Source organism: Oryctolagus cuniculus, chromosome X (genome assembly GCF_051225735.1).
Source record: "Oryctolagus cuniculus isolate XC-2025 breed Fujian yellow rabbit chromosome X, ASM5122573v1, whole genome shotgun sequence".
In the NCBI taxonomy this organism is placed as follows: Eukaryota; Metazoa; Chordata; class Mammalia; order Lagomorpha; family Leporidae; genus Oryctolagus; species Oryctolagus cuniculus.
Genome location: NC_142888.1, coordinates 98,288,062 through 98,432,240, shown reverse-complemented (window position 1 = coordinate 98,432,240; position 144,179 = coordinate 98,288,062). Strand labels below are relative to the sequence as shown.

Here is a 144,179-nt window from a genome sequence, read left to right as displayed (position 1 = left end):
TTTTTGCGGGCTTCTGTGAAAACCCGCTGCCGCTCTTCCGTGGTCAGGAGGGCCTGTAAAAGCTGCTGACAGTCATCCCAAGTGGGTTGGTGGGTTAGTAATAAACATATGTTGCATTTTACTCTTAAGTTTATCAATAACAGACTCTATATATGGCACATTGTTAGTAATACTAAAATAACATCCCCCAGGTACAGATTTACAACTTATATGATTTTTTTAACAGCGAGTAATTGTTAGCTGCATGGCTTAAAAGCACTCCTGAGTGAACTTGATCCAATTCTTTGGCTATATTGGATAGCACAGTAGCAGTAAGATTGATTGCTTTGGTCACCAAACATGTAAGCCTTCATAGTCCACGATTATTTCCAAAAGCCAGTCCAGGAACACCGACTACTGATACAGCCATGGCAAGGGCAGTGTCCTCTCCTATTAGGATGATTGTTATTGCAGTCTTCAGGTAAAGCACACCGCCAACGCGCTCTATCTGCTGCTGTAAATACAGATGTTAGCATCAGGGCCACACGGCCCAGGAAGCAATTGCAGAAGTTATCAGAGGCTAATGATGTAAAGGCATATTGGTTACATAGAAAAACCCATCCCTTAGGAGCCCATGTCCCATACCAGTACTGGATCAGGTCCATTCCATTGATTGGTGATAGGATCCCTCCATTTCACCACTGCTCTTTTTGCAGCTGTTTTTAAACAGTTAGAATTTAACAGAGACATCAAGAGAACATAATAGATTACTTTAACTTATTGCTTTAACTTATGCTTTCCATAACATTTTGCAACTTTCTCACACCTTCTGTAACTTGCTCAAACCTTTCTCTTCTCCCTTTTTTTCATTCCAGTATAAACCAGCCATTAAGATAAACAATTTTTACAAACCGTGTCCTTTTTTTTATTTAAAAGTATCTCTTCCTTTTAACTTTCCTTATCAAGAACACGCTTTTATGTTTGTGACCTTTTACATTAAAATGATGGTATCTGGGACTGTAGCAGTCAATGGGAGAGTAACTTTGTTTAATTCCCTGTAATCCACAGTCATTTTTCAGGTTTTACCTGTTTTTTTTTTTTAACATGTCAAATTAGATAAATTTTTTTTTAGTGATTATGGGAATTATCACTCCAGCACTAACATAATTTTTTTTTACTGTTTTAGATATTTTTTCATGTCCACCTGGAATTCTGTGTTGTTAACACTGAATAACCTTAGTTGTCTCTGGCAGTGGTACAGAGGCTTGATATAATTTTTTTTTACCACGATCTAGCAGTTTGACTCCAAAGGGCAGCATTTTCTGTTTTCAAATTTACATTTATCCTGTACTGTTTTTTCTAATTACACATGCATCATGATGCAGATAACAAAATTTATCCTCACTCCCCAAAGCCTACAAAGGAGGTTTGGTAGAATTTACAGTACTGTGGGCATCGCTAGGCAATCTTCACACAGCTCCGGAGAAGGATCCATACTGAGAATTAAACATCATTAGTAATCATCACGGGCACATTTAACATTCAGCTTGACTGCGTGTTCCCCCAGGATGAAACAGCAGCAACAGAGGCTTGCTCCGGCTCCCCCTTAAAGCCCCCAAGGACAAGGGTGGCTCATTGCCAAGATGTTAGGCAAGCAGTGCGTCCCATCTCGGGTCTTGGCCAGAGAGCCGAGACATGAAGCATGTCCACCTGTTTATCAGAAAACATTCCTTTATCCTCCTCCCCAGGAACTGGCCAGGCTCCCAAGGAGCAGGAGAAGGTCATTCGGCAGCAAAGTTTCTTGGTTACCAGAGCCAAATCTAGGTACAAGCCTCTCCATACCAAAAATTTGTCCTTACATTTGGCCCTAGAGTTGCATTGAGAGGTAGACATAATTAACACATCATAAGAATACAATATACATTTTTCATACAAGTATACATCTAGCAATCAAACACAACAATAAAAACAGATGGGGGAGACAGTAAGAAATAAAGGACAACAAAAACAGCGACACACAGAACACAAATCACAAGCCGCACAGCAACAGACCAAGACAAAACCGAAACTATCAGAAGGGAGCAGCCATCTGGCCAGGCTCTCCCCTGGAAGAAGGGAAATTCCCTCTTTCCCTCCTTCCCAGACCACCACTGGAGCGTCCTCCAGGGTTGAACCAGGGGTCTCAGGACACGTCTGTCTCCCCCACTGGTCCAGTCAATACTGAGCCTGTACAGGCGCCCCAGGACGGATTCCATGTCGCCCTGGCAGACAAAGACAAACAGTACAAACCACAATTACAATTATACACAAGTAAGCAAACTTACCTCCGTCAGGCCGATGGAGTGTGGGAGTCTGGGGTCCCCCAAATCCCGGACGAGCCCCCAAATGTAGGACCCCAAAAACGGTGTCCTCTTGTGACGACCCCAGAAACACAGACTCCAGACCAGACGATGCAAAAGAACAGGAGGTAATTTTATTTCATTTGCGCAAATGGGCCCTCTACTGCTGCAAGCAGCAAGCAAGCGAGAGGAGCCCCGAGCAGCTATCTCACACAGCTTTTAAGGGGCAAAACCACAAAATTAACATACCATAGGGTGGCGTAAGTTTATTGGGCAACTATAAGGGGAGGAGGTCGTCGAGGAGGAGGAGAAACGGAAGCTTGGATAAGGGGAGGGGGTCATTGAAGAGCAGAAAGGGGTGGCTACGTGCCCTACATGCCTCGCGGTTGTTTTTGTTAAGCTCGAACAAGCACAGGGGAGGGGGCTTATCTACATAGCAGGATGTTCTGTTGCCCATATCTCTGGTTAGTAGCTAACTGCTTTCTCTGTGAACCGGTTTACTCCCCATTTCCCAAGGCTGTCTCTGGAACTGTTTGTCTCAGGAGCCCCATTTTTTTTTTATTAAGGCTATTTTTATGATGGCCCACAGCTGCTTCTTTCAGACCCAGTAACAGATGCTGGCGAGGACCAGACCCACTGATGAGCGCTGGTGGAGGATGTGGATGTGTCTTCCCTCAGGGGATTTCCAATCCCATATGGGTACCTGCGAGAAACCTTAAATATCTCCCCTCTGCTGAAAAAGGTCACCCAGGAGGACCCCCTCCTGAGGAGTAATTTTTCTTTTCTCTTACAGTGATGAAAAGACCATATTCAACCCTCTGCCTCATTGTGACTGGATCATCATGGTACATTATTAGTGCTGCTTTTATGCTGATTGCTCCGGCATTGTCCAGGACAAGATCAAGACCCTCCAAGAAGACCTTAAAAAATGTTGTAATAAACTAAATTCTAGTTACCTGTGGTCTGGCCTTGGGGGATGGCTTCCTTATCTCCTCCCCTTTGTGGGCCCCTTGGTCTCCATTGTCCTTGTTAATTTGTCCAAGATCACATCGTTGTGGTCCAGTTAATGGTGGTCCAACAACAATATGCCACTCTTCAAGAACCGGGTTATGCTGCTCTTCAAGCACCAGATTGGGAACCCTATGCATCCTCCCACGGCCACTGCCAAGATGTAGAAGTATAATACATCATACACTGAGTAGCTGAGGTGGTAGCCAATGACAGATAAGATCCCCTGGGGCAGCCCTTAACAGCTGGAGTAGTAGTCAAAGATGGGCAAGATCCCCAGAGGGGGACAACCTAAGACAGACATGCTCCCTAAAGGGCTGATCCCAGTCAGAGGGGACAACCTAAGAGAGACACATTCTCCACTCAGTTCCTCTTTCTCTCTTTAATATAAAACAAAAAGGGGGAAATATTGGGTATTGCCTAAAACCTCCATTACAATATGGCGCGTGGCGGATGTTCGAGGGGCATTGTCTGCAGCTGCTGCGGTTAAGCTACATAAGATCAGACCACCGGCAGGGATAGGTCCACTTTGGTTCCAGACATGTGGACACTGTGTGATCCCTATACTTTGCTTAAGATGCCCCTGTGCGTGGTCCACCCATGCCTGTATGACCTTTTTGCTGATTGGCTCCCCTACTGTGCAAATCTTTTGTAAGCCTTATAAGCCTGTACACTTCCTCAATAAAGTAGTTCCTGCTTCGACAGAACTCATGGGTGCTTGCTGCGGTGTGCTTGACCCATCGACCTTACCTCTCCCATTCACCTTGTCAGGGAGTGCTTATACTGTCCCCTGCTGGTCAGGGGCCAGCCTCAGGCTGAAGACCCCAACAGAGATATAGTTCAAATCTTAAAAAAAAAGACCCGTAAACCCAGAATACTGTACCCTGCAAAGCTCTCCTTTATGAAGGAAGGTGACATAAAATCCTTCCATAACAAACAGAAATTGTCACCACTCATGCAGCCTTACAAAAGTTGTGCTATACACAGAAATATGGCCATCACTATGAAACAAGGTAAAGGCAGAAAATCTCCCAAGGAAAGTACAAAAGAAATTCAAAGTAAACAAAAGGAATATTTATATAAAAATAGCATGGATAAGTCATTACTTATCAATAGTCACCTTGAATGAAAATGTCCTCAACTCTCCAATTAAAAATACAGAACAGCTGAATGGATTAAAAATAAGACCCATCAGGACAAGAGCTGATCAAGTCACTGTTTCTCATAGTGTCCATTTCATTTCAACAAGTTTCACCTTTGGTAAGCTCTTGTCCTGATGGTTGATGTACAATGTAATACTTTATCCATTTTAGTATTTTTTTTTGTTCTAGTACCGTTGGTTGAACTCTGTAATTAACACACAATTATTCTTAGGTGTTTAAATTTTAACTGAAAAGTGTTCCCTGTTAGGAATTTGGAAAACATTATGCTGAGTGAAATAAGCCAATCCCAAAGGGACAAATACCAATTATTATCCTTGATAGGTGACAACTAACTGAGCACCAAAAAGGAAACCTGTTAAAGTGAAATGAACACTATGAGAAACAGTGACTTGATCAGCCCTCACCCTGACTGTTGATGAGCAACATGATATGTTATCCCTCTTAGTATTTTTTTGTTTGTTCTACTTAATACTTTTGGTTGAATACTGTAATCAATACACAATTACTCTTAAGTGATGAAACTTAACTGAAACGTGATCACTGTTAAATATCAGAGTGGGAATAAGAGAGGGAAGAGATGTGCAATTCGGGACATGCTCAAGCTGACTTGCCCCAAACGGTAGAGTTAGAAACATACCAGGGGATTCCAATTCAATCCCATCAAGGTGGCACATACCAATGCCATCTCACTAGTCCCAGTGATCAATTTCTGTTCACAATTGATCATAATGATAGGACTAAGAACCAAAGGGATCACATAAACAAGAATAGTGTCTGCAAATACTAGCTGATAGAATCAAAAAGGGAGAGAATGATCCAACAAGGGAAGTGAGATACACAGCAGACCCATAGAATGGCAGATGTCCTAAACAGCACTCTGGCCTCAGAATCAGCCCTTAAGGCATGCAGATCTGGCTGAAAAACCCATGAGACTATTTCAGGCATGGAAAGCCAAGACACTCTGGAAAAAAAAAAAACCTAAATGAAAGATCTCTGCGAGTGAGATCCCAGTGGAAAGAACGGGTCATCAAAGAAGGAGGTACCTTTCTCTGAAGGGAGGAGAGAACTTCCACTTTGACCATGGCCTTGTCTAAATATGATCAGAGTCAGTGAACTCAGGGGGCTTCCATAGCCTTTGCAGCTTACGACAAGAGCCTAGGGTGATTACTGAGGCCATAAACAAGAGTGTCAATTTGTTAAGTCAACAACAGGAGTCACTGTGCACTTACTCCTCATGTAGGATCTTTGTCCTTAGTGTGCTGTACATTGAGATTTAATGCTATAACTAGTACTCAAACAGTATTTTTCACTTTATGTTTCTGTGTGGGAGCAAACTGTTGAAATCTTTACTTAATGTATGCTAAACTGATCTTCTGTATATAAAGAGAAACGAAAATGTATCTTGATGTGAATGGAAGGGTGAGGGAGTAGGAAAGGGGAGGGTTGCGGGTGGGAGGGACGTTATGGGGGGAAGCCATTGTAATCCATATTCTGTACTTTGGAAATTTATATTCACTAAATAAAAGTTTAAAAAAAATAAGACCCATCTATTTACTGCCTACAAGAAACACATTTCGCCAAAAAGAAACACACAAGATGGAAAAAGGTATCCAATGCTAACAGAAAGCAAAAAAGGGCAAGTTTTGCCATCCATCCTAATATCAGACAGAGACTTTATTATAAAAACTGTTAAAAGAGATGAAGAAAGACATCATATAATGATTAAAGGATCAACTCAATAGGAAGATGTGACTATAACAAATGTAAATGCACCCACTCACAGGGTGTCTGACTGTTCAAAATAAATATTAATGAATCTACAGGGAGACATAGACTCCAATATCAATGTAATGGGTGACTTCCACATCCCACTTTCATCTATGGACAGATCAATTAGACAGAAAATCAATAAAGAACAAAAGAGCTAATTGATAATATTGACCAAATGGACCTAAGTGGTATCTACAGATCATTTCACCCCACGGTCGTAGAATACATATTCTTCTCATCAATGCATGGAACTTTCTCAAGGATAGAACATATGCTAAGACACAAAGTAAGCATCAGAAAGTTTTAAAAAAATCGAAATCATACATTTTCTCTGACCACAATGAATGAAGCTGAAAATCAACAAATCAAGCATCTCTAGAACATGAACAAATGTATGGAGACAAGAACATGTACCTGAGTGAACATTGGATCACAGAAGATATCTAGAGAAATCAAATTTTTGGAAACAAATGAAGATGACAATACATCATATCAAAATTTATGTGATACAGCAAAACCAGTATTAAAAGTAAAGTTTATGGCAATCGGTGACTACATGAAGAAATTGGAAAGGCACCAAATAAGTGAGCTATCAATGCATCTCAAGGACCTAGAAAAACAAGAAACCAAATTATAATTAAAAATAAAGAAGGCAGCTAGTGCTGTGGCGTAGTGGGTTAAAGCCCTGGCCTGAAGCACTGGCATCTCATATGGGTGCTGGTTCTAGTCCCAGCTGCTCCTCTTCTGATCCAGCTCTCTACTATGTCCTAGGAAAGCAGTAGAAGGTGGCCTGAGTCCTTGGGCCCCTGCACCCGTGTGGGAAACCCGGAAGAAGCTTCTGGCTCCTGGCTTCAGATCGGCACAGCTTCGGCTGTTGCAGTGATCTTGGGAGTGAACCAGAGGATGGAAGACCTTTCTCTCTGTCTCTACCTTTTTCTGTAACTCTGTTTTTCAAATAAATAAAATAAATCTTTAAAAAAATAGAGAATAAATAAATAAAATTGAAACCAAAAAGTACACAAATATTAGTGAAATGAAGAACTGGCTTTTTGAAAAAAAAATGATACACCATTTGACCAACTAACCATAAAAGGAGGGAGAAGATCCAAATCAAGAAAATTAGAGATGAAATCAACCAAAGTTGAGTCATGAAGACATAGAAAACTTATATAGGCAAATGACCAAGATGGAAATTGAATCAGTAATAACAAAGAAAAGCCCAAAGCCTGAGGGCTTCACTGCTGAATTCTACCAGACATTTTAAAAAGAACTAATTCCAATTCTTCCCAAACTATTCAAACCAATTGAAAGTGAATCCTCTACAACTCCTTAAATGAAGCCTTCATTACCTTAATCCCTAAGCCAGAAAAATATACAACAGAGAAAGAGAACTATAGACTAATATCACTGATGAACATAAATGTAAAAATCCTCAACAAATTTCTAGCCCATTGAATCCAACAACACATCAGAAAGATCATTCACCCAGTCCAAGTGGTATTTATTGCTGGTATTAAGGAATATTTCAACATTCACAAATCAACAAGGTACATCACATTAACTAAAGAATAGAAAACAAATGATTATCTCAATAGATGCAAAGCATTTGATAAATTACAACACCTTCTCATGATGAAAACTTTAAGCAAATTGAGTATAGAAGGAACATTCGGCAACACAGTCAAGGCAATTTATGACAAACTCATGGCCAGCATCCTATTGATTGGGGGAAAAGCTGGAAGCATTCCCCCTCTGATCTTGAAGACAAGGATGCCCACTTTCACTATTGCTATTTGATATAGTCCTGGAAGTTTTAGCCACAGACATTAGGAAAGAATAAGAAATCAAATGAATAAAAATTGGAAAGGAAGAAAGCAAACTATTCCTATTTGCAGATGACATGATTTTATATATAAGGGATCCAAAAGACTCAACTAAGAAACTATTGTTACTCATAAAAGAATTTTTGGTAAAGTGGCAGGATGTAAAATCAACACAGAAAAATCAGTGTCTTTTGTATACACAATGTCATGGTTGAAAAAGAACTTGTAAGGTCAGTCCCATTCAAAATAGCTCCAAAAGAATTAAATTCCTTAGAATAAACTTAGCCAAGGATGTCAAAGACTTCTACAACAAAAAATCATAAAATACTGAAAGAAATTTAAATTTAAATTTAAAATTTAAAAAAATGGAAAAAACTTCCATGCTCATGGATTGGAAAAATCAGTGTCATCAAAATGTTTATACTACCAAAAGCAATTTTCAGATTAATGTGATCCCGTCAAAATACTAACGACATTCTTTGCAGATATAGAAAAAGTGATGCCAAAATTCATATGGAGACACAAGAGACGCCAAATAGCTAAAACAACCTTGTACAAAATACAAAGCAAGAGGCTTCACAATACCTGATTTCAAGACACTACAGGGAAGTTATAATCAAAACAGCCTGGTGCTGGCACAAAAAAACAGACTTGCAGGCCAAGGAAACAGAATAGAAACTCCAGAAATCAAGCCACGCATCTATAATCAACTTATCATTGACAAAGGAGCTAAAATCAATCCCTGGAGCAAGGACAGTCTTTCTTATAAAAAAGGAATCATTTATTTATTTCAATGGCAGAGTTACAGAGAGGCAAAGGCAGAGAGAGAGAGAGAGATCATCTCCTGGTTCACCCCCCATAAGGCCACAATGGCTAGAGCTGCAGCGATCTGAAGCCACGAGCCAGGAGCTTCTTCCAGGTCTACACATGGGTGCATGAGCCCAAGGACATGGGCCATATCCCATTTCTTTCTCAGGCCATAGCAGACAGGTGGACGGGAAGTAGATCAGCTGGGACTTGAAATGGCACCCATATGGGATGCTGGCACTGCAGGCAGCAGGTTCACCTATTGTACCACAGTGTCAGCCCCAAGGAAAGTCTATTTAACAAATGGTTCTGGGGAAACTGGATCTCCACATGTAGATTAGGAAACTAGACCCATACCTTACACCCAATACAAAAATCCACTCAAAATGAATCAAAGACCTAGATACACAACCTGAATCCATCAAATTCCTAGAGAAAATTGGGGAAACTCTGAAAGACATTGGCATAGGCAAATAGTTCTTGGAGAAGACCCCAGAAGCACATGCTATCAAAGTCAAAATTGACAAATGGGTTTACATCAAGCTGAGAAGCTTCTGCACTGCAAAGGAAACATTTAGCAAAGTGAAGAGACAAAAGAATGGGAAAAATATTTGCAAACTATGCGACTGATAAAGGGTTATTCACAAAATTCAACAGCAAAACAAACAATCCAGTTAAAAATGGTCAAAGGACTTGAACAGGCATTTTTCAAGAGAGGAAATTCAAATGGCCAACAGACACTTGAAAAAATGCACAGGGCCAGCGCCACGGCTCACTAGGCTAATCCTCCACCTTGCAGCGCCAGCACACCAGGTTCTAGTCCCGATTGGGGAACCGGATTCTGTCCCAGTTACCCCTCTTCCAGACCAGCTCTCTGCTGTGGCCAGGGAGTGCAGTGGAGGATGGCCCAAGTACTTGGGCCCTGCACCCCATGGGAGACCAGGATAAGTACATGGCTCCTGCCATCGGATCAGCGCCGTGCGCTGAGAGCAGTGCGCTGGCCACAGCAGCCATTGGAGGGTGAACCAACAGCAAAAGGAAGACCTTTCTCTCTGTCTCTCTCTCTCACTGTCCACTCTGCCTGTCAAAAAAAAATGCTCAGGATCATTAGCCAGCAGTGAAACAAAATCAAAACTGCAATGAAGTTTTACCTGATTCCAGTTAGAATGGCTCTAATACAGAATTCAACAAACACATTCTGGCAAGGATGTGGAGATAAAGGTAACTTGGTCCACTGTTGGTGGGAATGTAAATTGGTGCAGCCACTGTGGAAGACAATATGGAGATACCTCAGAAATCTTATTGTAGATCTACCATATGATCTAGCCATCCCATTCCTGGGACTTTACCAAAACAAAAATAAATCAGCATATCAAAGAGTTATCTGTACCCCCATGTTCACTGCAACACAATTCATAATTAAGATATGGTATCAATCCAGATGTCCATCAACTGGATAAACAAATTATGGTATATACTATAGAGCATCACTCAGCTGTAAAAATAAACGCTCTTTTACAACAAGGTGGAGACAACTGGACACCATTATACTTAATGAAATGAGCCAGTCCCAAAAAGACAGATATCATGTTTTCCCCTATCGAGGTAATTAATAGAGTACCTGAAATGTAATGTATTGGAGTGAAGTAGACATTTTGAGATTCAATGATTGTTTCCAGCCCTTGTCTCTTCTGTTAAGGGACAGTGTTTTGTTTTGTTTTGTCACACTATTTGGTGAAATATTTTCCTCAGTGTAGGGTTAACTATACGATCATTAAGTAAACTAAAAATAGATCTTTGCAAAAATTAAGACTGGGAATGTGAGAGGGAGGAGGAGGAAAGGTTGGAGCTGGAGCATTGGCAAGAGGAAGGGGAGGGGAGGGAAGTATTACTATGTTCCTAAATCTGTATATATTAAATACATGAAACTTCTGTAACTTAAATAAAATCTTTTAAAAAAGAAAAAAGAATGACATTCTACTATTTTCAGCAAAATGTACACAACTGGAGGATACCACGTTGAGTAAAATTAGCAGGACCCAGAAAGACAAATATTGCATGATCTCCCTTATATTCAGGAGCTAAAATTTTAAAAGCAGAAAAGACATATATTCTCTTTACATTGACAATATTTTAAAAATAAAGAGAAATTTTAAAACTCTGTCCAACATGAAAATGAGAGACACATACATTTCACAGTAGAGGAAACCAAAAATGCCAATAAAGATACGAGAAATGCTCAAACTCGCTACAAACCAACAAAATTAAAGGAAAAATTACAGTAAGTTGATATGACACATTCAACAAATTAAAGAATGAGTTTTTAAAAAGAGTTTTCCAAAAATAGATTTGGAAAGAATGTGGTACAATTTGAACGCATACTTTTTTTGCTAGTGGCAATATAAATATGTTCAATGTTTTGGGGAAAAAATGCTTGTCATTATCTTAAAGACATGAACATTCTAATATACAACCATTATAGCCCTAGATATTTTCCTTACTTATCATATGCCTAAAATATCCATAGAAACATTATAAATGTTCTTTAGACATGTAATAGAATATTATACAACAGTGAAAATAAATCAACTATATATATAATGAAGAACATGCTTGTAACATAATACAGACTAAGAAAAGCATATAACTCCAAAATAATAGCAGCAAAATGCAATTTTTAAACAACTTTATAATAAAAAGTAATACATTATATAAGGATCTATATAAAGTCTTTTAGTAATTGGGATTTGTTTTGAGAAATATGTCAGGAGGTGATTTTGTCATTATGTGACTCAGATTATATGCACAAAGATCGCTAGGACATTACTAGGCAATATCATATGTTATACATGCAGTCCACCATTAATCGAAATGTCATTATGCAGCACATGAGTATATATTGTGAATTCTTAAAGACATTCAAGGAAACACTATATGTAGAATTCAGAATAGTAGTTACCTTTGAGATATAGCTGGGGTATAGATCTGGGAAGAACATGGGAATTTCAACAGTATTGGTAACTTGCTAGTTTTATGGTTCAGAGTGGTTTTTTTGTTGTAATTAATAACTTTAACATGCATTTCATATAATTTTGTGTGTAGATCAAATATTTTACAGAAAAACATGAAAAAATGAATGTGACCAAATTTTATCACAGGCTCATTTTGAAGCCTAAATACATCCTATGCAGACAAACCTTACAAACATTTGTTAAAGGACTGTTAGAAGCCCTATCATTTTAAATTAAAAACTTGCTTATTTTCAGCTAAATAGCATGCTTTTAGGGAAAAAAGCCTACATGTTGGTCCTCAACAGACCTCATAGGAAGGTGCAGATTACTCTGATGAACTTCTCATAGTCCTGGGTTTGGCACTCTGCTTGCAACCTCTGAAACCATACATTGTCAGCTCACTGAGAATAAATCCACCTCTCAGCAATGCATGCACACTAATTAAGCTCCCCAGAATAAGAGACCAAAATGCTGATTGATTCACTGACAATGCAAAACATAATTCTCATTTGGATTAGAATCATTAAGTAAGCATGAAGAGGAGATTCTTCCCTAGTATGCATACCATGTGGGAGGTCTTATTTTAATAAAAAGTGATTTTATTAAATTTACATTGGGAATTATAAGTGCCAGATTATTCAGCTTATATGAACAGTGTATTTTTCTACCTTTAGTTATGGTATATGGAAAGTATATTATATTCAGAAGTTTTGCACAATGAGCTTGAATTATAACAAAGAAAATCAAATTAATCAAGTACCAAAAGGCATTAGTTTAACCAAAGGCATCTTACTGGGTTGCTCTCAAAGTACTGGAAGCATATTGACTCGGGCTCTTTCTTCCCTTAAGCATGCTTGGGTACTGTTCCAAGAAGAACTTGTCTTCTCAAAACTTGTACAGATCTTTAAACTCTGACCTCTTATGCTAATGATTGATGAATTACAGATGCAGACCTAATCTGATCTAATGGTGGTGGCTAGGAGGTGGAACAACTGTAGGTCATTGGTAGCATCATAACCCTTAGAAGGATGACTCAAGGAGTTAATTACCCTTGAGTTCAAATTTGACTTATATTCTCTGATTACTGGCTCAAAATCTGATCATTCTTCTGCACCCACCATGCCCAGCCTCCATAGATGCCAGACTATGCGACTGCCTAATCCTGACTGAAACCTCTAAACTTCACAATGAAATAAATATTTTTCTTTTCCAAGAAGCACTAAGTAATAAAAAAATCAGACTAATACAGGTAGACATGGTTAACATCAGCCTTCCTAGATCTGTTTTTTAAAGATTTTTTTTATTTAAAAGGCAGAGTTGGGGTCAGCATTGTGGTGTAGTGGGTAAAGCTCCCACCTGCAGTGCTGGCATCCCATATGGGCACTGGTCTGAGTCTCGGCTGCTCTACTTCCAAACAGCTCTCTGATATAGCCTGGGAAATCAATAAAATATGGCCTGGGTGCTTGGGCCCCTGCACCTGCCTGGGACATCCAGAAGAAGCTCCTGGCTCCAGATCTGCCCAGCTCTGGCCATTGCAGCCATTTGGAGAGTGGACCAGAGGATGGAAGACCTCTCGCTGCCTCTCTGTAACTCTGCCTTTGAAATAAATATATTTTTAACTGGCAGAGTTACAAGAGAAGGACACAGAGAGAGAGAGAGAGAGAGAGAGAGAGAGAGAAAGAGAAAGAGAGAGAGAGAGAGAGAGAGAGAGATCTTCCATTTGCTGGTTCATGCCCCAAATGGCTGCAATGGCCAGAGCTAGATCAATCTGAATCCAGGAACCAGGAGTTTCTCTGGGTCTGCCATGTGGGTGCAGGGGCCAGGCACTTGGGCCATCCTCTGCTGCTTTCCCAGGAGCATGAGCAGGTAGCTGGATAGGAAGTAGAACAGCCAGGACTCCAACAGGCACTCATATGGGATATCAGTGCTGCAGGTGGCAGCTTTCCCCACTGTGCCATAGCGCCAGCTCTATCTAGATCTGTTCTCTATGCTTATTGAATTGATCACGCTCTAATTTTTAAGGTTTACTTTTTATTTATTTGAAGGAGTAAGAGGTGAATGGGGAGAGGGAGAGGGGGAGGGAGAGAATTAGATGTTATTAATGAGAAATGGGGTTGTAATTGTACCAAAAGCTAAAAATGAGATCATTATTGTGATTGAGCTTGAAATTCAGCAAAATGCATCCTCAAAGCCAAGACAGAAATGTAAGATAGCATCAAGTTGCATCTCACAAAAGAGAATACAAATATCCTTTTGGAAAACTCAGTGTAGAATCCGGTATATTATTTGAATTGCCTCTTCATTACTTTTATAGACAATATCACTGCTATTCAAGTCAAAGACAGTGTTGACACAAGTTTAAAACATTTTACTGCTTGATCCAACATAGTTATTTTGCCCTGATTGGGCCTCAAGTATAATCATTTGTGACAAGGTTTGCAAGTAGTATTTAAAGGGCTTCTGAATATGAATTATGTAACTGATTTATACAAGAATAAAAATATTGACTATGGTTTTCTTAGCCCTAAGATGAGAAAACCACTCAGTTGGTTGGTCACTATCTCAAGTAAGCACTATAGTAGTGAATGTTGAGTTCAAAAACCACAAGCAGATGCCACAGTTCTTAGGATTATGCAAACACTAAGACAAGAGAAAATCCCAGAGTTAAATTTAAAGTCAATGGATAGTTCAACACCAATGCCAGAATTTTCACTTAATAAATATACCTGAAGAAATAACATACCCCTTTTAGATAACGTTTTTCAAAGATATAATCACATTCTAATAATGGGGTACATTTTTTCACAATGAATTATTTAGGTTTTCACCTCAGTAAACAGAGGACATATTCAAAAGAAAGATTTAATTTGATAAAGAGACTCATGATGTTTCAAAAAAAATGAGGGACATCAATACAGATAGATAAAGCAGAGACCAGGAACTTTTACTTTCATGCTTATTTGAAAAGACAGAGGAGAGAGGAATAATCAGCATTTGCAAGTTAGAGCAGACTCATGATATAGCAGTTGAGACAATCTGTAGAGGAAAAAAATCCAATTCCAAATCACATAAAGGAGGTGTAAAATAAATGCCTCAATCCCTCTGTTCTCCCACTTTCCAACTTCCTGTCAGTGCCTCCTACCAACTTAATCAATCAAAAGCCAAAGGGGAAGAGAATTCATTGTCACAGTCCATAAAGGTCAGTCTCCCAGGGGAAATAGAGTTTTTATGGGATCTGGAGAAATAAAAAGGTAATATCAAACATCCATGTCTAAAATACTTCATCTCTTCACTACATATATTAAAGATTCATAAAGAACAGAAAAATATTCTGTGACCTGTTTTACATAATTAACATAAACCTGTAGTCTTATCAGAGTACTTCCACACATTTCATCAACAATATTAATTATAGATATTAGACATCCATTGTGTGCTCACTTCTACTCACCTCATATGGACCGGTTATCATCAACAGGATTTCTCAAATTTGGGAAAAGCATGGTTATTATTTTATCTACTATACAAAAGCAAAAATGAAGGCACAGGTCTTATCCTAATGTTTAAAATCTTATAAAAGACATACCAAAGTAATATATACTCCATTCTTAGAACATATGAAACAACTGAACCATATTAATAATCAAATGTTTTGCAAACTTCATTTCTTAACAGAAATAACGAGGTTATACGAAAAGGCAAGAACAGAAAAAGTATGTGATTCTTCCTAAAAGCAAATCCATGAAACCAGAAATGAACAGAAAATCTTTTTTGCAAAATATAGAACTAAGGTAAAATTAAATAGCGTATCCAAAATGAGTAGATGTCAAGAACCAAGACATTTAACTAACAAGGAAATGAAGAACCAGGAAAGTCAAGAGTAAGGTGACATGGAAAAATAGAAAGTAGTCTGGACTAATTTCAGAGAAGGGATAATCACTAATGGTATTCTATGTTTTAATAGCTGCAACTGATTTACATGGTGGGCCAGTACCACTCAAAGGAGCTGGAACAAGATGAACAAAAATAAGTCCTACAACAATATTTTAACATGGAGGTTCTCTGAGAAGATCAACATGCTACAATATTTCCAAAGTATTCTAAGGTGAATATTTGTGTTCAGATTTTCATTCTCCTAGTCAACTTTTGCTCTTCTTCATCCTACCATCTCACATCCCAAAACCTGAGGTTGACGTCTGATCACAGTATCACACTTTTGGGATTCAGGCTCCTTCTTGCCGAAAGTACTTCTAGCACAAAGCTGTTGTATGTAAAAATAATTTTTTTCTATTTTAGGTATTTCATTCCAAGTCTTGCCTTGGTGTTATATAAACAAAGTTATATTCTCTATACACAGGAAAAAACAAAAAATAATAAAACATTACAATTGCAGCTTTTATCTAATTTGCCAGGTTACAATTTGGCACAGAGCTTTCTGTCCTCACAAAAGCTCTGCAAGCACAAAGTCAGCAACAAAAAATATATATATTGTCTTTTCCTATCCACAATATATGTAAATAGTTTTTTTAGTATCTCATCTTCTAGGTACATAGAAGACAAAAATATTCTGCCCTTGGCATCCCAAACAACCCTAAGGTTGACTCTGCAATTGTAACCATACCCTTTTCCTTCCTGCCGATTTTTAAAGGAGAAAGGACTGTGTCGGAGACAAAGATGGAATTTAAGGGTAAGTTCCAGTTTTGTCTCCCTGAAATGCGTACACATATCAGTTGTTACTCCCTAAGATATAAAACCAATAATATTTCAAGCTAAAATGATACCTCATCAGTTAATACAAACGGCAAAGTCTAGAATTTCATTTCAGGTATGATTAGATCCATGAATTGCATTTATGGTATAAGGTTTTGATCTCGGCCAGAGCTGCGGCTCAATGGGCTAATCCTCCACCTGCGGCACTGGCACACCAGGTTCTAGTCCCGGTCGGGGCGCCAGATTCTGTCCCAGTTGCTCCTCTTCCAGTCTAGCTCTCTGCTGTGGCCCAGGAGTGCAGTGGAGGATGGCCCAGGTCCTTGGACCCTGCACCCGCATGGGAGACCAGGAGAAGCACCTGGCTCCTGGCTTTGGATCAGCACGGTGCGCCAGCCGCAGCGGCCATTGGGGGGTGAACCAACAGAAAACGAAGACCTTTCTTTCTCTCTCTCTCACTGTCCACTCTGCCTGTCAAAAAAAAGTGGTTTTATCTCACAATCTCCATAACTGATAAATAATTATCTTGTTGTTCAGTCCATCCTCAGACAGATCTTCCTCAGGCAGCTACAGGAGTTCTATCATCAGCATCCCTACCAATAAGACCATGATTTTCTGCTTAGTAGCCAAGAAAGTTCAAAAATTGAGATTTTAGTTCTTTTAGCCTGATTTGGGCTACATGTCTGTCCTTAAAACATCTAATTGCTGAGGCTATGAGGATGTGATGCTTTAATTGATTGATTATGCCAGGTTTACAAGTCATCTCCTGGGGCTGTTTTGCTGTTATCAGAAGAGATAGACACAGAGCAGTCAAAAATTAACAGTACATTCTTGTAGAATGAGAGAAGTATCTCAGACCTTTGAAATCATCTAGTGCTACATCCTCTTCAATACAGAAATTCCTTGTTCTGCAGCCCAGACTGGAAGATACTCAGAAGCCTCTCTAAAAGTACAATTACAAGGTTTTCTACAATTTATAAGGCATTCCTTTTTACTTAATATTAGAAATTTCTTTCTTATATTAAACTAAAATTCTCATCCATGATATATATCTACAAATTGGCTAAGGTTCTACCTTCAGAAATAAACAAAAACTTAATTCTTCTACTTCTCAGCCCTTAAAATATTCAGAGAGTTACCATGTATCCTAAAATCTTTATTACTGAAGGACCTATCATTCCTTTGATTTTGGCTCACATCAAACGATTTCCAAACAAATCAGTAAATTATTTATATCGCTCTTTACAATTGATAAATTCTTTTTGTTATCAATCTTCAAATTCTTGTGAGATATTATTTTCCCCATTGTACAGATAAGGGAATTTTGCCTTAGTTCTCTAAGATCTCTAGACAAGAGATTGCTCAAGATCACATAAGCAAGAAACAGCAGAGGCAAAATAAAAATTACAGTCCTCAGATTTTCCATTAAATTAACTCAGATTCCACACACAAGTGAGATCATGCAGTATTTCTTTCAGTGCCTGATTTATTTCATTTAACATAATGTTGTAATGTTGTTGCAAATGATAGGATTTCATCTTTTCAAGGCTGTATAGTATTTCATCTTGTGTATATACCACATATTTTTTATCCAATCATCCATTAGTGAGCATTTAGAATAATTCCATGGCTATTGTGAATAGTGCTATATTAATGACAGGAGTGAAGATGTCTCTTCTGTGTATTTATTTCCTTTCCTTAATTTTATAGAGGTTGAAAATAGAACAATTATCAGAGGTTGGGAAGTAGAGCAGGTAGGGAGAGTTGAGAGCAGGTTGGATAATGTTATAGTTAAAGAGAAGAAAAAAGTTCTATTTGGTTGTACAGTTCAGTGATTACAGCAAAAAATATATTGAATATTTCAAATAGCTAGAATATAGAATATTGAATGTTCTCATCACAAATAACTAATACTTAAGATGATTGATATAATCACCCTGATTTGATCAATATGCATGCATACATATGTCATCACATCCCTGAAATATTTGTATGTATAATTATTATGCATTAAAGTTAAAACAGAAAGTCCTCTGATTTCAAATCCCACTTATTCTAGATAAGTCTAGATGAGTCTATGTCCCTCTTAAAGTATAGTTCCCAGAAGTTCAGTATTCTACATATGGTTTATATATTTTTTTCAAAAGTGTGATTGTAGAATAGCTTAATATGTCACACCTCCCAATTCTATTGTATTTAAAAGGCATCTTGAAGACCATAACCTAGTTTGCTTTCCAAATTATGCCTTCTGGAGATGTTGCAACCAAATTAACTCTGCTATCATCTGTTTCCTATACTGGGTTTCCACATAAGATTTAATTTGCCAAACCAAACAGTTTATCAGATTAAAAATAAGTTTGAAAACTATGGCATTACTAATAATTGGTATTTTATGTAACGGGATAGGACAACAGAACAAATATTTCAGCATCTTTCTATGCTCTTCAAAGACAAGATTTCTCCCTTTTCTTCATTGGCCCATTGCTGCTTTATGTAAGGTGAATTAGCAGGTATGCTAGAGTATGACTACAATCCAGAGCAAGCTACTCATAGATGAGTCTATTTACAGAGCAAACATGGCTGTTATTTTCATCTCTGGATTTTTCAGAGAAGCTGACTATGCTAACAATTGAGTGAAATATATCAGTTTGACTGATAATGTCGCATGCTTGTACAGTGCTTTTTTAAAGGACATATATTTCAGTTTACCGATTGTTTCTAAAGAACAAGAGTTTGTGCCTATGCAGCTTTAAGAGCAGCTGTGTTACTTTCTCACTTTGCTCTTCTAACCTTTTTTGCTAGTTTCCCAGTTTTTAAAATAGCACTTTTCTACTGCTCTGAAGTACATGGTTTGATCTTAAAATTCTAGCCATAGATAAAAGATAGTTGTCACTAGAGCTGGAATAGGAGGTGGTATTGGATAAAAGAAACAGAATAAACATCTTGACAGCTCTGACCATGTTCCACATTCCCTTTGCTGTCTTATACAGACAGGAAAAGGGAAAAACAAAAGAGTAAGAGAAATGAAATAAAGTTCAGAAGGAGAGGGGAAGGTACTAGAGTTCTGAGGAATAGTAAACAATCCAGCACTCAGATCAAATTATACTACAAAACATATTTATATTGACAACATACTATAATTGAAGGTTCACACACACAAATGAGCATATGTAACATTGTTCTCAAGTATGCCAACAATTTATGAAGTCTGGCAATAAATCTCTTTGCTTTCATTATAACAGCTGTTACTTTCCTTTGTGACTTCTAACTGTCCAATTCTCTGAAAGTTGAATGTTGAGTCAATATAAATGTAGAAGACACTCTATTCCAAGCAATAAAGGTCAGAAAAGCAGGTATCCTTAGGAAAATCTGTTCAGGCCACAAAGTTGTCCCCCTGCTTCTATTTCTTCTACAATTCTCTCCAGAAACAGAGAATTGCTAGTCAACTCTAGGTTTCAGCAGCAGCTCTGAAATAACTAGCTGTCCTCCTTCTTAATTTTTATATTATTTCTATTATTAGACAGAGTTCCCATCTGCTGAAATATGACACAAATATCTAAAATGTCCAGGGATGGGCAAGAACAAAGACAGGAGCTGGAAAATCGATCTGGGTCTTCCACATGAGTGCAGGGACCATAATTACTTGAGCCATCACCTGCTGCCTCCCAGGATTTGCATTAGCAAGGAGCTGAAGTTGGAAGTCAAACCCAGGATTCAACTCTAGGTACTCTTATGTGACACACAGGCATCTTAAAACTAAGTCAAAAGTTCACTCTCTCCTACCTTTTAACACTTAGTTTTCTCTTATATAAAATGGTTATAAAAGACAAGATGATTTTAATGTTCAAACCAATGCTGCCATTATTTGTTCCATGGTTTCAGTATTTAAAAACTGGTGATATATATATATATATATATATATATATATATATATACAGTATTAAAAAACCAGGGATATATATACACACACATATGTATTTGTGCAAACTAAATCAGGAAGAGACACAAAGCCATTTTTTATTTCACAGTAGACTCTTGGTTAGAAAGCACTTAACTTAAAGACAAGTTAACAGGAGTGAATAATCTCTCCCCATCTACAAAAGTATGACTGAAATAAATGAAAATAAATTTAAGAATAAAAGTATACAAAAACTAGAAAATCAAAGGTGTCATGACAATAAATAAGGAATTCCCAGAAAATAAAAAGCAAGCAGTACTAGACTCATGGATAGCCAGATAAAATGGAACCTCAGCCAAGGATGACAAATATAAAAACAATTATTCCAAAGAACACTTCAATTAAAAATTTAACAAGAATGACCAAACCAAAAGCAGATTATTCATCAGTGTATTTAAAAAATTGCATCCAAAAAACCTGGACCAGGGAAAACTGCTCTGTTGCAGAAACAAAAAGAACAACTAGAAACAACAGCTTTTGCTCAGTCCAATGTTTTTTTTTAGAAAACTTTAATATAAATTTTGAAAGTACAACTTTTGTATTATAGTGGTTTTTCCCCCCATAACCACCCTCCCACCCACAAACAATCCCATCTCCTACTCCCTTTCCCACCCCATTCTTAAGATTCACTTTTAATTATCTTTTTAAGATCAACAGTATATTTGTGACTCTTCTTTAAATGTCTGGTAGAACTCAGCACTGAAGCCATCTAGTCCTGGGCTTTTCTTTGTTGGGAGGGTCTTTATTACTGATTCGATCTCTGTTTTTTTTTTTATTGGTCTGTTTAGAATTTCTATGTCTTCATGACTCAGTTTTGGTAGATTGTGTTTAGGTATCTATTGATTTCTTCTAGATTTTCCAATTTGTTAACATACTATGGTGTTAACATTCTATGATTACTTCAAAATTTACTGCATATAGGTGAAATGGTCATCTTTCCACTTGACTATTTCTTATAGTCCTTGCCTATATTCCCACTAAACTAGATCTTTTTGATTTTTACCTTTGAACTCTTTATTTGGTGGAAAATTAGCCCTTGTAATCTAACTAGAGGCTGGGAGGGGAAGGAGGGAAGTACAAAGGTAGTTTGGATAAAAAAATAGGGGAAGCTGTATGTGACTCATTAATTATAACAAATATACTAATAAGAGAGGTTAGCAGTAGGGGATTCTGGGTGTGGTTTATAGAGTGTGACAAACGTAAAATGTTAAGAATAGGGAATTCTGGGTCTGGTGTATATGAATATTTTTGTACTACTTCACAATTCCTGCTCGTAAATTTAAAAATATTCTGAAATAAAATTTAAATTATGAAATTATAAAATAAATGAAAAATATAATCCCTAAGCTTAAACAGATAATTTTAATTTTACCAGTCTTTCCATTCGTATGGTCACCTCCTCACCCAAAGCAAAAAAGGAACAGTAATAGCCTTATTGTATACACAGTATAGCCTCCGTATCCTTTACTACTTGCTTAAAAGTCAAGGCTATAAAAGACCATGATTTACATCATCAATCATCTGACTTCTTCTTAGGACAGTGATTCTAAATCCATGTTAAGGATGGTTAAGGGTAGTGAAGGAGCAAAGACAAAAAAGCTTTAGATCAATGCTGACCTCTTATGTAACAACAAGCAGGCTCCCATTTCTCTGCCCTGCAAATACAGCCCCATCCTGCATTGACCAGCCCTGCCCCAGCCCGACTGTTCTACATACCACTATCTAAAGAGTCCAGCTATCAGCCTGAGCTCTCTCCACTCCTCCCAAGCTCTCCTCTCCACCTTTTCAGCAGTTCAATCTCAGAGTCCAGACTCAGTTCAAACACCTCCTAGTCCACACTGTTACATCGAATGACTTATAGATTAGCTCAAGCTCTCCCAGTATCTTTGCAGGCCAGCTTAAGCTCAGAACCCCAAACTCCTTCTTGCTGCTTTCTGCTACATAAGCCACTAGTCTGTAAGGGAAGTCTCTCTCCTCCTCTCCCCACCTCTCTCCCCCTTTCTCTCGCTCCCTCCATTCTGATTTTAAATAAATATATTTTTAAAAAATCTCTATAGAGATCTGGTATAAATAAGCCTTAAAAATACTGAACCTGAATTAGTGTTTATGGGGTGTCAGAGTCTCTGTCCCTTTAAATCATACCATAAAGGTTGTCATAAACACTTCTTCCACATAAGGTCAGCCTTGGCTTCCAGAAATCCACTGTAATTGCACAAAATAGTCCATTTGTTAGAAAACAGTAGTCTTGGATTTCCCCCTAGTAATGATGTATAGTGGGCAATTAACTTTTTTTTTTACAGGCAGAATGGACAGTGAGAGAGAGAGACAGAGAGAAAGGTCTTCCTTTTGCCGTTGCTTCACCCTCAAATGGCCGCCACAGCTGGCACGCTGCTGCCAGCACACCGCGCTAATCCGATGGCAGGAGCCAGGTGCTTCTCCTGGTCTCCCATGGGGTGCAGGGCCCAAGGACTTGGGCCATCCTCCACTGCACTCCCTGGCCACAGCAGAGAGCTGGCCTGGAAGAGGGGCAACCAGGACAGAATCTGGCTCCCCGACCGGGACTAGAACCCGGTGTGCTGGCGGCGCAAGGCGGAGGATTAGCCTACTGAGCCGCGGCGCCGGCCCCAATTAACTTCTACTACTGCACATGCCATGTATTACATGAGGACTTCCTATCACAATCATCCTCATCCCTGTAACTTGCTGGGAGTGTGTGTTACCACCTATTTAGCCTATCAGAATGCCACAATAAAAATAGATGAATTATTTTACTGGATCCTTGTTATAGATAACAAAATTATAAACAGAATTAGTCATGGAGTCAGAATACAAGTGTATGGCTTTGTGGCTTCGTGAACCTGTGCAACTAACATTGGTTAGCCTCAATTTTTAACATACAGAATAAGTGTACAAATTTATACAAACATATGAGATACTGACTGTCAATCACAAACTTTAAAGGACTCATAAGTAAACACTCAGGATTGAAGAGAAGGCTTACTGTACTGAATACTGTACATTGTACAACCAACAGGTGATGATTGAAAAGTTCCTTATGAAGTTGTTTAATCACAGCACATTCAAAAATCTCCATGCAGTAATGTGTTTAGTTACTCTCCATGGCCTGGATTTGCATGTGGATGCATTTTACCTCCCAGATCAAACTGTGTGGTAAAATTAACCCTTGGAGCTGCTGAATTACACGGCTAGAGGTTTCCACTGGAGGCCCCAGTGTTAGTCACAAGTATGGATTTATGAACCCATAAAACATTAACTGCATTTCTGCATGATTTGTGTCTGATTCTCTTTTTCACACATGATGTGTGAGTGAAGTACACTATCCCCAGATGGCATTAATGCTTTGATAAATAAACTGATCTTCTGTATATAAAGAGAATCGAAAATGAATCTTGATGTGAATGGAAGGGGAGAGGGAGTAGGAAAGGGGAGGGTTTTGGGTGGGAGGGACATTATGGGGGGGAAGCCATTGTAATCCATAAGCTGTACTTTGGAAATTTATATTCATTAAATAAAAGTTAAAAAAATCACTCTTGTATATAACTGACTTCATACAACAGAGACATAAAAACTGAATTATATGAAGATGAATAGAAAATATATAGATTTCATAAAGCTATTGGTTTGACTATCCTACCCTGGAAGGGTATAAATGGGTCAAAGACCAACATCAGTTAACTGGGCTCTACCAGCAGAAGTTCAGATAAGATTATTTGGATTTCCTACAAGGAACTTTTATCTTTTGCTTTTATTTTCTCACATCTTTTTCAGATACAGTGGTACACATTGCTTTGGGGACAAACTGCTCCCACTATTCAAAGTATTAAAGTTCTCCACAGTTGTAAATTACAGGCAGAGTGGACAGTGAGAGAGACAGAGAGAAAGGTCTTCCTTTCTCTGTTGGTTCACCCCACAATGGCCACTGCGGCTGGCGTGCTATAGCCGGCGCACCACAATGATCCGAAGCCAGGCCCACAATTAGAACATTTTCTTCATATAGTACTCTTTAAGCAATCCCCAATGAAAGGGAAAAATAAACATTAGACCCTCAAAGCAAATAAAACTATAGGTGAGTCTATCTAAACAAGAGGTGATTCAGTGGCTTATTTGTCTTGCTAAAGTGGCAGAGATGAAGAATTTATTGCTTGTCTCAGGCATCTTTCAATCTGACCTGCAAAGCCAGCAGATTTAAAGTAACCTGAGCTTGGTCCTGAGAATTTTTTGTCCCAACTCCAGAGTAACATCCATTATTTGAATTTTAAACACACACATACATACACACATACACACATCTTCCCTGTACCAAGGTCACTCAATAACTAAGAATATTAAATTAAGTTAAATTCTGTCTAAAATGAAGCCCCGTTATCAAGGTTAATTAAATAAGGACTAGGTTGTGACTATCACAGGAATTGAGTTCCCAGGACCAACTAAAAGTGAGGACTCCAAAATTCAACACGTAAGGTCAGCTATTTACACATTGTTCAATGAATGAATGTGAGTTTCAACACATCAAACAGTACTTTACATAGGGCATCTTTTTGGTCCTTATGAAAGCATGAGTGGATGTGACACGGAGGACCTACGGGGAGAGCAAGGACGCCCATGGCGAAGAAGCTGAGCCGTGGGAGCGGAGGTGCGGGAGCCGAGCTGCGGAGTCCACACGCCAGTGCTGGAAGGGGAGGTGAGACAAAAACCTCGGTAACCCGAGTCATTGGTGGGGAAAGGCAGAAAGAGCCTAGAGGGAACGAGGCTTGAAGCCCCGCTCGGGGAAGTTCACCAGGCTGACTGGAGGAGAGAAAAATAAATAAATAAATAAGGGGAACCGCCACGGACACTAGCCTCTCTCCCCACACACCTTACAAAGCCGAGCAAGACAAAGAGCAGGTGCCATTTTGGACATACTTAAGCAGCGCCCGCCCGCAGCCAAGCAGAAAAACCTGACTCTGGTGGGGAGAAATAACTGGAGGTTAGAACCTAGTGAAAGTGTGGAGCTAACGAACTGAGACTGTGAAAATCTAAGGGTGGGTGAGAGAACTCACTGAGTACACAAACTCGGTAACCTTGGCAACCCGGTGAGAGACTGCTGAGAAATTTGAGACCACACTGAAGGCTGCATAGACCCTTTGTGTGGTCCTTGGGGTAGAGCAGACTAATAAAAACAGAGGCCAGATTTCATACATCAACTACCCTCAATTCCACTCAACTGTATGGAATTACTTCCCTTCTGAGTCAAAAAGAGAGAGAGAGCGAGCAAGCAAGAGAGAGAACAAACTGCATGAGTCACCTTTGGCACACCCTTAACCCTGAAGACCCAAACAGAGCACTCTGGCCACACCCATCACAGCCTCTAAGGATCCGTCAAAAGCAGACAGTCCACTTAATCTAGAGTCATAGTATAATGAGAAAAAACACCACAGTGAAGAAACCAAAGAATATCTTCACAATGCCAAACAAACACAGAAACCGAGGTAACAAGAACAAGAAAGACACTATGATGCCCCAAATGATAAAGACACCCCAATTCAAGATTATGAAGATGACGAGATAGAAGAAATGCAAGAAGCGGTTCTCAAAAAATTGATAAGAACATTAAGAAGTTCTCAAAAATAAATTCTTGAACTACAGAAATCCTTAATGGACAAGATAGAAAAGCTCTCTCGCAAAAATGAAATATTAAGGAGGAATCAAAATGAAATGAAGCAACTAGTAGAACATGAAACTGTGATAGTGAAGAGTAATCAAAATGAAAAGAAGAATTCAATGGATCAAATGACAAACACATTAGAGAGCCTTAAATTTTGTTCGATTGGTCTATCCATCTGTTTCTGTACAAGTACCATGCTGTTTTGATTACAACTGCCATGTAGTATGTCCTGAAATCTGGTATTGTGAGCCTTAAAGACAGAATGCGTAAAGCAGAAGAGAGAATATCGGACTTAGAAGACAGAGAACAGGAAAGTATACAGTCAAACCAAAGAAAAGAGGAAATTAGAAATCTAAAAAATATTGTCGGGAATCTACAGGATACTATTAAAAAAACCAACATTCGGGTTCTAGGAGTTCCTGAAGGCATGGAGAGGGAGAAAGGATTAGAAGGCCTTTTTAGTGAGATACTAGCAGAAAATCTCCAGGGTTTGGAGAAGGACAGAGACATCCTAGTACAGGAAGCTCATAGAACTCCTAGTAAACTTGACCAAAAGAGATCCTCACCACGACACGTTGTAATTAAACTCACCACAGTGAAACAGAAAGAAAAGATCCTAAAATGTGCCAGAGAGAAACATCAGATTACTCTCAGAGGATATCCAATTAGACTCTCAGCAGACTTCTCATCAGAAACCCTACAAGCTAGAAGGGAATGGCAAGACATAGCCCAGGTACTGAGAGAGAAAAACTACCAGCCCAGAATACTATATCCTGCAAAGCTCTCATTTGTGAATGAAGGTGAAATAAAGACCTTTCATAGCAAACAGGAATTGAAAGAATTTGTCGCAACTCGTCCAGCCCTGCAAAAAATGCTTAAAGATGTGCTACACACAGAAACACAGAAACACGACCATCAATATGAACGAAGGTAAAGGATGAAAACCTACCAGTAAAAGATCATAGGAAGCTTAAAGCATATAGTAGAAAATATCTTTGGGAAAATGGCAGGGCAAAGTCACTACCTATAAGGCTGGAAAAAGATACTCCATGCCAACAGAAATGAAAAAAAGCAGGTGTAGCCATATTAGTATCAGACAAATAAACTTTAACACAAAAACTTAAGAGAGACAAAGAGGGGCACTATACAATGATTAAGGGTTCAATTCAACAGGAAGATGTAACTATTATAAATGTATATGCACCTAATTACAGTGCAGCAGTTTATTTAAAAGGTATGTTAAGGGACTTAAAGGGATTCTTATATTCCAATACAATAGTACTGGGGGACTTCAATACTCCACTCTCAGAAATAGACAGATCAACCGGACAGAAGATCAACAAGGAAACAGCAGAATTAATTGACACTATTGCCCAAATGGATCTAACAGATATCTACAGAACTTTTAATCCTACATTTAAAGATTTTACATTCTTCTCAGCAGTGCCTGGAACCTTCTCTAGGACTGACCACATACTAGGTCATAAAGCAAGTCTCAGCAAATTTAAAAGAATTAGTATCATACCATGCAGATTCTCAGACCACAGTGGAATGAAGGTGGAAATTAGCAACTCAGGAAACCCTAGAGAGTATGAAAACACATGGAGATTGAACAACATGCTCCTGAATGAACACTGGGTCATAGAAGAAATCAAATAGAAATAAAAAACTTTCTGGAAGTAAATGAGGATATCATTTACTTACATATCAAAACTTATGGAAAACGGCAAAAGCAGTGTTGAGAGGAAAGTTTATAGCAATAGGTTCCTACATCAAGAAATTAGAAAGGCACCAAATAAATGAGCTTTCAATGTATCTCAAGGATCTAGAAAATCTGCAGCAAACCAGACCCAAATCTAGTAGGAGAAGAGAAATAATTAAAATCAGAGAAGAAATCAACAGGATTCAATCAAAAACAAACAAACAAAAAAAAAAACAACAAAAAGAAGAACATTACAAAAAATCAGCCAGGCGAAGAGCTGGTCTTTTGAAAAAATGAATAAAATTGACACACCATTGGCCCAACTAACTAAAAAGAGAAGAGAAAAGACCCAAATCAATAAAATCAGAGATGAAAACGTAAATGTAACAATAGAAACCACAGAAATAAAAAGAATCATCAGAAATTAATACAAGGAATGGTATGCCAGCAAACGGGGAAATTATCAGAAATGGATAGATTCCTGGACACATGCACCTTACCTAAATTGAATCATGAAGACATAGAAAACCTAAATAGACCCATAACTGAGACAGAAACTGAAACAGTACTAAAGGCACTCCCAACAAAGAAAAGCACAGGACCAGATGGTTTCACTGCTGAATTCTACCAGACATTTAAAGAAGAATTAGATCCATTCCGTCTCAAAATATTCAGAACAATGGAAATAGATGGAATCCTCCCAAATTCTTTATATGAAGCCAGCATCACCTTAATCCCTAAGCCAGAGAAAGATGCAGCATTGAAAGAGAATTACAGACCAATATCCCTGATGAACATAGATGCAAAAATCCTCAATAAAATTCTGGCCAATAGAATGCAACAACACATCAGAAAGATCATCCACCCAGACCAAGTGGGATTTATTCCTGGTATGCAGGGATGGTTCAATATTCACAAATCAAACAATGTGATACACCACATACTGCAGAAGAAAAACCATATGATTATCTCTATAAATGCAGAGACAGCATTTGATAAAATTCAACACCCTTTCATGATGAAAACTCGAAGCAAACTGAATATGGAAGGAACATTCCTCAATACAATCAAAGCAATTTATGAAAAACCCACGGCCAGCATCCTATTGAATGGGGACAAGTTGGAAGCATTTCCACTGAGATCTGGTACCAGACAGGGATGCCCACTCTCACCACTGCTATTCAACATATTTATGGAAATCTTATCCAGAGCTAGTGGCAAGAAAAAGAAATTAAAGGGATAAAAATTGGGAAGGAAGAACTCAAACTATCCCTCTTTGCAGATGACATGATTCTTTATTTAGGGGATCTAAAGAACTCTACTAAGAGACTATTGGAACTCATAGAAGAGTTTGGCAAAGTAGCAGAGTATAAAATCAATGCACAAAAATCAACAGCCTTTGTATACACAGGCAATGACATGGCTGAGAAAGAACTGCCAAGATCAATCCCATTTAAAATAGATACAAAACAATCAAATACCTTGGAATAAACTTAACCAAGGATGTTAAAGATCTCTACGATGAAAATTACAAAACTTTAAAGAAAGAAATAGAAGAGGATACCAAAAAATGGAAAAATCTTCATGCTCATGGATTGGAAGAATGAATGTAATAAAAATGTCCATTCTCCCAAAAGCAATTTATAGATTCAATGCAATACCAATCAAGATACCGAAGATCTTCTTCTCAGATCTGGGGAAAATGATACTGAAATTCATATCAAGTCACAGGAGACCTCGAATAGCTAAAGCAATTTTATACAACAAAAACAAAGCCGGAGGCATCAAAATACCAGATTTCAGGACATACTACAGGGCAGTCGTAATCAAAACAGCTTGGTACTTGTACAGAAACAGATGGATTGACCAATGGAACAGAATTGAAACACCAGAAATCAACCCAAACATCTACAGCCAACTTATATTTCATCAAGGATCTAAAACCAATTCCTGGAGAAGGGTAGTATATTCAATAAACTGTGCTGCTGGAAAACTGTATCTCCATGTGCAGACGCATGAAGCAAGAACCCTACATTACACCTTACACAAAAATCCACTCAGCATGGATTAAAGACTTAAATCTACAACCCGATACCATCAAATCATTAAAGAACATTGGAGAAACACTTCAAGATATTGGCAATGGCAAAGATTTCCTGGAAAAGACCCTAGAGGCGCAGGCAGTCAAAGTCAACATTAACTATTGGATTGCATCAAATTGAGAAGTTTCTGTACTGCAAAAGAAACAATCAGACGAGTGAAGAGGCAACTGACAGAATGGGGAAAAAATATTTGCAAACTGTGCTACAGATAAAGGATTAATAACCAGAATCTACAAAGAGATCAAGAAACTCCACAACAACAACTCTAACAACCCACTTAAGAGATGGGCCAAGGACTTCAATAGACATTTTTTTTTTTTGACAGGCAGAATGGAAAGTGAGAGAAAGAAACAGAGAGAAAGGTCTTCCTTTTGCCGTTGGTTCACCCTCCAATGACCTCCACGGCTGGCGCGCTGCGGCCTGCGCACCGCACTGATCCGAAGGCAGGAGCCAGGTACTTCTCCTGGTCTCCAATGGGGTGCAGGGCCCAAATAGTAGGGCCATCCTCCACTGCACTCCCTGGCCACAGCAGAGAGCTGGCCTGGAATAGGGGCAACCGAGAAAGAATCCGGCACCCTGACCGGGCCTAGAACCCGGTGTGCCGGCGCCACTAGGTAGAGGATTAGCCTATTGTGCCGTGGTGCCGACTTCAATAGACTTTTTTTTTTCAAAAGAGGAAATCCAAATGGCCAGCAGACACATGAAAAAATGTTCAAGTTCACTAGCCATCAGGGAAATGCAAATCAAAACCACAATGAGGTTTCACCTCACCCCGCTTAGGATGGCTCACATTCAGAAATCTACTAACAACAGATGCTGGCGAGGATGTGGGGAAAAAGGGACACTAATCCACTGTTGGTAGGAATGTAAACAGGTGAAGCCACTATGGAAGTCAGTCTGGAAATTCCTCAGAAACCTGAATATAACCCTACCATACAACCCAGCCATCCCACTCCATGGAATTTACCCAAAGGAAATTAAATTGGCAAAAAACAAACTGTCTGCACATTAATGTTTATTGCAGCTCAATTCACAATAGCTAAGACCTGGAATCAACCTAAATGCCCAACAGTAGATTGGATAAAGAAATTATGGGACATGTACTCTATAGAATACTATACAGCAGTCAAAAACAATGAAATCCGGTCATTTGCAACAAGATGGAGGAATCTGGAAAACATCATGCTGAGTGAAACAAGCCAGTCCCAAAGGGACAAATATCATATGTTCTCCCTGATCAGTGGTAACTAACTGAGCACCAAAAGTAAACCTGTTGAAGTGAAATGGACACTATGAGAAATGGTGACTTGCTCAGCCCTTGCCCTGCCTGTTGATGAAAAACTTGAAACTTATCCCTCTTAGTATTTTTTTGTTTGTTCTACTTAACACTATTGGTTGAATTCTGTAATTAATACACAGTTGTTCTTAAGTGTTGATACTTAACTGAAAAAATTATCCCTGTTAAAATAAGAGTGGGAATAAGAGAGGGAGGAGATGTACAATTTGGGACATGCTCAAGCTGACTTGCCCCAAATGCTGGAGTTAGAAACATACCAGGGGATTCCAATTCAATCCCATCAAGGTGGCATGTACCAACGTCATCTCACTAGTCCCAGTGATCAATTTATGTTCACAATTGATCACACTGATAGGTCTAAGAGTCAAAGGGATCACATAAACAAGACTAGGATCTGAAAATACTAACCTATAGAATCAAAAAGGGAGAGAACGATCCAACATGGGAAGCGAGATACACAGCAGACTCATAGAATGGTAGATGTCCTAAACAGCACTCTGGCCTCAGAATCAGCCCTTAAGGCATTCAGATCCGGTTGAAAAGCACATGAGAGTATTTCAGGCATGGAAAGCCAAGATACTCTGGGGAAAAAAATGACCTAAATGAAAGATCTCCGCGAGTGAGATCCCAGTGGAAAAAACGGAGCCATCAAAGAAGGAGGTACCTTTCTCTGAAGGGAGGAGAGAACTTCCACTTTTTATGACCTTGTCTAAATAAGATTAGAGTTGGCAAACTCAACAAGCCTCCATAGCCTTGACAACTCATGACAAGAGCCTAGGGTGATTACTGATGCCATAAACAAGAGTGTCAAATTTGTTAAGTCAACAACAGGAGTCACTGTGCACTTACTCCTCATGTACGAGCTCTGTCTTTAATGTGTTGTCCAATGTGAATTAATGCCATAACTAGTACTCAAACAGTATTTTACACTTTGTGTTTCGGTGTGGGTGCAAACTGTTAATCTTTACTTAATGTATACTAAATTTATCTTCTGTATATAAATTGAATTGAGAATGAATCTTAATGTGAATGGAAGGGAAGTGGAAGCGGGAGATGGGAGGGTTGCAGGTGCGAGGGAAGTTACGGGGGGGGGGAAGCCATTGTACTCTACAAACTTTACTTTGGAAATTTAAATTTACTAAACAAAAGTTTAAAAAAAATTATATATGTGTATGCTTCAAAATTTCAAAAATTCTCATTTTGGGATTTGATTATTGTTTATAATTCTTGTCTATACTCTTGAACAGTGTTTCTTGCTACGTACTACTTCTGAATTAGTGGAGAGTTAACTTGTGATTATAAAGAAAATCAAAAATACTCTAAAAATTAAAAAATAAGAGCATGATAGTGAAGGAGGGAAGGACTGATGGTAGGGTTAGAAATATTATGTTCTTAAAACTGTATATATGATATACATGAAATTTGTTTGCTTTTTATAAACTATTTTAAAAGGAATTATGTTAGAAGGTATTATTTGTTCACATAAAGTTATCAGAAAAGAAAACCCACATTTTGCCATTAATAATTCAAATATTAATGAACACCTACTCAACATTACTCATCAAAAACATACTGAGCTTTCTACATATAGTAGCTCATACATTGTCACATTCAACATGATTGTTAAGAGCAAACACAGAATAATATAAAGTTCTTCTTTTCCCAAAAGTTCTCTTCATCTGATACCCTAGAATCTTTTAAAAATTTTACTTTCCGTGGCAAAAGGGCTATGTGTGTTTGTAATTAAGATTATGGGAATTAACTTGAGGATATTATTCTGATAATCTCAGTGACTTCAATCTAACCACACCAATATTTAGAAGTAAAGAACCTTTCCTGGCTAAGAGAAAAGAGACAAACAGACATGAAAAATATATTATGGAAGAAGAGGAAAGGGGTATTTGAAAGGTGAGAGAGCTCAACATACCATTGTTGAATTTGGAGGAGGAGGAAGGGGGACATGAGCCAAAGGATTTAGGTGGCCTTTGAGAGCTGTAAAGAGCCCAGAAGATATCCAATAAGAAAATAGAAATCTTAAGACTATAACCACAAGGAATCCAAAACCGCCTTCAATTTGAATGAGCATAGAAATAGATCCTCCTCTAGAATCTCTAATGTAGCCCTGCCAACAATTTGACTTTATTCTGGTAAAATCCTTTTCATCCTTCTAATCTGTATGAGATTAGAACTGTATGAGAATATACATTTTTGTTCTTAAGCCACTAAGGATATGGTAATTTGTTATGAGAGAATCACAAAACTAACAAAAGGACAGGCATTTAGCCTAGCAGTTTAAATATAGGTTAATACACTTATATACCACATTTAAGTACCTGAGTTAGATATGCACCTCCTGATTCTAGCTTCCTGCTAACACCATGAGAGGCAGTAGGTAATGGCTCAAGTAATTAGGTCCCTGCCACCCACATGAGAGACAGAGATTGAATTCCTTTCTGCAGACCATGGCCTGGCCCAGCCTTAGATGTTGTGGGCATTTGAGGAGTAAACAAGCAGATGAAAGTGCTCTTTCCCTCTCTCCCTCTCCCTCTGTGTATGTGTGTTTCTGTCTGCCTGCTTTTCAAATAAACAAAAATGTAAATATATATTCAAATAAGAGAATATAGTATTGAAAATTAATAAAATACAGCTATATGTATTTCCAGGAAAGTGTCTCAGAAATATGTTAAGGGAATAAAAGAATTCATAGCATTATTCTATCCCCAGAGATTTTTTTTAATTTTTTTTTGACAGGCAGAGTGGACAGTGAGAGAGAGAGAGAGAGAGAGAGAGAGAGAAAGGTCTTCCTTTGCCGTTGGTTCACCCTCCAATGGCTGCCGCGGCTGGCACGCTGCGGCCGGCACACCGCGCTGATCCGATGGCAGGAGCCAGGTACTTATCCTGGTCTTCCATGGGGTGCAGGGCCCAAGCACTTGGACCATCCTCCACTGCACTCCCTGGCCACAGCAGAGAGCTGGCCTGGAAGAGGGGCTTAAAACACACAAAATCAAACAGTATTATATATTTATATATCTGTATGTGTGCACGATTTTTAAGATAAAGTAGCAAGAGAATGATGAATACAAAACCTAGTACTTTTCTCTACTGTAGCAAGGGCTTCAGCTCAGCTTCCAAGTGAACTTACAGGGCCCTATTTCTTAAGCTAACTGATGGATATATGGATGTTCATCTATTATTTTGAATAAATGATATGGCTCATTATAAACACTGTACACATTAGCTTAGAAAAGACATTTGAAGAGTAGTTTTCAATGTTTATTTGAAGGGTAGAGGGAGAGTAAGAGTGAGAGGAGAGAGGGAGAGACCGAGAAAAGACCAAGAGAAAGATTAATCTCTCTGCTGCTGGTTCACTACCCAAATGCCTGCGACAGCCAGGACTGGGGCAGACCAAAGTCAAGAGCCTGGAATTCCACCCAAGTCTCCTGAATGAGTGGCAAGGACTCAAGTACCTGAGCCATCATGTGTTGCCTTATGGGATATAAGCAGGAATCTGGGTTAAAAGCAAGTTTTGTTCCAATACGGTCTTCAAGGACCACTGTAGAATGATGCAGTGGAGCTAGCCAGAATACCATGCACGTTAACAATATAAGCCTTTAGGTTCATGCACTACAATTTCAACCAGAGAAGCTGTACCCATTTGAATACAGAGAGGGTTTGAAAAGTACTTCATAGGATTCTTTTGCAGAAAGGAGGGTTCATACTGAATGACAAGGTCCCATTGTACACTTAGGTATTTGTATATAGCATTAGCTTTTTGGCAGAGGGCCAAAGAAATCAAAGGCTCAAGTGTGAGCAGTTGTTGTTCAGCAATGACAAATTCAAAATAAACAATGTAGTTGAGAAATATTGGTCAAGATGAGAAAACTCATTCCTATTTAAATGGAACTTCTCAAGAACATATCAGTAATGAAAATGATAGAAAAAAGTACTCTTCTTTAAAACTGTCCTTAGTTCATTTTTTTCAAGCAGATATAAGCTTCATAAAAATTTGCAACATCAAAAGGGGAGTCCATCTCATTCTTTTTGCCCCTACATCAGCTGTTCACTCTTTGATAAATTTTATACAGACATTTATTTGTCTTTTCAAATCCTTAGCATCAATCCTTGGGTATTATTGCAAAAATATTCTATTCTAGCTATATGCTACAGCAATTCTAGTATCTAAATGAAAACAAAATCTTTTTATAACTCTTAATTTTTCTTTTCTCTAAACCTGAAACATCCCTGCTAAATTTGTCTTTTTGTTTGGCAAAGGTCAGATTTGACTTTACATTGACATTTCAGCAGAGATGGATCTGCTTAATGAGAGTATTTTCCTACTCTTACCTACCCATTAATTACATATAATCATGCATTTCACATATTTGGCATGGTAGTTCATCATGTCCTTTGCAACATTTCTTTGTAAATAATAAACGTACTTATTTTGGACAATATTGAATGAAATTATCAGAGAGGATACATTTAACTTTACAGTAGACACAGGTTCCCCAAAGGTGGATACAAATGCAATTTTTGTAAACCCATCCTTTACATTTCCATGAAAAAGTATAATCATTTCTAATATGCTTTATATTAGTCTTTGATCATCAAATATTTGTTTTTTAACTTAGGTTTCTCCTCTAAGGTATTAACACACTATAAATACACATAAACTATTTCAAGAGACAAAAAGAGAAACTTCTGGATATGGAAGGCATTTCCTAATGCAACTAATTTTTTTAAAATTTTTTTTGACAGAGTGGACAGTGAGAGAGAGACCGTTGGTTCACGCTCCAATGGCCGCTGCGGCCAGCGCACCACGCTGATGCGAAGCCCGGAGCCAGTGCTTCTCCTGGTCTCCCATGCGGGTGCAGGGCCCAAGGACCTGGGCCATCCTCTGCTGCACTCCGGGGCCACTGCAGAGAGCTGGCCTGGAAGAGGGGCAACCAGGACAGAATCCGGTGCCCCGACCGGGAATAGAACCCAGGGTGCCGGCCACACAGGCGGAGGATTAGCCTATTGAGTCATGGCGCTGGCCATAATCAACTCTTTTAATCTCAAGCTTCTCTCTTTGAGCTTTCATTCACAAATAATCTTACAAACAAATACCATTATGAAGGATTCTGGATTTAAAAAGATTCCCAAGTCCTGGTGAATGAAAGTACTTGATGAAGGAATTACTGTGTGCAGTTCACTATAAGCTAGTACACCAATGCTGAGGGAAGCAGGGTGCTACAGAATGTGCCACGCAGTCTGGTATATCTTTCTGTGACTTCAGTATTTTTTAGGTGTTTTTTATTTTTTTAACTTTTATTTAATATAAATTTCCAAAGAAAAGTTTATGGATTACAATGGCTTTTCCCCCCCATAACTTCCCTCGCACCTGCAACCCTCCCATCTCCCGCTTCCACTTCCCTTCCATTCACATTAAGATTCATTCTCAATTCAATTTATATACAGAAGATAAATTTAGTATACATTAAGTAAAGATTAACAGTTTGCACCCACACCGAAACACAAAGTGTAAAATACTGTTTGAGTACTAGTTATGGCATTAATTCACATTGGACAACACATTAAAGACAGAGCTCGTACATAAGGAGTAAGTGCACAGTGACTCCTGTTGTTGACTTAACAATTTGACACTCTTGTTTATGGCATCAGTAATCACACTAGGCTCTTGTCATGAGTTGTCAAGGCTATGGAGGCTTGTTGAGTTTGCCAACTCTGATCTTGTTTAGACAAGGTCATAGTAAAAGTGGAAGTCCTCTCCTCCCTTCAGAGAAAGGTACCTCCTTCTTTGATGACCCGTTCTTTCCACTGGGATCACACTCACAGAGATCTTTCATTTAGTTTTTTTTTTCCCAGAGTATCTTGGCTTTCCATGCCTAAAATACTCTCATGGGCTCTTCAGCCAGATCCTAATGCCTTAAGGGCTGATTCTGAGGCCAGAGTGCTGTTTAGGACATCTGCCATTCCATGACTCTGCTGTGTATCCCGCTTCCCATGTTGGATCGTTCTCTCCCTTTTTTATTCTATCAGTTAGTATTAGCAGACACTAGTCTTGTTTGTGTGATCCCTTTGAATCTTAGACCTATCAGTATGATCAATTGTGAACTGAAATTGAACACTTGGACAGGTGAGATAGCATTGGTACATGCCACCTTGATGGGATTGAATTGCAATCCCCTGGTATGTTTCTAACTCCACCATTTGGGGCAAGTCAGCTTGAGCATGTTCCAAATTGTACATCTCCTCCCTCTCTTATTCCCACTCTTATATTTAACAGAGATCACTTTTCAGTTAAATTTAAACACCTAAGAATAATTGTGTGTTAATTACAGAGTTCAACTATTAGTACTAGAACAAAAAAAAAATACTAAAAGTGATAAAGTATTAAATTGTACATCAACAATCAGGACAAGGGCTGATCAAATCACTGTTTTTCATAGTGTCCATTTCACTTCAACAGGTTTCCTTTTTGGTGCTTGGTTAGTTGTCACCTATCAGGGAGAACATATGATATTTGTCCCTTTTGGACTGGCTTATTTCACTCAGAATGATGTGTTCCAGATTCCTCCATCTTGTTGCAAATGACCTGATTTCATTGTTTTTGACTGCTGTATAGTATTCTATAGAGTACATGTCCCATAATTTCTTTATCCAGTCTACTGTTGATGGGCATTTAGGTTGATTCCAGGTCTTAGCTATTGTGAATTGAGCTGCAATAAACACTGGGGTGTAGACAGCTTTTTTTTTTTTTTTTGCCAATTTAATTTCCTTTGGGTAAATTCCAAGGAGTGGGACGGCTGGGTTGTATGGTGGGGTTATATTCAGGTTTCAGAGGAATTTCCAGACTGACTTCCATAGTGGCTTCACCATTTTGCATTCCCACCAACAGTGGGTTAGTGTCCCTTTTTCCCCACATCCTCGCCAGCATCTGTTGTTGGTAGATTTCTGAATGTGAGCCATTCTAACTTTAGTGAGGTGAAACCTCATTGTGGTTTTGATTTGCATTTCCCTGATGGCTAGTGAACTTGAACATTTTTTCATGTGTCTGCTGGCCATTTGGATTTCCTATTTTGAAAAATGTCTATTGAGGTCATTGGCCCACCTCTTAAGTGACTTGTTTTGTTGTTGTGGAGTTTCTTGATCTCTTTGTAGATTCTGGTTATTAATCCTTTATCTGTAGCATAGTTTGCAAATATTTTTTCCCATTCCGTCAGTTGCCTCTTCATTTTCCTGTTTCCTTTGCAGTACAGAAACTTCTCAATTTTATGCAATCCCAATTCTCAATTTTGGCTTTGACTGCCTGTGCCTCTGGGGTCCTTTCCAAGAAGTCTTTGAAATGCCTGTATCTTGCAGGATTTTTCAAATATTCTCTAGTTATTTGATGGTGTCAGGTCATAGATTTAGATCTTTAATCCATGTTGAGTGGATTTTGTGTAAGGTGTAAGTTAGGGGTCTTAGTCCATGCTTCTGCATGTAGAAATCTGGTTTTCCCAGCACCATTTGTTGAATAGACTGTCCTTACTCCGGGAATTGGTTTTAGATCCTTGATCAAATCTAAGTTGGCTGTAGATGTTTGAATTGATTTCTTGTGTTTCTGTTCTGTTCCATTGGTCTGTCCATCTGTTTCTCTTTCATTACCATGCTGTTTTGATTACAACTGCCCTGGAATATGTCCTGAAATCTGGTATTGTGATGCTTCCAGCTTTGTTTTGTTGCACAAGATTGATTTAGCTATTCGAGGTCCACTGTGTCTTCATATGAATTTCAGCATCATTTTTTCCCAGATCTGAGAAGAATGTCTTTGCTATCTCGGTAACTTTGGCAACTCAGTGGGTGATTGTGTGACTTCAGTATTACTGAAAAAATTCAGGGTAATGAAGAAATGCATCTAACAACTAATTAAAAGAAATATTTTATTTAATATTAGCATATTTTGAAACAAATTTTCATATAATTAAGATAAAAATAAGAATTCAAAGAAATCTCTCATTTGAGAGCATCCTTAAAACTTTTCCTCCTCACCCTCAGTTTTAAAGTGAACACTCTAACACTAGAGGTACTTCAGAACAGTTCGAGAAATCAGATATATAGCATCTCTAACAAGAAGCTATCCTGTATGAACTTCAAAATTTCATAATGTGTGTAAATTTTCACCTCAGAAAATCAGAGCACTCTATTGTTCATGGGTGATCCTACTGATTTACCTGCCTATAGGTATTACCGCACATGCGCTCCACCTCCCCTATGTGGGGTTGACTTTGTTCCACAGTTAAGATTTACTTTTTCTTAACTGTAAGAACATCATCCTTAGAAGCCTCAATAACAAAGCTCTTCACATACTCACTTTCCCTCTGCCTGACTGCCTAACTGCAATCAAGGTTAGTAAGAAGTCAAAGCTGGAGACATCTGGTTGCACTTCCACCTCTTGGGCTGGAAAAGGTGAGATGCATGTGTGACCTTTGAGATTGTTGTGGGGTTAACTTCCACTCCTACTGTGTTCTGAGAGTTAAATCGTGGAACACACAGAAGGATTCAACCATAATGAATAGTAGTGTGACTGTAGAGGTGTAGAACCATTTATAAATCAGCAAAAATCTACTTAAAATATTTTATAGGCAGTTTCAGAGAGAGAGAGGCAGAGACAGAGAGACAGAGATTAATTGATTGATTTTCCATGTGCTGGTCATTCCCTAAATGGCCACAATGGCCAAGGTTGGGCCAGACAAAAGCCAGGAACCTGGAACTACACTTCATTCTCCCATTTTGGTTCCAAGGGCCAAGCACTTGGGCCATCTTCTAATGTTTTCCCAGACATATTAGCAGATAGCTGGATCATAAGTGGAGCAGCTGGGAGTAAAACCAGTACTCATATGTGATGTCGGTACCACAGGCAGCAACCTACTATGTTACAACATCAGCCCCAAATTCTACAAAAATTTTAGGGGATTTTCAGATGAATAAATTAGGTGAAAAGCCTAATAAGCCAGTCCATTTCTCCAACAAATATGAATTACTACTTAAAATCTATGGACAAATAATTCCATGTATGCATGCTTTTTGCTGCATCTGTGCTATTTCACATGACAAACAAGAGGTAAGATGTGTACAGGTACAAAGTCATTTCTGTCAAGGGATAAAACATACAAACTAAGGGGTTCTATAATTCAATATGTAAAAAACTTGCTGGTAGAAACTAATGAGCAAAGCAAAACTGACACTTTGGCTTCCCAAGGGCTTAAGACCTTATTAGCAATAACAATATTGCCAAACTGAAGAACATCAGTAATATTGGGGCATCTGTTGTCGGATGGGGCATCAATTGTTTCTATAGCTTTCAGGGCATGACTTTTGTCGATGAAGGGTTTTTCTGGAGACATGCATGTGGATATTGGTTTGGTGTACTACTTTAGCTCAAGTTGGATTTTGTGGTATATTCTCCCTATACCTTAGATGGTAGCAGTATTAGGGATCTGGGGTTTTACTGTCTCTCATTTTGCTCACACTTATCCTTGTTATATACATCCCCAGCCAGGTTTTGAGGGAGACTGTATTGAGGCACTTCTCAGTTGTTGGGACAGACCTTGCTGGTGCTATGGCTGCACCTGACACATAGATTTCCTAATAGTACTCAAGCCAGGAGCTGGAGTTGCAAGAGCAGCACTGGATCTAGGAGCAGGATGATCTTATAGACTCCTAGCCAATGCTCAACTCCAGAGCTCCAGGAGCAGCACTAATACTTGATGGGAGAGGTGTCTCACAGATGCTGCCTGATACAGTAGGTACTTAAATCTGAGAGAATGACTGGTTCTGGGTCAGCAGGGAAGTCTAAAGCCACTCCATGTGGGCTGCTTGCTGAGTGGCATGGAGTGCAAGAACCTCGGGCCAAAGCTGCAAGTAAACAGCAGTGACTGACGCCTGTTAGCTTCCATGGGAGGACCTGGGGCCCTGACAAGAGACTAGAAACTCTTGGTCAGAGATCCAAGCAAGAGGGCAATATGCTGCATTAGAAAGGGTACAGAAAGCCCAGTTCAAGTCCCAGACATCAAGTGAACTGCTGCTGAGTGAGATGTGACACAGAGTACCCAAGCCCCCAGAGTGTACACTGGGTGGGGCCAAATCTCCCAGTATATTTGCAGAAGAGTAAGCAGTTCAAAATGATACCCAGGATGGATATAGCAGAGAAACTCTGACTACTGTCAGTAGGAGGGACTTGAACCAATTCGTGGGGAGCTTGGTCTGCAGGCCGTTCTCTGTGCTGGTGTTGGGAGAAGACTGATTTCACCGCTCAGAATGAGATTATGGTCTGGGGGATTTTCACCCTCCCAGACATGCACACCACCCAGAACAAAGGCACACTCCCTATTTTGTGGTTAGACTCTATTGCAGGAACTATCCCTGATGTTCAGGGAGCTCTGAGCCTTAGTAAGGAGACTGGGTAGGTGCATGGGATCTCTGAATCCCAGTATACATAGGTTCCAGATGCAACCAGGAATGTTTCAAGTGGTTGGGGGAAGGTAGGTGGAGAAGAGGATGAGCCCCAAATCTGGGGTTTTGCTCCCCTGCTTCTAAGGCCCTATAGGATAGATATTCCAGTTTTCCTGCCCTCTCCATCCATGAGGTATAGAACATCATGTTGTTTAGTGTTCTGGGATCCTCTTCACTCTGTTGAGTCTAACTGAACCTGTGGGGCTCATTCTTCTTTGCTAGAATGCAGAAATTTTCATGGGACCCCTCTAAGAAGGTAACATCTTATGCCAATTAGTACATCATGGTTTGTAATAGTCACTCCTTTCTCAATATAGCATCACACTCTTGCAACCCGTGCTACAATAACTGTGGGGGAGGGAACAGAATTGCTTCTCTGGAGCAAAGATACCTTGAGTTTTCCAGGGAGCTTTCCTTGCTGAGCTACTGGTCTATGATGACTGGATTTCTCTCTAGTGAGGACTATCTTCATAAGAGATTCATGCAGATGGCTCTATTGAGGCTCTCCAGCTCATCCCTTTCTGACAACAGGGAATCAAATTGGCCCTGGGGCTGGTGATTCAGACACCACAGGTTTAGCTTTTTCCCACTCTGTCTATGCTATAATGCATGGTATTGGTGTCCTACTGTGTTCTCATCGATCTTTTACTGTGCCTAGTCCCTCTTCCATGCTCTGAGTAATCTCTGTGGAGAAAGAAGTGAATGTCAGGCTTCATTACATGGCCACCTTGAGTCTCCTCCAGGCTGGATATTGATGTTGAGTATATTTTCATAAATCTCGTGGCCATGTCCTCACAAAGGATTGTTGACTTCAGTGGAAACTACAACATGTTATTGAAAATAAATTGAGAACTGATTTGTTACAATGGTCTATTGAGTTTTCAGTGATCCATCACAGAGTTCACACAAGACAGAATGATGAAATTTCTAAAAGCAATGATTTTGCTAATAGGTTCAAAAACCACTGTTACTGTTTATAACGCTCAACTACACTCTTGAGGAACAATGGTTTTCCCACTTACTATTTCTTGAATACTTTATTTAGTGGAGGGTTAAGCCTGTGATTATAAAGAAAATTCAAAGTATGTCATTGTGAGTTTCGAGACCCTAAGGAGTCTCAGGTGACTGCTCTTGGGGCAGATAAAGAGGGAGGCAGAGGAATTCCAATCCTTGCTAAACTACCTAGCCTACTGCTGCAGTGAAACTTTAAGAAGGATACCAAAATCCTTCCTGAAGCCAAATTCTTTTCCTTTACTGTAAATGCTCTGGAGAAAACATGAGCTTTTTCAGTTTCAGAAGGAAATATGTTAAAAAATATTATGCTGTTGGAGCCGGCACTGTGGTGTAGCAGGCTAGGCCAATGTCTTCAGTACCTACAATCCACATGGGCACTGGTTTCTGTCTGAGAGGACGACTTCCAATCCAACTCCCTGATAATGCACCTGAGAAAGCAGTAGAGGATTTCCCAAGATCTTAGGCCTGTGTACCCACGTGGGAGACCCAGAAGGTCCTGGCTCCTGGCTTCAGCCTGGCCCAGCCCTGGCTCTTGTGGGAATTTGGGGAGTGAACGAGCAGATGGAAGATATCTCTCTGTGTGTATCTCTGCCTTTCTCTCTGTAATGCTTTCAAATAAATAAAAAAAACTAAAAATAAATAAAAACATTCCACTGTGGAATAAATCCAAGATGAATGAACAGAGAAAAAATATGCTGGTTTCAGAGGAATAAATTAGCAGCAGTCCCCACTGACTTTGAGTCTGCCTTGGAGGGTGGGCATGGGACTGGGCACACACATAGGAATGTGAGGTGCTCCCCTTCCCACATTCTATCACAGGTGCCCATGTTCAAACTGCCAAGGTGGAATACCCACAGGTAGCAGCCTCTGAGAAAGCCTTTGCTCCCTCCATGCAAAGGGCAAACTCATGGAGTATACTGCAGAAAACACAGTAGTGACAAAAGAATGTGAAGGCAGAACATCTAAAAGTTAAAGCACTAAGAAAATACAAAAAAATAGGAATATTTATGAAAAAAATGGCAGGGCCAAGTCCTTACTTATCAATTCAATATAAATGGCCATAACTCTACAATTAAGATATACAGACTGGTTGAATAGATTTAAAAACAATACCCATTTATTTTCTGCCTATAAGAAACACATCTCAGCAACAAAGATACATGCAGAATGAAATTGAAAGGCTGAAAAAAGATTCCAGCTAACAGAAAGCAAAAATGAGGAGGTGTAGCCATTCTAATATCAGACAAAATAGACATCAACAAAAACTGTTAAAAAGCATCATGTAGGCCGGCGCTGCGGCTCAATAGGCTAATCCTCGGCCTAGCAGCGCCAGCACACTAGGTTCTAGTCCCGGTCGGGGCGTCAGATTCTGTCCCGGTTGCCCCTCTTCCAGGTCAGCTCTCTGCTATGGCCAGGGAGTGCAGTGGAGGATGGCCCAAGTCCTTGGGCCCTACACCCCCATGGGAGACCAGGAGAAGAACCTGGCTCCTGACTTCAGGTCCACAGCGCGCCGGCTACGGTGGCCATTGGAGAGTGAACCAACGGCAAAGGAAGGCCTTTCTCTCTGTCTCTCTCTCACTGTCGACTCTGCCTGTCAAAAAAAAGCATCATTTAATAATTAAGGGTTACATTCAACAGGAAGAAACATGCCAGGGGATTCCAATTCAATCCCATCTAGGTGGCATGTACCAACGCCATCTCACCAGTCCAAGTGATCAATTTCAGTTCACAATTGATCACACTGATAGGTCTAAGATTCAAAAGGATCACATAAACAAGATTAGTGTCAGCTAACACTAGCTGATAGAATAAAAAAGGGAGAGAACCATCATGGGAAGTGGAATACACAGCAGACTCATAGAATGGCAGATGTCCTAAACAGCACTCTGGCCTCAGAATCAGCCCTTAAGGCATTCGGATCTGGGTGAAGAGCCCATGAGAGTATTTTAGGCATGGAAAGCCAAGACACTCTGAAAAAAAAAACCTAAATGAAAGATCTCTGCAAGTAAGATCCCAGTAGAAAGAACGGGGCCATCAAAGAAGGAGGTACCTTTCTCTGAAGGGAGGAGAGAACTTCCACTTTGACTGTGACTGTGTCTAAACAAGATCAGAGTTGGCAAACTCAACAAGCCTCCATAGCCTTGGCAACTCATGACTAGAACCTAGGGAGATTACTGACGCCATAAACAAGAGTGTCAATTTGTTAAGTCAACAGGAGTCACTGTGCAGTTAATCCTCATGTAGGAGCTCTGTCTTTAATGTGTTGTCCAATGTGAATTAATGCTATAACTAGTACTCAAACAGTATTTTATTTTTTGTGTGTCTTTGTGGGTACAGTCTGTTGAAATCTTTACTTAGTATATACTAAGTTGATCTTCTGTTTATAAAGAGAAATGAAAATGAATCTTGATGTGAATGGAAGGGGAGAGGGAGTGGGAGATAGGAGGGTTGCAGGTGGGAGGGAAGTTATGGGGGGAAGCATTTATAATCCATAAGCTGTACTTTGGAAATTTATATTTATTAAATAAAAGTTTAAAAAAAGGAAATATGCAAACACATGAGACTTAACAACACTGAATGAACAGTGGGTCACAGAAGAAATCAGAGTAGGGCCAAGATGGCTGAATAGGGAGGGAGTTTACTGCTCTAGTTGAGGGGAAGATAATTTTTAAAAAAAAGTAGAGTACAAACTCAGGGAAGAGTTAGGGAGAAAAAGGCAGAGGAAACTCCATGTAACCTAGAGGGACACTGTGGATCTGTGTGGAGTGTAGATGCAGCACATGAACATGGACACAACACAGGACCCCAATAACTGAGAGGCTCAGCACAAGCTTTGGAGAGAGAGGCCAGACTAGACTGCAATAGCCCAAGTCATTGCCATTAAAGCTGCAAGAAGAGTTTGGCTTGGAGCACTGTAAGGGAAATTGTACCTGCCAACCTAGAGGAGAAAACAGGGAAAGGGGCACATTTCTCTCCCCAACCACGTAGCACCAGGATCCTCTAGCTTGCTGAGAGAGGTAGGCACTATTTTGCACATGCTTAACAGCTGTGCCAACTGGCATCCACGTGCATAGCAACCAGACAAGAGGAGATGTTGGAGTCTGGCTGGGAGAACTGACAGGAGGCTGGGCACTCATGACTTTCAGAACTTTGTGTTCTAGAACTATGAAAACAGTGTGGCTGTGTGGGAGGGTGCAGCATGTACCATGGTCTCTGGGCAGTCACTGTGGGTGGCTACAGATGCTCAGGGCTTCATGATTGCCAGGTGAGGATCAGTGCTGTGGGATCTGTGCTCACACTGAGGACTGCATGGATCCATACTGCACACTCTGAGGCTAGTGCCTAGGCACTGGTATCGTTGGAGGAGATTAGCATGAGATTAAACCAACAGAGCTGATGAATCCCTCCCCTCTGATAAAGAAAAGAAATTTACCACACTTAACTTGGGTGTCACCTTGGGCACTCCCCTAACCCTGGAGTACTGAACATACCTCCCTGGCCACACCCAAAAAACACCTCTGAGTATTCACTGGAAGAGCAGACACTAAACTAAGAGCAGATACTATACTATTTTTAGACTAAGCCACAGAAGCATAGTCTAAAAATATAAGCCATCACAGGGCAAAAAAAAAAAATTATCTCCACAAATAACTAATAATAAATGCAAAAATTTAAGACAAGAATAAGGAATACAACATGATGCCCACGAAGACAGTAACACTTCAATGCTAGAATGTAAAGATGAAGAGATTGAAAAAATGCTGGAAACAGAACTCCAAGATTTATCATAGGATTACTTTGAAGTAATCAGAAGCAAATCCATGAATTTAATAAATCCATAAATGACATGGGTAAAAATTTAAACATAGGAGTGGGAATAAGAGAGGGAGGAGATATATAGGTTGGCATATGCTCACTCAGACTTACCTCCAATGGTGGAACTAGAAATGTGCCAGGGGATTTCAACTCAATCTTACCAAGGAGGCAGGTACCAATGCCAGTGCACTTGGCAAAGTTAAAAGTATAAATACACAACTGATCAAAAAGATAGGGTATGTGTTGATGAGATTTCACAAATAAGACCAGTGTAAGCAACTAATGAAGGATAGAATTAAAAGGGAGAGAATGATCCTGCGGGGGAAACAGGACACACAGCAGACTCATAGAATGGCAGCACTCCTGCCTCAAAATCAACCCTTGGGACATTCGGATCTGACTAAAAGGTCCATGAGAGTCTCACAGGCATGGAAAGCCATGACATGGTAGCAAAAACAAGCTAAATGAAAGACCCTGGTGAACAAGACCCTAGCAGAAGGATCAGGCCATCAAGGAGAGTGGCGCCTTTCTCTGAAGGGAGGAAGGAACCTCCACTGTGATACAGCCTTGACTAAACAACTTCAGAGTTGGTGAATTCAAGGGGCTTCCATAGCCTAGACAACTCATAGCAAGAGCCTCAGGTGATTACTGACATCATAAATAAGAGTGCCAATTGTTAAATCAACAACGGGAGTCACTGGGTACATGCTCCCCACCTAGGATCTCTGTCCTTAATGTGTCCTACTATAAAACTTAAAAACAACACTACTAGTCGAACAATACCCTATACCTTGTACGGTTGTGTGAGTGCGGCCTGTTGAAATCCTTGCTTAGTATATACTAAGTTGATCTTCAGTATATGAAGGTAATTGAAAATGAAACTCTATGAAGGGCGGGATGGGAGAGGGAGTTTGAGAGGGGAGGGCCACAGGAGAGAGGGAGTTTGGGGGGAAAGCCACAACAATACAAAAGTTGCACTTTGTAAATTCACATTACATAAAAAAAACTATATAACAAAAAAAAAGAACTTAATACTTTAATACTTTACCCTTTTAGTATTTTTTTATGTTCTACTTAAAACTATTGGTTGAACTCTACAATTAATACACAATTGCTCTTAGGTGTTTAATGCTATAACTAATATTCAAATAGTATTTTACACTTTGTGTTTCTGTGTAGGTGCAAACTGTTGAAATATTTACTTAATATATGATAAATTAATCTTCTGTATACAAAGATAATTGAAAATTAATCTTCACGTGAATGGAAGGGCAGAGGGAGTGGGAGGGGGTGTGTTGTGGGTGGGAGGGAAGTTATGGGGGGGGGAAGCTATTGTAATCCATAAGCTGTACTTTGGAAATTTATGTTCATTAAATAAAATAAAATATAAATAAAAAACAATATAGGGACAATTGGGAACAAAAAGAAATTGAGATTTCAAAGAGAATTAAAATGAAGTATTAGAAAAGAATTCAATAGATCAAATAAAAATGTGGTAGAAAGCCTCAACAACAGCCTCACTGACATAGAAGAAAGAATGTCTGAGACAGAAGACAAATCCATGGAAATTTTACAATCAGACCGAAAAAAAAGAAGAAATTAGAAAACTAAAAAAAAGTCTTGTAAAGTTATGGGATACTATCAAATGACCCAACATATGGATCTTCGGAGTTCCTGAAGACGTGGAAAGAAAGAATGGATTAGAAGGCATTTTTAGTGAAATAATTACAGAAAAATTTCCTAATTTGAAGTAAAGGATGTCCAAGTACAGGAAGCACACAGAACTGCTGATATATCATGACCAGAAAAGATCTTCACCACCACATATTGTAGTCAAACTCTCCACAGTAAAACATAAAGAATCTAAAATGTGCATGAGAGAAATGCCATTTTACCTTCAGAAGATCTCCAATTATACTCATAGCTGACTTCCCATAAGAAATCCTACAGACAAGGAGAGAATGGTGATATATATTCCAAGTCTTAAGAGAGAAAAAACTGCCAACCCAGAATACTGAACCCTGCAAAGCTCTCATTTATGAATAAAGGTGAAATAAAGACCTTCCATAAAAAACAGAAATTGAAAGACACCATCACCACCCATCCAGCCATACAAAAGATGCTTAAGGATGTGCTGCATACAGAAACAGATAAACGTGATCATCACTAGGAAAAATGTGAAGGTAGAAAATTTCCCAATAGAAGGACAAAGGACATCCAAAGTAAAAAATAGGAATATTTATGAAAAAACAGCAGGGCCAAGTCGTTATTTCTCAATAGTAACATTGAATGTAAATGGCATCCAAGACACTGTGGCAAAAAAAAGACCTACATGAGCGAGATCCCGGTGGAAAGAAGGGACCAACGGAGGTACCTTTCTCTGAAGAGATGAGAGAACTTCCACTTTGGTCTTGTCTAAATAATGTTGGAGTTTGTAGACTCAAGAGGCTTCCATAACCTTGGCAGCTCATTACAAGTGCCTCGGTTGATCACTGATGTCATAAATAAGAGTGTCGATTGTTAAATCAATAACAGGAATCACTGTGCACTTGCTCCCCATGTACGACCTCTGTCCTTAATGAGTTGTACTATGAGAATTAATGGTAAAAATAGTCTTCAAACAGTACTTTATTTGTGTGTGTCAGTGTGGGTACAAACTGTTCAAATCTTTACTTACTATAGAGTTGATCTGCATATAAAGATAATCAAAACTGAGTTAATTAAGAATGGGATGGGAGAGGGAGTAGAAGGTGGGATGGTTTGGAGGTGGGTGGATGAGTATGGGGGAAGAATTGCTATAATCAAAAATTGAAATTATGAAATTTATTAAATAAAAGCTTTCTATAAAAAAGAATGTAAATGGCATCAACTCTTCAGTAAAAAGACACATCTTGGCTGAACGGATTAAAAAACAAAACCCATCTTTTTACTGCCTCAAGAATCACACCTCACCTACAAAGATACACTCAGAATGAAAGTGAAAGGCTAGAAAAGCATCCTATGCTAACACAAACAAAAAAGGAGGTGGTTTAGTCATCCTAATATCAGACAAAATAGACTTAAACACAAAAACAAGTAAAAAAGACGAAGAAGGGCACTATGTAATGATTAAGGGATCAATTAAACAGGAAGAAGTGGCTATTATAAATGTATATGCACTTAATTATAGGGCACCTAACTATTTAAAAGATGTGTTAATTGGTCTAATGGGAGACATAGACTGCAATACAATAGTAATAGGGGACTTCAATACCCCACTTTCAGTAATGGACAGATCAACCAGACAGAAAATCAGCAAGGAAAAAACAGTTAATGGACACTATATACCCAATGGACCTAACATATCTATAGAACGTTCCATCCTACAGTTGCAGAACACACATTATTCTCACCAGTGTATGGAACTTTTCTCTAGGATAGACCACATGGTAGGCCATAATGCAAGTCTCAGCAAATTCAAAAAAAATCAATCTCATACCATGCATCTTCTCTAACCATGAAAGAATGAAGCTGGAAATCAACAACTTAGGAATCTCTAGAACATATTCTACACATGGATACTGAGCAACATGCTCCTGAATGAACAGTGGGTCAGAAAACCTATTGAAGTGAAAGGGACTCTACGAGAAACAGTGACTTGATCAGCCCTTGTCCTGACTGTTGATGTACAATGTAATACTTTACCCATTTTAGTATTTTTTTGTTCTAGTTAATACTATTGGTTGAACTCGGTAATTAACACAGATTTATTCTTAGGTGTTTAAATTTAACTGAAAAGTGATCCCTGTTAAATATAAGAGTGGGAATAAGAGAGGGAAGAGATGTGAAATTTGGGACATGCTCAAGCTAACTTGCCCCAAATGGTGGAGTTAGAAATGTGCCAGGGAATACCAATAAAATCCTTTCAAGATTGCATGCACTAATGCCATCTCACTAGTCCAAGTGATCAATTTCAGTTCACAATTGATCACACTGATAGGTCTAAGATTCAAAGGGATCACACAAACAAGACTAGTGTCTGCTAATACTGATAGAATAAAAAAAGGAGAGAACAATCCAACATGGGAAGTGGGATACACTGCAGACCCATAGAATGGCAGATGTCCTAAATAGCACTCTGGCCTCAGAAGCAGCCCTTAAGAGCCCATGAGAGTATTTTAGGTATGGAAAGCCAAGACACTCTGGCAAAAAAAAAGAAATAGAAAAAAAGACCTAAATGAAAGATCTCTGTGAGTGAGATCCCAGTAGAAAGAATGGGCCATCAAAGGAGGAGGTACCTTTCTCTGAAGGGAGGAGAGAACTTCCACTTTGACTATGACCTTGTCTAAATAATATCAAAGTCAGCTAACTCAAGGGGCTTCCATAGCCTTAATATTCATTAAATAAGTTAGGCCAGCGCCGTGACTCAATAGGCTAATCCTCCACCTTGCGGCGCCGGCACACGGGGTTCTAGTCCCGGTCAGGGCACTGGATTCTGTCCCGGTTGCCCCTCTTCCAGGCCAGTTCTCTGCTGTGGCCAGGGAGTGCAGTGGAGGATGGCCCAAGTCCTTGGGCCCTCACCCCATGGGAGACCAGGAGAGGCACCTGGCTCCTGCCATCGGATCAGTGTGGTGCGCTGGCTGCAGCGCGCTGGCCGCAGCGGCCATTGGAGGGTGAACCAATGGCAAAAAGGAAGACCTTTCTCTCTGTCTCTCTCTCACTGTCTACTCTGCCTGTCCAAAAAAAAAAAAATACAAGCTTTAGATCTGTGACCAAGGATCTTTATATGTTGGTAGGAAATCATATTTGCCATGTACAAAGCAATTACTGACTTATGGAATGCCCCCGCACACACATGGCTTTGATTGAGTTTCATGAACTCCAAAGAAACATTCCAAACTTACATAGAAGACAATATTGAAGCTAGAGCATGAAGTATAGAGGTAGCAAAGGGAGGGGGAGGCTATTTCAGCTAGGGAGCAACATAAGCTAAGGTTTAGTCACCACTGAATTGATTTAATCCATAACTTGATGGCTGAATAGTTTATCTCTTAGTCACTCTTTTCCTTGGTTTGCTGTTAATGCTCTATAGTTATATATATATATATATATATATATATATATAGTTATAGCTATATAACTATAGAGATATATATCTCTATATAACTATATATATTGTACATATATATAACTATAATAGTTAAATATCTATAACTATAGATATATATGTACTATATATATCTATATATACTCTCTCTCCTCCACTGGATTCTGTCCCAGCTGCCCCTCTTCCAGACCAGCTCTCTGCTATGGCCAGGGAGTGTAGTGGAGGATGGCCCAAGTGCTTGGGCCCTGCACCCCATGGGAGACCAGGAGAAGCACCTGGCTCCTGCCATTGGATCAGCGCGGTGCGCCGGCCACAGTGCGCCGGCCACGGCGGCCATTGGAGGGTGAACCAATGGCAAAAGGAAGACCTTTCTCTCTCTCTCTCTCTCTCTCTCACTGTGCACTCTGCCTGTCAAAATTTAAAAAAAAATAAAAAAATAAAAGTTAAAAAAAGAAATCAAAAAAAATCTTGAAACAAATGAACAGGACAATACAACAAATGAAAACAAATTGGATACAGCAAAGGTAGTGTTAATATGAATGTTTATAGCAATTGCTGCCAACATCAAGAAATTTAAAAGGCATGAAATAAGTGAGCTATAAATGTGTCTCAAGAACATAGAAAAACAAACCAAAAATTTGGATAAAAGGAGTAACTAAAATTAGAGAATAAACAAAATTGAAACGAAGAAGCAATACAAAATATCAGCAAAATGAAGAGCTAGTTTTTTGAAAAAAAAAAAGTGGCACACTGTTGGCCCAACTAACCAAAAGAAAGAGAAGAGAACTTAGCCAAATAAATGAAATTAGAGATAAAATGGGAAATGCAACAATAGATACCACAGAAATAAAAAGAATAATCAGAAATTACTACCAAGGGCTGTCTGGCAACAAATCAGGAAACTTAGAAGAAATGGATAGATTTTTGGACACATAACCTACCAAAATTGAGCCATGAAAACCTAAACAGACCAACAAAACCAAGATGCAAACTGAATCAGTAATAAAGGCCCACCTAATATAGAAAAGCCTGTCACCAGACGGCTTCACTTCTGAATTCTACCACACACTTAAATAATAACTAACTCCAATTCTTCTCAAGCTATTTAAAATAATTGAAAGGGAATGAATCTTCCCAAACTCCCTCTATGAAGCCAGCATGACCTTAATTTCTAAACCTGAAAAAGATGCAACAGAGAACTGCTGACCAATTGCCCTGATGAACAAAGATGAAAAAATCCTCAACAAAATACTAGCCAATATAATATAGCAACACATCAGAAAGATCATTCAGCTAGACCTAGTGGGATTTATCCCTGGTATGCAGGGATGTTCAACATTCACAAGTCATACAATGTGATATGTCATATTAACACAAAGAAAAAAACATATGATTATCTCAATAGATGCAGAGAAAGCAGTTGATAAAACACAATACCCTTTCATGCTGGGGTATAGAAGGAATATTTCTCAACACAATCAAGGCAATTTAGTACAAAAAAAACAGAAGGAAAGAATAACAGAACAAAATATAAACTTCAGCGTCAATCCACAGATCTAAAACTAACTTATCATTGGCAAAGTAGCTAAAATCAATCCCTGGCACAAGGACAACCTCTTCAAATGGTACTGGGAAATCTGGATCCATGCATGCAGAAGTAAGAAGAAAGACCCCCTATCTTGTACTTCACACAAAAATCAACCTAAAATGATCAAAGATCTAAGTCTATGATCTGATATCAAATTATTAGACAGCATTGGTGAAACCCTGCAAGACATTGGCATAGGCAAAGAATTCTTGGAGAACACCCCAGAGGCAAAGGCAATCAAAGCCAAAATTGACAGATGGGATTACATCAAATTGAAAAGATTTTTGCACTGTAAAAGAAACATTCAGCAACATGGAGAGGCAACCAACAGAACAAGAGAAATCATTTGCAAACTTTGCAACTGACAAAAGATTAACATCCAGAATCCATAAAGATTAAGAAATTCAAAAACAAAACAACCAATCCAGTTAAAAAATGGGTTAGGGCTCCACTTCCAATCCAGCTCTCTGCTATGGCATGGGAAGGCATTGGAGAATGGCCCAAGTCCTTGGATCCCTGCACTCATGTGGGAGACCCAGAGGAGGCTCCTGGATCCTGGCTTCGGATTGACTCAGCTCCAGTCATTGCAGTCATCTGGAGGGTTAACCAGTGGATGGAAGACATCTCCCCACCCCACAGCTCTGCCTTTCAAATAAATAAATAAATCTCTTTTAAAACAGAAATGGGCAAAGAAATTGAACAGGCATTTCGCAAAATAGGAAATCAAAATGGCAAACCGACACATGAAAAAATGCTCAGGATCACTAGCTGTCAGGAAAATGCAAACCAAACCACAATGAGGATTTACTTCAACATTAGAATGGCTTACATACAGAAATCTACAAGCAAATGCTGGCAAAAATATGGGGTAAAAGGTATCCTATTCCATGGCTGGTAGGAATATAAAATGATACAATCACTGTGGAAGACAGTATAGTACCTCAGAAATCTGAGTATATACCTACCATAGGATCGAGCCATCCCACTCCTGGGAATTAACCTAGCAGAAATGAAATCAGCATATGAAAGAGTTATCTGTATCGCCATGTTTATTACAGCTCAATTCACAATATCTAAGATATGGAATCAACCCAAATGCCCATCAACTAAAGATTGTATGAAGAAATTATGGGATATATATATAACATGGAATATTACACAGTGGCAAAAAATAAATGAAATCCTGTCATTTGCAACAAATTCGATGCAACTGGAAAAAAATATAATTAGTGAAATAAGCCCAGGGGCCAGCATTGTGGTGCAGCGGGTTAATGCCCTGGCCTGAAGCACTGGCATCCCATATGGTCGCTGGTTGGAGACTCGTCTGCTCCACTTCTGATCCAGCTCTCTGCTATGGCCTGGAAATACAGAAGATGGCCGAAGTCCTTGGGCCCCTGCACCCTCATGGGAGACCTGGAAGAAGCTCCTGGCTTCCGATCAGAATAGCTCCAGCTTTTGCAGCCAATTGGGGAGCAAACCATCGGATGGAAGACCTGTGTGTGTGTGTGTGTCTGTGTGTGTAACTGACTTTCAAATAAATAAATCTTTTTAGAAAAAGAAATAAGCCCCAAAAGATAAATACCATATGTTCTCTCTGATCTGTGGTAACTAATAGAGTATCTAAAAGATAATGTATAGATGTGAAATTAACACTTTGAAATGAGATGACTGCCCTTGTTTAAAAGGTTGGGGAACAGTTTCTTTTCCATAATATTTGTTGAACTTTTTTTAGTATAGGTTTAAACTTGTGTATAAAGTTAATTGAAAATACATATTAGTAAAAAGTAATAATTGGAATAGGAGAGGGAGGAGGAAGAAGCATGTGAATGCAGGTGGGAGAGCAGGTAGGGTGGAAAGAATTTCTATGTTCCTTAATTTGTATTTATTAAATAGATGAATTTTATATGCCTTAAATAAGATGTTTCTGAGAAAAGAAAAAAATCAAAGGGGAAACAAAAAATTCCTGGAAATTATGAAGTTGCCAATATAACATGCCAAAATTTGGGATACAGCAAAAGCAGTGTTTTAAGAGGGAAGTTTATAGCAACTGGTGCCTACATCAAGAAACTGGAAAGGCAACAAATAAATCAGTTATCAATGCATCTCAAGTTCTCAGAAAAACATCAACAAACCTAACCCAAGATTAGTAAGAGGAAAGAAATAAAGTTGTATGAGAAAAAATTCCAACAAAAATACAAAAGATTAGTGAAATAAATAGCTGGTTTTCTGAATAAAAAAATGGATATGTCATTGGCCAAATTAACCAAAAGAGGGAGAAGACACAAATTAATAAAATCAAAAATTAAAGCAGAGATATAACTGATACCACAGAAATAAAAAGAATCATCAGAAATTACTACTACAGAGCTGTATGCCAACAAACTGGGAACCTAGAAGAAATGGATAGATTCCTGTACACGTACATCCTACATAAACTGAGCCATGAATACACCGAAAACCTTAGACCCATAACCAAGATGGAAATTCAATCAATAAAAGACCATCCCAACAAGAAAAGCCCAGGACGCAATGGCTTCATAATGAATTCTATCAGACATTTAAAAAACTAACTCCATTTTTCTCAAGCTATTCAAAACAATTGAAAGGGAGGGAATCCTCCCAATTCTTTCTATGAAGCCAGCATCACCTCAATTACTAACACTGAAAAAGATTCAACAGAGATAGTGGACTACAGACCAATTCCCCTGATGAGCATAGATGTAAAAATCCTCCAAAATTTCCAGACTATTGAATCAATAACACATCAGAAAGATCATTCACCTGGACCAAATGAGATTTATCCCTGGTATGCAAGAATGGTTCAACATTCACAAATCAATATGATATAACTTAGCAACAAACTCAAGAAAAATAAGCATATCATTATCTCAATAGATTCATAGTAGGAATCTGATAAAATACCATCCTTTCATGATAAAAAAAAAGAAGCAAATTAGGTATAGAAAGAACATTCCTAAAACAAATCAAGCCATCATCTTATTGACTGGGTAAAATTGGAAGCATTTCCACTAAGGTCTGGAACCAGACAAGTATGCCCACTTTCACCATTATTATTCAATATATTCCTGGAAGTTTTAGCCCAAGCTTTAGGCAAGAAAAAGAAATCAAAGGGATCAAATTGGAAATGAGGAAATCAAATTTTCCCTATTTGAAGACGACATGATTCCAATGAAGCCAAAAGACTGCACTAAGAGACTATCAGGAATCATAAAAGAATTTGGCAAAGTTACAGTACAGAGGGGCACAGTGGGTTAATCCTCTGCCTGCAGCGCCACATCCCATATGGGCACCGGTTCTAGACCTGGCTGCTCCTCTTCAGATCCAGCTCTCTGCTGTGGCCTAGAAAAGCAGTAGAAGATGGCCCAAACCCTTGGGCCCCTGCACCTGAGGGGGAGACCTGGAGGAAACTCCTGGCTCCAGGCTTCAGATTGGCGCAGCTCTGGCCGTTGCGGCCATTTGGGGAATGAATCAGCAGACAGAGGACCTTTCTTTGTCTCTCCCTCTCACTGTCTGTAACTCCACCTGTCAAATAAATAAAAATCTTTTTTAAAGTTGCAGTACATAAAATTAACACAAAAAATCAATAGCCTTTATATACGCATGGAATGCCATTGCTGAGAAAGAGCTTATAAGATCAGTCCCATTCACAATACCTACAAAACATTTAATTCATTTGAATGAATTTAAACAAAGAAGTGAAAGATCTTTATGATTAAAATTAGAAACCTTTAAATAAAAAATTGGAAGATACAAAAAATGGAAAAATCTTCCATGTTTGCAGAAAAAATCATTAAAATATCAATACTATTGAATTGGAATCCCCTGGTATGTTTCTATACTGTTTGAGGTAAGTCAGCTTGAGCACGTCCCGAATTGCACATCTCTTCCATCTCTTATTCCCACTCTTATATTTAACAGTGATCATTTTCAGTTAAGTTTCAGCACTTAAGAAGAATTGTGTATTGATTACAGTATTCAACCAAAAGTATTAAGTAGAACAAACAAAAAAATACTAAGAAGGATAACATATTAAGTTGCTCATCAACAGTCAGGGTGAAGGCTGATCAAGTCACCATTTCTCATAGTGTTCATTTCACTTTAACAGGTTTGCTTTTTGGTGCTCAGTTAGTTGTCACCTATCAGGGAGAACAAGTGGTATTTGTCCCTTTGGGATTGGCTTATTTCACTCAGCATAATGTTTTCCAAATTCCTAACAGGGATCACTTTTCAGTTAACGGTAGAGTTAGAAACGGTAGAGTTAGAAATATACCAGGGGATTCGAATTCAATCCCATCAAGGTGGCATGTACCAATGCCATCTCACTAGTCCCAGTGATCAATTTCTGTTCACAATTGATCATAATGATAGGACTAAGAACCAAAGGGATCACAGAAACAAGACTAGTGTCTGCAAATACTAGCTGATAGAATAAAAAAGGGAGAGAACGATCCAACATGGGAAGCGGGATACACAGCAGACCCATAGAATGGCAGATGTCCTAAACAGCACTCTAGCCTCAGAATCAGCCCTTAAGCCATGCGGATCCGGCTGAAAAGCCCATGAGAGTATTTCAGGCATGGAAAGCCAAGACACTCTATCCAAAAAAAAAAAAAGAAAAAAGAAAAAAAAAGAAACCCTAAATGAAAGATCTCCACGAGTGAGATCCCAGTGAAAAGAACAGGTCATCAAAGAAGGAGGTACCTTTCTCTGAAGGGAGAAGAGAACTTCCACTTTGACTACGACCTTGTCTACATATGATCAGAGTTGGTGAACTCAAAAGGCTTCCATAGCCTTGGCAGCTCATGACAAGAGCCTAGGGTGATTACTGATGCCATAAACAAGAGTGTCAATTTGTTAAGTCAACAACAGGAGTCACTGTGCACTTACTCCTTATGTAGGATCTTTATCCTTAGTGTGCTGTATGTACATTGAGATTTAATGCTATAACTAGTACTCAAACAGTATTTTTCACTTTATGTTTCTGTGTGGGAGCAGACTGTTGAAATCTTTACTTAATGTATGCTAAACTGATCTTCTGTATATAAAGAGAATCGAAAATGAATCTTGATATGAATGGAAGGGGAGAGGGAGTGGGAAAGGGGAGGGTTGCGGGTGGGAGGGACGTTATGGGGGGGGAAGCCATTGTAACCCATAAGCTGTACTTTGGAAATCTATATTCATTAAATAAAAGTTAAAAAAAATCAATACTACTGAAAGCAACTAACAGATTCTGTGTGATTCTGAAAAAATTATCAAAAGCTGTCTTTTCAAGTCTAGAAAACACGATGCCAAAATACAATGGAAACACAAGAGACTATGAATAGCTAAAGTAGTCTTACTCCACATAAATAATGCTGGAGTCATCATAATACCAGTTTTTGAGATATATTATAGGGCAGTTATAAATATAACATCCTAGTATTGGCTTAAAATAGACATTAGATCAATGGAACAGAATAGAAATCACAGAAATCAATCCACATATCTAAAAGTAACTAATCTTTGATAAAGAAGCTAAAAATCTATCCCTGGAGAAGGGAAGTCTCAATAAATGGTGCTGAAAAATTGGATCAATGTGTGCAGAAATATGAAACAAGATGACTACCTTTCCCAAAATGAATCAAGGATCTGAATATACAACATGATACCATCAAATTACTGAAGTAAATTATGGAGGAAACTCTGAAAGATATTGGCATAGACAAAGACTTCTTGAATAAGAAACCAGAAGCACAGGCATTAAAATCAAAAATAGACAAATGGAATTATATCAAGATATGAAGATACTGCACTGCAAAGAAAACACTCAACAAAGTAAAGAGGCAACCAACAGAATGGGATAAATTATATGAAAGCTATGCAACTAATAAAGAATATCCAGGATCTATAAAGAGGTCAAACTCAACAACCCAAAACAAACTATTTAAGATATTGGTAAAGAAATGAACAGCCATTTTTTTGTGCTTTTTAAAAAAATACTTAAGGAACACAAATTTCATTTACTTCATATATATTTAGAAACATAGTGATACTTCCCATTCTACCCTCCCTCCCACTCATGGCCCCACCGTTCCTCCTCGACCCTCGTCTATTCCTACTCTTAATTTTTACAAAGATCTATTTTCAGTTTACTTTATACTCATAAGATTAATCCTATAATAATAGTTCAAAAAATAGAAGGAAAAACACTGTTCCTCAACAATAGATAGGAGATGTAAATAATCATTGAATCTCAAAATGTCAATTTCACCCCTATACACCCTATACATTATATTTTAGGTACTTTATTAGTTAATATATATCAGGGAAAACATATGGCATTTGTCTTTTGAGGACTGGCTTATTTCACTAAGTATAACAGTTTTCAGTTGCATACATTTTGTCACAAAATACAGGATTTCATATTTTTTAAATCAATGAATAGTATTCCACAGTGTATATATACCATAATCCCTTTATCAGGCACTTTTCAAAGGATAAAGCTCAAATGATCAACAGACACATGAAAACTGCTTCGTATCTCTAACCATCAGGGAGGCGAAAATAAAAACTATAATCAAGTTTCACCTCACCCCAGTTAGAATGGCAGTCATACATAAGAAAACATAAATGCTAGAGAGAATGTGGAGGAAAAGGTACCCTAATTGACTGTTGCTGGTAATGTAAACTTGTATAACCATTATCCAGGACAGTACAGCGATTTCTCAGAGATCTGAATATAGACCTACCATATTACCTATCATACTACACTTCAGAATTTAGCAAAACTAAAATCAGCATATGAAGTATTTATATCCCTTTTGTCTATTGTAGCTCAATTCACAATAGCTAAGATATAATCAACCCAGATGTCCATCAGCTGATGACTGGTTCAAGAAAATGTGGTATACCAAAGAGGAAACCTGTTGAAGTGAAATAGGCACTATGAGAAACAGTGACTTGATCAGCTCTTGTCCTGACTGTTGATGTACAATGTAATACTTTATCCATTTTAGTATTGTTTTTGTTCTAGTTCTATTTGTTGAATTCTGTAATTAACACACAGTTATTCTTAGGTGTTTAGATTTTAACTGAAAAGTGATCCCTGTTAAATATAAGAGTGGGAATAAGAGAGGGAAGAGATGTGCAATTTGAACATGCTCAGTCGGGCTTGCCCCAAATGGTGGAGTTAGAAACATGCAAGGGGATTCCAATTCAATCCCATCAAGGTGGCATGTACCAATGCCATCTCACTAGTGCCAGTGATCAATTTCTGTTCACAATTGATCACACTGATAGGTCTAAGAGTCAAAGGGATCACACAAACAAGACTAGTGTCTGCTAATACTAACTGATAGAATAAAAAAGGGAGAGAACGATCCAACATGGGAAGTGGGATACACAGCAGAGTCATAGAATGGCAGATGTCCTAAACAGCACTCTGGCCTCAGAATCAGCCCTTAAGGCATTAGGATCTGGCTGAAGAGCCCATGAGAGTATTTTAGGCATGGAAAGCCAAGATACTCTGGCAAAAAAATAAAAGAAGACCTAAATGAAAGATCTCCACGAGTGAGATCCCAGTGAAAAGAACAGGTCATCAAAGAAGGAGGTACCTTTCTCTGAAGGGAGGAGAGAACTTCCACTTTGACTATGACCTTGTCTAAATAATATCAAAGTCAGCGAACTCAAGAGGCTTCCATAGCCTTGGCAACTCATGACTAGAGCCTAGGGAGATTAATGACGCCATAAACAAGAGTGTCAAATTGTTAAGTCAACAACAGGAGTCACTGTGTACTTACTCCTCATGTGGGATCTTTCCTTAATGTGTTCTCCAATGTGAAGTAATGCTATAACTAGTACTGAAACAGTATTTTATACTCTGTTTCTGTGTGGGTGCAAACTGATGAAATCTTTACTTAATATATACTAAATCGATCTTCTGTATATAAAGATAGTTGAAAATGAATCTTGATGTTAATGGAATGGGAGAGAGAGCGGGAGATGGGAGGGTTGCGGGTGGGAGGGAAGTTATGGGGGGAAAAGCCATTGTAATCCATAAGCTGTACTTTGGAAATTTATATTTACTAAATAAAAGTTAAAAAAAAGGAAAATGTGGTATACACATATAGTATGGGATACCACTTAGCCAAAAAATACAATCCTGTCTTTTGCAACAAAATTGATGCAACTGGAAACCATTATGCTTAGTGAAATCAGCCAGTCTCAAAGAGAAATATCATATGTTCTGATATGCGGCAGTTAATATTGAATACAATAAAATGCATAGGAATGAAACATTTTCTAATATGACTTGTTTTTAGCCTTTGTTTATATTTCTGTGGAACTCTGGTCTCCCTACTTTTTACTTGTTGAGTATTATGGTTAGTGATGATTTTAGCCTATGGATATATGGTGGGTTAAAATTATGTCTGCAAATGATGAAATGAAGAGAAGGGAGGGTGCCAGAAGTATTGTGAGGTCAGTGGGGGAAAGTGTGGTTTCTTGGAAATTCACTTATAGAATGCATGAAATATATTCTGTTTATATTAAGAAAAAAAATATAATAAATTAAGTAATAAATTATGTCATTGTAAAAACAGTAAGAAAAGGATAAGAGAAGATATGGTGGGAAGTATCAATATGCTCTCAAAATTGTATACATGGAATACATTTAAACTGTTCCATTTAAATAAAAATGTTATATGATAGAATCTAAATTCATAAGTCTCCTTTGATAAATTTTTATTTTTTACCCTAGAATCCTTTGAGTTTAGGTATGTAACCTTCAGGTATTACATATATACAATTTAGCAACATAATGATACTTTTCACCCTACCCTCCCTCCTGCCCAAGCTCCCACACTTTTTCCTATTCCCTCTCCTATTCCCATTTTATTTTATCTTTACAAAGATCTATTTTAAGTTAAATTTATACTTATCATATTAACCCTACACTAAGTAAAGTGTTCAACAAATAGAATGAAGAAAGAAACTGTTCCTCTCAACAATCAAGACAAGGGCTATTCAAAGTCATCACATCTCAAAACGTCTACAGAAGACAAATCTAATGTCACTTGGTTAACTTTGAAATACAGGTTTTCCCTTGTATAGTATGTGCAGATAAAAAAATGTGAAAATACCTGTTATATATGGTTATCATTATAATAATGTAACTACCAGATTGGACAGAGATGAAAATGGCCTAGAGTAGGTTAATTTTTCCTCAAGATTTAAAACTATTAGCCATGTTTATTCAACACAGAAAATTCTGGCTGTCCCTTTAAATGATTCTGCATAAGAATTTGATATCATATAGTGGTCATGGATATCTTTGTTTTGAATCTGGGAGAAATTATTTGGGAAGATGGAACAATCGCTGTTTAGTTTATCCTGTTATTTTGTTATTTCTTATGACTAATGATAACTCAGGAAAAATTTATTGGAGCTTTTAAGAAAAATTCACTTAAAATAATTATCAGGCTCCAGAATTAAGATACTAATTAGGCTTTGTAGGATTTCATTTGAAAAGGAAAAATTATAACATCAAGTAGTTAATCACAAGAAAGTAGAAATGGCTAAGACATCAGAGTAGTTTGTAAAATTAACATATGTAGAGAAAAATTTTATGTATTAGTCATCAAGAATTAGCTTTCATCATTCACCACTGTCATGCTATATTTGACAATTATACCGAAAGGCCAATATAATACTATCTTAATTTTTTAATTCCCTCTATTGTAATTTTGAAAATTGCTCCATTTTATATTTTATTGTGGACTTGCTGAATATAATGCTGTCAACTAACTGTCCAGAGAAAGGCAGAAATGGCTATGTAGATAATTAGAAAACTGTAGATTTGCTACAAAATGGTAATATAAATAGGAAATGATAATAGTAAATTCAAATCTTAAAAATTTCTTATGAGTTGCCTTCTCCAGATGCTTTCAGGAATTTAAGAAAACTTAAAAAATTATGCATTAGAGCATAAAGAATTTTCTTCTGGTTTTGCATCTCAAACATCATACTTAAAAGCCAAAGTGCCACCTTGTTTAAAAGTGAACACCAAGAGGTATTATATCTTCTTTCCCTGTGAAAATCCAGTTCCAAGATGTAATTTCCTGCTTGTCAAAAAGATCTGAAAGGAGTGCATGTACCTTTAAAGTCCAAGAAGCAGGACATGACTCAAGCGGCACATAACAGCTAAGGGTTCTCAGCAGTCTGCCTCCGTTCACTCTCCCCAACCTCACCAACACATATACACAAGTCAAAGAAAGCAAATGACAAGCAAGATTTTCTGGAAAAAGACACTGATGAGTTCCTATATGTGGAGTTCTCCAAAAGAGACAGCACGTCATCTGTCTCACATGCCAAGGGACAGATTACATGCCAACCAATATAGTCATCACAGAGATAGCACCCAGAAAAATACATTCTCCTGTCAAGTTCTACTGTTTCCTAGAATCTGGTTTTATGGTCTTATTCTTAATTCTATACTGAGCCCTTATGAATCATGACAGCATCAAAGTGATTAAAAACACATTTAATAAGCTAGACTCCCTTGTATCCATCATCATCATGGACACCCTATAAAACAAAACTCTAATTTATACCCCATTGCAGTAACCAGCCTATTCAGCCAGGTGCAGTATATGAAAAACAATTGTTGACATATGTGACTACTATTTTCATTCCACCTCAGAGTGAGTTACTGGCAAATTTCATCACAATGGCTGAAATGGGAGAAACATTTTTGTTTAGGTATCTCTACACAGTGCCTGATACCTTGGTGTATATAACACACTGATCACAAGAACTTCAGTGAATATTTCACATATTGGTCACATGACCCAGAGCTCCTTGGAGACACATCAGTCTGAATTGTGGAGCAAATTCCACAGCTCTTTAGCAAGTACTCTTGGTTCTTCAATGCCTACCCCAGGTGGTAATAAGCACTGGAAGAACAGTTTCTATAAATCCCCAGCAAGCATCCTCTTGTCACTCACAAAGAAACTCCTTTCTATCCTCTCATTTCTTTCAATCAAAAGAATCAGTGCCCAGTACCCAACCTGTGTCCAGCAAAGACAAGCACACAAAGGTTTAAAGAACTTAATTCAGAACTTTTCAACTGTTCTTGAAACATTATAAACTGAAATCATATCAGGGTTATGTAATCAAACTATACACTGACATGGAGATAGGACTGTTGTGCAATTACAGACTATTATCAGTGCCTCATTGGGCTAAAGTGGCAGCTTGTAAGACAATTTAAATACCTAAAAACAGACAAAAAAAAAAAACTTAGTAGTTTTGTCTGTTCTACTTAATATGACTGGTTTAATTCTGTAATTAATACACAGTTATTCTTAAGTGTTGAAATTTAACTGAAATGTGATCCCTCTTAAACATAAGAGTGGGAATAAGAGAGGGAAGAGATGTACAATTTGGGACATTCTCAAGCTGACTTGCCCCAAATGGTAGAGTTAGAAACATAGCAGGGGACTCCAATTTAATCCCATCAAGGTGGCATGTACTAATGCCATCTCACTAGTCCAAGTGATCAATTTCAGTTCACAATTGATCATAATGAAAGGACTAAGAGTCAAAGGGAGCACATAAACAAGTCTAGTACCTGCTAATACTAACTGATAGAATAAATAAAGGGGAGAGTGATCCAACATGGGAAGCGAGATACTCAGCAGACTCATAGAATGGCAGATGTCCTAAACAGCACTCTGGCCTCAGAATCAACCCTAAAGGCATTCCGATCTGGTTGAAAATCCCATGAGAGTATTTCAGGCATGGAAAGCCAAGACACTCTAGCCAAAAAAAAAAAAAAAAAAACTAAATGAAAGATCTCTGTGAGTGAGATCCCAGTGGAAAGAACAGGTCTTCAAAGAAGGAGGTACCTTTCTCTGAAGGGAGGAGAGAACCTCCACTTTGACTATGACCTTGTCTGAACAAGATAAGAGTCAGAGAACTCAAGGGGCTTCCATAGCCTTGGAAACTCATGACTGGTGCATAGGGAGATTACTGATGCCATAAACAGGAGTGTCAATTTGTAAAGTCAACAACAGGAGTCACTGTGCACTTACTCCTCATGTAGGATCTCTGTCCTTAATGTGCTGTACATTGAGACTTAATGCTCTATGGGGGTGCAAACTGTTGAAAGATTTACTTAATGTATACTAAACTGATCTTTTGTAAAAAAAAAAAAAAAAAAAGAAGAAGAAGAAGAAATTATCAATTCCCAACTTGACTCTCACTGGGATTAAACATGACAATAGGTCTGATCTGATTTCATCATCATTTAAAAAATCATCTATTATTTTTCACTATATGTTTCTGTGTGGGAGCAAACTGTTGAAATCTTTACTTAATGTATGCTAAACTGATCTTCTGTATATAAAGAGAATTGAAAATGAATCTTGATGTGAATGGAAGGGGAGAGGAAGCGGGAGAGGGGAGGGTTGTGGGTGGGAGGGACGTTATGGGGGGGGGAAGCCATTGTAATCCATAAGCTGTACTTTGGAAATTTATATTCATTAAACAAAAGTTAAAAAAAATACCTAAAAACAGAAAAACAGACTCATCTAATATTGGAATTTGTTTCATATGTTCTCAAATGTCTAGGAGCTTTAAAAATAATTTTTCCTATAGAAAGTTATGATTGATTTTATGAAAAGTTTATATGGGACTTGATACATCCTCCATCTATTGGCTGAAACATGCATTGGGGGGTTGGTAGAAAAATAAACCTTTATTTTAAGTTTTTAAATATCAGAAACTTTTTCTTTGGATAAATACAATTAACATGTGTTTAATAGATCAACATTTACAGAAGTCTCCAAAAATTCATGAAAAACATGCATTATCCTTTAATTCCATTTTACCACATACTTCCTGAATTCTCATACACAAAAAAATTTCAGAGTCCCTTTTTGTCTTTGCAATCTCTTTAGAGAATTCCTTGTGACACGCATCACAGTCTGGTTTAACGTTTATTCAGTATTGCGTCATAAGATTCCACATTTTGTGGAGAGGCTTTACTGGATTGGCATGATATTTTAATTCTTATCTCTCCAACATTAAGTCAACAATCTCAAGAAAGAAGTCTTTCCCTGATTTCCAGCTCAGTGACTAACATGTCATAACATAGTGATCTCCTGTTAAACTCACCTGTTACAGACTACTTGGTGAATGCTTAGACTATATTTTAGCCATCTAACCAAATTTTACTTGACTAATAAGGTTAAGTGAGGTTCTCAGTTCTATCTGTAAAACATACTGATAGCCTGAGCATGCGACAAACACATAGACTATGCTCCAGAAAGCATTCACACGTCAGTTCTCACCAGCTAAATTGAAAGCTTCATTCAAATGTTCAAGTTTTCAAATGTGTCATATGCCACTATTCCTGTAATTGTAATTATGAAATATTCTCTCCCCCTATTCGCTCCCCAATTCGCTCCCCCTATTCGCTCCCCCTATTCGTTCCCTCTAACTCCCTCTTATCTCTCTCTCCCTGTACCTCCCTCCATATCTGGCCTTTCCATCCAGGAAACTGTGAAATGAATATTTTATAAAATTTTTACAATTAACAATAAAATATGAATACTCAAAAGTAAAGTTATTTCTATAGAAACAAAGCTGTATTGCTTTGGAATGACCTAATGACATTTGGTAGTGCTTAGTGAAAACCCAGATTATCCCATAATAGTTGGACCTGCAAAGAGGTAAACCAATTCATATAAATAACTCCCAATGAACATTGTTTTTATCTTAAAAGAGAATACCATTGGAGTGTAACTCCCAGAGTAAAATTCATACTTTAAAGTTAAATGAGTCCTGAAAAATTCTGTAATAGTATATAACACAATCATGATACAGAATATTTCTGTACAAGAAGTTCCCTCACATCTTTGTCATTAATCCCTACCCCATGGATAGCTATCTTGATTGATTTTAAATTTGAGACTATAATAAAGTTGCTATGAACATTCATTTGCAAGCTGTTTTGTGATCACATTTTATGTGTAGTGCATAAGGAAGTAAATTTCCAAAATGCTTGATAATATGTGTATGTTGACTGTTACAAAGATGAAAACCTGCCTAACTAGTTTCAAAAGTGGCCATAACATTTTGCACACCCACAAGCAATATTTAAGAGTTTCAGTGGTTACACATCCTCCTCAAAACTTGAAATTGACAGTCTTTTTAATTTTAGCCATTCTAGTGGGTGTAGAGAGATAATTCATTTTGTCTTTGACTTGTATCACTCTGTTGACTAGATATTAAGTATCTTTAACGGAGTCCGGCAAGATGGCGGAATAGGAAGGGAGCACACTGATAGTCTGGGGAGAGATAGTTTAATAAAAGTGGAGATACTGCAGGTTCAAGGAAGAGTAGGGGAGGAAACAGCAGAAGAAACTCTTCCGGAACGCGTGACTCACAGCGGACCTGTGTGGAGAGCGTGGGAGCCCACAGTTCGGGACACCAGCGGCAGACTCAACACACCAACGCTGGAACGGGAGGTGAGCCGAACCTCAATAGCCCAAGACACCGGCAGGCAAGTGGAGAGAGGAGACAAGAGGGAACGACCCCCGGGGGGGGGAAGTTCACAAGGCTAACTGGAAGAGAGAGAGAGAGAAAAAAAAAAGGGTGACTAGTACGGACACGGGTTTCTCTCTCTCCGCTCACCTCTCAAGGGCGAGCAAGACAAAGAGTAGGCGCCATCTTGGACATACGTCATAAGCAGAGCGACCTCAGGTCTGCACCGGCCCTGAGCCTAGCAGAAAAACCTGACTCTGGGCGGGGCGAATTAACAGGAGATTAGGACCTAGTAAATTTGTGGTGCTACGGAACTGAAACTGTGAAAAAAGAGACGGTGGGGCAGAGAACTCACGGAATTCACGTGAGCACTCTCCAGAGACGCTACAATTCCATAACTTTGGCAACCCAGTGGGAGGCTGAAGGAGAATTTGAGCCCACTCTGAGGGCAGAACAGATTCCCTGTGGGGTTCTTGGGAAAGAGCTTCCGATCTCTGGCTCCTGTGGGTATATCATTTGCCTGCTAACTACCTCCAACTTCGTTCAGCTGTGCGGAATTACTTCCCTTTTGAATCAAAAAAAAAAAAGAAAGAGAGACAGAGAGAATTACCACGCCTAACCTGGGAGTGTCACCTTTGGCACACCAAACAGAGCTCTCAGGCCACACCCATCTCAAGCCCTAAGGCTCCATCAAAAACAGATAGTCCACTTAACCTAGAGTCATAGTATAACAAGAAAAAGCACCACAGTGAAGAAACCAAATATCTCCAATATCCCAAATAACAAACGCGAAAACCGAGGTAATAAAAACAAGGAAGTCACCATGAAGCCCTCAAATGAAAAAGACACCCCAATTCAAGATTATGAAGATGATGACATAGAAGAAATGCAAGAAGCAGATCTCAAAAAATTGATAAGAACATTAAGAAGTTCTCAAAAACAAATTCTTGAACTACAGAAATCCTTAATGGACAAGATAGAAAATCTCTCTCGTGAAAATGAAATATTAAGGAGGAATCAAAATGAAACGAAACAACTAGTACAACAGGAAACTGGGATAGTGACTGAAGTGAAGAATTCAATAGATCAAATGAAAAACACAATAGAGAGCCTTACAAACAGAATGGGTGAAGCAGAAGAGAGAATATCGGACTTAGAAGACAGAGAACAGGAAAGTATACAGTCAAACCAAAGAAAAGAAGAGGAAATTAGAAATCTAAAACATATTGTCGGGAATCTTCAGGATACTATTAAAAAAACCCAACATTCGGGTTCTAGGAGTTCCTGAAGGCATGGAGAGGGAGAAAGGATTAGAAGGCCTTTTTAGTGAGATATTAGCAGAAAATTTCCCAGGTTTGGAGAAGGACAGAGAAATCCTAGTACAGGAAGCTCACAGAACCCCTAATAAACACGACCAAAAGAGATCCTCACCACGACACGTTGTAATTAAACTCTCCACAGTGAAACATAAAGAAAAGATCCTAAAATGTGCAAGAGAGAAACGTCAGATTACTCTCAGAGGATCTCCAATCAGACTCACAGCTGACTTCTCATCAGAAAATCTAAAAGCTAGGAGGGAATGGCGAGATACAGCCCAGGTACTAAGAGAGAAAAACTGCCAGCCCAGAATATTATATCCTGCAAAGCCATCATTTGTGAATGAAGGTGAAATAAAAACTTTTCATTGCAAACAGAAATTGAAAGAATTTGTTGCCACTCGTCCAGCCCTGCAAAAGATGCTTAAAGATGTGTTACACACAGAAACACAGAAACACGGTTGTCGCTCCCCGTCTTCGTGGAGGAACGACACTAAACCCTGCCTAGGCTTCATATCCGAGTCACGGCACAATTATGTCGCTCCCCGTCTTCGTGGAGGAACGACACAGGACCCTGCGCTGTTCTTTCGTCTGCTCGGCCCTCCCCGGGTTTGCTGCTGGCTCTTCCCGGGTTGGCTACCATCCCTTCCACCTCCGTGGAAGGGCGGTTCCCCCTGCCACATTCCCCACTTCCGCGGGGGAGTGGCACACCACCGGCCGGCTCTCTCGGGGGCTGCACAGGTGTTCCTTCGGATGTTCCCCTTAGATGTTCCCTCTTAGATGTTCCTGGTGCATGCCGTCTCTCTCCTCCTTTATAGTCCTCCTCCGCCAATCCTAACTCGGCTGCCCACATGCCGAGTACGCTGCTCTCCTCCAATCAGGAGCAAGTCCTACAGTTTATTGGCTGAACTGGAGGCAGCTGTGTAGAAGCTGTTTTCTTCTCTCCCAGCGCCATATTGTGGGAGAGCAGATGCATAGAATAAGTCTTAATTCCAGTAACTCAGTCCAGTCTGGGTTGCTCCCCACAACGGTCATCAATATGAAAGAAGGTAAAGGAAGGAAACCAAGGAAGGAAAGCTCACAGCAAAAGATCACAGGGAATTCAAAGCATATATTAGAACTTATCTTTGGCAAATGGCAGGGCAAAGTTACCACTTATCATTAGTCACATTGAACGTGAATGGCCTGAACTGTCCAGTTAAAAGACACCGATTGGCTGATTGGGTTAAGGAACAAAACCCATCTATTTGCTGCTTACAAGAAACACATCTTTCCAACAAAGATCCATACAGACTGAAAGTGAAAGGCTGGAAAAAGATATACCATGTCAACAGAAATGAAAAAAGAGCGGGCGTAGCCATCTTAATATCAGACAACATAAACTTTACCACAAAAACTGTTAAGAGAGACAAAGAGGGACACTATATCATGATTAAGGGATCAATTCAACAGGAAGATATAACAATTATCAATGTATATGCACCTAACTACAGGGCACCAGTTTATCTAAAAGATTTATTAATGGACTTAAAGGGAGACTTAGACCCCAATACAGTAGTACTGGGGGACTTCAATACTCTACTCTCAGAAATAGACAGATCATCCGGTCAGAAGATCAACAAGGATACAGTAGATTTAAACGACACTATAGCCCAAATGGATCTAACAGATATATACAGAACTTTCAATCCTACAGCTAAAGATTTTACATTCTTCTCAGCAGTACATGGAACCTTCTCTAGGATTGACCACATACTAGGCCATAAAGCAAGTCTCAGCAAATTCAAAAGAATTAGAATCATACCATGCAGCTTCTCAGACCATAAAGGAATGAAGTTGGAAATTAGCAACTCAGGAATCCCTAGAGCATACGCAAACACATGGAGATTGAACAACATGCTCCTGAATGAACAATGGGTCATAGAAGAAATCAAAAGAGAAATCAAAAACTTTCTGGAAGTAAATGAGGATAACAGCACAACATACCAAAACTTATGGGACGCAGCAAAAGCAGTGTTAACAGGAAAGTTTATATCAATAGGTGCCTATATCAAGAAATTGCAAAGGCACCAAATAGATGAGCTTTCAATTCACCTCAAGGATCTAGAAAACCTACAGCAAACCAGACCCAAATCGAGTAGGAGAAGAGAAATAATTAAAATCAGAGAAGAAATCAACAGGATTGAATCAAGAAAAACATTACAAAAAATCAGCCAAACGAAGAGCTGGTTTTTTGAAAAATAAACAAAATTGACACCCCATTGGCCCAACTAACTAAAAAAAGAAGAGAAAAGGCCCAAATCAATAAAATCAGAGATGAAAAGGAAATGTAACAACAGACACCACAGAAATAAAAAGAATCATCAGAAATTACTACAAGGACTTGTATGCCAGCAAACAAGAAAATCTATCAGAAATGGATAGATTCCTGGACACATGCAACCTGCCTAAATTGAACCAGGAAGACATCGAAAACCTAAACAGACCCATAACTGAGACAGAAATTGAAACAGTAATAAAGGCCCTCCCAACAAAGAAAAGCCCAGGACCAGATGGATTCACTGCTGAATTCTACCAGACATTTAAAGAAGAACTAACTCCAATTCTTCTCAAACTATTCAGAACAATCGAAGAAGAGGGAATCCTCCCAAATTCTTTCTATGAAGCCAGCATCACCTTAATTCCTAAGCCGGAAAAAGATGCAGCACTGAAAGAGAATTACAGACCAATATCCCTGATGAACATAGATGCAAAAATCCTCAATAAAATTCTCGCCAATAGAATGCAACAACACATCAGAAAGATCATCCACCCAGACCAAGTGGGATTTATCCCTGGTATGCACGGATGGTTTAATGTGCGCAAGACAATCAATGTGATACACCACATTAACAGACTGCAGAAGAAAAACCATATGATTATCTCAATAGATGCCAAGAAAGCATTTGATAAAATACAACACCCGTTCATGATGAAAACTCTAAGCAAACTGGGTTTGGAAGGAACATTCCTCAATACAATCAAAGCAATCTACGAAAAACCCACACCCAACATCCTATTGTTTGGTTTTTTTTGCGTTTTTTAAAGATTTATTTATTTTTTATTTTTTTTTTTTTTGGCTTCTCACTTTGTTTTTTTTTATCTTTTATTTAATGAATATAAATTTCCAAAGTACGACTCATGGGTTACAATGGCTTCCCCCCCCATACCGTCCCTCCCACCCACAACCCTCCCCTTTCCCACTCCCTCTCCCCTTCCATTCACATCAAGATTCATTTTCGATTATCTTAATATACAGAAGATCAGCATAGTATACCTTAAGTAAGGATTTCAACAGTTTGCTCCCACACAGAAACATAAAGTGAAAAATAATAGATTATTTTTTTTAAATGATGATGAAATCAGAGCAGACCTATTGTCATGTTTAATCCCAGTGAGAGTCAAGTTGGGAATTGATAATTTCTTTTTTTTCTTTTTTTTTTTTTTACAGAAGATCAGTTTAGTGTACATTAAGTAAAGATTTCAATCGTTTGCACCCCCATAGAAACACAAAGTGAAATATACTGTTTGAGTACTAGTTATAGCATTAAGCCTCAGTGTACAGCACATTAAGGACAGAGATCCTACATGAGGAGTAAGTGCACAGTGACTCCTGTTGTTGACTTTACAAATTGACACTCCTGTTTATGGCATCAGTAATCTCCCTATGCACCAGTCATGAGTTTCCAAGGCTATGGAAGCCCCTTGAGTTCTCCGACTCTTATCTTGTTTAGACACGGTCATAGTCAAAGTGGAGGTTCTCTCCTCCCTTCAGAGAAAGGCACCTCCCTCTTTGAAGACCTGTTCTTTCCACTGGGATCTCACTCACAGAGATCTTTTTGCCCGAGTGTCTTGGCTTTCCATGCCTGAAATACTCTCATGGGCTTTTCAGCCAGATCCGAGTGCCTTTAGGGCTGATTCTGAGGCCAGAGTGCTATTTAGGACATCCGCCATTCTATGAGTCTGCTGAGTATCTCACTTCCCATGTTGGATCACTCTCCCCTTTATTTATTCTATCGGTTAGTGTTAGCAGATACTAGACTTGTTTAGCCAACATCCTATTGAATGGGGAAAAGTTGGAAGCATTTCCACTGAGATCTGGTACTAGACAGGGATGCCCACTCTCACCACTGCTATTCAATATAGTTCTGAAGGTTCTAGCCAGAGCTATTAGGTAAGAAAAAGAAATTAAAGGGATACAAATTGGGAAGAAAGAACTCAAACTATCCCTCTTTACAGATGACATGATTCTGTACCTAGGGGACCCAGAGAACTCTACTAAGAGACTATTGGAACTCATAGAAGAGTTTGGCAAAGTAGCAGGGTATAAAATCAATGCACAAAAATCAACAGCCTTTGTATACACAGACAATGCCATGGCTGAGGAAGAACTTCTAAGATCAATCCCATTCACAATAGCTACAAAAACAATCAAATACCTTGGAATAAACTTAACCAAGGACGTTAAAGATCTCCATGATGAAAATTACAAAACCTTAAAGAAAGAAGTAGAAGAGGATACCAAGAAATGGAAAAATCTTCCATGCTCATGGATTGGAAGAATCAATATCATCAAAATGTCCATTCTCCCAAAAGCAATTTACAGATTCAATGCAATACCAATCAAGATACCGAAGACCTTCTTCTCAGATCTGGAAAAAATGGTGCTAAAATTCATATGGAGACACAGGAGTCCTCGAATAGCTAAAGCAATCTTGTACAACAAAAACAAAGCCGGAGGCATCACAATACCAGATTTCAGGACATACTACAGGGCAGTTGTAATCAAAACAGCATGGTACTGGTACAGAAACAGATGGATAGACCAATGGAACAGAATTGAAACACCAGAAATCAACCCAAACATCTACAGCCAACTTATATTTGATCAAGGATCTAAAACTAATTCCTAGAGCAAGGACAGTCTATTCAATAAATGGTGCTGGGAAAATTGGATTTCCACGTGCAGAATCATGAAGCAAGACCCCTACCTTACACCTTACACAAAAATCCACTCAACATGGATTAAAGACCTAAATCTACGACCTGACACCATCAAGTTACTAGAGAACATTGGAGAAACCCTTCAAGATATTGGCACAGGCAAAGAATTTCTGGAAAAGACCCGGGAGGCACAGGCAGTCAAAGCCAAAATCAACTATTGGGATTGCATCAAATTGAGAAGTTTCTGTACTGCAAAAGAAACAGTCAGGAGAGTGAAGAGACAACCAACAGAATGGGAAAAAATATTTGCAAACTATGCAACAGATAAAGGGTTAATAACCAGAATCTACAAAGAGATCAAGAAACTCCACAAAAACAAAACCAACAACCCACTTAAGAGATGGGCCAAGGACCTCAATAGACATTTTTCAGAAGAGGAAATCCAAATGGCCAACAGGCACATGAAAAAATGTTCAAGGTCATTAGCAATCAGGGAAATGCAAATCAAAACCACAATGAGGTTTCACCTCACCCCGGTTAGAATGGCTCACATGCAGAAATCTACCAACAACAGATGCTGGCGAGGATGTGGGGAAAAAGGGACACTAACCCACTGTTGGTGGGAATGCAAACTGGTCAAGCCACTATGGAAATCAGTCTGGAGATTCCTCAGAAACCTGAAGATAACCCTACCGTTCGACCCAGCCATCCCACTCCTTGGAATTTACCCAAAGGAATTTTAATTGGCAAACAAAAAAGAGGTCTGCACCCTAATGTTTATTGCAGCTCAATTCACAATAGCTAAGACCTGGAACCAACCTAAATGCCCATCAACGGTAGACTGGATAAAGAAATTATGGGATATGTACTCTTTAGAATACTATACCGCAGTAAGAAACAACGAAATCCAGTCATTTGCAACAAAATGGAGGAATCTGGAACACATCATGCTGAGTGAAATAAGCCAGTCCCAAAGGGACAAATACCATATGTTCTCCCTGATCGGTGACGACTGACTGAACACCAAGAGGGAAACCTGTTGGAGTGAGGTGGACACTATGGGAAACAGTGGCTTGATCAGCATAGCCCTGACTGTTAATGAACAATTTAATACATTATCCCTCTTAGTAGTTTTTTTATCTGTTCTACTTAATATGACTGGTTTAGTTCTGTAATTGATGCACAGTTATTCTTAAGTGTTGAAAATTAACTGAAATGTGATCCCTGTTGAACATGGGAGTGGGAATGGGAGAGGGAAGAGATGTATAATTTGGGACATGCTCAGGCTGACTTGCCCCAAGTGGTGGAGTTGGAAGCATACCAGGGGATTCCAATTCAATCCCATCGAGGTGGCATGTACCAATGCCATCTCACTGTTCCAGGTGATCAGTTTCAGTTCACAGTTGGTCATGGTGGAGGGACTGGGAGTCAAAGGGAGCACATAGACAAGTCTAGTACCTGCTAACGCTAACCGATGGAGTAAATAAAGGGGAGAGTGATCCAACATGGGAAGTGAGATACTCAGCAGACTCATAGAATGGCGGATGTCCTAAATAGCACTCTGGCCTCAGAATCAGCCCTAAAGGCATTCGGATCTGGCTGAAAAGCCCATGAGAGTATTTCAGGCATGGAAAGCCAAGACACTCTGGCAAAAGATCTCTGCGAGTGAGATCCCAGTGGAAAGAACAGGTCTTCAAAGAAGGAGGTACCTTTCTCTGAAGGGAGGAGAGAACCTCCACTTTGACTATGACCTTGTCTAAACAAGATAAGAGTCGGAGAACTCAGAGGGCTTCCATAGCCTTGGAAACTCATGACTGGAGCATAGGGAGATTACTGATGCCATAGACAGGAGTGTCAATTGGTAAAGTCAACAACAGGAGTCACTGTGCACTTACTCCTCATGTAGGATCTCTATCCTTAATGTGCTGTACATTGAGATTTAATGCTATAACGAGTACTCAAACAATATATTTCACTTTGTGTTTCTATGGGGGTGCAAACTGTTGAAATCCTTACTTAATGCATACTAAACTGATCCTCTGTAAAAAAAAAAAAAAAGAAATTATCAATTCCCAACTTGACTCTCACTGGGATTAAACATGACAATAGGTCTGCTCTGATTTCATCATCATTTAAAAAAAATAATCTATTATTTTTCACTTTATGTTTCTGTGTGGGAGCAAACTGTTGAAATCCATACTTAATGTATACTAAGCTGATCTTCTGTATATTAAGATAATCGAAAATGAATCTTGATGTGAATGGAAGGGGAGAGGGAGTGGGAAAGGGGAGGGTTGTGGGTGGGAGGGACGGTATGTGGGGGAAGCCATTGTAACCCATGAGTCGTACTTTGGAAATTTATATTCATTAAATAAAAGTTAAAAAAAAGTATCTTTAACATGCCAGTTGACTATTTTTGTCTTCCATTGTGAGGTATTGTTTTAAACATTTTCCCACTTATATTGTGTTGGTTGTCTTAAGATGTAAGAATCTTTCATACATTATAAAGTCCTTTAGTCAAAGTGCACATATTTCAAATATTTTCTCCCTTTCTGACCTGCCTTCTAATTTTTTAAAGAACAAAAATTTTTTTTATGTTTTGTATAGGGCTTCAAATCTTCTCTTTAATGAAGAAAAGTTTAAAAAACTAAACATAAATTAAAACTAAACTTTTATTTAATCAATATAAATTTCCAAAGTACAGCTTATGGATTACAATGGCTCCCCCCCCCAATAACTTCCCTCCCAACAGAAACCCTCCCCTCTCCCGCTCCCTCTCCCCCCCTCCATTCACATCAAGATTCATTTTCAATTATCTTTATATACAGAAGATCAGTTTAGCATATATTAAGATTTCACCGTCTCTTTTTTCACAGTCTCAGATCAGTAGCACCATAAATTTACTAAGTCCTAATCTCCTGTTAATTCGCCCCACCCAGAGTCAGGTTTTTCTGCTAGGCTCAGGGCCGGTGCAGACCTGAGGTCGCTCTGCTTATGACGTATGTCCAAGATGGCGCCTGCTCTTTGTCTTGCTCGCCCTTGAGAGGTGAGCGGAGAGAGAGAAACCCGTGTCCGTACCAGTCACCTTTTTTTTTCCCCTCTCTCTCTCTTCCAGTTAGCTTGGTGAAGTCCCCCCCGCCCCGGGGGTCGTTCCCTCTAGTCTCCTCTCTCCGCTTGCCTGCCGGTGTCTCGGGTTATTGAGGTTCGGCTCACCTCGCGTTCCAGCGCTGGTGTGTTGAGTCTGCCGCTGATGTCCCGAACTGTGGGCTCCCACGCTCTCCACGCAGGTCTGCACTTACTCCTCATGTAGGATCTCTGTCCTTAATGTGCTGTGCATTGAGATTTAATGCTATAACAAGTACTCAAATAATATATTTCACTTTGTGTTTCTATGGGGGTGCAAACTGTTGAAATCTTTACTTAATGCATACTAAACTGATCCTCTGTAAAAAAAAAAATAAAAAAAAAAAGAAAAGAAAAGAAACTATCAACTCCCAACTTGACTCTCACTGGGATTAAACATGACAATAGGTCTGATCTGATTTCATCATCATTTAAAAAAATTAATCTATTATTTTTCACTTTATGTTTCTGTGTGGGAGCAAACTGTTGAAATCCTTACTTAATGTATACTAAGCTGATCTTCTGTATATTAAGATAATCAAAAATGAATCTTGATGTGAATGGAAGGGGAGAGGGAGTGGGAAAGGGGAGGGTTGTGGGTGGGAGGGACGGTATGGGGGGGAAGCCATAGTAATCCATTATTCGTACTTTGGAAACGTATATTCATTAAATAAAAGTTAAAAAAAAAAAAAGATTTCAACAGCTTGCACCCACACAGAATATAAGTGTAAAATACTGTTTGAGTACTAGTTATAGCATTAAATCATAATGTACAGCACATTAAGGAGAGAGATCCTACATGAGGAGTAAGTGCACAGTAACTCCCATTATTGACTTAACAAATTGACACTCTTGTTTATGGCATCAGTAATCACCCTAGGCTCTAGGCTCTCGTCATGAGTTGCCAAGGCTATGGAGGGTTTGGAGTTCACCAATTCTGATCATATTTAGACAAGGACATAGTCAAAGTGTAAGTTTTCTCCTCCCTTCAGAGAAAGGTACCTCCTACTTTGATGACCTGTTCTTTCCACTGGGATCTCACTTGCAGAGATCTTTCATTTAGGTGTTTTTTTTTTTTTTTTTTTTTTTTTTTTTTGCCAAAGTATCTTGGTTTTCCATGCCCGAAATACTCTCATGGGCTTTTCAGCCAGATCTGAATGCATTAAGGGCTGCTTCTAAGGCCAGAGTGCTGTTTAGGACCTCTGCCATTCTATGGAGTCTGCAGTGTATTCCGCTTCCCATGTTGGATCATTCTCTCCCTTTTTTATTCTATCGTTTAGTATTTGCAGACACTAGTCTGTTGCAGCCATTGTAGGAATGAAATAGCAGATAAATATAGTGAGATCTTCCATCTCTGTCTCTCCTTCCCTCTGTCTCTCTCTCCGCCCCCCCAATCTGTCTCTCCTTCTCTCTGAAACTCTTCCAAATAAAATAAAAAGAAAAAGGTCTTATATTTAAGGATCATATCTTCACATACTTAAAATACCCACTACAATGATTGATAAAACATGCATTAAGGCACATCATCATGAAACCAGAATAACAAGAATTGAGAAAATTTTAGAAGCTTTCAGAAAATGAAGAGGAAACATACAATGCATTACAAAGAGAGGGATATCAAGCTCCTACTCAGTAACATTAGAAGGTATAAGAGCAACAAGGCCTTCAAAATTCTGAAGATGCTTTTTGACCTAGAACTCTATAATTCGTATAAAATACGAAGACAGACAAAAGATGTTTCCAGACATTCAAAGTCTCAAAATATTAAGTATGGACTCTGAGAAACAAAGGAATAAGTCAAGAAAGATAAAATCATAGGATCCTGTAAATAGAGTACCAGGACAGAAGAAAAATTCAAGTCCTTTAGGGTAGTGAAACCAGGATGACAAGTATAAACATACCTGTAGAATAACCAGTCCAGACTGAAATGGGATGATGAATGAAAGATAATATCAAGAAAAAGATAAATAAAATAGAAAGGAACAGGGAATAATTTAAGAAAAGCTTGTAGTTCCAATTAAATATAATAGGTACACACAGAAAAATTTTACTAACTGTTGTTTAATGAATATAAATTTCCAAAGTACAGAGTATGGATTACAATGGTTTCCCCCCCATAACGTCCCTCCCACCCGCAACCCTCCCCTTTCCCACTCCCTCTCCCCTTCCATTCACATCAAGATTCATTTTCAATTCTCTTTATATACAGAAGATCAGTTTAGCATACATTAAGTAAAGATTTCAACAGTTTGCTCCCACACAGAAGCATGAAGTGAAAAATACTGTTTGAGTACTAGTTATAGCATTAAATCTCAATGTACATACAGCACACTAAGGATAAAGATCCTACATGAGGAGTAAGTGCACAGTGACTCCTGTTGTTGCCTTAACAAATTGACACTCTTGTTTATGGCATCAGTAATCACCCTAGGCTCTTGTCATGAGCTGCCAAGGCTATGGAAGCCCCCTGAGTTCACTGACTCTGATCATATTTAGACAAGGCCATGGTCAAAGTGGAAGTTCTCGCCTCCCTTCAGAGAAAGGCACCTCCTTCTTTGATGACCTGTTCTTTCCACTGGGATCTCACTCGTGGAGATCTTTCATTTAGGTTTTTTTTTTTCCCCCAGAGTGTCTTGGCTTTCCATGCCTGAAATACTCTCATGGGCATTTCAGCTGGATCCGCATGCCTTAAGGGCTGATTATGAGGCCACAGTGCTGTTAGGACATTTGCCATTCTATGGGTCTGCTGTGTATCTCACTTCCCATGTTGGATCGTTCTCTCCCTTTTTGATTCTATCAGCTAGTATTTGCCGACACTAGTCTTGTTTATGTGATCCCTTTGGTTCTTAGACCTATCATTATGATCAATTGTGAACAGAAATTGATCACTGGGACTAGTGAGATGGCATTGGTACATGCCACCTTGATGGGATTGAATTGGAATCCCCTGGTATGTTTCTAACTCTACCGTTTGAGGTAAGTCAGCTTAAGCACGTCCCGAATTGCACATCTCTTCCCTCTCTTATTCCCACTCTTATATTTAACAGTGATCACTTTTCAGTTAAGTTTCATCACTTAAGAGTAATTGTGTATAGATTACAGTATTCAACCAAAAGTATTAAGTAGAACAAACAAAAAGATACTAAGAGGGATAACATATCAAGTTGCTCATCAACAGTCAGGGTGAGGGTTGGTCAAGTCACCGTTTCTCATAGTGTTCATTTCACTTTAACAGGTTTCCTTCTTGGTGCTCAGTTAGTTGTTACTGATCAGGGAGAACATATGGTATTGTCCCTTTGGGACTGGCTTATTTCACTTAGCATAATGTTTCCAAATTCCTAACAGGGATCACTTTTCAGTTAAAATTTAAACACCTAAGAATAATTGTGTGTTAATTACAGAGTACTAGAACATAGTACTAGAACAAAAAAATACTAAAATGGATAAAGTATTACATTGTACATCAACAGTCAGGACAAGAGCTGATCAAGTCACTGTTTCTCATAGTGTCCATTTCACTTCAACAAGTTTCCCCTTTGGTGCTCAGTTAGTTGGTACACAGAAAATTAAACCAAATATGGTATTATTGATTCAGAAAAAAACACAGAATATGTAAGAAAGTATAAGCATATATACTACATAGTCCACAATAATTACATAGCCAAATTATACTTACTAAATATTTATTTAATCACACACTGGGGAGAAAGTAGGAAAAGATGTCTGTATATGAGGGAAGGAAGATATTGATAACTGAATCTTCATATGTGAAATCAATAGATAATTCCTAAAAGTTAAAAATCAAGAAAAAATATTCTATGTAGCAGCAGGAAAATAAGAGAAAAAACAACCACAGGGAACAGAAATGAGATTGATGTGTGCAGTTTAGACAAATGCTGCTTTTACTTATGTGCCTTATAAGTTTTTATTTTGGGGGTTTTTTGAATGAATTTTTAAAAACAGAATACATATTATTTTGATATGAAGTTCAAATTACATTTAAAAATATCTTACTGGCACTACTTCAAATTTTCCTTGGATGCAATACCTCAAAATTAGAAAAACAAGACATGATTAGAAGAGATGAAATTTAATTCACCTAGGTTGAATTCTTAAGTAGTAACCTACCCTCAATATCCATGCTTATTCAAATCTCTCCAATGTGATATCTTCATTCTCACTGAGATCTGGAGTAAAACAGACATGTTCTTTTCCCAAAAATAGATGTTATTAATGCATTATGATTGTTTTTTTCATTTTAGTTAAAGTATACAGACTTCATGTATTTCATGTATACAGATTTAAGAACATAGTGATACTTCCTGCCCTACCCTCCTTATTGCCTATGCTCCCACCCTTCCTCTTCCTTCCTCTTATTCCCTCTCAATTTTTACCATGATCTACTTTCAGTTTACTTTATACTCATAAAATTAACCCCACACTAAGTAATGTGTTCAGCAAATAGTATGAAGGAAAAAAGACGCTGTTCCTATTGTTTTTAAGAAAATAGGCCTACATCAAAGAAGGAGGTACCTTTCTCTGAAGGGAGGAGAGAACCTCCACTTTGACTATGACCTTGTCTAAACAAGATAAGAGTTGGAGAACTCAGAGGGCTTCCATAGCCTTGGAAACTCATGACTGGAGCATAGGGAGATTACTGATGCCATAGACAGGAGTGTCAATTGGTAAAGTCAACAACAGGAGTCACTGTGCACTTACTCCTCATGTAGGATCTCTGTCCTTAATGTGCTGTGCATTGAGATTTAATGCTATAACGAGTACTCAAACAATATATTTCACTTTGTGTTTCTATGGGGGTGCAAACTGTTGAAATCCTTACTTAATGCATACTAAACTGATCCTCTGTAAAAAAAAAAAAAAAAGAAAAAAAAAAAGAAATTATCAATTCCCAACTTGACTCTCACTGGGATTAAACATGACAATAGGTCTGCTCTGATTTCATCATCATTTAAAAAAATCATCTATTATTTTTCACTTTATGTTTCTGTGTGGGAGCAAACTGTTGAAATCCATACTTAATGTATACTAAGCTGATCTTCTGTATATTAAGATAATCGAAAATGAATCTTGATGTGAATGGAAGGGGAGAGGGAGTGGGAAAGGGGAGGGTTGTGGGTGGGAGGGACGGTATGGGGGGAAAGCCATTGTAATCCATAAGTCGTACTTTGGAAATTTATATGCATTAAATAAAAGTTTAAAAAAAAAAAAAAAAGAAAAGAAAATAGGCCTAGGTCATTTTGTTTCATTAAGGGAAAATAAGTAATATGTAATGGTTATCCAATTAAAGTCCCTTAACTTGAAAATCCTACTTGCTTACTTGTTTGCCTGTTCTTTTATATACACAAGATATTCAAAAAGTTAATGGAAAATGTATATTATGAAACAAATGCATTGATTTGAAACATTTTAACACCAAAATAAATTACTTGTATTTTTCCACGAACTTTCTGAGGTAGCCACATATATGTTTCTACAGATAAATTAGGAGAAATCTATCCCTTTGTATTTAAAAATGCTAAGAAAGCTATATTTAAATTTCTCCATGGATACAGTTTCTCTCTGAGGGAAAGAAATAGAAAGAGGGTAGAGCACTTTCTCTACAATTTTCATTTAGAATTCCCAATAGAAATTCATATCTGGAGTGCAAATAAAAGCATTCTTTCATCCTCAAGCATCTAATGTACAATTCAACCTGTGGGGTTCAGAACAATTGAAAAATCACAACTTCAGACAGAATAAAGGAGTATGACTAATAGCAGGATATTTGGGGGACTTTGAATATGACAGAACAGTATGTACAATTTTTATTTGAGTATTTCAAGTAAAAGTGGCATTTTTCCATAAGTATATACAATTAATTTTCAGTTAAAATAAAACATTTAAATGGCACATTTAGATGTTTGTTAGCTTTTCATTACCTACCTGAGAGAAGCTACTTAGGAAAGAACAATTATTTCAACTCAGTGTTTGGAGGGTCACAGGTCACAATTAGGCAACCCATCTGGTGAGGCTGGAAAATGATAGAAAGACTATTGAATGGGAAGCCAGGAAGTAGAAGTAGATAGGAAGTATGTTCTGCATATGTAACCAACTTTCTCAGAAGAGCTACTTTCTGATGTCAAGCCCCTCAGTGACCTAAAGACATCCCTCCAAGCCTACTTGCCGGGTGCCATCATGAGATCAATTATCCATCCTTAATCCATCAACAATTGTCATCAAGCCATTAACATTAGACTTTGGAGTTTAAATATCTGCATGAATTTAGAGAGTCAAATCCTGTTTAAACTGTAATAATATGTATCCAAGATTCCATGATACAATTGATCTTTTGACTAGGTAACTCTAGTCCTAATCATATCAAAGGTCTCTACTGTATTGTTTACTCTTCAATTTTCAGTTGCCACATCCCATCTCTCCCTCTTCTTCTCCCCTCCTCCATCTCTTACACACACACACATGCGCGCGCGCGCGCGCATGCGCAATTACTGCTCTAGCCTTTCACATGCTGCTTTTATAATTGGAAGTTAACTTTTTCTGCCTATTGCATTGTGAATTTCCTCTGAAACTTCATGTGGATTTTTGCCTGCCTCAGTGCAGGTTGGTGGGTTTAGTTGTAGATCTCACTCCTTCCTACTATTCCTGTTCTTTTAAAATATGACATGAGTTCTGACCTCTGGAGTATGACAGAATATGTTTACCAGTCCTTCATGCTGTTGAAGACAGTAAAGTTACTCTGAATAGATTTTAACTCCTTTTCATGTGTAATTCACCACAGAAAAGTTGTCTTTGATGTGTCTTTCTCTCAAAGGAAAAAGTAGTTAATGGATTCATTTTAGCCAAATGCCACAATAGCAGAAATGCTCTAACTCATATTATTATGGGTGTTGGACTTCCATTACAGTGATTTCCAGACTTTGGTGTGCACAAAATTCTCCGGACATAAAACCAAAATGCATATTTGTGAGCCCCATCCCCCTCCATAGATTCTGAATAAGTCTAAGGAAGACTCCAAGAATCTGCATTTTATATAAGCAATAAGGTAATTCTAACATCGGGGTCCTATGGACCATCTTTGAAACACATTTTAGTTGTCAATAAGGCCCACATGGATCTACTCAAATATATCCACTCCTTTCAGTTCTTTGAGAAATATGTATCTGACAACCTATTTTTTCTCTTCTGATGGCTTTAAATACAAAAAACAAGATGGAAACTATTGGCACTGTCCTTTTAAAGAGCATCACTATTTGGAAAATGAAATATTTGCTTGCTTTCCTCACAAAGAAAAAGTTCCACTTGCTGTGGGAGTAAAAGGTGTTTTGATTGCAAAATTTCTGTTCAAATTCTAATCCTTTTATATGGCATTAGACAATGTTCTCCGTTAGCTATTCCTACAGCATTTCAAATTCTGAGGAGGTGGTTGCAGTGTGGGCTAATGCCAGTGTTATTTAAAGAGTGCACAAACAGAATCAAAACTTAAAGCTGCTTGAGGGGACAGAAGAGTGGCCTCCTCAGCAACAGTACTTCCAGTTTCTAAAGCCACTGAGACACCCTGGAGCAAATATGACCCATCTCTTATAAAGATGTAGAAAGTGAATTACTTCTCAGGTTGAAAGGCTAGAATCTGGCTAAAACAGCCCTTGGGATATTCTCCCTAGTCCTGATTGCAGGCTCCCATAAGACCTTGGGCAATGGAAGAAATAAAAATATTTAGTTCAAACTGACACTTTAAGATTTTAGAAAACCATTTTATGACTCTAATCATATACAATTAGGTTATCAATATTTACCTCACAAAAATAATTGTAAAAATTGAGCTTAGTTTATGAAAATATGTAGCACAGTACCTAGCAGTAAACCACTGTAACATTCATTCTTTCATTCCTACCAAATAATTTGGTCTGGAGTCACTGCCACACCAATCCCTTAAGTAGTAGTCAGTCTCTCCAGCTAAAATTTGTCATAGGGAAGCACTGCTTTCCATGGACACTGCAAGCCAGTCAATATGGTTGATTAGCAAGCAAGCAGTTATCTCAAGAACAGTTGGGGCTGGTGCTGCAGTTCACTAAGCTAATCCTACGCCTACGGCGCCGGCACCCGGGGTTCTAGTCCAGGTCGGGGTGCCGGATTCTGTCCCAGTTGCTCTTATTCCAGTCCAGCTCTCTGCTGTGGCCCAGGAAAGCAGTGGAAGGTGGCCCAAGTCCTTAGGCCCCTGCACCCACATGGGAGATCTAGAAGAAACTCCTGACTCCAGCTCCCATGGCCATTTGGGGAGTAAACCAGTGGATGTGACATTTCTGTCTCTTCCTCTCTGTGTCTGTAACCCTACCTCTCAAATAAATGAAAAAAGACACCAGCAGTATGCATTAAGAAAAATGATCATCTATATACTATTTACAATATACTCAGTTTAGACTCAAAAACACAAATATGTTGACAGTAAAAGGGTAGAAAAGCAATGTCAGGGCCGGCATTTGTAGCAGTGGCTTATTTTGCCAATTGGAATGCCCATATCCTGTACCAGAGTATATGGTTCACATCCAGGCTGGTCCTCTTCCAATCCATCTTTCTGCTAATATGACATCTTGGAGGCCACAGATGATTCATGTACTTAAGTTCCTTCCACGCACATGGGAGACCCAGATGAAGTTCTGGGCTCCTGGATTAAGCATGGCATGGCCCTATCTATTGCAGATATTTGGGGAGTGAACAAACATTTCAAAGATATTTATTCATTCCTCCTTTTCAAATAAAAATGAAATTATTTAAGAAAGTATGTTCCATGTAAACAGTAAACAAAAGAAAAGGTTAAGCTGCTGAACTAATACTGTAGTGAACAAAATAAGTCAAAAATGTTAGAAGAGACAAAACTGGACATTAGACATTTTATATTGATAAGAGTCAATTCATCAAAAAGATCTAACAAGTATACATATATGTGCACAAGAGTTCCCAAAAAACACAAAGCAATTAAAGAATTAAAAAGAAACACAGCATTCTACAAGGCCGTAACATTCCATTTTTTCCATTTTTCAATAAAGCATAGAACATCTAGATAATCAAAAAAGGAAATCGAGGACTTAATAATATAAATCAAATATATCCAATAAACATATATTCCAAGTAGCAAACTACACATTCTTCAAGTACATGGTATGTTTTTCAAAATATACTACAAGCTAGGAGGATACACATCAATAAAATTTACAACTGCATGGCACTAGAAATCAATACCAGAAAAAAAACTGAAAAATTCATAAATGTGGAAATTAGACAACATATTCTTCACTGACAAATAAAAATCACAAGGAAAAGTAAAATAACTTGACACAAATGAAATCTCAGCATGCTAGTAACTTACAAGAAGAGGTGATAGCAATGCTAATTAGTTTTTTAAATGATGTATTTTATTTGAAATGCAGAATAGAGAGGGAGAGACACAGATCTTCCATCTGCTGGTTCACTCCCTGAATGTCTGCAATATCCAGGTTTCAGCCAGTCAAAAGCCAGGAGCCCAGAACTCCCTCTGGGCCTCCCATGTGGGTAGGAAGGACTCAAGCACTTGGGCCACCTTTAGCTGCTTTCCTAAGGCACGTTATTATCAGGGAGCTGGATCAGAAGCAATGCAGCTGGGAATAGGACACTGTGATATGGGATGTTAGTGTTGCAAGCAGTGGCTTAACCTGCTGTACCACAATGCAGATCCCAAATATACCTCTTAATGTGTACTTTAAAAATAAGAACTATATTACAAAATTCTTCATACCTCATAGAGCTTTAGAAAAAAGAAAATATCCCAAACCAAATCTATCACAAGGAAGAACATAAAGATTAGATCAGAGAGAAATGATATAGAGAATAGAAAACAAAAGAGAATCAATTAAAGCAAAAGTTGGTGCATTAAAAAGATGAACAAATTATAATCCTTTACCTAAATTAAAGGAAAAAAGAGAAGATTCAAGTAACTAAGATCAGAAAGGCAATTGGTGATATTAGTCCAAATATTATAGAAATTAAAATTATAAACATAATAATTTTATGCATATAAGTTAGCAAAACACTGAACTGAGTCAAGAAGAAATAAAAACCTTAATATCCCAGTGACAAAAAAATGAATCATTAATCAAAAACCTTTCAACAAAGAAAAATCAGGGACCAGATGGCTTCACTAGTGAATTATACCAAACATTGAAAAGAAGGTGTCGAAGATGGCAGAATAGTGAGGACACGCAGTGATAGTCTGGGAAAAGAAAGTTTAATAAAAGTGGAGTTACTGTAGTTTTGGGGAAAGGCTCGGGAAAAAATTGCAGAGGAAACTCTTCTAGATCTAGTGGATGTGACATGGAGGACCTACGGGGAGAGCAAGGATGCCCATGGCTCTGAAGCCCAGCTGCGGAGTCTAAGTACCAGCACTGGAAGGGGAGGTGAGGCAAAGCCTCAGTAGCCCAAGACATTGGCAAAGAAATGGCAGAAAGAGGCTTGAGGGAAAGAGGCTAGAGGGAAAGAGGCTAGAGGGAAAGAGGCTTGAAGCCCAGCTGGGGAAAGTACCAGGCCAACTAGAGGAGAGAAAAAAATAAATAAATAAAAGGGACTGGCACGGACTTGAGCCTCTGTCTTGCTTTGCTTTGTAAGGTGAGTGGAGAGAAAGAGTAGGTGCCATTCTGGACATAAATAAAGCGGCACCCACCATCAGGCAAGCAGAAAAACCTACTCTGGTGGGGAGAAATAACAGGAGGTTAGGACCTAGTGAAGGTGTGGAGCTAATGAACTGAAACTGAAAATCTGAGGGTGTGGGAGAGAACTCAAAGTACACAAACCTTGGCAACCCAGTGGGAGACTGCAGAGAAATTTGAGACCACACTGAGAGCTGCATAGACCCATTGTGTGGTTCTTGGGGCAGAGCAGACGATTATCATACCCACAGGGGCCAGATTTCATACATTGACTACCCTCAATTCTGCTCAGCTGTGCAGAATTACTTAGCTTCTGAGTTTAAAAAAGAGGGCAGAAAAAGTGAGAGAAAACAAGCTGGGTGAGTCACCTTTGGCACACCCTTAAGCCTGAAGAACCAAACAGAGATCTATGGCCACACCCATCACATGCCTCTAAGGATCCACCAAAAGCAGACAGTCCACTTAATCTAGAGTCATAATATAGGCCGGTGCCACAGTTCACTAGGCTAATTCTCCGCCTTGCGGCGCCGGCACACCAGGTTCTACTCCTGGTCAGGGCGCCGGATTCTGTCCCGGTTGCCCCTCTTCCAGGCCAGCTCTCTGCTGTGGCCAGGGAAGTGCAGTGGAGGATGACCCAAGTCCTTGGGCCCTGCACCCCATGGGAGACCAGGATAAGCACCTGGCTCCTGCCATATCGGTGCGGTGCGCAGGCCGCAACGCACCAGCCGCGGCGGCCATTGGAGGGTGAACCAACGGCAAAGGAAGACCTTTCTCTCTATCTCTCTCTCTCACTGTCCACTCTGCCTGTCAAAAAATAAAAAATAGAGTCATAGTATAATGAGAAAAACCACTACAGCAACGAAACCAAAGAATATGTCCACAATGCCAAGCAACAAATGCAGAAACTGAGGAAACAAGAACAAGGAAGAAATTATGACACCCCCAAATGAACAAGACACCCCAATTCAAGATTATGAAGATAAGATAGAAGAAATGCAAGAAACGGACACTCGCGCTCCCCGAGTCTCTCTCCTGCCTAACCCGGGCTGTGCTTCCCCCGCCAGGCACGGCAAGGCGGGCCGGCAGCCAGGATGCAGGCCCCGCACAAGGAGCACCTGTACAAGCTGCTGGTGATCGGTGACCTGGGCGTGGGCAAGACCAGCATCATTAAGCGCTACGTACACCAGAACTTCTCGCACTACCGGGCCACCATCGGCGTGGACTTCGCGCTCAAGGTGCTGCACTGGGACCCGGAGACTGTGGTGCGCCTGCAGCTCTGGGACATCGCAGGTCAAGAGAGATTTGGAAATATGACCAGGGTCTATTACCGAGAAGTTATGGGTGCATTTATTGTTTTTGATGTCACCAGACCAGCCACATTTGAAGCAGTGGCAAAGTGGAAAAATGATTTGGACTCAAAGTTAACTCTCCCTAATGGCAAACCAGTTTCAGTGGTTTTGTTGGCCAATAAATGTGATCAGGCGAAGGATGTGCTCATGAACAATGGCCTCAAGATGGACCAATTCTGCAAGGAGCATGGTTTCGTAGGATGGTTTGAAACATCAGCAAAGGAAAATATAAACATTGATGAAGCCTCCAGATACCTGGTGAAGCACATCCTTGCAAACGAGTGTGACCTCATGGAGTCCATCGAGCCGGACGTCGTGAAGCCCCATCTCACATCGCCCAAGGTTGTCAGCTGCTCCAGCTGTGCCAAATCCTAGTAGCTTTTTTTTTTTTTTTTTTTTTTTTTGCTGGCAGATGATAGAAATAATCCCATCATCCCATGAATTGTGCCTTTTTTTTTAATCATTTTCAGTAAATGTCAGGATAGGGAAACACATGTGGCAAGCCAAAGATTTATGCCTCTATCTTTCCTATAAGAAAGAAGCAACAAGTGCTGTTTTTATGTTTCTCCCACCATCAGCACGGTGTTTACAAGCTTTTTAAATATTTAATCTTCTGGGACTGGTGCCGTGGCTCACTTGGTTAATCTTCCGCCTGTGGCGCCGGCATCCCATATGGGCACCGGGTTCTAGTCCCAGTTGCTCCTCTTCCAGTCCAGCTCTCTTCTGTGGCCCGGGAGGGCAGTGGAGGATGGCCCAAGTGCTTGGGCGCCTGCACACGCATGGGAGACCAGGAGGAAGCACCTGGCTCCTGGCTTTTGCTCGGCACAGCACCAGCCGTAGCAGTCATTTGTGGGGTGAACCAATGGAAGGAAGACTTTTCTGTCTCTCTCTCTCTCTCTCACTGTCTATAACTCTTCCTGTCAAATAAATAAAAAAATTTTTAAAAAGGTATTTAATCTTGGGGCTGGTGCTATGGCATAGAAGGTTAAGCCTCCACTTGCAGTATTGGCATCCCATATGGGCACTGGTTGGAATCCTGGCTGCTCCACATCGGATCCAGCTCCCTGCTCATACACCTGGAAAAGCAGTGGAATATCCCAAGAACATGGGTCCCTGCACCCACATGGGAAGCCCAGAAGAAGCTCCTGGTTCCTGGCTTTAGCCAGGCCCAGCCCCAGCTGTTGCAGACATCTGGAGAGTGAGCCAGCAGATTCATATCCTCTCTCTCTCTCTCTCTCTCTCTCTCTCCTGCTCTCTCTGTATCTCTGCCTTTCAAATAAATAAATAAATCTTTTTAAAAAAGTATTTATTCTGTTGCAAAATTCTGTTGTGTATCCAACCAAAATTCTGCAGGACCAGAGTCAGCCCTGTCATTACCTTATTTAAACCAGTGTATGTCTAAAGCCTAAAAGAGATGGGGAAAAAATAGCAAATAAGCTGTCAATTTTATCATTGACTGTTGGGTTGTCCCTGGTGTCTTTGTGCAGATTTCAATACCATCTCTGATGGTCTGACATGCCTGTTACGTAGAAGAGTTATTTTCTCCTCAAATGACCTCCATAAGAGATGCCTCTGATTTAGCTCTTCACAGTCACGTACACAGGCTTTCTGCTCTTTCATTGCCTTCATTGTCACTTGCCATGCCCTGAATGTCAGTTTAACTGAAAACTGTTATGAATAGACCTGCCCCTTATGTGTGCCTTTTGATTAGCTTTCTCAGCCTCAAGCTGCGGGACTCTTCTGTACATGTAATATATATTATATATATTTTCACAAGTGAAAAATAAACAATAAAAGATGCTGTTTCCCAAAAAAAAAAAAAGGAAATGCAAGAAACGGATCTCAAACAATTGATAAGAACATTAAGAAGTTCTCAAAAACAAATTCTTGAACTACAGAAATCCTTAATGCACCGAATAGAAAATCTCTCGTGAAAATGAAATATTAAGGAGGAATAAAAATGAAATGAAGCAACTAGTAGAACATGAAACTGATAGTGATGAGAAATCATAATGAAATGAAGAATTCAATAGATCAAATGAAAAACGCATTAGAGAGACTTAAAAACAGAATGAGTGAAGCAGAAGAGAGAAGATCGGACTTAGAACACAGCACAGAAAGTATACAATCAAACCAAAGAAAAGAAGAGGAAATTAGAAATCTAAAAAATATTGTCGGGAATCTACAGGATACTATTAAAAAAAACAACATTCGGAAATCCTTACTTAATGTATACTAAGCTGATCTTCTGTATATTAAGATAATCGAAAATGAATCTTGATGTGAATGGAAGGGGAGAGGGAGTGGGAAAGGGGAGGGTAGTGGGTGGGAGGGACGGTATGTGGGGGAAGCCATTGTAATCCATAAATCGTACTTTGGAAATTTATAGTCATTAAATAAAAGTTAAAAAAAAAAAAAACATTCGGGTTCTAGGAGTTCCTGAAGGCATGGAGAGGGAGAAAGGATTAGAAGGCCTTTTTAGTGAGATACTAGCAGAAAATTTCCTGGGTTTGGAGAAGGACAGAGACATCCTAGTACAGGAAGCTCATAGAACCACTAATAAACATGACCAAAAGAGATCCTCACCACGTCACATTGTAATCAAACTCACCACAGTGAAACAAATATCCTAAAATGTGCAAGAGAGAAACGTCAGATTACTCTCAGAGGATCTCCAATTAGACTCACAGCTGACTTCTCATCAGAAACCCTACAGGCTAGGAGGGAATAGAGATATAGCCCAAGTACTAAGAGAAAAAAAATGCCAGCCCAGAATATTATATCCTGCAATGCTCTCATTTGTGAATGAAGGTGAAATAAAGACCTTTCATAGCAAACAGGAATTGAAAGAATTTGTCACCACTCGTCCAGCCCTGCAAAAAATGCTTAAAGATGTGCTACACACAGAAACACAGAAACACGGCCATCAATATGAAAGAAGGTAAAGGAAGAAAACCTACCAGTAAAAGATCATAGGAAGCTCAAAGCTTATACTAGAAAATATCTTTGGGAAAATGGCAGGGCAAAGTTACTACCTATCAATAGTCACATTGAATGTTAATGGCCTCAACTCTCCAGTTAAAAGGCACAGACTGGCTGAATGGATTAAGAAACAAAACCCATCTATTTGCTGCCTAAAAGAAACCCATCTTTCCAACAAAGATGCATGCAGACTGAAAGTGAAAGGTAGGAAAAAGATATTCCACGCCAACAGAAACCAAAAAAAGCAAGTGTAGCCATATTAATATCGGACAAAATAAACTAACACAAAAACTGTTAAGAGAGACAAAGAGGAACACTACCTAATCATTAAGGGATCAATTCAGCAGGAAGATGTAACTATCATCAATGTATATGCACCTAATTACAGTTCACCAGTTTATTTAAAAGATATGTTAAGGTACTTAAAGGGAGACTTAGACACCAATACAATAGTACTGGGGTGTGGTGGAATGAGAAGGCCATGCCAAGATGGCCCTGGCAAGCAAGCATCAGTTACTCAGGAATGGCTTTGACTCCCACCTGAGAACAGAAACTGTCTGGCAACCGGCTGTGATTGGTTGGGGCATATACCGCCCCTTGACTGGATTGGCTGGTCTTGGCTATATAAGCTGTTGTACTAACTGAAATAAATGAGTCTGCAGGCTGCTTGCCTCAAGCCCACTTTCACCCAACTCCCAGGGTCTGTGTGGTGACTCTGCGCCTCTTTCCCTACCACACTCCTGTTAGAAATGAATCCACTGCAATATTGTTGAGAAATCAACTGAAACATCTGGTGTGCCAACGTGACTGAGAAAGACAGTGTGTCAGACTTGGCAATGCCCCCCCCCCCGATTTTGACAAGAAGGCCCCTCGGTGTTTTGTGTGCTGTTCGGTTATGAGGGTGAGCACAGAACCCCCTCCTACACCACCTTCCTTGTCCTCAGTCTAAGTGACCCCAGGTTAGGCACACACCACCCAGAAGCGTACGTCACTTCTCGGCTCCTCCTTTTACTTTCGGTTCACCCGGAAAATTCACATAAGGGACTGATCATCCCAGAATTCAGAACTAAGTCATCTTCCCTCACTCGAGAGAGGTGATGCTCTGGAGACACCATGTGGGCATATGGCTTTGACCTAACCAATCAAGGAAGTCCCCCACTAAGCACAGGACATACGTACAATCTGATACACCACTATCTGTTTGTCTAACGTAGGAAAACCTCCTGCAAAATGCCATCTACAGCTGAGATGCTAGGAATTTGCTTTGTTATGGCAGCAGTGCTGTGCATGTCTTTCCTTTGGCTAGAGTTGGCGTTCTGTGCCACTCTTAAGTACTCAAACATGGGAAAGATACCCCCTTCTCAGAAACCCACAGAGATTACCAAACATAGTGAATCTGTGAGTGATAAGAGCCTGACACTCCAGGTCCCTGTCTCACAGACAATGGTTGATGACTTAGGGAGAGAGAGCGCTGAGTGAAAATGACAATGTAGCATACAAGGTAGCAAACAATGTAGCAATGCCTAGTCAGGCACCCCCCACATACCCATAGGATGAACTTAGAGGACCTCTAGACAATAACTCATGTGAGGTCATTCGATCCACACCCAGTAAGGATCCCCACATTTGTGGCAGTACTCTGGAACCCCAGGCTCTCAGGGCAGCCTCCAGACCCCATCCCACCTGCACATTTGCTGTTAATGTAGGAGCGGATTCAGAATTCAGGCCCTGGATTCCAACACCTATAAATGACCTTACTATGCTAAAAAAGGCTTCTCAAGAGTCAGGTCCTGACTCTCCCTACTTTGAACAAGTGCTCACACAATGGGCAGCGAACCTTCAAACTCATTTTGACTGGGTTGCACTGCTCAAAGCATGTTTGTCGAGACCACAGTTTTTACAGTGGAAAGCCTCCTATTAGGAAGAGGCTGAAATTGTGGCAAGGAATAATGCTGCCTATGGAATAGCAGTAACCTTTGATATGCTTACAAGCCGTGGCACCTACATATATCCTCATGAACAGGCCCACATTGGAGTAGTTGCCTATTTTGATCAGGTCAGAGATTTGGCACTTAGAGCCTTAAAAAATATAAATCCTCCTGATTATAGTCAGCTCTTTAGAAATCTAGTTCAAGGCCCAGGAGAATGGTTCCGATTTCCTTGCCAGAGTCTTGGAGGCAGTAGAGAAAAGATTACTGCCTGGCCCCGATCAAGAAAATTTGGTCAAACAATTAGCTTGGGAAGGTGCTACCAAAGAGGCAAAAGCAGCAATCGCCCCAGTCCATAATGAAGATGTTTCTAAATGGATAGTAGCCACAAAGGAGGTAAACCCTACCGATACACCCATATAGGCCCTAACTGCAGCCATTAACAAACTGAACACAAAGAAGTCTAATGACCCTGCAGTTTGTTGGGGATGCCAAGAAATAGGACACCTACAGTGAAACTGCCCAAACACTGAAAGACAGGGCAAGCCCAAAATGCTGCGTCCCAGATGTAAAAAAGGCTTTCATTGGGCAAAAGATCGCAAGACCAAGCCTTTAAACTCCCAGTGGGGCAGCCCTCAGCACAGCAAGTAAGAGGGAGTCCCACCACCATTAACTGGTCGATGTCCATCTTCAATCTGAGGCTGAAATTGAACCTATATTTAGATGACATTGCCTTTGTGGGTTTAATTGATATGGGAGCAGGTGTTACTGTCTTAAAAGCTAGGGATGCAAGAAAAATGCAGCATTGGAAGATAGCACCCAGACCTAACTTTCAAGGTGTTGGAGGATTAAAATTGGCTGATCAGGTCATCACGCCTGTAACTTGGTGAGATGACAATGGAGATACAGGAACCATCTTTCCACTAATTGCTGAGGTTTCCATGACCTTATGGGAGAGAGCTGTGCTCTCACAAATGCAAGTGGTCCTTACTACGGATCACAAATCTTCACAAGCCAACAGCTTTAGTGGAGAACCTACAAGTAAGATTCACCCCCAATTCTAGGGGCCACTGCTCACCTCATACAAAAGCCAAGCCCGATCCCCATTGAATGGGAAAAAAAGGAAACATCTGGGTAGAGCAGTGGGCAATATTACAACCCAAACTTGGCATCCTTGGAGAACTGGTACAGGAACAATTAGAAAAGGGACACATAGAGCCCTCCACTAGCCCTCATAACACGCCCATTTTTGTGATACCAAAGAAACAGGGAAAATATATGCTTCTACAGGATTTGAGAGCCATTAACAAAAACAAAAACGGTGGGAACATTCCAGGCTGGCATTCCCCATCCAGGGGCCATTCCTAATGGATACCACATAGTTACCACTGATATCAAAGATTGCTTCTTTTCCATTCCCATTGCAGAGCAGGGTAAGTCTCACTTTGCCTTTACAGTATGGGAGCCCAATTTCCAGCTCCCTGCAAAAAGATTCCAGTGGACAGTACTCCCACAAGGCATGAAAAATAGCCCAGCCATTTGCCAAAGATACATTTCTCATGTGACCAGTACACTTAAAGATCAGTGCTTGGTCATACATTATGTGGATGATACCTTACTTGCTCACAAGAATGCAGCAACTCTGAATGCCTGTCTAAGTGAGACAGTAAGAAATTTACAATTCCTGGGTTTGTCTATTGCCACAGAAAATGTACAACATTTTCCTCCCTTTCAATTCTTAGATTATCAAATCTCCTCCCATATATCTCCAATGGGCCCAAACCTAAAAGTCAAGCATAAATACTCATTTAATGAACTTCAGCAACTATGTGGCCAAATCAATTGGCTGAAGCCCTTCCTTCCCCTAACACCTACAGAACTTAGACTGCTATACAATTTACTGACTAAGGGAAACAGCCCTTCCTCAAAAATCACATTGACACCAGCAGCCAAATCCACTATAGAAAAGATTAACACCCAGTTATCAAATTTAAAAACCTTTAGATATGACACTCAGGTGCCTCTATTTGCCATAACCATATCTACCCTCAAGGCCCCCTTGGGAGTTATTTGGAAGCAACAGGGACCACTTTTTGGGTGCACATTGCCTGGAGCGATTGTCGTAAATAAATTACCCAGGACAGGTCGACAATCACCTGCCAGCAGACAAGCTACTCCAGACACTACAAACCTTAGAAATAGACTATCCAATACATGCTTTCCCTGCTAATCAACCTATACCCATGGCACCATGTGTGTTTATGGATGCCAATAAGTCACTGTTTGGAATAGTGATCAAATCTTTAACAGAAAAAGATAAGATCCATGTAGAACCCCACGGGGGATCAGTACAGTTGGGAGAAATAAGAGCAATAGTCAAGGTTCTACTCCTTAGCCAAGATGGACTGGTAAATATATTTTTGGACAACAAATACTCAGTACAGGTAGCAAAGATGATCCCTTTTGCAGTCTTTAACCCAACCAATAAGCCAATTGACCAGATGTTCACAACACTTAAAGAGCTAACTGAGAACAGAAAATAATCATGGTATATATCACACGTAAGATCACATACTGGATTACCTGGCTTTATTTTCCAAGGCAACAGAAAGGTTGATCGTCTTATCTCCTGCAACACGGTTTCCATTGGACACTTAGAACAAGCCCATATTTTACACCAAAAATTTCATATGTCAGCAAGCAATATAAAATTGCTTTTCCCAGAGCTAACAATGAGCCAATGCAAACACCTAGTGCACTCTTGCAAGCATTGTGCACCCCTCGCCCCATTAGGCCCACTGCAACAAGCAGGAGTGAACCCGCGAGGCCTTGCACCTAATAAGCTATGGCAAGTGGACATCACCCACATTAACTACTTTGGTAAGCTGAAGTTTGTCCACGTGGTGGTAGATACTTATTCAAAGGCTGTATTTGCAACAGCCCAATCTGGAGAAAAGGCTAGTAATGTGATAAAGGCGGTTAAGTCAGCCATGCTGGTCCTTGGTGTCCCCTGGACCATAAAGACTGATAACAGGCCAGCGTATACATCACAGGAATTTAATTCCTTCCTGAAATCTTGGAACATACAGTCTGCCACAGGTATCCCATACAACCCTCAGGGACAGGCAATCATTGAAAATTCATAGGACGATTAAAGATCTCTTACAAAGACAGAAAAACAATCAAATGCCCTAAGACCCACAGTTTGCTTTGACTGAGGTCCTTTTCACTATCAATTTTCTTACTTTTGATTCCCAAGGGATCAGCCCAGCTTATAAACACTGTGGATCCTTTCTATCCCAGAACCCAGCCCCTATGGTTAGGTGGAAAGACCCCCTGACAGGAGAATAGAAAGGACCACACCCTCTGCTAACCAAAGGTCAAGGATGTGCTTGTGTCTTTCCAGAGAATGTGGAACAGCCCATTTGGGTACCAGCCAGAAACATCAAGCATGCAACTGACAGCCAACCAGAACCAGCTGAACAAGACTGAGAATCCGCCTTGTTAGCAGACACACCTGTCCTATCATCCTACCCTGAGAAACTGCCCATAGCCATATCTGTTACTGTTTTGTACCCCACAAGCTCTGGTTAGCCACTCAAACGGCCCACAGCCTGTGTGCGGTCATGCAGTTCCTGATAACCATTATTCCTCATTCCTACCCCTATCCGAGCAAGCAATCCTGTGGTCTCTCGATTTGAGCACTGGTTAGTCCATGACAGGTAAGATCCCCTGGAGTACAACCTAAGACAGGCACAGCTGCATACAGAGACCACATGGAAATGGGGTCAACAATGCTATGGCCAAGAATCATGCCTCCCGCTGCTCAAAAATAAATGAAAAGGGGGAAATGTGGTGGAATGAGAAGGCCATGCCAAGATGGCCACTGGCAAGCAAGCGTCAGTTACTCAGGAATGGCTTTGACTCCCACCTGGCAACGGAGCCTGCCCGGCAACAGGCTGTGATTGGATGGCTTTGAAACACACATGGCAAATGGAGCCTGCCTGGCAACAGGCTATGATTCGATGGCTTTGGAAACTGCTTGGCAACCGCCTGTGATTGGTTGGGGCATAGACTGCCCCTTGACCGGAATGGCTGGTCTTGGCTATATAAGCTGTTGTACTAACTGAAATAAACAAGTCTGCTGGCTGCTTGCCTCAAGCCCACTTTCACCCAACTCCCAGGGTCTGTGTGGTGACTCTGCGCCTCTTCCCCACACCACGCTCCTCCTCCCAGAAACGAATCCACTGCAACATTGTTGAGAAATCAACTGCAACACTGGGGGACTTCAATACTCCACTCTCAGAAATAGATCAACCAGGAAACAGCAGGTTTAATTGACACTACTGCCCAACTGGATCTAACAGATATCTATAGAACTTTCAATCCTGCATTTAAAGAATTTACATTCTTCTCAACAGTGCATGGAACCTTCTCTAGGATTGACCACATACTAGGCCATAAAGCAAGTCTCAGCAAATTCAAAAGAATTAGAATCATACCATGCAGCTTCTCAAACCACAGCAGAATGAAGTTGGAAATTAGCTACCCAGGAATCCCTAGAGAGTATGCAAACACATGGAGACTGAACAACATGCTCCCGAATGAACACTGAGTCATAGAAGAAATCAAAAGAGAAATAAAAAGCTTTCAGAAAGTAAATGAGGAAAACAACATGACATATCAAAACTTATGGGATACAGCAAAAGCAGTGTTAAGAGGAAAGTTTATAGCAATAGGTACCTATGTCAAGAAATTGGAAAGGCACCAAATGAATGAGTGCATCTCAAGGATCTAGAAAAACTGCAGCAAATTATACCTAAATCTGGTAGGAGAAGAGAAATAATTAAAATCACAGAAGAAATCAACAGGACTGAATCCAAAAAACATTACAAAACATCAGCCAAACGAAGATCTGGTTTTACCTAAAAAAGAAGAGAAAAGACTCAATCAATAAAATCAGAGATAAAAAAGTAAACATAACAGACAGCATAGAAATAAAAAAAATCATCAAAAATTACTATAAGGAGTTGTATGCAGGCAAACAGGGAAATCTGCAGAAATGGATAGATTCCTAGACAATACAATCTACCCAAATTGAACCATGAAGACACAGAAAACCTAAATAGACCCATAAATGAGAAACAGTAATAAAGACCCTCCAAACAAAGAAAAGCACAGGACCAGGTGGTTTCACTGCTGAATTCCACCAGACATTTAAAGAAGAACTAATGCCAATACTACTCAAATTATTCAGAAAAACTGAAAAAGATAGAATCCTCCCAAATTCTTTCTATGAGGCCAGCATCATCTTAATTCCTAAGCTGGAGAAAGATGCAGCATTGAAAGAGAATTACAGACCAATATCCCTGATGAACATAGACACAAAAAAATTCTGTCCAATAGAATACAACAACACATCAGAAAGATCATCCACCCAGAACAAGTGGGATTTATCCCTGGTATGCAGGGATGGTTCAATGTTCCCAAAATCAATCAATGTGATACACCACATCAACAAACTGCAGAAGAAAAACCATATGTTTATCTGAATAGATGCCGAGAAAGCATTCGATAAAATTCAACACCATTTCATGATGAAAACTCTAAGCAAACTGGGTATGGAAGGAACATTCCTCAATACAATCAAAGCAATTTATGAAAAACCCATGGCCAGCATCCTATTGAATGGGGACAAGTTGGAAGCATTTCCACTGAGATCTGGTACCAGACAGGGATGCCCACTCTCACCACTGCTATTCAACATAGTTCTGGAAGTCTTAACCAGAGCTAATAGGCAAGAAAAAGAAATTAAAGGGATACAAATTGGGAAGGAAGAACTCAAACTATCCCTCTTTGCAGATGACATGATTCTTTACTTAGGGGATCCAAAGAACTCTACTAAGAGACTATTGGAACTCATAGAAGAGTTTGGCAAAGTAGCAGGATATAAAATCAATGCACAAAAATCAACAGCCTTTGTATACACAGGACATGACTGAGAAAGAACTGCCAAGATCAATCCCATTCACAACAGCCACAAAAACAAATACCTTGGAATAAACTTAACCAAGGATGTTAAAGATCTCTACGATGAAAATTACAAAACTTTAAAGAAAGAAATAGAAGAGGATACCAAAAAATGGAAAAATCTTCATGCTCATGGATTGGAAGAATGAATGTAATAAAAATGTCCATTCTCCCAAAAGCAATTTATAGATTCAATGCAATACCAATTAAAAACAAAGACAATCTTCTCAGATCTAGAAAAAAAAGATGCAATTCATATGGAGACACAGGAGTCCTCGAATAGCTAAAGCAATCTTGTACAACAAAAACAAAGCCAGAGGCATCACAATACCAGATTTCAGGACATACTACAGGGCAGTTGTAATCAAAACAACATGGTACTGGTACAGAAACAGATGGATAGACCAATGGAACGGAATAGAAACACAAGAAATCAACCCAAACATCTACAGCCAACTTATATTGGATCAAGGATCAAAAACCAATTCCTGGAGCAAGGACAGTCTATGCAATAAATGGTGCTGGGAAAACTGGATTTCCACATACAGAAGCATGAAGCAAGACCCCTAACTTACACCTTAAACAAAAATTCACTCAAAATGGATTAAAGACTTAAATGTACAACCCGACACCATCAAATTATTAGAGAACATTGGAGAAATTCCGCAAGATATTGGCACGATCAAAGACTTCTTGGCATAGACCCCGGAGGCACAGGCAGTCAAAGCTAAAGTTGACTATAGGGATTGCATAAAATTGAGAAGTTTCAGTGCTGCAAAGGAAACAGTCAGGAAAGTGAAGAGGCAACTGACAAAATGGGAAAAATATTTGCAAACTATGCAACTGATAAAGGATTAATAACCAGAATCTACAAGGAGATCAAGAAACTCCACAACAACAAAACAGACAACCCACTTAAGAAGTGGACCAAGGACCTCAATAGACATTTTCCAAAAGAGGAAATACAAATGGCCAACAGACACATGAAAAATGTTTAGGATCACTAGCCATCAGGGAAATGCAAATCAAAACCACAATGAGGTTTCACCTTACCCCGGTAAGAATGGCTCACATTCAGAAATCTACCAACAACAGATGCTGGCGAGGATGTGGGAAAAAAGGGACACTAACCCACTGTTGGTGGGAATGTAAACTGGTAAAACCACTATGGAAGTCAGTCTGGAGATTCCTCAGAGACCTGAATATAACCCTAGCATACAACCCAGCCATCCCACTCCTTGGAATTTACCCAAAGGAAATTAAATTGGCAAACAAACAAGCTGTCTGCACCTTTATGTTTATTGCAGCTCAATTCACAATAGCTAAGACCTGGAATCAACCTACATGCCCATCAACAGTAGAGTGGGTAAAGAAATTATCGGACATGTACTCTATAGAATACTATACAGCAGTCAAAAACAATGAAATCCGGTAATTTGCAACAAGATGGAGGAATCTGGAACACATCATGCTGAGTGAAATAAACAAGCCCCAAAGGGACAAATATATGTTCTCCCTGATTGGTGACAACTAACGGAGCACCAAAAAGGAAACCTGTTGAAGTGAAATGGACACTACAAGAAACAGTGACTTGATCAGCCCTTGTCCTGACTGTTGATGAACAACTAAATACTTTATCCCTCTTAGTAATTTTTTGTTTGTTCTACTTAATACTATTGGTTTAATTCTGTGATTAATAAACAATTATTAAGTGTTAAATTTAACTGAAAATGATTCCTGTTAAATTTAAGAGTGGGAATAAGAGAGGGAAAAGATTTAAATTTGGGACATGCTCAATCAGACTTGCCCCCAAATGGTAGCATTAGATATGTGCCTGGGGATTCCAATTCAATTCCATCAAGGTTGCATGTACCAATGCCATCTCACTAGTCCAAGTGATCAATTTCTGTTCACAATTCATCATAATGATAGAAATAAGATTCAAAGGGTTCACATAAACAAGACTAGTGTCTGAAAACACTAAACAATAGAATAAAAAAGGGAGAGAATGATCCAACATGGGACGTGGGATACACAGCAGACTCATAGAATGGCAGATGTCCTAAACAGCACTCTGGCCTCAGAATCAGTCCTGAAGGCATTTGGATCTGGCTGAAGATCCCATGAGAATATTTTAGGCATGGAAAGCCATGACACTCTGGCAAAAGAAAATGACCTAAATGAAAGATCTCCGTGAGTGAGATCCCAGTGGAAAAAACAGGTCATCAAAGAAGGAGGTACCTTTCTCTGAAGGGAGGAGAGGACTTCCACTTTGACTATGACTTTGCCAACTCTGATCATATTTAGACAAACTCATTAGGCCTACCATAGCCTTGGCAACTCATGACAAGAGTCTAGGGTGATTACTGATGCCATAAACAAGAGTGTCAATTTGTTAAATCAACAACAGGAGTCACTGTACACTTACTCCTCATGTAGGATCTCTGTTCTTAATGTGCTGTACATTGTGATTTTATGCTATAACTAGTACTCAAACAGTACTTTACACTTTGTGTTTCTGTGTGGGGCAAACTGTTGAAAGCTTACTTAGTATATACTAAATTGATCTTCTGTATACAAAGATAATTGAAAATGAATCTTGATGTGAATGGAAGGGGAGAGGGAGTGGGAGAGGGGAGTGTTGCGGGTGGGAGGGAAGTTATGGGGGAAAAGCCATTGTAATCTATAAGCTGTACTTTGGAAATTTATATTCAGTAAATAAAAGTTAAAAAATGTGTCAGTACCCTCTTTTCTCGATTATCATTGATCTTTGATTACAAGAATTCACAAAGTTCTTCACCAACATGCATTCAAATTCCTAGAATACTCTTCCTCTTTAATCTTTAAGTACCTTATTTATATCTTATGTCATAGTTTAATATATCGTATTTCTATCCTTGATTCTTAGCTTAATAGTTTCTCCTTCATAGGGCATAACCCAAATCTTGCTATGTATTATTTCTTTTTGTCTTTGAGTCTTTCCAGTTTATTCATAAAGAAAACTCAGAAAATAGTGGTATTTGAGGACATAGCCAAATCTTAACAGTTAAAGTAAAATCATCTCCACAGAAAAACTTGGAGAAGTGTTGCGACTTTCATCTTACTGATCACACCATTTACATACTAGGGAGGAATGCAGCTTGAAATATGATTCCAGTTCAATAACATTACTACATATCAGAGGGCAAAAAACAGGCTTCTGAAAAACAAAACATCACAACATCCTCCATTCATGAAGGAAACAATCATATACATGACAACTGAAAACAGGATTTTTCAGCATACCCAACAAAAGATAGGTATTTCTTATAATTGCAATATGAGAGGTCTTCAAAAGCTTATGGAAGATGGGTATTATGAAATAATTATGCATAGATTTCAAAAATGGCCAAAAATGTAACATATTTGATTTATAATCTAAGAATGCATCCTGTGCATATATTTCCACAAATATTCAAAGGTTTACCTCTAAAAGCATTCACTGCAGCATTGTAAAAAACAAAATATTGTAGTCAATATTGTAAACTATAAGGCCACCAAAAATAAACACCAGAGTTAGAGGAAAGTTTTATTTTTGGATGAGGTATGCCCAACAGTTTTTGTTTTTCTTTATCACAGCACAGTCTTTTCAGAATCCATCATCAAGAAATCAATCTGACTTACCTTTCTGATACTCTGTTTCCTTCATCACCAGATTGCAGTCCCATGAAGGGCAGAGGTCTTCTCTATCTTCTAGAGCCTAGCAAGGTATCTTAGACATAGCAGGCACTTAGTAAAGTTTGATGACTAAATTTTATAGAAAACTTTTATTTAATAAATATAAGTTTCAAAAGTATAACTTTTGGATTATAGCAGTTCTTCCCCATATAACCACCCTCCCACCTGCAAACCATCCCATCTCTAACTCTGCCTCCAATTCCATTCATTAACATTAATTTTTAATTATTATATACAGAAGATCAACTCTATACTAAGTAAAGATTTCAACAGTATAAAGTACTGTTTGAAGACTAGTTTTACCATTAGTTCTCAGAGTACAACACATTAAGGACAGAGATCCTACATGGGGAGCAGGTGCACAGTGACTCCCATTGTTGATTTAATAATTGACACTCTTATTTATGAGGTCAGTAATCACACAAGGCTCTTGTCATGAGCTGACAAGCCTATGGAAGCCTCTTGAGTTCACAAACTCCGACCTTATTTAGACAAAGCCATAATCAAAGTGGAAGTTCTCTCCTCCCTTCAGAGAAAGGTACCTCCTTCTTTGATGGCCTATTCTTTCTACTGGGATCTCAGAGATTTTTTAGGTCATTTTTTGCCACAGTGTCTTGGCTTTCCATGCCTGAAATGCTCTCATGGGCTTTTTAGCTAGATCCGAATGCCTTAAGGGCTGATTCTGAGGCCAGAGTGCTGTTTAGGGCATTTGTCATTCTATGAGTCTGCTGTGTATCCCACTTCCCATGTTGGATTGTTCTCTCCTTTTTAATTCTTTCAGTTAATATTTTCAGACACTAGTCTTGTTTATGTGACCCCTTTGACTCTTAATCCTTTCTTTATGATCAGTTTTGAACTTAAATTGATCACTTTAACTAGTAAGATGTCATTGGTACCTGCCAACTTAATGGGATTTGGAGTCTCATAGCAAGTTTTGAGCTCTACCCTTAGGGTTAAGTCCGAGAGAGTGAGTGCCAAACTCCACTCTCTCTTATCCCCATTCTTATTTTTACAGGGATCAATTTTCAGTTGGATTTAAACACCTAAGAATAATTCTGTGTTAAAGAGTTCAACCAATGGTATTATGTAGAAAAAGAAAATACTAAAAGAATAGAATAGTAAGCTGTTCCTCAACAGTCAGGACAAAGGCTGATCAAGTCATTGCTTCTCATAGTGGAAGACTAAAAGTGAAAGGAAATGCTTTATAAAAGCTTAAGATGCAGATAAAGAAATTATGGTATATGTACACCATGGAATAATACAGTGGTAAAAAATGAAATTCTGCTTGCAACAAAGTGGATGCAACTGGAAAACATACTTAGTAAAATAAGCCAGTCCCCAAAAAGACAAATACCATATGTTCTCCCTGATCAGTGATAACTAATAGAGTACCTAAAAGGTAATCTATATACGTGAAATTGGCACTTTGAGATGCAACAATTTTTAACAGCTTGTATCAACTGTTAAGGAACAATTTTGTTTCTACATACTTTTGTTGAACTCTTACTGTAGGGTTAAACTTAAGTGTGTAAATTTAAGTGAAAATAGATCTTTGTAAAAAGTAAGAATGGGAATAGGAGAGGGAGGATAAGCATGTAGGTGGAAGGGAGGGTAGGGTAGGAAGAATCACCATATTCCTAAATTTTTATATATGAAATGCATGAAGTTTGTATACCTTAAATAAAAGTTTTCTAGGTTAAAAAAAATCTAAAAAAAAATAAAATAAGTGGAGCAGCAGGACTTGAACCAGTCCCCACTGCAGTCAACACTGCAGGTCATGGCTTTGACCCACTAAGCCATAGCACTGGCCCCTCAAGTAGATTTTAATTCCATTTTCCACAACTTTATGAAGCCCTTTCATTTATGATTATTGGTAAGCCACTTCACCTGTCTGCATCAGTGTATCACTGAATGCCGCCTATCCATTTAAATTGTGTGCCAGATGCTTAGCTGGCAGTCAATGCCTTTGTTAATTTGAATGAATTATTTCACTGTACCTAGTTTTTCTTAGCTCATTATTCTATTTTATACAAATTTTTGTAAAATAAGGCATACATATGTGAACATATATACAATTACAACTGCAGAAGTCAAAATAGTATAATAGAAATATCAGATGTTTTGATCCAGTCTTCTCTATATTAAAGTTCTGGTGTTATCTGTATACTTTGTATTAGTTATTTAATCTCAATGAGACTGGGGGCTGGGGCTGGGGCATAGTGGGTCAAACTGTCGCCTGTGACACTAACATGGGTTGGTTTGAGTCCTGGCTGCTCCGCTTCTGATCCATTTCCATCCTAGTGCATCAGGGAAAGCAGCCAAAGATGGTCCAAGTTCTTGAGACCCTGGCACCCACATGGTAGAGTGGAGTTCCAGGGTCCTGGCTTTGAACTGGCACAACCCCTTCTGTTGTGGTCATTTGTGGAATGAATTAGCAGATGGAAAATCGATCTCTCGCTTCTCTCTCTCTCTCTCCCCTCTGTGTTTCCCTCTCTGTAACTCTGCCTTTCAAGTAAATTTAAAAAAAAAAAAAGAAAAGAAAACATCTAATTAAGTGACTGAAAATTGGGCACAAAAATCAGTTTCAAGTTGATATTTCAATGAACAAAAGCATACTTCTCTGATCTTTTCTATTTTTCCCTATCATTAAAAATTCTTCTAGGAACTTATGATGATTTTTTTAACTATAGCTAAATACAATCAGTTATCAAATTCCCCTCAAGAAGGCTGAAAGGAGATGCCACGATGGCTGAATAGAGAGAAAATGTGTCGATTCTCACCAGGGGAAGATAAAAGAAAAGCATAGGAAGTGCATTCCCAGGGGAGAGTTGGAGAGAAGTTTGCAGTGGAAATGCTAAAGAAGAGAGATGCTGTGGAACATCATGAAAAGCGCAGAAACACAAGCAGCAAGAGGGGACATCATAATGACTCTTGCAGCATGGGGCTGAAACAGATGCCAGCTTCTGAAAGCAAGGCGAGAGCAGACTGAAGCAGACCTTGACACTGGTGATATTGTCTGAGAAAAAACCTTGCAGACCACACTGACTTCAAGTCTGTCCTGGAGCCCTAGCCAGGGGCAGGGTGCTTACCTAATCCAGGAAAGGAAAAGCACATTTGTTTCTAACTATCTCACTACAAGGGCAGTACCCAGCAACTAGCAGAGAGAAAGCACCAACTTAAAGCCAGTACAGGCTGCAGCAGCTCTCATGCTTGCCCAACTGTGGGATTATAACAGAGAATTCCCAGTGAATTTGGATCTGGCCAGGAGGGTTGGTAGTGGGCAAGACTTAGGCACATTTAGGCATTCAGGCACACTTAAGACCATGAGGTTCTTCCATATCCTCAAACTATCACAGACTCTGGGTCTCAACCTGCCAAGGTGGAGTACACACAACAGCTGGATCTGGAAATACATCTGTTCTTTCTGTGGACAGGGCTGGCTCACAAGGCTGAGTGGATCCCTGTACCATCTGACTGTTGGAGTCTTGTGCACTGTGACTGTGGTAATTCTATACTATAGAGTGTGGTTTATAAGCTAGGTCACCGGACAATCACTTTACCTGGCTTCAGAGACTCAGAGCACCTGACTGCCTGGGGTGGGTCATTGCAGAGCACTCCATCCTCAAACTCAGGACCACGCATATCCTTCGTGTACTTCATACTACTGCATGGGTGGAGATTGTACCCACTGCGGGCTAACTACCATCATTGATCACCTTGTCAGAGAAGAGGTGAGATTGTGCTTATGCCAACAGGTGTGATCATACCCTACTCCCTGCTGACAATAGAGGAGATGCACCATGCCAAAATTAGTTCTCACTGTAGATTCTCACCCTTCATCACTGACCACAGCATTCTAGCCCCACCCACGACTTGCCTCTGGTTATCCACTGCAGGAACAAACACTTCACTAAGCCAGAGAGGCAGAATTCAAGCATAAAACTAATCAAAGGAGAAAAGCAACAAATTTTCTTTCGAATATAAAGAAAAAATTCGAAAATGCTCACAGGAGAAACACCAGATTAATTTCAGAGCATCTCCAATTAGACTCATAGCTTATTTTTCATCAGAAACCCTACAGGCTAGGACAGAATGTAGACACATAGTCCAAATCTTATAAGAAAGAAACTGTCAGCCCAGAATACTGTACCTTGAAAAGCTCTCATTTATAAATCAAGGTGACATAAAGACTTTCCAAACAAACAGCAATTTAAGAATTTGTCAACATTTAGCCAGCCTTAGAAATTATTCTTAAGGATGTACTACACACAGAAACATAGAAAGAATCATCATTATGAAAGAATGTTAAGCCATAAACCTCTCCTAGTAAAAGTAAAAAGGAAATCCAAAGCAAAAAGTAAGAATATTCATAGAAAAAAATGGTAGTACCAAATTGTTACTTATCAATAATAACCTGAAAGTAAGTGGCCTAAATTTTCTAATTAAAAGATACAGACTGGTTGAATGCATTAAAAAAACAAGACCCATATATTTGCTGACTACAAGAAACACATCTCACCAACAAAGATACGTGCAGATTGAAAGGCACAGGATGAAAAAAAGATATCCCATGCTAATGGACAGAAAAAAAAATTAGAGCTATGATATCAGGAAAGATAGAGTAACACAAAAGCTGTTAAAAGATACAAAGACAGGTATTATGGAATGATTAAGGGATCAATTCAACAGTAAAATATGACTATAATAAAAATATATACACCCAATGCAGGGCAAATGGCTATTTAAAAGCAATGTCAATTGTTCTAAAAGGAGATAGATTCCAATACAAAAGTAAAGGGGGACTTCAACACCCTACTTTCATCAATGGACATATCAACTAGAAAGAAAATTAACAAAGAAATAGAGCTAATCTACACTCTGAAACAAATGGATCTAACCAATATCTACAGAATTTTTCATCCCACAGTTGCAAAATACAGATTCCTTTCATCAGTGCATGGAATTTTTTCTAGGATAGACCATATGCTAGGACATTAAGCAAGTCTCAGCAAATTCAAAAACTTTAAATCATACCATGTATATTTTCAGAAAACAATGTAATGAAGTTAGAAATTACATATTTTCTAGAATTTCTTAAGCACTTAAACACATAAAGACTGAACATGTTTTTGAATGAACAGTAGGTCATAGAAGAAATTAAAAGGGAAAGCAAAACAGTTCCTGGAAACAAACAGAGAGGACAATACAACATACTAAAACTTAAAGGATACAGCAAAAGCAGTGTTAAAAGAGAAGTTTATAGCAATTAGTGCCTACATAAAGAACATGGAGAGGTATTTATAGCTCATTTATTTGATGCATCTCAAGAACCTAGAAAGAAAACACAAAATTAGGAGTAAATAATTTAAATTTAGAACAAAATTAAAAACAAAGTAACAAAAGATTAGTGAAATAAAAAGCTGATTTCGGGGAGGGGGAGATAGACCATTATAGATCATTGGCCCAGCTAGCCAAAAAAAATATGGATACAAACCAAATCAATATCAGACGTAAAAAAGGAGATGTAACAATGGATACCACAGAAGTAAAAACAATCATCAGGAATTACTGTAAACAGCTATATGCCAAGATATACAAAGATCCAGAAGCAATGGATAAGTTTCTGGACACATATAATTTACTGAAATTTAGACATAAATACATAGGAAACCTAAAAAGACCAAAACCAGTATGGACATTTATTCAGTAACAAGGACTCTCCCAAAAAAGAAAGGCCAGAACCAGATGGCTTCACTGTTGAATTCTAACACAATTTTAAAGAAAAAAAAATAATTCTAATTCTTCTCAAAGTATTCAAAACAATTGTAAGGGGGGAATTCATATTCATTAAATTTCTATGAGTCCAGCATCAACATAATTCCAAAATCAAAAAAAGATACAACAGTGAAAGAAGTTTAGACAAATAAAACTGATTAACATAGATGCAACAATCCTCAACAAAATACTAGCTAATCAAATCCACAACACATCAGAAACATCGTGCACCCAGATCAAGTGGGGTTTATTCTGGTATACATGGATGTGTAAACATTCACAAATCAATAAATGTGATACATCATATTAACTGAACAAAAACCGTAATTATCTCAGAGGAAATATTAAATATACAACAGTCTTTCATGATAAAAACCTTAAGCAAAGTGAGTACAGAAGGAACATTCCAAAACACAATTATTACAATTTATAACAAACCCTCAGCCAACATCTTAACAAATGAGATAAAGTTGGCAGCATTTCCACTAAAATCAAGAACCAGACAAGGATGTATATTTTCACCAGTGCTGTTCAATATATTCCTCGATTTTTTAGCCAGATCCATCAGACAAGAAAACAAAATTAAAGGGATATAAATGGGAAAGGAGAAAGTCAAATTATCCCTGGTTAAGGATGACATTATTCTATATAGAGGGGAACCAAAAGACTCCACTAAGAGACTACTGGAACTCATAAAAGAGTTTGGTGAAGTGGCAGGATATAAAATTAACACACAAAAGTCAATACCCTTTGAATACACAGACAATGCCATGGCTGAGAAATAACTTCTAAGATCAATCACATTCACAATAGCTACAGAAAAATAAATCCCTTGGAATACACTTAACCAAGAAGTTGAAACATCTGTATGATGAAAACTATAAAACATTAAACAAAAGAATATGAGACACAAAAAAATCTACTCATGGGAATTTACCCAAAGAAGTGAAATCTGGGTATCAAAGAGTTATCTGTACTCCCATGTTTACTGCAGTTCAAATAGTTAAGATATATAATCAACCCAGATGTGTATCAATTGAAGACTGGATAAAAAAAGTATGCTATATATTCTCTATGGAATACTACTCAGCTATAAAAAAGTATGAAATCCTGTCTCTTTAACAGCAAAATGGATACAACTGAAAACCATTCTACTTAGTATAATAAAACAATCCAAATACTGTTTTCCCTCATGTGTGGTAACAGCAGAGTACCAAAAATGTAATGTTGAGGAACAAAACTGGCATTTTTGAGCTTCAATGATAGTTTAAAGCCCTTGTCTCTACATTTGAGGAACTGGTTCTTTTACGTTTATACTATTTTTGAACTTGTTACTTAGTATGGCATTAATTTTATAAGTACAAAGTGAACTAAAAGTGAATCATTGTACAAATTCAAAGAAGGAAAAGGAGAGGAAGGAAGAAGGGTAGGGTGGGAAGATACCACTATGTTCCTAAATCTGTATTGTGAAATATGTGAAATTTGTATACCTTAATGAAAATTTAGAAACTGTGAGCAAATTCAGTATACAAAGACCATTCCTCAATACAATTAAGAAAAGCTATTAACAAGTCCAGAGCCAGCATCATATTGAATAGGGGGAAAATTGAAAGCAATTCCACTAAGATCTGGAAACAGACAATGTATCTACTTTCACCATTCTTATTCAATATAGTTATGGAAGATTTAGCCAGAGACATTTTGCAAAGATAAAGCAAACAGATATAAATTAGAAAGAAATCAAATTATCCCAGTTTGCAGTTGACATGATCTTATATATACAGAAACCAAAAGATCCAACAAAGAGAGCCGGCGCCGTGGCTCAATAGGCTAATCCTCCACCATGCGGCGCCGGCACACCGGGTTCTAGTCCCGGTTGGGGCGCCGGATTCTGTCCCGGTTGCCCCTCTTCCAGGCCAGCTCTCTGCTATGGCCAGGGAGTGCAGTGGAGGATGGCCCAGGTGCTTGGGCCCTGCACCCCATGGGAGACCAGAAAAAGCACCTGGATGCTGGCTCCTGCCATCGGATCAGCGTGGTGCGCCGGCTGCAGCGGCGGCCATTGGAGGGTGATCCAACGGCAAAGGAAGACCTTTCTCTCTGTCTCTCTCTCTCTCACTGTCCACTCTGCCTGTCAAAAAAAAAAAAAAAAAGATCCAACAAAGAAACTATTGGAACTAAGCCAATCCCAAAAGGGACTAATACCACTTGTTCTCTATGATAGGTGACAACCAACTGAGCACCAAAAAGGAAACCTGTTAAAGTGAAATGAACACTATGAGAAATGGTGACTTGATCAGCCCTCACCCTGGCTGTTGATGAGCAACTTAATATGTTATCCCTCTTAGTGTTTTTTTTTGTTTGTTCTACTTAATACTTTTGGATGAATACTGTAATCAATACACAATTCTTCTTAAGTGCTGAAACTTAACTGAAAAGTGATCGCTGTTAAATATAAGAGTGGGAATAAGAGAGGGAAGAGATGTGCAATTTGGGATATGCTCAAGCTGACTTACCTCAAACGGTAGAGTTAGAAACATACCAGGGGATTTCAATTCAATCCCATCAAGGTGGCATGTACCAATGCCATCTCACTAGTCCCAGTGATCAATTTCTGTTCACAATTGATCATAATGATAGGACTAAGAACCAAAGGGATCACATAAACAAGAATAGTGTCTGCTAATACTAGCTGATAGAATAAAAAAGGGAGAGAATGATCCAACATGCAAGTGAGATACACAGCAGACCCATAGAATGGCAGATGTCCTAAACAGCACTCTGGCCTCAGAATCAGCCCTTAAGCCATGCGGATCTGGCTGAAAAGCCCATAAGAGTATTTCAGGCATGGAAAGCCAAGACACTCTGGGGAGAAAAAAAAAACCTAAATGAAAGATCTCCACGAGTGAGATCCCAGTGGAAAGAATGGGTCATCAAAGAAGGAGGTACCTTTCTCTGAAGGGAGGAGAGAACTTTCACTTTGACCATGGCCTTGTCTAAATATGATCAGAGTCGGTGAACTCAGGGGGCTTCCATAGCCTTGGCAGCTCATGACAAGAGCCTAGGGTGATTACTGATGCCATAAACAAGAGTGTCAATATGTTAAGTCAACAACAGGAGTCACTGTGCACTTACTCCTCATGTAGGATATCTATCCTTAGTGTGCTGTACATTGAGATCTAATGCTATAACTAGTACTCAAACAGTATTTTTCACTTTATGTTTCTGTGTGGGAGCAAACTGTTGAAATCTTTGCTTAATGTATGCTAAACTGATCTTCTGTATATAAAGAGAATCGAAAATGAATCTTGATGTGAATGGAAGGGGAGAGGGAGTGGGAAAGGGGAGGGTTGCGGGTGGGAGGGACGTTATGGGGGGGAAGCCATTGTAATCCATAAGCTGTACTTTGGAAATTTATATTCATTAAATAAAAGTTAAAAAAGAAACTATTGGAACTCATAAGATAATTTAATAAAGTTTCAGGATATAAAATCAAAGGATTTTTTATACAAAGATAATGCTATGGTCAAGAAAGAACTTGTAAGATCATTCCAATTCAAAATAACTATGAAAAACTTAAATGTCTTGGCATAAATTTAACCAAAAAGGTTAAATATCTCTACAACAATCATGAAACATTAAATATAGAAATATAATTATAAAACATTAAAGATAGAAATAAAACCAGACACACACACACAAAAATCAATTAATTTTCCATGTTTGTGGATTAGAAGGATATCATCGTGGCCGGCACTATGGTTCACTTGGTTAATCCTCCACCTGCGGTGCCAGCATCCCATATGGGCGCCGGGTTCTAGTCCCAGTTGCTTCTCTTCCAGTCCAGCTCTCTGCTGTGGCCCAGGAAGACAGTGGAGGATGACCCAGGTTTTTGGGCCCCTGCACCCACATGGGAGACCAGGAGGAAGCACCTGGCCCCGGGCTTCAGACCGGCGCAGCGTGCTGGCACTAGTGGCCATTTGGGGAGTGAACCAACCAAAGGAAGACCTTTCTCTCTGTCTCTATCTCTAACTCTGCCTGTCAAGTTACAAAAATATATCATCAAAACGTCCTTACTATCTAAAGCAATTTACAAATTCAGTGCCATCCCAATCAAAATACCAATGACATCCTTCTCAGATCCAGAAAAATCAGTGTTAAAATTTGTATAAAAACACAAGAGACACTGAATATCTAAATCAATCTTAAAAGACAAGAGCAAATTCAGAGGCATCACAATACCTAACTGTCTTCAAGAGATTCTACAGGGCAGTTATCTTCAAAACAGTATAGCATTGACACAAAAATAGACATCTATAACAATGGAACAAAGTAAGAACCCTGAAAGCTAATCCGCGTATCTATAACAAACTAAACTTTGACACCTGAGCTGAAATCAATCCCCAGTGAAAGGACAGTCTCTTCAACAAATGGTGCTATGGAAAGTGGATCTATGTGTGGAAGTATGAAACAAGATCCCTACATTACACCTTATACAGACATCAACTCAAAATTAATCAAGGATCTAAATCTTCAAACTGATACCTTCATATTACTAGAGGAAAACATCAGGGAAACTCTGCAAGCCATTGGCATAGGCTAAGACTTCTTGGAAAAGACTTCAGAAGCACTAGAAATAAAAGCAAAAGTAGACAAATGGGATTGCATCAAGTGAAGAAGTTTCTGCACTGCAAAGGAAACACTTAACAAAGTGAAGAGGCAACAAACAGAATGGGAGAAATATTTGCAAATTCTAAAAGATAAAGGATTAGTATCTGGAACCCATAAAAAGCTCAAGAAACTCAAATCATCCAGTCAAGAAGTGGGCACATGTCATGAATAGGCATTTTTCAAAAGATGAAATTCAAATGGCCAACAAACATGAAAGAAAAAAATGCTCATGATCACCAGCCATCAGGGAAATGAAAATAAAAACCACAATGAGGTTTTACCTCACCCCATTTAGAATGGTACTCATACAGAAATCAACAAACAAATGCTGCTGAGGATGTAGGGAAAAGGTAACCTAATCCACTATTGTTGAGAATGTCAACTAGTAAAATTGTTATGGAAATCAGTATGGAGATTCTTAGCGATCTGAAAATAAATCTACCATATGACCCAGCCATCCCACTCCTGAGAAGTTAGCCATACAAAATGAAATCAGCATATGAAATCGTTATTTATATTCCCATGATTATTTCAGCTTAATTCACAATAGCTGAAGTATGATATCAATCCAAATTTCCATCAAGCAATGACTGGATAAAGAAGCTGTGGTATATATGTTCTATGGAATACTACTTTGCCATAACAACGAAATCCTGTATTTTTGCAACAAAGTGAATAGAACTGGAACAATTATGCTTTGTTAAATAAGCCAGTCTCAGAGAAATGTTTTTTCTGTAGTATGTGGCAACTAACGTAGAATACAAAAAAAAAAAATACAGGAAAGAAATGGTCAGATTGGGATATTATCAGTTTTAGCTCATGTTTATATTCTTGTGGAATTGTGGTATTCCTAAATGTTAATTGTTGCCAGCGCTGTGGCTCACTAGGCTAATCCTCCGCCTTGCAGCACTGGCACACCGGGTTCTAGTCCCAGTCGGGCCGCCGGATTCTGTCCCAGTTGCCCCTCTTCCAGGCCAGCTCTCTGCTGTGGCCAGGGAGTGCAGTGGAGGATGGCCCAAGTCCTTGGGCCCTGCACCCCATAGGAGACCAGGATGAGTACCTGGCTCCTGCCATCGGATCAGCACGGTGCGCCAGTTGCAGCATGCCGGCCACGGCGGCGGCCATTGGAGGGTGACCCAACGGCAAAGGAAGACCTTTCTCTCTGTCTCTCTCTCTCACTGTCCACTCTGCCTGTCAAAAAAAAGTTAATTGTTGAATATTATAACTAATGTGATTTAGTCCTGTGAATATAGCAGATAGAAGATCTATCTCTGTCTCTACCTCTCTGTCTTTCAAATACATAAAATAAAATTTTAAATAAATCTGAATGTTCTCTTCATGGACTGTGACAATATTATCTGAGAGATACAGATTCTATATATCACATTCAATAGCTAATATGCACAATTCTAGGTATCCCCAACCACCCCTAAGTTTCTGTCCTTTGTCTGAGATTCCTGAGCAACAGTTAAGATACTAATGATGAAATCCATCATCCCATGTAGAGAGAGAAAAGGAGAAAATTCTATGAATAATAAAATAGGGATTGGTTTTCCAGGAAAGTGGCAAACCATTTACCCTCACTGATGTTTGGTATTGCTACAAATAATCTTTGACAAAAGAGATAAAATCACTCATTGGAGTAATGAAATGACAGTATCTTCAACACATGGCGCTTGGATAATTGGATCACCATGTACAGAAATATGACAAGACCCCTACCTTATACCTTAAAAGTCAACACAAAATGGACCAAAGATCTAAATCTATCACCTCATACCCTTAAATTACTAGAGGAAAACATCAGGGAAACTGCAAGACATGGCATAGGCAAAGACATCTAGGAAAGGATGCCAGAACCATAGGCAATTAAAAGAAAAAATAAACAAATGAGATGTCAAACCAAGATGCTTCTGCACTATAAAGGAAACACTCAGCAAAGTGCAGAAGCAACCAACAGAATGGAAGAAAATATTTGCAAACTATGAAACTGATAAAAGATTAATATACAGAATAAAAGAGCTCAAGAAACTCAAAAACAACAAATACAGCTAAGAAGCGGTCAAAGCACTTGAACAGGCATTTTTCAAAAGAGGAAATTCAAATGGCCAAAAGACATTTGAAAAAATTCTCAGGATCACTAGCCGTCAGGGAAATGAAATCAAAACCACAATGAGGTTTCACCTCACCCTAGTTAGAATAGCTCTCATATAGAAATAAACAAATGCTGGCGAGAATATGAGGGGAAAGGTATCCTAATCCACTGCTGGTAGAAATATAAACTGGTGAAACCACTGTGGAAGACAATATGGAAATACCTCAGAAATCTGAATATAGACCTACCATATGACTCAGCCATCCCCTCTTGGAAGTTTACCCAAGCAAAATGAAATCAGCATATCAAAGAGTTATCTATAGCCCCATGTTTATTGCATCTCAATTCACAATAGCTAAGATATGAAATCAACCCAGATGTCCATCAACTGAATACTGGATAAAGGAAATGTGGTTTTATATATTTTGTAATACTTTTCAGCAGAATACAATCCTGTCTTAGGGAGAAAAACTGGATCCAACTGGAAACCATTATGCTTACTTAAATAAGCCAATCTCAAAAAGACAAATATCCTACATTGTCTCTGATATGTGTCAGTTATAATAAAATACAAAAAAGGGAGGGCCAGCATTGTGACAGTTGGTAAAGCTGTCTCCTGCGATGCCAGCATCACATCTTGGTACTGGTTCATAATTCTGGATGCTCCACTTCTGATCCAGGTCCCTACTAATATGCCTGGGAAAGTAGCAGAAGATCATACCAGTGTTTTCATCCCTGCATCCACGTGGGATACCTTGAAGTTACAGGCTTTAGCCCGGCCTAGCCCTGGTCATTGCAGCCATTTGGGGAGTGAACTGGTGAATGGAAGACAGCTTTCTCTGTTTCTATGTCTCTTCCTCTCACTCTTCCTTTCCAATAAATAAAATAAATCTTTAAAAAAATATATAGGAATGAAAAAGGACATTTTATGATGTATTTGTCAGTTTTAGTCCTTGTTTACACTCCTGTGGAACTGTGGTCTTCCCACTTTTTACTTGTTGAATATTATGGTTAGTGGTGAATTAAACCTGTGAATGTAGAGTACATTAAAATCACATCTTTGTAAAAATTGGTGAACAGAATAGAGGGGAGAAGGGAGGAAGGTATAAAACCGGTTGTCTTCTTGGAAATGTACCTATCAAATATGTGAAACCTATTCTCTTTATATTAAAAATTTTAAAATATATAGCTAAAAAATAAAAGGTAGCAGAAATAAAATTATATTGGATTAGGAAAATGACTCCTGATAAAAACATGGATTCACAGTAGCAAATTTAGTAACCATAAATGGGAAATAAGAAGGCTAACAAAGGCTAACATAGAAAAAGTTATAAATATTTACACATTCATTCTTGTTCCTTAGTTTCCTAAAAAAAGATATAATTATAAAAGTAATAATTATAACAATATCTGGTGTGATTTTTGAAAGATTATGTATTTTACATGCAGAGAGAGAGAGAGAGATCTATGTGGAGGTTCATTCCACAAATGGCAAAAAAAATGAGGCTGGGCCAGGCTGAAGCCAGGAAACATGAACTCAAACTCAATCCAGGCCTCCCACAAAAGTGCCAGGTGCCCAAGATTTTGTTCAATCTTAGGCTGCTTTCCCAAGCACATTAGTAGTATGTAAGCACATTAGAATGTAAATAGAGCAGCTGCGACTTGAACTGGGATATATTGTTGTCATAGGCAAAGGCTTAACACTGTGCAACTTCAGCCCCATATCTGGGTTTGACTTATATGTATCTTATATTATTATATTATAAAGGAAGAGAAAGTGATATATAATTGTTACTCCTATATAACTATCTCATTCTATTAATGAAGGATATTCTGCATAGATGTATTTGGTGATCCCTAGAGCAAACACTAAGGAAATAAATTTTTAAACTATATTTTGAGTTTAAAAATTAAAATACTACATTAGAAAGCATTCACTTCATGAAAAAAAGCAGTAAAGGAGCACTGGATAACAAAAGTATAGAACAAAAAGCAAAATGGAAGACAAATTACTTGAAAACAACATTAAATGTTATGGATTAAACAATCCAGTCAAAAGGTAGAGGTCGTCAGATTGGAGCAAAAAGGTAAAGATGTAATTATGCTGTCTGGAGAAGACACATTTTAGATTCAAAGATATAAAGAGAAGGCAACTAAAAGGATGAGAAAAGCCCTGTCATGCAATCATCAAAAAAGCAGAAGTGGCCATATTAATATCAAATAAAGTGGACCTTAGCAATTAAAATTACCAGAAAGAGGCAGAGAACATTTTCTAATGAGAACATTGCCAATCCATCAAGAAGACATAATGTAATTACAGATGTTGATGTTGCAAATAAAAGAACTGCAAAAATGTCAAAAGCAAATATTGATACAAATGAAAGGAGAAATAGATAAATCGTTGGTTGTTGTTAAAGACTAATACACTTCTATCTATAACTCAGAAATAAAAAAATCAAAATTCAAAAAAACACTATCAGTATCAGTGCCTGATACTCATAGAATACTGTGCCAAGATAAATCTGAATAAATTTTCAAAGCTGAAATCAAACAAAGTGTGTTATCCAACCATTCTGGGATCAAACTAGAATGCATAACAGAAACAGTAAAATTCTCAACTATTTTAAAACCAATTAACATGCTTATAAATAATCCATATGAACCAAATGAAGATGAAAATAAACAGAAAAAAATGACTATAGGGATTACCACAAAGCTAATAATCTAATGCAGTGCCGAGAAGGAAATTCAAACAGTAAATGTTTCTAATAGTAAAGAGGAAAAGGCTCAAATAATAAGATTGTAACAACGTAAAAACAATCTCAGTGTTAGCTGAAGGAAGCAAAGAAATAAACAAAATTGGACATAGAAAAGGAAAATAAATGACACAAATAGCTGGTTTTTAACTATGAACAATATTGACTAAACTTTAGCAAAAAGCAACAAGGAAAAATTCTCTAAGAATAAATAAAGCAGCACATGAAAATAATATTATTAGCAATTACTGAAATATAAATAAGACCAGTGAGATATCACTGCACTACTATGAGTATACTAACAAATGGGTAAATTTTATGTTATATGAATATCTCAGTGAAGACTTTTAATGAAATAAAGCAAGATATTCTTCCCAATCTGATAAATGCCAGGGATAATGTGTTGACTCAATCCTTCATCCTTTGTTAGAAGAGCAAAATGATAGACAATTAGAAAATTTGAACAATTCTTTTAAAAAAAATCAAGAATATGTAATGTCTTCCAGTTCCATTTATACTGCCTCAAATGACAGAATTCCATTATTTTTATGGATTAATATACTATGTATATGTACCACATTTTTTATCCATTCATTGTCAATGGGCACTTAAGTGTTTGCATTTCCCAGCTATTGTAAATAGTGCTGCAATAAACATGTCAGTATAGAGATGTCTCTTCAACATGCTGATTTCATTTATTTGAAATATAAACTCCATGGTGGGATAATTGGATTATATAACATTTCTATTTTTAGTTTTTTGAGGAATCTCCATACTGCATGTTCTTACATGTAGAAGCTAAAATAAAGTGTATCATAGAATTAGATGGTAGATTAGTGGTTTCCAGAGCCTGAGAATGGTCTGGAAAAGGCAAAGACAAACATCATTAACAGGTAAACGGGTGCAATATGATGGGATGAGTTATATCTAATGTTCTATAGCATAGTAGCATACCTATGCTTGAAAGCAATTTATTGTAAAATGGTACTTCAAAGAGTGATTGAAAAAAATAGAAATTTGGGTACAGAAAATCAAATTCATGCATAGTTTTTTTCCACTAAAATATACATCGAAAATGAAGAAACTGCCTAGGAGACAGCAGATGATGTATCCACAGCTTGGATCCCTGCCACCCATGTGAGACCCACATACAGTATCTAACTCCTGGCTTCAGCCTGACCCAGCCCTCAGTTTTGCATGCTTTTAGGAAGCAAACCAACAGATGGAAGATATTCATTCTCTCTTCCTCTCTCTCTCTCGCTCATCTACTTGAAAGATTTTAAGAAAAAAAAGCTGCAGACTTCTAAAATTTTGCTCAAAATATTTTAACTCCATCTTTACACCATCATTTGAGATCATCTCAAATTATAAAATAACTAGTGGAGAGGATTTTAATATTCTCAACATAAGGAAAGATAAGTGATGGGGCCAGCATTATGGCATAGTGAGTTAAGCCACTGTCTACGACATTGGCATCCCATATGGGCACTGGTTAATGTCCTGGCTACTCCACTTCTGATTCAGCTCCCTGCTCATGAACCTGGGAAAGCAGCAAAAAATTGGCGCAAGTGCTTGGGCCCCTGCACCCATGTGGGAGGTCCCAAGGAAACTCCTAGCTTCAGCTTGGACAACCCCTGGATGTTGCAGCCATTTCAGGAAGTGAATCAATGGATGGAAGATTGTGTGAGTGTGTGTGAGTGTGTGTGAGTGTGTATGAGTGTGTGTGTGTGAGAGAGAGAAACTTGCTAACTGCCTTTGAAATAAATCTTTAAAAAATCATGAATGTTTGATGTAAGGGATACACAAATCACACTGATCCGATTATTACACATTATCTATGTAATAAATGTTACAATGAACATCATAAATGTGCAATATTGTGTCAATGAAAATTGAAAATGTTTTAAAAAACATATGCTAACCATATAACCTAGCAACTCCATTTCTCAAATTCACCCTAGAAAAGTGAAAATTGAATCCACATAAAAAACTGTACCTGAATATTGCAGATTCGTAATTGTCAGAAACTAGAAATAATTATAACATCCCTCAATAGGTGAATGGCTATTTAATAGTAGTACATCCACATTATGGAGTATTGCACAATCAAAACGAATGAACATGGAACATCTCGAACAGACCTCAAGAGAATTATGCTTTGTATACAAAAGGCAATCTAAGGCACTTACTGTATAATTCCATTTGTGTAACATTCTTTAAATTATAAAATGAAAGAGAAAGGGAATAAATTAGTGCTTTCCAGAAGTTAAGAGATACACTAGAAGATGGGGTTGGCATTGTCTATAAAGATGCAGTACAATTGTGCAGCTATAGTCTTATATGTGGTAAAATTATATAACTATATTCAAATATTACACTAGTATCAACTTCCCAATTTTAATAACTATTATTAATATGTAATGATTAGAATAATTTCTAGATTCAATCTGATCCCAATCAAAATACCAAGGATATTCTTCTCAAATATAGAAGAATCTTCCTAAAATTTGTGTGGAAACACAACAGACTCCAAATAGCTAAAGCAATCTTATACAAATAAACAAAGCCAGAAACATAACACCAGATTTCAAGACATATTACAAGGTAGTTATAGTCAAAACAGCCTGGCACTAGCACAAGAATATAGATGTGGACAGATAGAATTAGATTAGGGACCCCATAAATTAATCCATGCATCTACAATCAACTAATCTTTGACAAACTATCTAAAATCACTCCCTGGAGAAAGGACACAAATGTTAGAAATTGGATCTCTGAATGCAGAAATCTGAAACAAGACCCCTAGTTATATACTAATCAACTCACAATGGATCTAATCTAATCTAATGAATCTAAATCTAAGACCAGAAACTATCAAATTACTAGAGGAAAAAATATGGGAAAAATGCAAGACATTGGAATAGACAAAGACTTCTTGAAAAAAGATCCCAAATGCATAGGCAATAAAGCCAAAAAATAGACAAATAGGATGGTATCAAGCTAAGCAGCTTCTGCCAGCAAAGGAAACATTTAACAAAGTAAAGTGGCAACTGACAGGATGGAGAAAATATTTGAAAACCATATATCTGATAAAAAAAATATCCAGAATATATAAAGGAGCAAGAAACAAGCAATTCAGTTAATGAGCTAAAGATATGAACAGGCATTTTTCATTAAAAAATACAAATGGCCAGACACATGAAAATATTCTCAGTTATCACTAGCCATCAGGGAAAGGTAAGTAAAAACCACAATGAGGTCTCCCCTTACCCTGGTTAGAATGACTATTATTCAAAAATCAAAAAATGACAAGTAATGGTGAGGATTTGGGGAAAAGGGCACCTTAATCTGTTGCTGAGAAACTATTACAGCCATTGTGAAAGATAGGATGGATATTCTTGAGATCTGAAAATAGATCTACCATATGACCAAGCCATATCACTTCTGATAATTTTTACCCAAAAGAAAATAAATCATCATATGAGTTATCTATACCCCATGTTTAGAGCAGTTAAACTCAAAATAGCTAATATATGGATCAACCCAGATGTCCTTCAACTGATGAATGAATAAAGAAATTGTTGTATATATACACTTGATGGAATACTACTCACCCATAAAAAAGAATGGAATCCTGTCTTCCACAACAGAATGGATGCAATTCAAGATCATTATGCTTAGTGAAATAAGCCAGTCCCAAAAAGACAAGTATCATATGCTTTCCTTGATTTGTGGTAATTTGTACTATATACTTTAGCCCCAATCACATGTCCACAAGTAGGTTTTTTTCCCAATAAATTCTCTTCCCTTAATGCCCTTGAATGTGCCATCTATTTTCCACTGGGATCCTGACAAACATCTTAAAAATCTGTTCAAAAATATTGCCTATAGGAGAAGTTAAGCTTATGAGTCTGTAGTCCAAAGATCCATCTGCTTTTTAAAATCAGGACAATATCTGCTCTTGGATTTCTTACTACCTTGTATATTTCCGTGATTCCTTAAAGATCCCTACCATCTATAATCAGGCCCCAGAGATAGAAAATGTCTGGGGCTGGCGCCGCGGCTCAATAGGCTAATCCTCCACCTGCAGCGCCGGCACCCCAGGTTCTAGTCCGGGCCAGGGTGCTGGATTCTGTCCCGGTTGCCCCTCTTCCAGTCCAGCTCTCTGCTATGGCCCAGGAGTGCAGTGGAGGATGGCCCAATTCACTGGGCCCTGCACCCGCAAGGAAGACCAGGAGAAACACCTGGCTCCTGGCTTCAGATCAGCACAGTGCGCCAGCCGCAGCGGCCATTGGATGGTGAACCAACTGTAAAGGAAGACCTTTCTCTCTGTCTGTCTCACTATCCACTCTGCCTGTCAAAATAAATGTCTGAACCAAGAGATATGAGATCACAAGAGCTCAATAGTCAGCTCTATCTTTTGAAATGCAGACAGAAGTCAAATGGAATTTGAATAATGCTTTTTTACCTTTTATTCTTTAATCCCTACCCACCAAGTGCTTGCCTTCAGTGGCCCTCAAAGCTACTCTGTAGATTCCTAAGGCTTTGCATAGTTGTAAAATCATTGTACTATGAACTATGCTGCCTCTACTACACAAAAACAAAAATTAGAGCTCCATGAACACAATTTCCAGCCAGATTACAATCTTATTGCCTGATCAAGACTATTTATGCATAAGTTAATTTTCCCTTTTTAAGAAATGCAAATAAACTCATTCTTGTATGAACACTGTAGTGAGACAGACATTAAAAATATCATCTTGTCTTGACCCCCTAATAAGTCTGATGTCATAATCATTAGCAAAGCCCATGAAATATTTTAGGTATATAACCATTCTTTGGCATCCTCAGATGATTGTTTCCAGTACCCCCCCAGCCCAGGTTATCAAAATCAAAATATGAGGAAGCTCATGTCTCTTATGAAATGGCATAATATTTGTATATAACACACCTGTTCTCCAATACACTTTAAATCATTTCTAGATTACTAATACCTAGTACAATATAAGTGATATGTTAATAGTCACTGTGTTGTTTACAAAATAGCCACAAGGAAATCTGCACATGTATAGTACAGATGCAATGTTTTCTAGTATTTTTAAAGATTTATTTATTTGAAAGTCAGAGTTACAGAGAGAGAAGGAGAGGCAGAGAGAGAGACAGAGAGGTCTTCCATCCACTGGTTCACTCCAATTGGCCGCAACAGCCAGAGCTGCACTGATCCAAAGCCAGGAGCCATGAGCTTCCTCCAGGTCTTAACAAACGGATGCAGGGACCCAAGGACTTGGGCCATCCTCTGTTGCTTTCCCAGGACATAGCAGAGAGCTAGATTGGAAGTGAAGCAGCCAGGTCTCAAACTGGCACCCACATGGGATTCCAGCACTTCAGGCAGCAGCTTTACCTGCTACATCACATCACCAGCCCTTCCAGTATTTTCAATCTGCAGATTATATCCATTTATGTGTAACCTGTAGATATGGAAGGCTGACAGTACTTTGATGGTGTTTCTTTTCCAAATAGCTTGAGTATATTTTAGCATGCATATAAACTCCTTTAAGAGCAAAACATGAAATATAACTTTGAATAAAACTATAAAAATCACAGCACTGAATAAATTGATTCCTGAAATATTTACTAAAACAGCGCCAGTATCCTGTAGTATATCACAGAATACCTTCCTGTGACAAGAGCATCTAAGCCAAAGATGTTTTTATATTCAGTATATTTTTGGAACCTGTATTTATAAACCAAATCTGTGTTGCTCATTGAAAAGCAGTTGTTTGGGAATTTGTTATGCTCTACTAAATGAGAATAGAAGGGCAAGAAATATAGCCCATTGTGAATATAAACGCTCTTTCCTGTTTCTTTTGGTTTTCTGCCTGTTCAGTAGTAGGCAAGACTCTTGGAGATGTGAAAAGCTAAAGGAATGGACACTTCCCTGACAGATAACAGAAAATAGACATCTCTGAGGAATCAAACAATAAACATGACAATATGCTGATGAGTGCCTCTAGGAGGTTAGGGACTGGAGAAATCCCATGTGCTATTTGGCCAGAGAAGGCATCGGGGAAAAAAATAGACCTGAACTAGGAATTAAGAGATAGCTAGTATTTGGAAAAGCAGCAAGGAGAGAATGGGCATTTCAGCCAAATGTAACAAAGTGACCAAAGGACCTAAAGCATCAAGAATATGTAAGGTATGTGTGGCTAACAATGGCTAGAATGGAGAGTCTGTTGAAAAGTAGGAAAGATGGAGTTTAAAAGGTGAGCTGAGCCAAGATCAAGCATAAATAATTTTTAGATTTATTTGAAAGAGTTAGAGAGGTAGAGACCATCTTTCACAGCTTTCCCAGGCCATAGCAGAGAACTGGATTGGAAGACGAATAGCCAAGACTAGAAACAGTGCCCATATGGGATGCCAGCACTTCAGGCCAGTGCTTTAACCCACTGCACCACAGCGCCAGCCTCATGAATAATATCTTACGTTAAGTAGATGTGACCTTAGCCTGTTAGCTACTAAAGTATAGCTATATTATAGTCACCAAGAAAGACATTAAAATGAAGAATTTCAGCCTCTAGCCTCAGTGATCCTGATTCAGTTTTTTAGGGTTTGGAGCCAGGCAATATGAATTTCAAACAAGTATTCCCCTCCCAGCAACTGTTTCTGATACCTGATAAAATATAAGAAATCTACAGGCAATGGAAAGATACAATGGACACTCAATAATGGTTGCAATTTGGCACCGTAATTAAGAAGACACTTGGGAAAACCATAGTCTCTATTGGAGCGCTTGGGTTTGAGTCTTGGCTCCACCTCTTACTCCAGCCTGGGAGGCAGCAAATAATGGCTCAAGTAGTTGGATCCCTCCCACTCACATGGGAGACCCAGATTGGATTGAATTCTGAACCCCTAGTTTCCACCTGGCCCAACCCTGGCCATTGTAAGCATTTTGAATGTGAACCAGTGGAAGATAATTTATCTTTCTTTTTATCCCATTCTCTCTCCCTCTCCTTTACCTTCCCCTCTCTCCCCTTCCGCATCTCGCTTCCCTTATCCCCCTTTTTTTTAATGTGACAGGTAGAGTTATAGATAGTGAGAGAGAGAGAGAGAAAGAGAGAAAGGTCTTCCTCCCATTGGTTCACCCCCCAAATGGCCTCCATAGCCAGTGCTGCGCTGATCCGAAGCCAGGAGCCAGGTGCTTCCTCCTGGTCTTCCATGAGGGTGCAGAAGCCCAAACACTTGGGCCATTCTCCACTGCCCTCCCGGGCCACAGCAGAAAGCTGCACTGGAAGAGGAGCAACCGGGACTAGAACCCGGCACCCATATGGGATGCCGATGTCACAGGTAGAGGATTAACCAAGTGAGCCATGGCGCCAGCCACCTTATCCCCCTTTCAAAAGAATAAAATAAATGTTAAGAAACTTGATTGAAATCAGAGTTACACAGAGGGGGGAAAGGGGAGAGGGGGAGAAAGGGGGGAGAGGGGTCTTCTATCCACTGGTTCACTCCCCAATTAGCCACAATGGCCAGAGCTGTGCCATTCCAAAGCCAGGAGTCAGGAGCTTCCTCCAGGTCTCCCACGTGGGTGCAGGGGCCCAAGGACTTGGGCCATCTTGTTCTGCTTTCCCAGGCCATAGCAGAGAGCTGGATCAGAAGTGGAGCAGCTGGGACTTGAACTGGCACCCATATGGGATGCTGGCACTGCAGGTGGCAGCTTTACCCCCTACCCCACAGTGCCGGCCCCAGCCATGAGATATTTTAAAGGGACATTACCACAGTGAGAGTAGTGATTCAGGAAAACAAATCTTCTAATTGTATTTTAGGCAGATTGGAGGAACAAATAAGGAAAAACTTGAAGGGACGTGTCACAATTATTTAGATGTTACATCTAATCACTATAAATTATTCAACCCTAGGCTCTTATCTTAGAGCCTAGCATGGAGTAATAGTAACTCATAGGCAGTTATTTAAGAAGCTAAAGAAGCCTCAACTTCAGAGTCTTATTTGCATAGATCCTTATCCACCCTCTGCCTTTTTTAAATTAAAAATGATATATGGATCAAAGGAACAGAAATATAGACCCCAGAAGCAAGCCAGTACATATACAGTCAGTTGATCTTCAACAAGGGTTTTATGAGTAATGAGAAAAAGTTACTCTTCTAAAAATGGTGTTGAGAAACTTAGTATCAAAATGAAAAACAATGAAATTGAATCCTTTTTTCACCACATATACAAAAATCAACTCAAAATGGAATAAAGACTTTCATGTGAGGGACTGGTGGGAGAAAGCACCTGGCTCCTGGCTTCGGATCAGTGCAGCTCCAGCCATTGCTGCCATTTGGGGAGTGAGCCAATGGAAGGAAGACTTTTCTGTCTGTCTCTCCCTCTGTGTGTAACTCTACCTCTCAAATAAATAAAATACTTAAAAAAAAAAACTTCAATGTGAGACCTGAGAAAACACAGGAAGAAAGCTTCTTGCTACTGAGTTTGACAATGATTTCATGGATATGGCTCCAAAAGTGCAGGCAACAAATGCAAAAATTAGTAAGATAGGATCACAGCAAATTGAATATCTCTGTCCAGTAAAGGAAGTAATCAACAAAATGAAAGGTAATCTACATATTTCATGAAAATATTTGCACTTCATATATCTCACAAGAGATTAATATCTAAAATATATCAGTAACTCTTAACCTCAATAGCAAAAAAGTAACCCAGTTTCTTAAAGACAGTGGACAAAGGGCCTGAACAGACATGTTTCCAAAGACTACAAATAATTAACAAATATATTTAAAGGTGCTCAATATCAATTATCTGGAGAAAGCAATTTAAAACCACTCATAATTGTTAATATGACTTATAGAAAAGATAACAACTGTTAAGATGTGTAGGGTCCGGCGCTGTGACATGGTAGGTTAAGCTGCCACCTGCAATGGTGGCATCCCATATGGGCGCTGTTTCGAGTCCTGGCTGCCCTCCTTCCAATCTAGCTCTCTGCTATGGCTTAGGAAAGCAATGGAAGATGGGCCAAATCTATGGGCCCCTGCACCCATGTTGGAGACCCGAAAGAAGCTTCTGGCTTCAGATCGGCCCTGCTCCAGCTGCTGCGGTCATTTGGGGAGTGAACCAGTGGATGGAAGATCTCTCTCTGCAACCCTGCCTTTCAAATAAATAAGTCTTAAAAGAATATGTGTAGGGAGTTCGGCAAGATGGCAGAATAGGAAGGGAGCACACTTATAGGCCGGGGAGAGATAGTTTAATAAAAGTGGAGATACTGCAGGTTCAAGGAAGAGTAGGGGAGGAAACAGCAGAAGAAACTCTTCCGGAACGCGTGATTCACAGCGGACCTGCGTGGAGAGCGTGGGAGCCCACAGTTCGGGACACAAGCAGCAGACTCAACACACCAGCGCGGGAACGCGAGGTGAGCCGAACCTCAATAGCCCAAGACACCGGCAGGCAAGAAAAGAGAGGAGACTAGAGGGAACGAACCCCGGGGGGGGAAGTTCACCAGGCTAACTGGAAGAGAGAGAGAGAGAAAAAAAAAGGTGACTGGTATGGACACGGGTTTCTCTCTCTCCGCTCACCTCTCAAGGGCGAGCAAGACAAAGAGCAGGCGCCATCTTGGACATACATCATAAGCAGAGCGACCTCAGGTCTGCACCGGCCCTGAGCCTAGCAGAAAAACCTGACTCTGGGAGGGGCAAATTAACAGGAGATTAGGACCTAGTAAATTTGTGGTGCTACTGAACTGAGACTGTGAAAAAAGAGACGGTGGGGGAGAGAACTCATGGAATTCACGTGAGCACTCTCCAGAGACACTACAATTCTGTAACTTTGGCAACCCAGTGGGAGACTGAAGGAGAATTTGAGCCCACTCTGAGGGCAGAACAGATTCCCTGTATGGTCCTTGGGAAAGAGCTTCCGATCTCTGGCTCCTGTGGGTATATCATTTGCCTGCTAACTACCTCCAACTTCATTCAGCTGTGCGGAATTACTTCCCTTTTGAATCAAAAAAAAGAAAGAGAGACAGAGAGATTTACCACGCCTAACCTGGGAGTGTCACCTTTGGCACACCAAACAGAGCTCTCAGGCCACACCCATCTCAAGCCCTAAGGCTCCATCAAAAACAGATAGTCCACTTAATCTAGAGTCATAGTATAACAAGAAAAAGCACCACAGTGAAGAAACCAAATATCTCCAATATCCCAAATAACAAACGCAAAAGCCGAGGTAATAAAAACAAGGAAGTCACCATGAAGCCCTCAAATGAAAAAGACACCCCAATTCAAGATTATGAAGATGATGACATAGAAGAAATGCAAGAAGCAGATCTCAAAAAATTGATAAGAACATTAAGAAGTTCTCAAAAACAAATTCTTGAACTACAGAAATCCTTAATGGACAAGATAGAAAATCTCTCTCGTGAAAATGAAATATTAAGGAGGAATCAAAATGAAACGAAACAACTAGTACAACAGGAAACTGGGATAGTGACTGAAGTGAAGAATTCAATAGATCACATGAAAAACACAATAGAGAGCCTTACAAACAGAATGGGTGAAGCAGAAGAGAGAATATCGGACTTAGAAGACAGAGAACAGGAAAGGATACAGTCAGACCAAAGAAAAGAAGAGGAAATTAGGAATCTAAAACATATTGTCGGGAATCTTCAGGATACTATTAAAAAACCCAACATTCGGGTTCTAGGAGTTCCTGAAGGCATGGAGAGGGAGAAAGGATTAGAAGGCCTTTTTAGTGAGATATTAGCAGAAAATTTCCCAGGTTTGGAGAAGGACAGAGAAATCCTAGTACAGGAAGCTCACAGAACCCCTAATAAACACGACCAAAAGAGATCCTCACCACGACACGTTGTAATTAAACTCTCCACAGTGAAACATAAAGAAAAGATCCTAAAATGTGCAAGAGAGAAACGTCAGATTACTCTCAGAGGATCTCCAATCAGACTCACAGCTGACTTCTCATCAGAAAATCTAAAAGCTAGGAGGGAATGGCGAGATATAGCCCAGGTACTAAGAGAGAAAAACTGCCAGCCCAGAATATTATATCCTGCAAAGCTATCATTTGTGAATGAAGGTGAAATAAAGACTTCTCATAGCAAACAGAAATTGAAAGAATTTGTTGCCACTCGTCCAGCCCTGCAAAAGATGCTTAAAGATGTGTTACACACAGAAACAAAGAAACACGGTCGTCAATATGAAAGAAGGTAAAGGAAGGAAACCAAGGAAGGAAACCTCACAGCAAAAGATCACAGGGAATTCAAAGCATATATTAGAACTTATCTTTGGCAAATGGCAGGGCAAAGTTACCACTTATCATTAGTCACATTGAACGTGAATGGCCTGAACTGTCCAGTTAAAAGACACTGATTGCCTGATTGGGTTAAGGAACAAAACCCATCTATTTGCTGCTTACAAGAAACACATCTTTCCAACAAAGATCCATACAGACTGAAAGTGAAAGGCTGGAAAAAGATATACCATGCCAACAGAAATGAAAAAAGAGCAGGCATAGCCATCTTAATATCAGACAAAATAAACTTTACCACAAAAACCGTTAAGAGAGACAAAGAGGGACACTACATAATGATTAAGGTATCAATACAACAAGAAGATATAACAATTATCAATGTATATGCACCTAACTACAGGGCACCAGTTTATCTAAAAGATTTGTTAATGGACTTAAAGGGAGATTTAGACCCCAATACAATAGTACTGGGGGACTTCAATACTCCACTCTCAGAAATAGACAGATCAATAGGACAGAAGATCAACAAGGAGACAGTAGATTTAAACGACACTATAGCCCAAATGGATCTAACAGATATATACAGAACTTTCAATCCTACAGCAAAAGATTTTACATTCTTCTCAGCAGTACATGGAACCTTCTCTAGGATTGACCACATACTAGGCCATAAAGCAAGTCTCAGCAAATTCAAAAGAATTAGAATCATACCATGCAGCTTCTCAGACCATAAAGGAATGAAGTTGGAAATTAGCAACTCAGGAATCCCTAGAGCATACGCAAACACATGGAGATTGAACAACATGCTCCTGAATGAACAATGGGTCATAGAAGAAATCAAAAGAGAAATCACAAACTTTCTGGAAGTAAATGAGGATAACAGCACAACATACCAAAACTTATGGGACGCAGCAAAAGCAGTGTTAACAGGAAAGTTTATATCAATAGGTGCCTACATCAAGAAATTGGAAAGGCACCAAATAGACAAGCTTTCAATTCACCTCAAGGATCTAGAAAACCTACAGCAAACCAGACCCAAATCTAGTAGGAGAAGAGAAATAATTAAAATCAGAGAAGAAATCAACAGGATTGAATCAAGAAAAACATTACAAAAAATCAGCCAAACGAGGAGCTGGTTTTTTGAAAAAATAAACAAAATTGACACCCCGTTGGCCCAACTAACTAAAAAAAGAAGAGAAAAGACCCAAATCAATAAAATCAGAGATGAAAAAGGAAATGTAACAACAGACACCACAGAAATAAAAAGAATCATCAGAAATTACTACAAGGACTTGTATGCCAGCAAACAGGGAAACCTATCAGAAATGGATAGATTCCTGGACACATGCAACCTGCCTAAATTGAACCAGGAAGACATCGAAAACCTAAAAAGACCCATAACTGAGACAGAAATTGAAACAGTAATAAAGGCCCTCCCAACAAAGAAAAGCCCAGGACCAGATGGATTCACTGCTGAATTCTACCAGACATTTAAAGAAGAACTAACTCCAATTCTTCTCAAACTATTCAGAACAATCGAAGAAGAGGGAATCCTCCCAAATTCTTTCTATGAAGCCAGCATCACCTTAATTCCTAAGCCGGAAAAAGATGCAGCACTGAAAGAGAATTACAGACCAATATCCCTGATGAACATAGATGCAAAAATCCTCAATAAAATTCTCGCCAATAGAATGCAACAACACATCAGAAAGATCATCCACCCAGACCAAGTGGGATTTATCCCTGGTATGAATGGATGGTTTAATGTGCGCAAGACAATCAATGTGATACACCACATTAACAGACTGCAGAAGAAACACCATATGATGATCTCAATAGATGCCGAGAAAGCATTTGATAAAATACAACACCCGTTCATGATGAAAACTCTAAGCAAACTGGGTTTGGAAGGAACATTCCTCAATACAATCAAAGCAATCTATGAAACACCCACAGCCAACATCCTATTGAATGGGGACAAGTTGGAAGCATTTCCACTGAGATCTGGTACCAGACAGGGATGTCCACTCTCACCACTGCTATTCAATATAGTTCTGGAAGTTCTAGCCAGAGCTATTAGGCAAGAAAAAGAAATTAAAGGGATACAAATTGGGAAGGAAGAACTCAAACTATCCCTCTTTGCAGATGACATGATTCTTTATTTAGGGGACCCAAAGAACTCTACTAAGAGACTATTGGAACTCATAGAAGAGTTTGGCAAAGTAGCAGGGTATAAAATCAATGCACAAAAATCAACAGCCTTTGTATACAGAGACAATGCCATGGCTGAGGAAGAACTTCTAAGATCAATCCCATTCACAATAGCTACAAAAACAATCAAATACCTTGGAATAAACTTAACCAAGGATGTTAAAGATCTCTATGATGAAAATTACAAAACCTTAAAGAAAGAAGTAGAAGAGGATACCAAGAAATGGAAAAATCTTCCATGCTCATGGATTGGAAGAATCAATATCATCAAAATGTCCATTCTCCCAAAAGCAATTTATAGATTCAATGCAATACCAATCAAGATACCGAAGACCTTCTTCTCAGATCTGGAAAAATTGGTGCTGAAATTCATATGGAGGCACAAGAGACCTCGAATAGCTAAAGCAATCTTGTACAACAAAAACAAAGCTGGAGGCATCACAATACCAGATTTCAGGACATACTACAGGGCAGTTGTAATCAAAACAGCATGGTACTGGTACAGAAACAGATGGATAGACCAATGGAACAGAATTGAAACACCAGAAATCAACCCAAACATCTACAGCCAACTTATATTTGATCAAGGATCTAAAACTAATTCCTGGAGCAAGGACAGTCTATTCAATAAATGGTGCTGGGAAAATTGGATTTCCACGTGCAGAATCATGAAGCAAGACCCCTACCTTACACCTTACACAAAAATCCACTCAACATGGATTAAAGACGTAAATCTACGACCTGACACCATCAAGTTACTAGAGAACATTGGAGAAACCCTTCAAGATATTGGCACAGGCAAAGAATTTCTGGAAAAGACCCGGGAGGCACAGGCAGTCAAAGCCAAAATCAACTATTGGGATTGCATCAAATTGAGAAGTTTCTGTACTGCAAAAGAAACAGTCAGGAGAGTGAATAGACAACCGACAGAATGGGAAAAAATATTTGCAAACTATGCAACAGATAAAGGGTTAATAACCAGAATCTACAAAGAGATCAAGAAACTCCACAAAAACAAAACCAACAACCCACTTAAGAGATGGGCCAAGGACCTCAATAGACATGTTTCAGAAGAGGAAATCCAAATGGCCAACAGGCACATGAAAAAATGTTCAAGGTCATTAGCAATCAGGGAAATGCAAATCAAAACCACAATGAGGTTTCACCTCACCCCTGTTAGAATGGCTCACATTCAGAAATCTACCAACAACAGATGCTGGCGAGGATGTGGGGAAAAAGGGACACTAACCCACTGTTGGTGGGAATGCAAACTGGTCAAGCCACTATGGAAGTCAGTCTGGAGATTCCTCAGAAACCTGAAGATAACCCTACCGTTCGACCCAGCCATCCCACTCCTTGGAATTTACCCAAAGGAATTTTAATTGGCAAACAAAAAAGAGGTCTGCACCCTAATGTTTATTGCAGCTCAATTCACAATAGCTAAGACCTGGAACCAACCTAAATGCCCATCAACAGTAGACTGGATAAAAAAATTATGGGATATGTACTCTTTAGAATACTATACCGCGGTAAGAAACAATGAAATACGGTCATTTGCAGGAAAATGGAGGAATCTGGAACACATCATGCTGAGTGAAATAAGCCAGTCCCAAAGGGACAAATACCATATGTTCTCCCTGATCGGTGACAACTGACTGAACACCAAAAAGGAAACCTCCTGAAGTGAAATGGACACTATGGGAAACGGTGACTTGATCAGCATAGCCCTGACTGTTAATGAACAACTTAATACATTATCCCTCTTAGTAGTTTTTTTATCTGTCCTACTTAATATGACTGGTTTAATTCTATAATTAATACACATTTATTCTTAAGTGTTGAAAATTAAATGAAATGTGATCCCTGTTAAACATAAGAGTGGGAATAAGAGAGGGAAGAGATGTATAATTTGGGACATGCTCAAGCTGACTTGCCCCAAATGGTAGAGTTAAAAATATACCAGGGGATTCCAATTCAATCCCATCAAGGTGGCATGTACCAATGCCATCTCACTATTCCAAGTGATCAATTTCAGTTCACAATTGATCATAATGAAAGGACTAAGAGTCAAAGGGAGCACATAAACAAGTCTAGTACCTGCTAACACTAACCGATAGAATAAATAAAGGGGAGAGTGATCCAACATGGGAAGTGAGATACTCAGCAGACTCAGAATGGCAGATGCCCTAAATAGCACTCTGGCCTCAGAATCAGCCCTAAAGGCATTCGGATCTGGCTGAAAAGCCCATGAGAGTATTTCAGGCATGGAAAGCCAAGACACTCTGGCAAAAGATCTCTGTGAGTGAGATCCCAGTGGAAAGAACAGGTCTTCAAAGAAGGAGGTACCTTTCTCTGAAGGGAGGAGAGAACCTCCACTTTGACTATGACCTTGTCTAAACAAGATAAGAGTCGGAGAACTCAGAGGGCTTCCATAGCCTTGGAAACTCATGACCGGAGCATAGGGAGATTACTGATGCCATAGACAGGAGTGTCAATTTGTAAAGTCAACAACAGGAGTCACTGTGCACTTACTCCTCATGTAGGATCTCTGTCCTTAATGTGCTGTGCATTGAGATTTAATGTTATAACGAGTACTCAAACAATATATTTCACTTTGTGTTTCTATGGGGGTGCAAACTGTTGAAATCTTTACTTAATGCATACTAAACTGATCCTCTGTAAAAAAAAAAAAAAAAGAAATTATCAATTCCCAACTTGACTCTCACTGGGATTAAACATGACAATAGGTCTGATCTGATTTCATCATCATTTAAAAAAAATCATCTATCATTTTTCACTTTATGTTTCTGTGTGGGATCAAACTGTTGAAATCCTTACTTAATGTATACTAAGTTGATCTTCTGTATATTAAGATAATCGAAAATGAATCTTGATGTGAATGGAAGGGGAGAGGGAGTGGGAAAGGGGAGGGCTGTGGGTGGGAGGGACGGTATGGGGGGGAAGCCATTGTAATCCATAAGTCATACTTTGGAAATTTATATTCATTAAATAAAAGTTTAAAAAAAATATGTGTAGAAAAGCGAACCCATATACTCTTGGTGGGAATGCAAATTGATGCCGCCATTATGGAGAACACTAAGGGGATTCCTCAAAACATTAAAAGTAGAATTCTAGAATTACTACTGCAGGGCACATATCCAAAGCAAATGCAATCAGTATGTAAAAGAGATGTTTTTGGGTCCAGAATCATGGCACAGTGGGTTAAGCTACTGCCTGTGACACCAGAATCCCATGAGGGAGTGCTGGTTGAGTCCTGGCTGCTCTACTTTCAATTCAACTCCCTGCTAATGTGCTTTGGAAGGCAGTGGATGAATTCCCAGGTGCTTAGGGCCCTGAGACCCACATGGGAGACCTAGATAGAATCCAAGGTTCCTGGCTTTGGCTCAATCTAGCCCCAGCCATTGTGGCCATTTGGGGAGTAAACAAGCAGTTAGAATGGCTCTATGTCTCTCCTTCTCTCAATGTAAATCATCCTTTCAAATAAATGAACATTTAAGAAGAGACATCTGTACTCCAATGTTCATTGAAGCATTATTTACACTGATAAAGAGATGGAGTCTATGATTTTTTCATGATACACATTTTCCATTAACTTTTTGCAGACTGCACATATGCCTAGGTTTCAAAAATTTTGCACAAGTCTCAATTTCATTTTCCATGAGCTTTTTTAAATACCCTAACACCAAAAAATAGAATATTATTCAGCCACAAAAATAAATAAGATCCTGTCATTTGTGATGATTTTAATGATCCCAGCAGACTTCATATTAAATAAGCCAGACACAGAAAGGCAAATATCACATTATCTCACTTACATGTGGAACATAGAAAAGTAACCCATAGCACAGAATAGGCCCTAGTGGTTATCAGAGTCTGAGACAGGAGTTTGAGAAGATATTGGTCAGAGGATATAAAATTTCAGTTAGGAGAATAAATTCAAGGTCTATTGTGGGGCCGGTGCTGTGGTAAAGCCACCACCTGCAGTGCCAGCATCCCATATGGGCACCGGTTTGAGTCTCGGCTGCTCCACTTCCGATCCAGATCCCTGGTATGGCCTGGGAAAATAGAAGATGGCACAAGTCCTTGGGCCCCTGCACCCACATGGGAGGCCTAGAAGAAGCTCCTGGCTCCTGGCTTTGGATCAGCTCAGCTCTGCCCTGGCAGCTGTGGCATTTTGGGCATGAACCAGCAGATGGAAGAATTTCTCTCTGCCTCTCTATAACATTGCCTTTCAAATAAATAAGTCTTTTAAAGAAAAGAATCTATTGTACACCATGAAGACTGTAGTAACAAGGTATTACACACTTTAAAATTTCAAAGAGAGGAGTAGGTATTACAGCATAGCAGGTTAAGCCACTACTTAAAGTGCCAGCATCCCTTATATGCACTGGTTGAACTCCCAGATGCTCCATTCTAATCCAGGTCCCTGCTATGTTCCTGGAAAAGCAGAAAATCGCCCAAGTCCTTGGGCTCCTTCCACCCACTTGGGAGACCCAGAAGAAACTTCTGGCTTCGGTCTGTCCCAGCCATGGCCATTGCAGCCATCTGAGACAGGAGAGAAACAGCAGATGGAATACCTGTCTCTCCCTCTAACTCTACCTGTCAAAGAAATAGATGTGTTTTTTTAGAAATTGCTAAGACAGCAGATGAGTGCTTTCACCATGAAAAAATAAGTATGTGATATGTGAATTAGCTCTATATAGCTATTCTGCAATGCGTGTGTATATATATACATATATATCAAAACATGGTACACATCATAAATTTAACTTGTTAATTCAAACATTAGCTGAGAGGGTAGATCTTAAGTCTGATTTTATTATAAAATATAATAAAGAGGTTGGGAGAAAAATTCACCTTCATATCTGCCTTTTTTTATACTTTTTTTTTGACAGGCAGAGTGGACAGTGAGAGAGAGAGACAGAGACAAAGATCTTCCTTTTGCCGTTGGTTCACCCTCCAATGGCCACCGCGGCCGGCGCGCTGCGGCCGGTACACCGCACTGATCCGATAGCAGGAGCCAGGTACTTCTCCTGGTCTCCCATGGGGTGCAGGGCCCAAGGACTTGGGCCATCCTCCGCTGCACTCCCTGGCCACAGCAGAGAGCTGGCCTGGAAGAGGGGCAACCGGGACAGAATCCGGCGCCCCGACCAGGACTAGAACCCAGTGTGCCGGCACCGCAAGGCAGAGGATTAGCCTAGTGAGCCGCGGCGCGGGCTCATATCTGCTTTTGAAAGGAATAGTTGTTCCTTCACTAAAGGAGGACACCAAAATTGTATTAAGGCCTCAAGTGACACAAACACTGGATTTCAGTGTTTACTGAAATGAACTCAAAGACTTAATCTTTGAGCAATTCACTTAATGCATTCCTCCTTGCTAGAAACACTTAATACCACTTTATTCTTAATGTGACAGACAAGTTGACCTTTTTAAAAAAAGAATCAGATAATATCACTTCTCTGCCAAAACCCTCTGGTCTCAGAGTAAAAGCCAAATCCTTAAAATGGCTATAATATCCTATACACTGGACCCCTGTTATCTCTCTGATCTTATCTCCTACTCTCCATGCTCCAGGCATGCTTAACTTCTTTGTTGCTTCTTAAACATGCCAGGCATATTCCCACTTTGGGCCTTTGACATTTCTGATCCCTTTGATCAGGATGTTTTTCTTTGCAGATATTCTAATGGCTTACCTGCTTCAGAGCTCCACATAAATATCACCTGCTCAATGAAGTCTTCTCTGACCATCCTTTCTAAACTGAAATCCTATATACTTATACTCTGCTCCTTGTCTCTACTTTATGTTTTAGCACCTATCACTACATAATCCATTTTAATTTTTATTGCCCTTAATATTAGAAATTTATGCTCCATGAAGACAGGAATATTTGTCTCTTGTTTCCTGCTATGCTCTACCACTTTAAACAGTACCAAGCACAGATGATGCCCCCAAAAAATCTTTGACTGAATGAATTCAACTTAGTTGTTGAGACTTTTTGTAAAATACCTAAAATGAGCCTGTTTTTCCTGAATAAAATGAAATAATAGTACCTACCTCATTGTCTTCCGATTGAAATAATTTATTCATGTTCAGCATAGAATCTGGCACAGAACAAGTAGTCAGTAAAAGTTAACAAGAGTCCTCAATAACTTAATCCAAATGACACATACTCCATATCCATGGAAGACTAGCCCCATCCAGGCGTAATCTACTGCAGACCTGGCAAAGTTCATTAGTAGAGCTGCAACTACAAAGGCTGCTTTCATTTCAGCTCTGGCTTCCATTGATGAATGCTGCTGACAAATACAGAGGCAGACATGCAGTGAGACAAATATGTGAAACACTAGAAGTTCAGCCAGGACATGGTCCCTGGCAAGAATTGAAATCTGTCTTGTGTCACAAGCAAGGGAAGAGATTCAAGCAATATGCACATTTGGCTTTGTTTATGAGGAGTAAATCACAGTGGGAGACCAGGCAAAAGACAGAAAGATCAACACATTTACATATCCTGATATACTTAACAAATGAGCCGCCCCTCCTTTGCCCCTGAAGAATAATGATGGTTTGAATCAAGAGTGAACCTACTCACATAGAGTGCAACAAGATGAATAACTATTGGCATCATATAATTTTTATGCACATTTTAGTCACTATCACTCTTGGTGAATGCCAGCCCCTCACACAAAAGCTCACTGAGCTTAGTGAAGACCTAAGAGGACTAAAGCTACTTCTAACACCTACTCCTTCACTCCCCTGATCTTCGTGAAAATACAGGGGGATATGGAAAGTGTCATTTACACTGTCCTATTACTAAATGTTCTGAATAAATGTTACTCCGGCTTTGAGAACATAGTTCTTCCCTCAGTATTTTCTGTTTTTACTTCAAACCTAATATTCTATAAACAATGATTATTAATACTAATACTAGTAAGCAGCTACCACTTATTTAATAAGTAATACATATGAAACACCACATGATGGATCATCTGCCCTTTAGAACACAACAGAAACCTATTCTGATTGGGGTTCACAGAGATTGTTTTATCAGAGGCACTCTACTGAAAAACCAAAATTCAAAAAAATCTGCTAACTAAAGAGATAACCACAGCACTGTTCAAAACAGCCAAAAACAGGGCGAAGTCATTACTATTCAACAATAACCTTGAATGTAAATTGCCTAAATTCTCCAATTAAAAATATAGACTGGTTGAATGGATTAAAAACCAAGACCAATTTATTTGCTGCTGATAAGAAACACACCTCAAAGATACACAGAGACTGAAAGTGAAAGGATGGGAAAAGATATTCCATGCTAATGGAAATCAAAACAGAACAGGTGTAGCCATCCTAACATGAGACAAAATAGACTTTAACACAAAAACTATTGACAAAGGACATTATATAATGATTAATGGATCAATTCAACTGGAAGATGTGACTATAATAAGTGTATATGCACCCAATGCCATGGCACCTGGTATTTAAATTTTTATTTTTATTTTTAATTTTTAAGGAATAGCAATTTGATAAGTACAACTTTAGGAATAGTCATTCTTTCCACCATATTAGCCCTCCCACCCACTCTTCCATCCCTCCTCCTCTTCCCTTTCCCCTTTTCAGTCCTATACTTCATTAGGATTAATGTTCAATTAACCTTGTCCACAGAAGACCAACTATATACTAAGATAAACACACACACACACACACACACACACACCCCATCTGTTTGAGAACTAGTTTTACAGTTCACTCAGGACAACTCGTTGAGGATAGAGGTCCTCCATGGGGAGTTAGTGCACAGTTATTCTTGTTATTAATTTAACAATACTCTTATATATGGTGTCAGTAACCATCCGAGGCTCTGGACATGAGCTGCATAGGCTAAGGAAGCCATTTTAATCCACAAACTCCATCAGTATTTGGACAAGGCCATAAACAATGTGGAATTTCTCTCCACCCATTAGAGAAAACAGATTTGATGAGAAGTCCACTCAATCTATTGGAGATCCTCTGAAAATAATCTGGCATTTGTCTCATGCACATTTAGAATCTTTATGTTTTACTGTGGAGAGTTTGATTAAAATGTGTTGTGGTGAAGATCTTTTCTGGTCACATCTATTAGTTCTATGTGCTTCCTGCACTTGAATTTCCCTTTCTTTCTCCAAATTAGGGAAGTTTTCTATTATTATTTCAGTAAAAAAGCCTTCAATCCTTTCTCTTCCCACAACTTTAGGAACTCCTATAACCCGTATGTTGGGTCGTTTGATAGAATCCTGTGGATTCCTAATAGTGTTTAATTTTCTAACTTCCTCTACTTGTCTTTGGTTTGACTGTATAATTTCCTGTGCTTTGTCTTCTACATCCAATATTCTTTCTTCTGCTTTACCGATTCGGCTGTTAAGGCTCTCCACTGTAAATTTTATTGGTTCTATTGAATTCTTCATTTCATCTTGATTTCTCTAAAGATCTCAATTTCATGGAAGAAATGTTCTTTCATGTCCTGTAAGTATTTCATCAGAAAGAGAACTACAAACCAATATCCATGACAAAAATAGATGTCAAAATACTAACTAATCAAATCCAATAATACATCAAAACCATCATTCATCCATACCAAGTATGATTCATTCTAATTATTCAGGGTGGTTCAATATACAAAAATAAGTGTGATATATAACCTTAACAAATTGAAGAATAAAAGCCATATGATTATCTCAAAATGCAGAGAAAGCATGTGATAAAATATTTTCATGATGAAAGCCTTAAGCAAAGTGTATATAGAATGAACATTCATCTAGAAAATAAAGGTAATTTATGACAGACCAACAGCCAACATGTTATTGAATGGGGAAATGCTCGAAGTATTTCTACTAAAATCTCGAACCAGACAAGGATGTCCACTCTCACCATTGCTATTCAACATAGTCCTGGGAAGTTTTAGACAGAGCCATTAGACAAGAAAAAGAAACCAAAGGTATATAAATTAGAAAGAAAGTCAAATTACCCCTGTTTTCAGATGACTTCATTCTATACATAAGGGAACCAAAATACTTCACTAAGAGACTATTGTAATGCATAGGAGAATTTTGTAAAGTTTCAGGATATAAAGTCAACACACAAAAACCAATGGCCTTTGTATAAACAGACAATGCCATGGCTAAAAATGAACTTTTAAGATAAGTCCCAGTCACAGTAGCTATAAAAAAGAGCTTGGAATAAATTTAACCAAGGAGGTACAAGATCTGTACAATGAAAATTATAAAACATTAAAAGAAACAGAATATAAAATGGAAAAATCTTCTACATTTCTGGAGGAATTAAAATCAAAATGTCCATATTACTGAGATGTCTATAGTAATGAAAGATTTAAAGATTCAATTAGATCTCAATCAAAATGCCACTGACATTTTTGTCAGATCTAGGAAAAATTATGTTAAGATTCATATGGAAACAGTAGAGACTCCAAATAGCTTAAAGCAATCTTAAATAACAGAAACAAAGCCATGGCATCACAATACCAGATTTCAAGGCATGATACAGGGCAGTTATAATCAAAACAGCTTGCTATTGGCACAAAAATAGACATGTAGATAAATGTAAGAATAAAACCTCCAGAAATCAACCCAGACATCTACAACCAACTTATCTTCTGCAAAGGAGCTAAAAAAATCTCTGGACAAAGAGTCTCTTCAACAAATAGTGCTGGGAAAATTGGATTTCCATGAGCAGAAGTATGCAACAAGACCCCTACCTTATGCCTTATAGAAAAAATCAACTCAAAATAGATCAAGAACCCAATTCTACAACCTTATACAAATCAAGTTACAAGAGGAAGACTTTGGAGAAACTCTGCAAGACATAGACCTAGGCAAAGACTTCTTGGAAAAGATCACAAAAGTACAGGCAATCAAAGCCATGATTGATAAATGGGATTATATCAAGCTGAGAAGCTTCTACACTGTAAAATAAGCACTCAGCAAGGTAATGAGGCAACCAACAGAATGGGAGAAAATATTTGCAAACTATAAAATTAATAATTAATATTCAGAATCTACAAAGAGCTCAAACTCAAAAAAACAATCCAGTTAAGAAATGGGCAGAGGACTTGAACAGGCATTTTTCAAGAGAAGAAATTCAAATGACCAACAGATGCTTGAAAAAAATGCTCAGGTTCACTAGCCATCAGGGAAATCCAAATAAAAACCTCACTCCAGTTAGAATGGCTCTCATACAGAGACCAACAAACGTTAAGTGATGGTGAAGATGTTGGGGTGGGGGGGTGGTATCCTAATCTACTATGGGTGGGAATTTAACCAGCTCAGCCACTGTGTATGGAGATACCTCAGAAAGCTGCAAATACATCTAAACTATGACCCAGCAATCCCACTCCTGGAAATTTACCCAAAGGAAATGAAATCGGCATAAGAAAGAAGGATCTGTACCCCCATGTTTATAGTACCTCAATACACAATAGCTAAACATATTCCATATGATTCCATATGATCAACCCAGATGTCCATTAACTGATGACTGGATAAATATATTATTGTATATACATACATTATGGAATACTAATTAGTCCTAAAAGTATGAAATCCTGTCTTTCAAAACAAAATGGCAGCAACTGGAAGCCATTATACTTAGTGAAATTAACCATTCCCAAAAAGACAAATACCATATGTTTTCCTTGATCTATGATAAATAATAAAGTACCTAAAATTTAATTTATTGAGTGAAGTAGCATTGACATTTGATGATATTTTGCAGTCCTTGTCACTACTGTTGATTAACTATTTTTTTCTTCTTACTATTTGCTGAGCTCTTAGCATACAGTTAATCTTATGGGTATAAACTAAACTGAAAGTAGATCATTGTAAAAATGAAGAGGGGATAAGAGAGGAAGGAGGAGGAAGTTTTGGCGTATGAGCGGGAGGAAGGGAAAGGTGGGAAATATCACTATATGATTTACATGAAACTTGTTAACCTTATAAAAAATGAAAAACAGGCAAAATATGTAATCAATTAAGCTGTACATCAGAAGAATGCATAATGTATACATACAAATTAACATTCAACTATAAAAGATAAAATTCTATTTGCATAAAATGGATGAAAGTGCAATGCATGATTTTGAGTGAAATAAGACACAGATAATCCGAATTCTCCCTTATGTGAGAGCTAAATTTTTTAAGAAGCTTGTGTGTCAGTACAGCTATAATTTTGACAGTGTATAAAAGTTTTAAAAGATTTATTTTAAAGTCAGAGTTACACAGAGAGAAGGAAAGGCAGCAAGAGAGACAGGTCTTCCTCTATACTGAAAATTATCTGTTATCTAAAATTTACTATAAATGAGGGAAATTATAACGTCATTTGATTATTATTT

The 144,179-nt window shown here is 38.8% G+C and overlaps 1 protein-coding gene and 2 pseudogenes across 2 annotated transcripts in view; 2 read left to right on the top strand and 1 right to left on the bottom strand.

Annotated features, from left to right (window-relative positions):
* LOC149119711 (uncharacterized) overlaps nucleotides 1–3,466 on the bottom strand; it is a 7,871-nt gene extending 4,405 nt beyond the window's left edge. Inside the window, 2 exon segments of the mRNA XM_089323947.1 lie at nucleotides 1–146; nucleotides 3,275–3,466. The exon segment at nucleotides 1–146 is cut by the window's left edge and continues 1,717 nt beyond it. Of these exon segments, the coding sequence (XP_089180073.1) occupies nucleotides 1–146; nucleotides 3,275–3,466 (338 nt within the window).
* Nucleotides 3,467–25,188: 21,722 nt separating this feature from the next.
* LOC100341467 (transmembrane protein 106C-like) lies at nucleotides 25,189–64,238 on the top strand (annotated as a pseudogene).
* A 24,767-nt stretch (nucleotides 64,239–89,005) lies between these two features.
* On the top strand, nucleotides 89,006–91,171 carry LOC138847512 (ras-related protein Rab-38 pseudogene; annotated as a pseudogene). The gene has a single exon (XR_016228206.1). The product of XR_016228206.1 is annotated as a ras-related protein Rab-38 pseudogene (transcript).
* Nucleotides 91,172–144,179: the final 53,008 nt, after the last annotated feature.